We start from the raw sequence: 144179 nt of genomic DNA, 5'->3' as shown, positions 1-144179 counted from the left end.
ATTATGAGTTTATATTGCAATTCTGACTTTATTTCTCACAATTGTGAGTTTATGTCACCCAGTTTGTGGGAAATAAAGTCAGATTTGTGAGATACAAACTTGCAGTTACGAGAAAACAGAATTGCGAGATAACTTGCATTTGTGCGGAAAATTTCTCACTATTGCGAGTTTATATCAATTTCTGAGAAAAAAAAAACTGAATTCTGAGTTCATATCTTGCAATTCTGATATTATATCTCGCAATTGCAAGTTTACATCACCCAATTCTGATAGAAAAAAAAAGTCAGAATAGAGTTTGTATCACACTATTCTGGGAAAAAAGCCTAGAATTTCAGAATTGCAAGATACAAACTCCATTTCTGGGGAAAAATTATGAGTTTATATTGCAATTCTGACTTTATTTCTCACAATTGTGAGTTAATGTCACCCAATTCGGGGGAAAAAAGTCAGATTTGTGAGATACAAACTTGCATTTGTAAGGAAAACTATTTCTCATAATTGTGAGTTTATATCAGTTTCTGAGAAAAAAAAATCTGAATTCTGAGTTTATATCTCGCAATTCTGATATTTATATCTCGCAATTGCAAGTTTTTATCACCCAATTCTGATAAAAAGTCAGAATTGAGTTTGTATCACACAATTCTGGGGAAAAAAAAGCCAGAATTTCCAGAAAAGAAGTCAGAATTGCAAGATACAAACTCCATTTCTGGGAAAAAATTATGAGTTTATATTGGAATTCTGACTTTATTTCTCACAATTGTGAGTTTATGTCACCCAATTCGAGGAAAAAAGTCAGATTTGTGACATACAAACTCGCAATTGCGAGAAAACAGAATTGCAAGATACAAAGTCATATTTGTGAGGAAAATTATTTCTCACAATTGCAAGTTTACATCAATTTCTGAAGAAAAAACAAATCTAAATACTGAGTTTATATCACGCAATTCTGATATTTATATCTCGCAATTGCAAGTTTACATCAAAAAAAAAAAAAATCTGAATTCTGAGTTTATATCTCACAATTGCAAGTTTGTATCACACAATTCTGGAAAAAAAAGCCAGAATTTCCAGAAAAGAAGTCAGAATTGCATGATACAAACACCATTTCTGGGAAAAAAATATGACTTTATATTGCAATTCTGACTTTATGTCACCCAATTCGGGGAAAAAAGTCAGATTTGTGAGATACAAACTCGCATTTGTAAGGAAAACTATTTCTCACAATTGCGAGTTTATATCAATTTCTGAGAAAAAAAATCTGAATTCTGAGTTTATATCTCGTAATTCTGATATTATATCTCGCAATTGCAAGTTTACATCAACCAATTCTGATAAAAAAAGTCAAAATTGAGTTTGTATCACACAATTCTGGGAAAAAAAGCCTAGAGTTTCCTCAAAAGAAGTCAGAATTGCAAGATACAAACTCCATTTCTGGGAAAAAATTATGAGTTTATATTGCAATTCTGACTTTTTTTCTCAGATTTGTAAGATACAAACTCGCATTTGTAAGGAAAAGTATTTCTCACAATTGCGAGTTTATATCAGTTTCTGAGAAAAAAAAAAAATCTGAATTCTGAGTTTATATCTTGCAATTCTGATATTATATCTCGCAATTGCAAGTTTTTATCACCCAATTCTGATAAAAAAAAGTCAGAATAGAGTTTCTATTACGCAATTCTGGGAAGAAAAAGGCAGAATTTCCTGAAAAGAAGTCAGAATTGCAAGACACAAACTCGCATTTTTTGAGATAAAAAGTCAAAATTATGAGTTTAAAACCTTGGTTTGCTCACAAAAACTTTTGTGATGGAAATAAAGAAAACTAAATTTCAATGCAAATCCAAATTTGTTTGATGGAAAGGCAATTGGTGAGCCAATGCTTTCTAGATAGAACGCAATACTTTTGTGATTCTTTTTTCACACAGTTTTGCAAAATTTAAGAAAAAATACTTTTTTCTCATAGTTGCGAGTTTACATGAGATCCTGACTTCTGTCTATTTTGTAGTAAGTAACGAATATTCTTATATCGGAGTAAAAGTATGCATTTAAATTAGGAAATGTAGTGGAGTAAAAGTAAAAGTAGGCTGAAAAATAAAAACTGAAGTAAAGTACATTTACTCCCAAAAAATACTTAAGTACTGTAACAAAGTATTATTACTTAAGTATTAGCTATGAGAGAGAGAAACATATGCTGTTTCGGTAGTGACATGAAAATACGGGACGTTGTGGCCCGGAGTGCACCGCTTTCAATATAAATATATGTTTTGGGCCACATCCCAGTTCCCCGTTTATTTTCCTGTTGGTTCTCGATTTTCCTATCCAATAAAGGCAAAAAGTACAAAATATACATGTGACACTTTCTGGTTGTCAAACTTTAGTGCATCATAGTCAATGTAATGAACTACACCTGTGGTTACTCTGTCAGGACACCTGTGTGAAACGGACGAGAACTTCCACTATAATCACTGCTGCACAGTTATTAAAGTTATTAAATAACAAAAAATCTCTCAAGGCAATTTGACAGTCTGCTCACAGATTGAGACAGCTCCCTCATCTGGAAGAATCTGTTATGGTTTAAATGGCAGCCTAGAAGTGCATCCAAGAAAGTGTTGCTTTAGAGAACAGCTTAATAAAATATTAAGCTATGACAAGATTTAATTTCACTGACATGCCAGTTTTGTTTCAGGCATCACAACTCAAATCAATAAACGCTTGTTCATTCTTCTCATATACAGGCGAAAAAAACAACAACGAAACATTGTTCATATTGATAGCAAAATAAGCAAACAGAAAGGCCTTATTGATCCCCGAGGTGAAATTCTTTATATATTGTGTTAGAAAACACGTTGGGCGCCAAACTCAAATCAGAGTTTAGATTATCAGCTCGTGGGAAGGCCGTTTATATGAGACTGCCCTTCACAACCACCCGCAGCGGTTCAGAGTCTTTCTGGACTATGAAAGAGGACGGATCACTTTCTATGTGCAGACAGAAGGATAAGCTTGGATTTATCTTCTGGTATCAAGCTGAGCTGCAGGGCAAAGTGTCTGTTTGATGTGTGCTGGCATGAGTGAAGTACCACCATGCAGCCCCTCTCCCTGCCACAATCATTTACTGAGAGCTAAAGAGCTGGCCGCTTTAAGGCCTCCAACAACACAGTTCGAGAACAAAGCCCTATGGTGCCTTCGGTGCTAATTTCTGTTGCTGTCCTCTTTTCTCTGGATTACAAATCACATAACATACATTTCTGTAAATGCCTGTAAAACATGCAAGAGCTCCTCACTGTAATTATGCGATTCTTCCACACTTAATTAGTGACTTGCATCTTATGTAATATCTGCCTTTGTTCAGTGGGTCTGCAGGAAGCAATGTACATTTCTGCTTGGTGATATCTTGTAACTAGCATTAGATTAAAGCATTAAAATCTCCCTCGTTGAGTACTATTTATGGAAGCGTTCACATTATTTAATCAAGGACGAGTGTTAATGTTCTCCTGCATTAGCCTTGGACCAGTTTTTCATAGCTGGGAAGGAACATAATGCATAAAATACAGTCTTTCCTAGGAAAATGCGTGAGTGCTACTTGAGTGAACAAAATCACTTGTACTTGGGTGCTCTGGGTGGTCTGGGGGGCCTATCTACGTACCATGCAGCAGTGGTGTATAAAGTACCTGAAAGCCATACTTAAGTAAAAGTACGCGTATCTTACCAGAAAACGACTTTGGTAGAAGTTTAAGTCACCGTTTAGAATATAAATTGAGAAAAACTCTTAAAGTATGTGATATTTATTGTACTTAAGTACAAAAAGTATTTTTAATCTAAAATGTATATAAATATCGAAAGTAAAAGTACAAGTTAATGCAATTTTTCTTTCCGCAATTGCGAGTTTATATAATCCATTTCTGAGAAAAAAATTATGAGTTTATATTGCAATTTTGACTTTATTTCTCACATTTGTAAGTTTATATCACTTACAATTGTGTTAATGTTTTCCTGCATTAGCCTTGGACCAGTTTTTCATAGCTGGGAAGGAACATAATGCATAAAATAAAGTGTGAGTGCTACTTGAGTGAACAAAATCACTTGTATTTGGGTGCTCTGGGTGGTTGCCAGCAGTTTAAGTGGCTTCTTACTAGCCAAATTCAAAGGAGGCCATAATAACATTCTGATCTCAGTTCCTTAGGTATATGGGACTTTTACTGTAGCCTACATCAATTTTATTATCCTCAAGGTTAAAAACGTAGTCTACAATACTTAGAATTGTAATAAAAAGGCTCTCAGTGAGCTCCATGATTTGAGATATCATTTGGTGGTTGAGTTATGCTACAAATAGAAAATAAAAGCCTCCTGTAGCAAACCAATGTATTTTTGTAAGAAAAATATCCATATTTAAAACGTAAGAATCGCTTTAATCTAGCTTGCGCCAACAGTTGCTGCTTTGGAAAGGGGCGTAGCAGGACTGAAACGCCATCTAAGCTGTTAGGCAATTGCAACGCAGTGGGACTGCTAACCAATCACAACACATTTCATTTTTTGGAAGGCAGGCCTTCATCAAACCCGGAACTAATCGAGCCATTCGTGCCAGGCTGGGGAGAAAGCTATTGTAATAATGTAAATAATGTGAAAAATAATGCGTTTTTCAAACCATCGAGTATGAAAGCATGTTCTAGTGCACCCCTACGCCAGAGCGCGTACACATGTAACGTGCCTGATGCTAAGCTCGTGCTCAGGAGAGATGGACGTGGCTGTGTATCAAAGGTAACAAATTATATAAATATTGTTCAGTTTCTCGCAAAAAAATATCGTTTCATGTCTTAGGACATCAATGTATCGTCACGAGCCGCAGGGTGTAATTTGGATTTGTCTGTGCATGTTTTTGTTTACTTTCAAAGGTCTGGTGCCCATCCACTCACATTATTTGGCTGGCAGACTGCACCGGTTTTCGTTAAAAATCTTTGTTTGTGTTCTGCTGAGGAAACAAAGTCATCTTGGATGCCCTGGGGGTAAGCAGATAAACATCAAATTTTCATTTTTGGGTGAACTATCCCTTTAACTCAATCCTCAGTGAAAACACATGAAAACACACTTGGCATTTGCAAAAAACACCTAAGACCCTGTGAGAAGACTGTGAGAAACAATATTCACTGGTCTGATGAACCTGAATTCCAAGCATCATGTTTGAAGGAAACCAGGCACTGCTCATCACCTGCAGAGCACCATCCCAAAAGTATAGTGGTAGGAGCCTCAGGCTGTGGGGCTGTTTTTCAGCGGCAGGGACTGAGGGACTCATCAGAGTAAAAGGAAAGCTCAACACAGCAAAATGTAGAGATAGCCTTCATGAAAACAAGCACACAGCAAGAGTGGCTTATAGACAAGTCTGTGAATGTCCTTGAGTGGCCCAGCCAGAGCCTGGGCTTGAACCCAATCAAACATTCTGGAAAAACCTGAAAATTTGCATCTGCCCCCATCCAACCTGAACAGAGCTTGAGAGGTAAAGAGGTGAGGCGAAGAATGGCAGATAATTGCCAAATGCTAATGTGCAAAGCTTGTCATACCCAAAAATACTTAAAGGTGCTTCAGCTAAGTACTGAGTTAAGGGTATGCTTTGCATATACTAATGCAATGTACTTATTTCAGTTTTTTTTTAATACATTTACAAAGTTGTGGCAAATCTGTTTTTGCTTTGTCATTATGGTGTATATGGAGTATAGACTGGGTATGAATACTTTTGCAAGGCATTATATGTTCTGAAATGTTGTGAAGTAAATGTTTGAGCTCTCTGCTAGCTCTGTATTCTGCTCACCAAACAGAACAAAATCGTACAGTATTTGCAAAATCACACCTATTTTCAGCTGACTCTGGGAGGTTGGTAATGTGACTCCTCTGGTAACCACAAGGTGGTGATGTATTAGCAGTTATATGAGCAGGGCCGTCAGACGGTTATGCAATTGTCCATTATTATTTAATAGAAACCAAAGCTTTGAAGGTTATTGATTCGTAACACCACGTCAGAATCATTATATTGAGCTTTCTGCAGATAGCGTGAGGTGGCTAACACCAAATGCAGAATATCAAGAAACCTTTATTGCAATTCAATGCGTTTAGATCAAAGCGTTAAAGGTGCCCTATTCAGTGACAGGTGATTTCCACATTAATGAATAAACAGGTGTCCTGTCTTGGTCTTTATGATGAAAGGCAGCCGTATTTGATTTGCAAGACTAATTTACAACTCTTTCAGCCAGCTTTGGCTTCCTTTTGAATAATAGATCTTTTAATACCAGAGCAGCTGAATAATTGACAGGATAGCAATTTGCTTGCCACATGTTTTTGGTGCCAGGCCAATGCAAAGACGTGTTTCACCTCGAGGTTATTAATAAGTGTACAAAATCATTTATCCAGCCCAGTCAACAATTTGATCTCACGGTGATCTCACCATGAGCTCCCAGGATACTCATGATGCTGTCACAATCATGTGACGTCACAGTGAGCTAAAAGTGTGCAGTCACTGTGTTTAACTCTCATTCTGTGAGTTTAGTGTGACACGATCTAAAATGTCTCTATTATTGGTCAGTTATATCACAAACATCATGTAGAAGTTCATATTTTGTTTTCATCAACTAAGTATTTAAAATTCAGTTTGCAGTGCATTTCTATTTGACGGATGCATTCAGATTCCGGTGTTGTTTTGTTGACTTTGTTTCGTTTCTTAACCTCTATTTCTTTTCCCCCTTGACTTGCCACATCCTGAAACACAGAAAGCAATATGTCAATGCAATCAGTTGCTAACAACTGCTGTTCTTGACATTACATTTTCCAAAGCAGTGTTCAGATGCACAAACTTCAGCTTCTGCGCTTACTTGCCAATAATTTCACCGTTTCTCAAGTGTAACAGTTTCACGCTGCGTCCTGAACACAGCTGCAGAGTACAAACAGTCTGCTAACAAACCCTGCAGTATCCACATTTTTCAAGTGTTGAGAAACCTGCTCAACTTTTTTGAATTCACAATGAGCTCACATATTGATCACATACAGTTGCAATCAAAATTATTCAACCCCCTTGACCTGCAAGACATTTTGCTGCAGAGAACATTTTGTGAAAACAATTCAACAAAAGCATCAGTAAACTATTAAAGAAAGTTTATTAATACACATTTGAGTAATTCTGAGAACGTAAGTTGATGACTAATGAAAAAAATTGAATTGGCTCTAAAAATTCATTTTCAAAATTCTTTCAGAACTCCACAGGTCCATCCAAATGAATTTAGGCATGTTTAAGGCAGCCTTTTTGTTCTTCTTGGTCAAGAGTGGTATTCAGCAAGATTACTCAACATGAAGACTACACTTGTCTAGCGTTCTTCTTTTACATGGCATTGAAATATTTTTCCTCTTTTCGTCGGGTCATCTTGCAAGTTGTTGGCTGCACATTGCAAGTTTTTCTCAGTTGACCTGATCAAACATTTTCATGATATTGTGCTTTTTTGTTCAACAGCCTCAAAGGTTTTCTGGTTCAACACAATTTAATCTTAGGAATAAGGCTGCTAGCTGTGTCTCGAGGAACTTGTAATATCTTAGAAATCTTCATGTAGACTTTATAGTATAGCAAACTATTTCTTCTCTATTGATTTTGTGTGAGCTCTGTTGACTTTATCATATTTGCTACTCATCTTCAGCACATGCATGGGCTAAGAGTATACTATGTGTAACACCCCAAGCTAATTCCATTTTTAATAAGTTTGTAAAGGCTTAATTATGTTTTATTTTACAATTTTGTTCCTGACCATATAAATAACGGTCTTAAAAAAGCAATGTTGAATAGGGGTTGAATAATTCTGACAATTTTTTTTGGGGGGGGGGGGGGGGGGGTAACTGCTAGCTAGCTAGCTTAAATACATTTGTTATCAAACAAATAAGAGGTTAAAAAGAGGTAAATTGTTAAATTATTCTCTCAAATCTTCTATAGACCCCTTCTTGATTGTGGTCTAAACCCCAATTTGAAAATCTTTGGTCAGGATTACATGAATACATTTGGACCTGAGCAGCGCAATGCGAGGACCCTCTTGGAATTGCTCCATTTCTTCTTCTTGCTCTTCTTCTTTGCATTTTTGAGGGCCTGAACATGCTTGAAAACTCATTATACTTTGCACACACCCTAGAAGTTGGTTTCAGAAGCGGGTGTGGAAAAATGGTTCAATAGCGCCACCTATACACTTTCAAGGGAGTGCCCCCTTAAGCTGTGTCTCACGTACATATGCAAAATTTGGTAGACACGTGTAACACACCAATAGCTGCAAAAAAAAGTCTTTTGAAGCCTTACAAAATTATGAAAAAATGTCAAAATCTGAAACCCAAAATCTCAAAGAACGAAACAGGAAGTCACTTATTTTGACTTTACTCTGAAAATTTGTTGTCAGTTTTGCCATTTTTAAGGCATTGTATTTTAATGAACTCCTCCTATAGATTTCATCAGATCAACACCAAATATTGCCAGTGTAATCTAAAGGCCTTTGTGATGTCTGTGGCAGCCTGACAAATTTCAATGTTTCGCCATGAAACAGGAAGTTATAACTGTTATAACTCAGGTATACAATGTCCGATCTGCCCCAATTTTCACATTTGATAAGAGTCTTGAGAGAGAAATCTCCTTGCAAATATTCAGTTACAAGTCATAGCGCCATGTTTTACACTGTAACAAACTCCTAGAGATTTCATGTCATCCATATTATATTTGGTCAGTCTAATCTAAAGGCCTTTGCAATGTTAAATTGTGAAGATCTTGAGTTTTCGTTAAAGGGCGTGTCCATGGCGGCCTGACAAAGTTCGATGTTTCACCATGGAAGAGGATGTTGTTGTAACTCAGCCATACAGTGTCTGATCTGCCCCAAACTTCACACGTTTGAGTCCTGGCCTGAACACATCTAAGGGCCAATGTTCAGTTATTGCCACCTGCTGGCAACAGGAAATGGCTTGATTTAGCTTAATTTAATAATGTCCGATGTGCCCCAAACCTCACGTTTGGTAACAGTCCTGGCCTAAAAACATCTACATGCCATCATTCAGGTATAATTAAGCACATGTACATCACGGAAACGTCTATTTGATGTCTACATTTACATCTGCAAGGTGTATTTTTGAGAGAGTTTGCTCATCTGCAATACGTCCATTGGACGTTTCCTTTCAGATGTCAAATAGACGTCTATTAGATGTTTTTAAGATGTTTATGATTTACAATGCATGTAAAACTGACATCTTACAGACGTCTGTCAGATGTTTGTACACGGCAGATGCATTCCAGATCAAGTGATCTTTAAAGGGATAGTTCAACCAAAAATGAAAATTTGATGTTTATCTGCTTACCCCCAGGGCATCCAAGATGTAGGTGACTTTGTTTCTTCAGTAGAACACAAATTAAGATTTTTTTAACTCAAACCATTGCAGTCTGTTAGTCATATAATGGCAGTCAATTTGCACGTGATGATACACTGATGTCCTAAGACACGAAACTATAGTTTTTTGCTAGAAACTGAACAGTATTTATAGCATTTTTACCTCTGATTACACAGCAATGTCCAACTGTCCTGAGCGTGTGCTCAGCATCTGGCGCGTTACATTTGTACGTGCTCTGGCGTAGTATATGCAAACGCTGGAAGCGATCTGTCGCGTGTATACGACACTCATTGTTTACACAGTGCACAGAGATTGTGGGTATAGCGGCTATTCAAAATGGTAATTACTTGCGCTTATGCTGATTGTTCAAACCGATTTAAAGCTAAAAGATTATGTTTGCCTGCGCAAACTCATCTGGGACTGTTGACTATTGACCGATTCCCAACATGAGCCTGATCGCTTGAAGTTATGGTTGCTTGCTTTTTGGCTGGATATCAACACACCCATAAACTTAGTAAAATTGTGAAGGGTCTGCAGCGATCATTTAACATAACGCACCGGATGCTGAGCACACGCTTGTTACGGTAGGTGGTGATGGATGGAGGAGACGGAAAACGAAGTACAAACAAACAAAGCATTAATATATCCAGAGATGAAACAGGCAGGAACGATCAGAAACACAAACGAACATCCAAATACGTCTAACAACATCAAAGACCGACAGGGAAATGCTAAAACAGTCCAACTAATAAAGGGAGTGCTAATTGACAAGGACAGGTGAAGCGACTTAGGCTAACGAGGGGGAAGTCCAAGCATGAGCATGGGGTGAAACCAACAAAACCAGAACAACAGAGGAAGATAATGGGAGAAAACAATACACACTGACATACAGAACTGTGACAAACCACAGGACAGTTGGACACTGCTGTGTATCAGAGGTAAAAAATGATATAAATACTGTTCAGTTTCTTGCAAAAAATGATTGTTTTGTGTCTTAGGACATCAGTGTATTGTCACGAGCTTCAGGGTGTAATTTGGTTTTGTCTGTGCATGTTTTTTTTTCCCCTTTCAAAGGTTTGTTGCCCATTCACTGCCATTATATGACTGACAGACTGTCACCTTTTGGAAACAAGAAATGTCATGTTTTACACTAACTACAACATGCAATGTCCAATCTTCCCCAAACTTCACATGTTTGGGAAAAGTCCTGGCCTGAAGACATACTCATAGATATACTGATAGCGCCACCTGTTGGCAACAGGATATGTCATGTTTTACACTTACTCAAACATATCATGTTCAATCTGCACCAAACTTCAGATGTTTGATCAAAGTCCTGGCTTGAAGACATCTACATGCCAATATTCAGTAATAGCCATAGCGCCACCAGCTGGCAGCAGGAAGTTTGGCACATATAAATGACTGTCATAATCCTCCCATATTTTTGCATATTGCCCACTGTTTGCTGTTTGTCTAAAGCCACCAGATGGAGGTAGCTCCGGGTGTGAGGGTCCTTTCAACACTGCTTGTAGCTTTAATTGGTAGATGTATTTGTGATGTACTCACTTATTTTTTCACTTTTGTTACTTTTGAACAAAAAATTACATTGAGCTGCTTTAATCTAAGCTTCTAGTTAGTTTTATCACTGAGGCTTTTAACCTTTTCCCAGCTTTAAGCGACAAACCCTCCAAATCCTCCAACCCTAATCCTAAACCTTAAATACCGTCCTTCTTCCTAGTCTAAACTGCTAAATAGAGGTAAACCACATGCTAAAATGAGCCAAACCCTTTCCCTATCTGTAAAATCGGCCTGGTTGATAGGAATGCTGATCTGGGAACTTGTCCAAAATCACAATAAGCATGAGGCTATTCTGTTTATTCCACTTCAAGGATATCATACATAAGTAAGTGCTCTAAATACGGGCTGTTTACAACATCAAATTGCCACATTTGATATTGAACTCTAGACAACGTGAAACAGCTAATAGAGCAGTTCAGTACAACTCAATGGAATGATAAAAATAAGTCTGTAAGTTGAGCAAACACTCATGTGTTTTCCCCAGACGCGGCTCTCAGCCCACCATCCTCCCACACCACACTCATCCTCGCCACAGGAAAAAAGGATTGCTGGCCTCCAACTGGCTGGAAACAGTTGTCATGGCAATACTATGACAACGCCTTAGTCCATCTCATTAGTGATGCTATGACCACAGCAAAACATGAGACTCTTATAGCAGAATAGTATCTGCGGTCTGCGTGCGCCGCGCATGTGACAGCTTTATATAATGCATTTCGCAATTAAAGACACAGCTCTCTAAGATACACGTTGTTATCTGCCTGTATGTCTGGTTTTGTTTTGTCGTCCCAGGGATGTGTCTATTATTCCAGCAGCGTATTAGCACCTAGTCTGTCCAAGAGCTGTTTTGTTTAATGATGCCACTGCCACCTCATAAAGATAACAAGCTGGAGTAAAAAGCTCCATAATGAAAATTTATGGTGTTGTGTTGTAAACAGGTATGAAAAGATTCCAGCTACAAGTCACTTGGTAACACTTTAGATTAGGAACACATCAACTAACTCATTAATTCTATTAACTACAAGTTTTCCCTCAATAAACTCCTAGTTTGCTGCTTACTGATAGCAACGTAGGGATCTAAGGTTAAGGGATCTAGAATACTGACATGCATTAGTGTGCTTTTTAAGTACTAATAAACAGCCAACGTGCTAGTAATAATAAGATAATAAGCAACTAGTTAATAGTGAATAATGTTTTATAATCTAAAGTGTTACCATCATTTTTCTTATTTTATCCTCAGCAAAAAATCCTGTGCATCACAACACAATATCAAGTAATCTAAACAATGTTTAATAGGTAGTTTTTGACCAATTAAATTGCGGAATAATGTAAAAAAGAAAATAAGTCGCTGAGAAAATGTCTTCTTATTTTGGTTTGAATTGTTAGGCAAGAAATTATTGGTAGACATGCATGGTTAGGGGGTTTGAAAGTAATGCATTAAAATATTAGGTTACTCCTTAAAAAAGTAAGCAATTGGGTAACTTATTGATAATTGGACAATCGAATATCAGCAGCCGTGGCCTAATGGTTAGAGAGTCGGACTTGTAACCCAAAGGTTGCGGGTTTCGAGTCTCAGGTCTGGCAGGGATTGTCAGTGGGGAAGGTAAATAACCAGCACTCTCTCCACCCTCAATACCACGACTGAGGTGAGTCCCTTGAGCAAGGCACCGTACCCCCAACTGCTCCCTGGGCGCTGCAGCAATGGCTGCCCACTGCTCCGGGTGTGTGTTCACTACTGTGTGTGTGCACTTGGATGGGTTAAATGCAGAGCACAAATTCCTAGTATGGGTCACCATACTTGGCCTCACTTCACCTCCTTTCCTTTCCTTAGAAATATCGCAAGCAATACATAAAGGATATTTGGTACTACAGTGGCAGTTATTTAAGTAAAAGTAACTCAGATTTTGTTGTAGATTGGAAAGTAATGTGTTACTTTACTAGTTACTTGAAAAAGTAATCTGATTACGTAACTCAAGTTAATGTGATTAGGACATGATATGACAAATACCAATAAAACATAACCATTATATAAACTATTGTTCATACAACAAGAAGGGTTGCAAAATGTATGAGCAATTGTACTTGATTACAATGCTTTACTAGCTACTACTTTACTAGCATTATTTTGAAGGGTTTGAACTGCACACTTGTAATTTCACTTAATTATATTTCTAAAAAAAGAAATTGTATACTTTTTAATCCTTACAGTTATATTTTGACTATTTTGTGCTATGTTTGCAGTGGTGTTTCAAAGTTTGATTTCTGGTTGTTCTTATCCAAACAGGTTTTTTGGGTTATTTTGCTGAGCAATAGAGTGCAACGATGTTGCTCTGTAAGAGTACTATTTAAAAAATCCATAAAGAAACTGCCTTTAAACAGCCTGTATAGATCTTTCAGGACAGAGCTTTTGTAAGCACTGAGGTTAAGAGATTGTGTGCTTCAGTGTTTAACATTGAAATCGACTGGTTTATTGTAACTGTCCTCTACACTGAAAATGAGAATTAAATTAAAGTGTGTTTTGTTCAGCAATATTGATGTTAATATTTTGACGACCATTATTAAATGCTATAAATATCAAACTATTAGTGTTTTAATTAATTTAACATCATAAAATGTAATTACATTGTATTGATTTGTTCTTAACAGGGGATCATCTCTCTTTTATGTTTGCGTTATTACATTTATAATATTTTCCCAGTATTACATTTAAAGTCAGATATGTATTTATTTATTTTTTTTACACCCCTGATAACAAGACACAGTGGGGGATGTAAAAAGAGGCTGTTGGTGTATGCATGCTATGCCCTGGCCTGACTCACACCTCTTTTGTGGTTGAACAGCGTGTTATTAGTGTTCCATTATATGCCCCAATCTGAAACAAGATTGCATCCTGCATGGCTGCACTTTCATTCTGGTGGGAGAATCAGGGATACATGCGGTACAGTGAGGGAATACCAACTTGCAGCGGGTGTTCAGGTGGTGATGGCAGTTTAATACCCGGCTGAAAAGGCAAGCATTAGATGTGTTTTGCATCTTGGGATCAGTCACATCTAGGTGCAGTCACATGTACCATTGCTTGGTGAAATTGCGCTGGTGAAATCCAGTAATTTCAAAAGGAATCTGCACAATCAGATTTTTGTAAGTGAACTTGTTTTTGGCACCGGATTAAAAAAATGTAAAAAGTTAATTGCGACTTTTTAAAATCAGAATTGTCCATGTGACAGTAGAATGACCCTTAACAATGAGTATTTTATAGACTGCTTCTTACATATAGGTGACCGCTAAGGGAGTTCCTGGACCATTACCACAAGGGGAGCACTGGGACAACTTAAAGCGGTCATCGGATGCCTTTTTTACCCAAGTTGATATGATTCTTTAGGGTCTTAATGAGAAGTCTATAACATTCTTTGGTTAAAATTTCTCAATGGTAGTGTAAAAAACACTCTTTTTACCTTGTCAAAATCAACCCTTTTTAGAGTGAGCTGTTCCTTTAAATGTTAATGAGCTCTGCACGCCCCGCCCCTCTCTGCCGTGGGATGATGAGCCGTACTGTTTACTTTAGCCACATTTAGCCGCATTTAGCTGCAAAACTTGCTAACTAGCACATTATTAAGAAAGGTCATTTGCAAGGTTGCACAAAAAAAACCCTTATACTCAGTTCTGCTGTGAACATAAACATGTATGTAGATCAGGATCAGCGCTTTCCTTTTAAAAACGAAAGTAACGTTAATCCTCTGCGTCTTCAGCGGCTCAGATGTCGTGAGTACATGACTACTGCTATGTTCATTATTACTTTCAACAACAGAAAACCTCAATCGCTCAATCGGACACATTCTTGTCTTCCCCTGCACCTGAGTCACACAATGGCGATCGGAGTCGGACTGTTTCAGCTCGATGAGGGCGGGTCTAAGGTAAGACGCTCATGTCAATCAACTATCGTGGGAGGGGCCTCTGTCTGTGTGTCGTCACACTGAAGAGAAGCTGAGAATGAGCTGATTTTAAAAAGAGGATATTACTTTTATAGATTAAAAAAATACCACTGGGTGGATTTTTATCATTGTAGGGTGGTTTGTGTACACAAATTGCCAACACACATTAATGATCAAACAACATGTAAAAATAAGTTTTGCATCCGATGACCCTTTTAAAAACAAACTTAGCAACAGCTCTTCTGGAGCCAGATGGATGATATCCTTGGCCAGATTTCTATTGTTGGGGGAGGATCACTGTCCTTTTGTTGAGTTCACTGACTATGCCTCAAGGGTGTGCAGATCCTCCCTCACCAATAAAGGACACCTATTATGCCCCTTTTTATAAGATGTATTAGAAGTCTCAGATGTCCCCAGAATGTATCTATGAAGTTTCAGCTCAAAATACCCCACAGATCATTCACCCTTAAAAGCATGAATGTTTTGCCAATCATTATTACATATTCGGGTCTTTAGCGACCCAGACCTATATATCCAGCACAGAAGGATCCCTAACTTCTGCAATAGGAAAAAAACTCTCTTGATATTTTAAGAACAATTACAGAAGAATAAAACAAAGCATATTTCGTTACATTTTTAAACTTTGAAGGGTTCAATTTGAGCAGATGATTTTACCAACGCCGTCATCCTCAGAGCGCACTTACACAGTACATTCAGAATCTGGCTCATATTCGCGATCTTAACCATATTCGCAAAACTATTGTTTTCAATGACTTTAAAGTCTATATTTTGATCGTTGACAGCTTATTCACCAAATCCACCATCAAATAACAGTGACATTTGTAGTTTATTGTGTACAGTAATTGGCAATAAAGCCATTCAAACCAGTTCAATTTTTGCTGATGATATTCTTGTTTTATGCCTGCGAAAATTATGAGTGAAACAGCACATCAGTATTGTCCATCAAACTGTGCCACCTCGAGGAATAAAGGTGAATTACACATATTAAGGCATCAGATATTTACATTATTTTGTGCACGAAAAATATGCTTACACTATTACACACCTTGGGTCTCTAGTGACCCTATACACTTTTTACAAAAAATTATCAGAAAACAGACATTTGCCTCAGATATTTGCCTCCGGAAGCAGCATTTTAGAGTTTTCGGACACAGCCGAGGTCTTACTAGGCATTATGGAAACTTCCAGGCAGGTGTGTTGAGGCAAGTTAGAGCTAAACTCTGTAGGACAGTGGCCCTCCAGGACAGAGTTTGGACACCCCTACCCTGGAATTTCCTGCCCTGCAATGTCATTTTGAACTGTTGGCCCCTATGATTCCGATTCTAAGGTTGACAGCTCTGCCTTCATCAGTTGGCCCCAAGGCTCACCCAATAGGTCCACCATCAGGGCTTCACCTCGGCTCCTCCATGGCATTCCCTGCAGCAAGCTCCTCTGGTTCCCTACGCTTCACCTGCTCTACATCCTCCTCATCCTCCTCCAAAGCCCCTCCCTGCCTGCACCATTACAGTGTGAGGATGCACCTTGTGGGATGGGGGAATAAGTTCAGGATTGTATTATGTTTCATTATCTCAAATCTCCATGTTCGTTACCTTGGTTACTAATTTGTGTCTAGTTAAGTTCTTTGTGTATAAGTACTCCCTATTTTGTTCATTCTTTTTTCAGTTCTTGCCATGTCTTTGATGTGGCATTTGTTATTTTCCTTGCAAGTGTTCTTTGTGATTATTATTAAAAGTATCTCTTTGGACTTCCTGCGTCATGCATCTTATTAATACCACAATCTACGTAACAACATCTCACAATTCTGACATTTTTCTCAGAATGTTTTGTTTCTGCCATGGAATAAAAACAAAATTAAAAAGGCAATTTGACTTTGTATCTTGCAATTCTGACTAGAGATGCAAACTCACAATTCTGAGGAAAAAAGTCAGAATTGTGAGATGTTAACTCACACAAATTTGTCAGGCTAAAATGACTGCATCTTTACCTACTCAGCGTGATTTTATCAAAAGAGTTTTTGTTGGTGATTTTTTTCCAATCTGAATTCTTATGTCTAGTTACATGTCTACATTTCACAATTCAGTTTTTTGTTACTAACATGGAGTTAAAAACAGAAAAGCTATTCTTAATTTCTTGCAATTCTGCAAAAGAAAAAAAAAGTTGCAATTGTGAGATATAAGTTTCCAAGTTTTCAACTAAAAACTGAAAACTTTTTATGCATTTTGGCTAAGAATTTATACAACAACAGCGCTTTGGTAGCCTGGAAACAAACTTGAAAATTAGTTTCAAGGTTCGAGTTTATATAAACGATTATCGTGAATTTGTGAAAATTGTAATGCCATACAGCAAGCATTACATGTTCGCATAGTGTTTCTTTACAAAGAGACATTGCCAACTACTGGCCTGGCATGCATAATACAATGTTTTTAGTCATTGGATCTGTGTGAACCTTTTAAAAGGTGTAGTGTAAACGTACCTACACTTATTCGAGAACTGTTTTGATTGGATCTTTGGATCTATGAAAGAATCAGTGAGAATCATGTTTGAATCAGTAATATCGTTCACATATCATTCAGTCAGTAAAATAAAGACATAATTTAATTTTGGACCATTCCTTTATTGTTTTATTAACCCTAGAATATTCCTTTAAAAATGTGACAAGGCCACATGCTGCGTTTGTACATTTCACCCAATCGCAAGATCTGACCTTCTACCAGAAAGGAGGGAGGAGGTGAACAGAATTCTGTCGGAGGCAGACACAAAAACAGCATTGAGCAGGGGACAGAGAGAGAGACAGCCAGAAATAGGCAGCAGAATTGTGAAGGGCAACAAAAATGAAGACTAAACTAGAACTAACGTGGAAGAGAAACAAGAAATGTGTCTAACTGTCTAACTCTCGCCTTCACAGCGCCTCAAGCTTTCTCCGGAAAAACTCTTCAGTATGTCATTTGGAAAATGAAATGAATAGACAATCACACTAAACAGAAATGAGATAGAAAGAGAGAATATAAAGTGCATGCGGTTGCATCAGGTCATTGGGTTTCTGGCAGGCCTTGATTCTGTTCAAGGTGAGAGATGAGGATGGCAGCAGACAGGGCTATCAGCAGACATATCTGCCTGGCGACCTTGCTTTCCCATCTGGCGAAAGCAAGCAAATGAACCAGAAGTTGAGTGCCGAGTTATATTATTCATAGGGTGCTTTATGAAAACCACCCAAGAGTTTTAGCCTTCGGCTACTGATCAGCATTTACACTAAGATAAAAACTTCAGTTTGGTTGGAGATTTTTTTCTTTAATGCTTTCATGCCTTTTGAATGTTTTCTGTTCACTACCATTTGATCATATATCAGTGTTTGTAGCTAAATGTTTTGGCAGTTAATGTTGAATAATTAAAAAAAATCATTTAGCAGAAGATTTTCTTTAAAGTGACTTGCAAATTAAGAAAAACAAAACAATTTCAAGGACCACTTCACCCAAAAATGAGTGTTCAGTCATCATTTAGTCACTCTCATGTCATTCCAAACTTATTACTTCCTTTCATCCTTGGAAAACAAAATGTCAGAACTTGATTAATTATCTACAATTTATTTTCTCACAAAAGTATGGCTTTAGAAGACATGGGAAATATATCACACTAAGAAAAGTCAATATTAATATTGATTTTTTCTTTTTACATTTTATATTTTGAATTATGTATTCTATTCTGTTTTAGGTTTGAAGGAAACTTTGTAAACTTAATAGATACTGGTCATTTCCTCTCAGAACATTATATTGTTTATATTTATGGATTTTTGTTTTTTCCTGCAGTGTAGTACTTTGTGTGCTAAAAATACATATCTGGAAAATGGCCTTTAAATATATTAACACATAAAAAGGTACTTTTCAGAGAGAATTTAATGAATATATGGAATGGCATACTTTATTACTCTTATTATTTTTGCAGTATATAGTATAAAAACCTTCGAAAATGCAATGCACTCTATGTATACTTTAATGTTTCAGATCATCAAACAAGTTTAAATACTAATCAAAGATAACACAAGTAAACACAACATGCAGTTTTTAAATGAAGGTTTTTTTTAGGGATGCACCGATCCGTATCGGCCGATCACTTGCGCGTTTTGTCAGTAAAGCCGGTTCTGTAATCAGCGGTAAATGCCATCAGGTGCGTGATTTCACGTTGAGCCGTATATACTACACACAGCCGTTGTTCACTGAGGAGCTGCGCACTTTCACACTGATAATGAACATTAATTTGCGCAGCTCGTCGGTAAACAACGGCTGTGTGTAGTATATACGGCTCAACGTGAAATCACGCACCTGATGGCATTTACCGCTGATTACAGAACCGGCTTTACTGACAAAACGCGCAAGCATTATCGGCCGATTCGTATCGGTGCATCCCTAGTTTTTTTTATAAAACATAACTGTGGTTTATCACACCTGAGTTCAGTTTCTCTAGCCACACTCGGCCTGATTACTGCCACACCTGTTCGCAATCAAGAAATCACTTAAATAGGACCTGCCTGACAAAGTGAAGTAGACCAAAAGATTCTCAGAAGCTACACATCATGTTGAGATCCAAAGAAATTCAGGAACAAATGAGAAAGAAAGTAATTGAGATCTATCAGTCTGGAAAAGGTTATAAAGCAATTTCTAAAGCTTTGGGACTCCAGCGAACCACAGTGAGAGCTATTATCCACAAATGGCGTAAACATGGAACAGTGGTGAACCTTCGCAGGAGTGGCTGGCCTACCAAAATTACCCTAAGAGCGCAGCAAGACTCATCCAAGAGGTCACAAAAGACCCCACAACAATCTAAAGAACTGCAGGCCTCTCTTGCCTCAGTTAAGGTTAGTGTTCATGACTCCACCATAAGAAAGAGACTGGACTCTATGCACACATTGCACTTAATACAATAATATATCTGTTACACTGTAAACCATCCAATACACATCCATGTCCTTGCATACCCAATCTATACATAATCCACTGCACCTTTGCACTGTTGACAATCTTCCTTAGTGGAATCTGAGTGTGCTACAGAGGTGAGTGGGCCATACAAACCACCTGTAGCATCACACTCTGCTCTATTTGCACATTCACAATATGAATAATATGTTTATAATTGCACTGAAATCTTAGTACTATGTTCTATCCTCCCCAATCTCTCTTCTGCCCAATTTCATATAAAAATACCTCTTTTGCACATTTCTTGGAAATACAGCTCAACTTGCACTTGTATTGCTAACTGTAAATATGTCCAATTGTACACTGTGTGTACTATGTATGTATGTATGTATGTATGTATTGCATATTGTCACTCTGTATAATCCTGTAGGTATAACTGTCTATATGTAAATTGTCCCTGCACTGTCTGGAGCTCGCTCCCAAGAATTTCACTCACCTAGGCACAGGTGCTGCGGGGATGTGACAATAAAAGTGATTTGATTTGATTTGATTTGACTTTTGGGAAAATACTCTGTGGACTGACGAGACAAAAGTTGAACTTTTTGGAAGGTGTGTGTCCCATTACTTCTGGCATAAAAGTAACACAGCATTTCAGAAAAAGAACATCATACCAACAGTAAAATATGGCGGTGGTAGTGTGATGGTCTGGGGCTGTTTTGCTGCTTCTGGACCTGGAAGGCTTGCTGTTATAAATGGAACCATGAATTCTGCTGTCTACCAAAAAATCCTGAAGGACAATGTCCGGCCATCTGTTGGTGACCTCAAGCTGAAGCGAACTTGGGTTCTGCAGCAGGACAATGATCCAAAACTCTAGCAAATCCACCTCTGAATGGCTGAAGAAAAAACAAAATGAAGACTTTGTAGTGGCCTAGTCAAAGTCCTGACCTGAATCCTATTGAGATGCTGTGGCATGACCTTAAAAAGGTGGTTCATGCTCGAAAACCCTCCAATGTGGCTGAATTACAACAATTCTGCCAAGGTGAGTGGGCCAAAATTCCCGCACAGCGCTGTAACAGACTCATTGCAGGTTATCGCAAACGCTTGATTGCAGTTGTTGCTGCTAAAGGTGGCCCAACAAGTTATTTAGGGGGCAAACCCTTTTTCACACAGGGCCATGTGGGTTTGGATTTTGTTTTCTCTTCATATTAAAAAAACTTCATTCAAAAACTTCATGTTTTGTTTACTTGTGTTATCTTTGATTAATATTTAAATTTGTTTGATGATCTGAAACATTAAAGCATGACAAACATGCAAAAAAAAAAAAAAAAAAATCAGGAAGGGAGCCAACACTTTTTCACACCACTGTATATTAAGGTATAAAACTTTGATGTTTTGATGAAATGGATGTTTAAGCACTTGTGTTCTTAAATGGCTTTTTGAAAGCTGTTTTTCTAAAAAAAAAATTTGTATTCCCAAACCAATGTTAAAGCTTGTACAACATATTTCAATAAAATTATTATATTTTTAAGCAGACCAGTTACAAGTCTATTTATTATGAGCTGATCTGAGTTTTCTTGAACTGATAATGTAACATAATAAGTTGTTTTAACTCAAAGCATTAAGCTGAAACAACAAATTACCATTAGTTTAATAAATTGTAAAACGTAACTTCTTGAGTTGAAACAAAGAGCATCTTCAAGTTGAGATAACTCATATTCTTAAGGCAGCAGGTGAACTTTCGTTTCTAAGTTTAACCAACTTGAAATGTTGAAATGAACCTTGAAATGCACCTGTATAAATGTATAAAGTGTTGTTACTGCATCTCACAATGCAATGTGCCTTCCACTGGTAGACTGGTCTGGGATTTTGTGCAAAATGTAAAATAACCATATTTATTTGGTTTATGGATTTACTTGACTCACTGAGTAATTAAATATTCAATGAGGTCACACAACACTGAAGCAGAGAACTAATGTGTATCATAATGCATGTACGATTTTATATTTGATTTTCACAAAAGTTGTAAACAGTAAACTTTACATTATGTGGTAAGCATTACGCTAGGAAGGATCCAGACAATGGCGACGTCTTGAAACTCATTTGGTGGATACACTTGAGAAATAAGTCTCTGTATCTTTGTCTTGTGTGTAAGCTAATCAGTCTAATCTACTTTTTGATATTAGGCCAGCATTTTACTGCAGTTCCCATTTCATTTGAACGATGCAGGGGTTGGGTGGCCTCCAAGATGCAGAGATATTTGTGTTCATTCCTAGACGAGAGAGAGAAGCAGAGAGAGCGGCTCAAATCTGTTACATAACCCTAGCCAGGCTTAAGTCATGTAAAACATATGTTTTCAATCAGCTGTGAGATCCAGCGCTCAGCTATGTATGTTTGTCTGTGGGAACCCATTGATCAGGTTCTCATAACCCCAGGACAAGCGTTAACCCTGCGTAGCCTCACATCATAAATAAAAGTCAGAAAAATCTTTTTTTTTTTTTTTGTAAATGGAACAGTTTATTGATCCGTTAGACAAAATATGTTGTTTTGTTGAGTATCATATTTGACACATCAGGCTTTTATGGCTGATATAGTGATATAGTGTGAATAAGGAGCTCATGCTTAAGGAAGAAAAACACACATTTTATTCAGAGGCCCAAACTGAGTAAAAATATAAATTTTTGTGCAGATGCTGATATTTTATGGTCAGAAAGTTAGACACGAGAACCACAACCTGAAGGCTGGTGTTTTTAAAATTATATTAAAAGACCTTTTTCTTTTTAAAAATTGTAAACTATTATTCAGAAAGCATGTAGTATTGTACACAACAGATTTTTCAACAAAGATGATCATGTTTAAATTCAGAGACCTTGGAAATTTGAGTCTCAACAGTGCTGGGTAGATTATACTTACAAATTGTAATATTTTACTAATTACAAATTAAATTACAAAAATTGTAGTCAGTAATGTATATGATAGATTACTCATTTTAGGTCATGTATTCTGACTACTTTGGGATTACTTTTAGATTACTTCTGACCTAACTTGTTTCTAATGGGATTATTATTGTAGACAACAAACCAACCAACCAACCAACCAAACAAACAAACAAACAAACAAACAAACAAACAAACAAACAAACAAACAAATTTAATTAAATTGTTAAATTATTTGAAATATTAACTTTAAATCTCAGGGGGACTTCAAGTAAATATTTTAGGTTAGATGGGTTTGACTGACAAAAAATTAAATAGTTTGGGATTTAAACAAACAATAATAAACATGAAAAATCAATGACTTGGAAAATGTCTTTCAGGTTTCACATATTTTTGTCAGTTAAACATCAGTAGTGTTTAGTCACTTGTGTCATTTTTCCATTTCATATGAGAATAACTAAATTATTAATAATTTAACATCATTGTGTGAATACTGTGTAATCATGTAATCCATAAAAAAGTAACTAATTTGATTTTAAAATGTAATATAATCTAATTACAAGTACTAAATTTTGGAATCTGATTATATAATCCAGATTACATGTAATCAGTTACTACCCAGCACTGAGTATCAAATATGATACAGTAGGCTTTATACAAAAGTGCAAATGCAAAAGTATTTTAACCACTTCATTTTTTCTAAATTTATGTTACAGCCTTATGTTAAACTGTTTTTAATTACTTTTTTCCACATAAATCTACACTCCATTCACCTTAATGACAATGCACAACAATTTAGCAAATTTATTAGAAATAAAAAACTGAAATGAATCCATTGCATAAGTATGCATCCCCTTTTCTGGAACCCTTTTCTTTTTCTTAGTTCAGAAGCATTCATATTGCTCGTAGACGTTACTACACTTTGAGTGGAGTTAACCTGTGGCAAATTCAATTTAATGGGTATGATTTGGAAAGGCATACACCTCTCAGAAAAGGTCTAACAGCAGAAAATGCATATAAGAGCAAAAACCAAGCCCCGAGGTCAAAATAACTGCCTGTAGAGCTCAGAGACAGGATTGCGTCAAGGCACAGATTTGGGAAGGAGTTCAGATAAAAATTCTGCTGCATTAAAGGTTCACAGAAGCATGTAGCCTCCATTATCCATCATGGAAGACGCCTGTAACAACTAGGGCTTTTCCTAGAGCTGGCCTCCTGGTCAAACTGAGCAATTGGTGGAGAAGGGGCTTGGTCATACTGGTTACCAAGAGGCTGATGGTCACTCTAGTTGAGCTTCATGATCATATATGCAGATGGGAGAATCTTACAGAAGGACAAACATCACTGCAATACTCCACCGATCTGGGCTTTATGGCGGTGTGGCCAAACTCAATCCTCTTCTCAGTAAAGACACATGAAAACATTTGCAAAAAAAAAAAAAAAAAAAAAAGCACCTAAAGTACCCTCAGACTGTGAGAAACAAGATTCTCTTGTCTGATGAACCTCAATTCAAATTCATCATGCTAGAAGGAAACCAGGCACTGCTCATCAGAATACTGCAGACTACCATCCCAAAAGTAAAGTGTGCTGGTAGCAGCCTCATGCTGTGGGGCTGTTTTTCAGCGGCAGGGACTGAGGGACTCGTCAAAGTAGAAGAAAAGCTCAATGCACCAAAATATTGAGATTGAGCCCTAATGAAAACCCAGTCCAGAGCATTCAGAACCTCAGACAGGGCAGAAGGTTCACCTTCCAACAGGACAATGACCCTAAGCACACAGCAAGAGTGGCTTATAGACAATTTCCTTGAGTGGCCCAGACAGAGGCTACCATGGGCTTGAACCCAATCAAACATTTCTGGAGAAACCTTAAAATGTCAAACTGACAGAGCTTGAGAGGTGAAAGTGAAAGTCGTGACATATTGTCAAGTATGGTAACCCATACTTGAAAGTGGTGCTCTGTATTTAACCCATCCAACTGCACACACACAGCAGTGAGAAGTGAACAAACACACACTGTGAACACACACTCCAGCACGCACCCAGGGAGCAATTGGGGGTTCAGTGCCTTGCTCAAGGGCACCTCAATCATCGTATTGAAGGTGGAAAGAGCACTATTCATTCACAATTCCCACCTTCAGTTCCTGCCGGTGTGGGAATCGAACCAGCGACCTTTGGGTTACAAGCCAGACTCTCTTACCATTAGGCCATGACTGGCCCCATGGAAAAAAAGTGAGGCAAAGAATGGCAGATAATTGCCAAAGCTTCAACTAAGTACTGAGTTAAGGAAATGAATATTTATGCAATGTACGTATTTCAGTGTTTTATTTTGAACACATTTGCGAAGTAGGAAAAAAAAGTAATTTAAAGTAGTTTAAAGGTGTCCTCGGATGCCCATTTTCCACAAGTTGATATGACTCTTTAGGGTCTTAATGAGAAGTCTAACATACTTTGGTTAAAATTTCTCAATGGTAGTGTAAAAAACACTCTTTTTACCTTGTCAAAATCAACCCTTTTTAAAGCGAGCTATTCTGTTGCATGTTCCTTTAAATGATAATGAGCTCTGCTCGCCCCGCCCCTCTCTGCAGTGGGATGATGGGCCGTACTGTTTACTTTAGCCGCGTTTAGCCATGAAACTTGCAAACTAGCACATTATTAAGAAAGGCTATTTGCAACGATGCATAAAAACATGTATACTCACTGCTGTGGGTGAAGTTGCATCACAATGATTCGACGAACATAGACGCATATGTAGATCGGGATCGACGCTTTCCTTTCAAAAACGAAAGTAATGATAATCCTCTGCGCCTTCAGCGGCTCAGATGTTGGGAGTAAATGACGACTGCTATGTTCATTATTACATCCAGCAACATAACACCTCAATCGCTCAATCAGAGACATTCTTGTCTTCCCCTGCACCTGAGTCACACAATGGCGATCAGAGTCGGACTGTTTGAGCTCGGTGAGGGCGGGTCTAAGGTAAGGTGCTCATGTCAATCAACTATCGTGGGAGCAGCCTCTGTCTGTGTGTCGTCACACCCACAAGAAGCTGAGAATGACCTGATTTTAAAAAGGGGGTATTACTTTTAAAGATTTAAAAAATACAACTGGGTGGATTTGTATCATTGTAGGGTGGTTGTGTACACAAACTGCCAACACACACTGATGTTTAAACAACATGTAAAAGGGAGTTTAGCATCCGATGACCCCTTTAACATAATGCTGCAACATAACAAAATGTGAAAAAATGAAGGGGTATGAATACTTTAATATAGCTTAGTTCTTTATAAAACTTTCTTTGTAGTAATGCTCCACAAACCAATACACTGATCTGAAGAATGGTATAACGTCAAGACGTTTTAATCTCCAAAGAACCATGGCAGTTCAGCTATATACAGGGAAAACTGATATTTTTAAGAGTACATGAAGAGGGTATTAGCGCTCATCCCACTTGATGCTTATGACAGCGTCAGCAACGCGCTCCATACAGATGCTGCAGGAGTTCGAGAGGGCGTGCGGGAGCGCGCATTCAATCACGGACACGGAGCCGGCCAAGAAAGGGGCGGGGGAATGAGAGAGAGAGAGAGAGTGTGTGTGTGAGTGAGCGAGCGAGCACAGGCTGATCTCTATCTATCTCCCTCAGACATCTTTCTATGTTGTAATACACAGAGCCGAGGACGTGCTGGTCTTTGGCAGTGGCACAGCAGCTCATCATGCGCGCCGTCTTCTGAAAACGTTCAGCGGTAGGCTAAACGCATCGCATGTGACAGTCTGTTTTCAGCATTTGCAGATGGAAAACTGCGACTGCGAATGGATGAAGGATGGTTTTAACACTCATTCATCATGTTTGTTTCAGGCGCGAGGGATGGCTTAGTCGCGTGCGGAGCGCCGATGCTGCACGATGAGTGTAGCGCTGCAAGATTTACGAAATAACGTGAGTCGCACTGATGCTTTTTATTACATCCAACACATCTGCAAGCCGTCTCATTGGCAGGACATGGGGTGAACTGACCGAAGCTGCTTTAAATTGATTCTTGGCACGTAAAAAGGCGAATTCTGCACGTTTGGAGATAGACCGCATCAGTGGTTATCGCGCGTCTGTTTTTAATGTTTACTCTTCGATTGCGCAAGGACTGATGTAACTAAACTCCCGACAAATCATGTTCTACTCTTGTACAACGCAACTGTATTTATTTTAACAACTGTCTGAATTATATTTAGTCAGCTTCCGCGTTTTATCAAACACGAAGCATCTTTTTTCAGAAAAAGAAACAGTCAAAATGTATCACAGCGCTCTAACGAAGCTGAGTCGCTATAGCGCTACTCTCGTGTCGCAAACAAACTATTTATTGTAACGCGTGTATTCCCCGAAATCATCAAACTGCTCCTCAGTGACTCGACACACCGAACCCGTTCGGTTTCCAGAATAGCACGGATTCCTTTCTGCAGAGTCGTTCGCGATCTGTTTTAAACACAAGACCGACTGGTTTTTATTCATTGACTCTTTGTTCGAGGTTTTGCTCGTTTGTTTACAGGGAGTGGCTAAGAGAGCATCTTGAGTTGCACAACGCTTTACGGACTGGCGTACGTTGCCATGGCAACTAGAGCGCTGGGGGGTCGGTCAAGGATAGTTGTACTGTAACAGGTATACGCCGTTTTCCCGCGAGATCTGCTTTACAACCACCTGTGAAACATCAGGGTTTTTTTTATTACTATTTACAAATGAGAATCTTGTTCAGTATAGTGTTTGTTGGCTGATTTATTCAAACACTTATATGACCCTGGACTACAAAACCAGTTATAAGGGTCAATTTTATGAAATTGAGATTCGTACATCATCTGAAAGCTGAATAAATAAGCATTCTATGGTTTGTTGGAATATGACAATATTTGGAATATTTGGAATCTGAGGGTGCAAAAAAATCAAAATACTGAGAAAATCGACTTTAAAGTTGTCCAAATGAAGTTCTCAGCAATGTATATTACTAATCAAAAATTAAGTTTTTATATATTTATGGTAGGAAATGTATAAAATGTCTTCATGGAACATAGGCATAAAAGATATTTGGCCAAGATACAACTATTTGAAAATCTGGAAGCTGAGGGTGCAAAAAAAATCTAAATATTGAGAAAATCGACTTTAAAGTTGTACAAATGAAGTTCTTAGCAATGCATATTACTAATCAAAAATTAAGTTTTAATATATTTACAGTAGGAAATTTACAAAATATCTTCATGAAACATAGGCATAAAGGAAAATAGATCATTTTGACCCATACAATGTATTTCTGATGCAGTTTTGTAGAATGTTGTTCCAACATATTTGCAAAGACATTCATTAATGTTACATGTTAATGTTATTTTACATTTTGGCACATTTTTCAGAATTTATATGACTTCATTAAATGATTTTGTAAGATCTGCTTAAGGGTCAGGTTTAGGGGTTGACCTTTTTTCTAAAAATTGTGTTTTGGACAACTGAAATTGTACAGGATAATTTGAAATCACCACCCTTTTGCCAAAATGTAAAATAGTTATGTTTACTCATTACATTGAGTCGGATAGTTCACCCAAAAATGAGAATTCTGTCATCATTTACTCACTTTCCATACTATTTTGTGGTTTGGAACCCAAAAGAAACAATTTAAAGAATGTTTTCACTATTTTCGCCCATACGACGTCTTTGACTTTGATTGTATGAACAATAAAACACGGAGTCATTTTGCAAAATATCTTCTTTCGTGTTCCACAGAAAAAAAAGAAAGAAATTCATACAGTTTTGGAACAACACGAGGGTGTACATCATCTGACAACTGAACGAACAAGCTTTCCATCCATGTAGGGTTTGTTAGGATAGGACAATATTTGGCTGAGATACAACTATTTGAATATCTGGAAGCTGAGGGTGCAAAAAAATCAAAATATTGAGAAAATCGACTTTAAAGTTGTTTAAATGAAGTTCTCAGCAATGCATATTACTAATCAAAAATTAAGTTTTTATATATTTATGGTAGGTAAATTATAAAATTTTTCATGGAACATAGGCATAAAAGAAAAATAGATACAGTTTAGTAGAATGTTGTTCCAACATATTCGCAAAGACATTCATTAATATTTTACATTTTGGTGAATTTGTGGCAAATTTGTCTGAACTGAATGGAAAAGCATTGCATTGAATGCTTTTGTAAGATCTGCTTATGCCCCACTAAGGGTCAGGTTTAGGGGTGGACCTTTTTTCTAAAAATTGTGTTTTGAACAACTCAAATTTTACAGATTCATTTGAAATCACCACCGCCAAAATGTAAAATTTATGTTTATTCATTAAATTGGGTTGGATAGTTCACCCAAAAATGAGAATTCTGTCATCATTTACTCACCTTCATATTATTTCAAACTATTTTGTGTTTTGAAACCCAAAAGAAACAATTTGAAGAATGTTTTCACTATTTTTGCCCATACAACGTCTTTGACTTTGCTTTTTATGAACAATAAAACACGGAGACATTTTGCAAAATATCTTCTTTCGTGTTCCACAGAAGAAAAAAAGGAAAAACTCATACAGTTTTGGAACAACATGAGGGTGTACATCATCTGAAAGCTGAACAAAAAAGCCTTCCATCCATGTATGGTTTGTTAGGATAGGACAATATTTGATAATATCTGGAATCTGCGGGTGCAAAAAAATCAGAATATTGAGAAAATCGAATTTAAAGTTGTCAAAATGAATTTCTTAGCAATGCATATTACAAATCAAAAATTAAGTTTTAATATATTTACGGTAGGTAATGTATAAAATATCCTCATGGAACATAGGCATGAAAGAAAAATCTATCATTTTGACCCATGCAATGTAGTTTTGGCTATTGCTACAAATATACCCATGCTACTTAAGACTGGTTTTGTGCTCAAGGGTCACATATGAATATGACAGAATAAATCTGAATACATTGGCTTACACAAACAAAAAATCTCAGGATCTTTTGCTTAAAAAATAGAAAGAAATGTAATTGTAAAAATCTAAAAAAAAAAAAACTGTAAAATTCAAAAGACAAAATAAATATGAAAAGTCCTTTTAAATGAATACAGTACATTGTGCAGTATTTTCACTAAAGTGTATTTTGTTATCTTCCATGCTAAAAGCATAAATCTAACAACACTCCTCTCCTCAACAGCCCACACAGTTTCAGGTATCACTCATGTCTGTTTTAAACCATGTGGGAATAGCTGAATCTTAATACGTGGGATAAGGGGTTTTGAAGAACCCATCGCCCAGCCTTAGCACTCACTACTAATAACTGAAACTTAATGTAGGCAGAGCGGATGTGAATGCACTCCAGTAAACACGCACGCTTTGAGTCGTTTGGGAGGAGTGCTCAGAGGTCGTGATGGAGCTGCTCTAATTAGCCCGTCCAATATGCTGTAAATCAATTACTGCTTGCAGAGCGAGAGCCATTTCCACAACTTTGTTATCTGGATCGGCAAGATAATTTATTTGTGGACTGACGCATGTCGTACACTGTGTTCCAGGCCGGTGTACTAATGTTATATGTTTACCATAAAAAATGATGAATCACATCACCACCAGTTCCTGTAAGGAGAACTACTGTATGTAAAAATACTGAATGTACAGTGTGTGCCCTTGCTATTTTAGTGAACGTTTCACCAGTTTCAATGAAGTATGCAAGTTTAGCAATTGAGTTGAAGCTGATGCAGTTTTGTAGAATGTTGTTCCAACATATTCACAAAGACATTCATTAATGGTTTACATTTTGGTGAATTTGTGGAGAATTTGTCTGAATTTATATGACTTCATTGAATGCTTTGCACAATCTGCTTATGCTCTATGGAGGGTTAGGTTTATGAGTGAACCTTTTTTTTTTCTAAAAAGTTTAAAATTGTGCAAATTCACATTTCTCATTCAATTGGATTGGCTAATTCACCCAAAAATGACCTGTCATCATTTACTTACCTTCATATTATTCCATACTCAGATTTTGTTTTATGGAACCCCCCCCAAAAATAAAAATAAAACACTTTGAAGAATGTTTTTACTATTTTTGCCCATACAACGTCTTTGACTTTCATTGTATGAACAATAAAACACAGAGACATTTTTCTAAATATCTTCTTTTGTGTTCCACAGAGAGAAAAAAAAAAAGAGAAACTCATACAGTTTTAGAACAACATGAGGTTGACAGTAGGGGTCTGCAATTTTGACAAAAAGTAATACAGTCAAATTATATATACATAAAAAATTTGAGACCAAAAAGTATTCAGACACTTTGACCATGTTTTGCTTAATGTTTTTTTTCTTTAAATGCTAATGCAACCTTTTAATACCACATAATTTTTGGTTGATTGTAATCCATTACATACCTTTCTGTCAAAGTTTTTTGACATTATCAAGTTTAATTTGTTTTGACACAGTTTGACACTGAGTTGTTCTCATATTTTATATTCCGTTTTCTAAACTAAATAAACTGTGATAATGTGAGAAATTTTGAGGGTGTCTGAATACATCTTTTAACAGTATATCAATATTGTTTGCTATTTATAATAATAATTAAACAATATTTTGCCAAGTGTGTTTATATGCATGCACCTTGGCTAATTTTGGCTTGTCATTGATTAATAAAGTTAACACAAGTTCCTGTCTTAATAAGTGATTCATTGAATCATTGATTCAAATGATTTGTTCAAAGCAGCTGATTCGTTTAGGAACAGCAAGTGGCTGTTAAATGCATCACTGAATCATTGATTCAAATGATTCATTCAAAACCAGATTCATTCCGGATTCATTCACGTGAAAATATTCTGAACAAATGTTGTGAACAATTTTAATTGGTTAAACAGAAAAAAAAAACAGATAGTATTGTGTCTAAAATGTTCCTTACTCAACTTCTTGTCAATTGAGTTTGATTAATATCTCATTTGCGATTACACTCATGCACTAATATTCAGGAAAATGGCACTTTTGTTTTTATGATATTATTTAACTATATGATAGAGTTAAAACAAAAACCCATACAGGGATAGTTTTTTGCCCTCATAACTAATTATAGGATCACATAATAGGCTTCATCATGTTGAAGGTGTCTGAATAAATTTTGGTTTGACAGTATATCAAAATTGTTTGCTATTTATAATAATAATTAAACAATATTTTGCTACGTGTGTTTTTATGCTTGTACCTTGGCTGATTTAGGCTTGTCATCGATTAATAAAGTAACACTAAAGTTGCCAGTAGGTGGCAGAAAGTTCCTGTCTTAATGAGTGATTCATTAAATCACTGATTCATGATTCATGAAATGATTCATTTAGAAAACAGCAAGTGGCTGTCGAATGCATCACTGAATCATTAATTCAAATGATTCATTCAAAACCAGATTCATTCTGGATTCCAGATTCATTCACATGCAAATGTTCTGAACAAATTTCGTGAACAATTTTAATTGGTTAAACAGAAAAAAAAAGATAGTATTGTGTCTAAAATGTTACTTAACTTCTTGTCAATTAATTTTGATTAATATCTTTATATCTAATATTTGCGATTACACTGATGCACTAATATTCAGGAAAATGGCGCTTTTGTTTTTATGATATTACAGGGATAGTTTTTTGCCCTCATAACTAATTATAAGAGCACACAATAGGCTTCATTACACAGTGAATGCTTTTGAGCTCTCAAGGCGTATTTTTGCTTGTTTTTTTGCACTGTGAGTGACATACTCAATAAAGTTAGCTTGCACATCATTGAAACAACAATTATGATATTAATGTACATCATAAATATCGTACACCCCTAGATGACAGGCTTTTCATTTTGGGTGAACTATCCCTTTTAGAAGCTTTTGGTAGATGGGAATGAATAATAATCATTTTGAGGGTGCGGAAAAGTCTGAATTAAGTGGCAGTGTGGTAAATTGGATTTCCAAAAGCACTGACCAGCCTCTTTCTGCCATTGTTATCGGATGCTGCTACACTGAGTGCGTTGCATTGAACTTTTCTCCACATTTGTTTCTCTAATTTGACTTAAACTCTAGTGTGCAAGGCCACTGATAGCATAGTTCTTTATCTTATCATCTTCTGTACTTCCTCTTTGTTTCTGCACTTTCTGCATCATGCAAATGTCCGGTTTGTGGTGTTTTTCACACGTTTAAACAGCAACGCTGTTGTTTCGGGGTCTTGCTGTAAACCTTCAGCCAGCCTTCCCAGCAGGCACACAACGTCATATGACGTTAATATTAGGTTAGATTTAGGTTGTGACGTCAGGTGACCAAAATTCAATGTCTAGCCAACGTCTAAAGACAACGTTATTTGACGTCCAATAACGACGTCAAATGATGTTGATGTTTGGTTGATTTTAGGTTGTGTTGGAAAGTGACCAAAATCCAACGTCGAGCCAACATCTTAAACCAACGTCATATTGACATCAAATACTGACATTTATTCATCAGGTATGGCAACCAAAACCCAACGTCTGATAGACGTCATAGTGGTAACGTCCACACAACGTCAAGCTGTAACATCATTAGACATTGATATTTGGTTGTTTTTAGGTTGCGTTGTCAGAGGTGTAAAATCCAGGTTCAGTGAGTAAAAGTCCTCCCCAGTATTTAGTTCCAATCGCCTGGATTTGCTAATTAGCACAGTTTTTCAGCCAGGAGGACAGAGATTGGACCAAGTCATTTCTTTTGAGTCTCAAGGCAAAAGTCCTCAAAGAATTAAAGTTATTGAGATAGCTGAATGATGATTGTGCATTAGTGATGAACACCTGTTGTTATTATAGAGTATCAGATGTTGATGTTTTATTGGTTAAAATGATGTGACCATTGTGGAGGTCAGTATTTGCTTTAGTCGTGCCCTTGACTCTTGCGTTAGATATCTCTCTGTTACAATGCATATGGTGTTGTAAAGCAGTGAGATCAGAGCTGTACAGTGAGCAGCTAACAGCTGTTTCTATATGAAGAGATAATCATCAAGAGCTTATTTGAGCATACACAAAATATCTTTCTTTTCTTCTTATGTTAAGGTTTTGCACTAACAAATCTGCAAAACTACCGCAGGTTATGCACCTCTAGTGTTCTTCTAACAGTAATAGCGAATTTAAAACCTGTATAACACATAAACATTTGCTTCAACATCTGTACCACTTAGATACACACACACATCAAGAACCAGCATATCTCAACAATGGTGACAATCAACAAAACGCTTCATGCTGCAATGCATGTTGGGTAACAGCATAGTAAACACTCCCATCATGCACTGCAGTATGAATAATTATTGTCACCACTGTTGAGGAGAGTATGATAAGTTTTCATGTCTTAAAGCCTGAGCTGATGCAGTTTTTCCTTTCTATACTTAAGCATTACAGTGACATTTGTTTAATATTTTTTTTATTGCAGTTCTACAATAGCTACATGTAACTGTAATAAAACATGTAATAAATCAAAGAGAGAGACCACTTCAAGATGCTCATCTAAATTATTAGTTAGATGGGGAAAGTGTGAACTTATCTGCTGCAAGCTTTCAATTCAACACACAAATGTTTGCTGAAAAACAGCATTGAAATTACTTCACTCGAGAAACTACTAAGTTACTCCAAGAGTCAAGAGACAAACTTAAGCAACCATTGACCACAATTATGGTGACATTGTGTGTTTTTTTTTTCTTTTCTTTTCTTGACCAATAAAACATCAACATCTAAACCTCTTATAATTCTCAATAAGAGATTCTGCAGACATGAAATAAAGTCAACCTGGTTAGTAATGAGTGAAGCTGGTGATGCTGTTTGTGGAGATGTTTAATCAGATTTTGAGAGATGAAATGTTTTGTTCAGTTGATTCAAGTCAGTTGTAGTTCTTGTGTTTCTCTTTTCTTCAATGATGCTGCTTGTTAACAGCAGATGTTCATCACTTATGCACAATCATCATTCAGTTATCTCATTAACTTTAACTCTTTAGGGGCTTGAGATTTTACTTCAGACTTGCTTGAGACTCAAAAGGAATGACTTGGTCCAATCTCAGTCCTCCTGGTTGAAATACTGTGCTAATTAGAAAATCCAGGTGATTGGAACAAAACACTGGGGAGGACTTTTACTCATGGAACCTGGATTTTACACCTCTGTGCATAGGAAAGTGACCAAAATCCAACGTCGAGCCAACGTTGGACATTGACGTCTGCCTGACGTTGGGTTCTGACGTCAACCCGATTTTCATTTCCAACCAAAATGCAACGTCTGATAGACGTCATAGTGGTTGGGGTACAACGTCAATCTGACGTCATGCTGACGTCCTGTGCCTGCTGGGTTTGCTGATGTTTGATTTGGCCAGAGATGCACTGGTTTGTGTCGACAGTTATTGGATTATATGGTCATGAAGATAAAGATGTTATGTAACCAGCATCATCCTGTTTGCATGTTAATCCTTCATGCGTACTATCTCCATCAACGCGTACTGAAAATTAACCCATCATTTTCTGGAATAGTGTTGTCTTCCACCCACCATTTTATGCTTCGCTGTGGATACAGTGTAGTAGTAGTCATAAAATGTTTTTTTTTTTTGAGTAGCAGTTGCCCTTTGGCTTTAATCTAGGGGCAGCTTCTCAAATCCCGATCCAAAGCGTAACCATCATTGGAGAGAGCGCAACACTGGCTCCAGATCAGAAAGACAGGGAGACTCCAGGGTGTGGTCTGCTGTGGGAAAGGCTGGTTGTTAAGCTCTCTGGAGGTGGAGTGCACTCTCTAGTCATCCCCTGCGTGACCCCTGAAGCACTGCTCAGGGCTCGGGAGCGCTGGTACATCCTGCCGTTGGGTGTGTGAGAGCAGGGAGATGGCCACACTTTCCTGTCTACGCCAAGACTCCATCTGTACCGGTGTGTGTGTGTGTGTTCAGGGTCCAAGTTAAGGTCAGCAATCTAGCAATACACCTTCTCAGTCGCCATCTGATGTGTCTTACAGAAGGTCTTTTTGAAGAATGTTTCATTCGACCTGAGGATTTTGGGGCATTTTGGTTTTTCTAGGATTCTAGGATAGTGGTCGATCAGTGTGGGTTTTTAAATGGCCGATACCTGAATAGCCAATAGCCATTGTACTAAAAATAATAAAATTTAATACTATACTATATTATACATCTCTGCAAACTCCCAATTTACTACAGTTTCCATCTGAAATGAACACTGGTGGCAGTAAAACACCAACGTTTATATTCTAGAGATGCACCGAATGTTCGGCAACCGAAATTATTTGGAATAAGCAAAAAGGCTGAATAAATTCTACCTAATGCACTAATGCAGCAAACATGTCAGCAGTGTGGAAGCATTTAAACTTTCTGAGAAAGACACAAAAATCATTCCAAGCACCAACAGCACGAGACTGTTTAGTATCGCATCGCATGTCTTCTATGAGAACAGAAAAGGCTGGTTGTTGCTGGTTAGAGAAGAATATTATTTTACTAACTTATTAATTTTAAGTTAAATTGTGGTTTGTTGTTAGGCTATGATGTCTACTAGAATGTTAAAAATGTTCAGTGTTAAGTAAATATTTTTAAATTGTTGTTTTGTAATTGATTTTCTTTTTTTTTTTGAAAAGCAAGACAAAACTGTAAAAAGCAAATATTGGCAATTTAATTTATGCAATGGTGAAAAAAATTGGCAAAATACATGGAGGAAAAACACGAAAAACTGTGTTCAGTAATCGGGACTTCTACCCAGTGTGTAATTTGTTCGGCTTTGGCTGAGAATTTTCATTAATTATGATTACAGGAGCAGATTAATAATTAATAAAGACCCATTTCTGTGCAGTTCCTTGTGCAATACTATATTAGGACCTCAAAAAACATATACTGTAATTTCTAAACCAACTTTTTGCATTTTCATCACTTTACCAGCTGCACATGCATCTAACAAGGTAAACTTGCTCGGTAGCGCACCTGGTACAACATTGCACTTGTGATGCCGAATGCTCAGGTATGAGTCCTGTGAAACAGGAAGTTATGACACTCAATAAAAGAGATAAAGGATTTGTAGAAGCAAGTTAAAATGGCATGGTTGCTTCAGAAAATGTTTGTCATATTCGATTTTAATAACACGATTGGTTGAGTTTAGGGTTTAGTGTAGGTGGTGTGTTGTCATTTATTTTTAACTGTGATAAAGGTTTAATGTTTCATTTATAAGAAGCAGCGCAATATCATTCAGCAGAAATGTTGCCACAGGCATGTTTTTATAGTGAGTCTGGGTTGCATTTTACACTGTATATTTGTGAAATTGGCAAATGGAAAGTACATTTACTGATGGATGCTGAAAAAATGGGCAAATAAATATAATACTTTACTTCAGTAATATTAGGTGTGCACCAATATTGGTAGAAATAAACCAGGAATTATTTCAGTTTTATGATTGATAACTGAAAATGGCAAATACTAAAACTCTATACTAATTATACAAAAAAAAAAAAAAATAAATAAATAAATAAATTGTATGTGTATCTCAGTGTTTGCACTTGTTTTAAAAAATTTGCTAGTCTTATTATTTTCTATTATGAACGTAACTCACAGCATTACTTCCAGTGGATCTTTGGAGATATTTAATGAATGATTCTGGTAATGGAAACTAATGGAAAGTATTTTCAGACGCAAATCATTCATTTTGCTGAAATATTATTAAAACATGATTTTTTCTTATGAAAAACTGACAGATGAATCGTGCAGTAAGATCAGAAGTGTCTATTAACCTTCATGTTCTTTCAAGATTGACTTTTCTGTTGTTTTGCTTCCCAGAGGCTCTAGTGATGGATGTAAGAAAATAATGATAGTAATTTTGCAATTAACCTCTTATTTTCCCTTCGGATTCTTTTAATTTGCTTCTCTGACCTAATCAAAACCCGCTAGAGAGACATTACTGAAGCTTTAATCTTGTGTTGTTTCACAAATCAGACATACTTCTCAAAAACACAACTATTATTTAATAAAAGTAGTGATGTTGCATCTACTTCTGTGAGAGATAAATCAAAACAAACTGTCAGGAGTGTCTCTTTAGTTTATATATCAGTCAGTCAGCGAGTCTTAGTGTGAGAGAATTCATTGCATTTATTCATGCTTATCTGCTGTCTCGAAACCTCCAAACATAAGTAATGTAATTTTTTTTTTCATAGAGGACGTTTGAAGTGTGTTATCAAGTTGGAATTTTGTTTACAAACTGTTCTCATAAGATTATAAAAACTCATGAAGTATTAACCCGTGATTCTTCAATGTTAATTGTGTTTAAATTGTATTTAAACAGAATATGAGGTTTGAGGGAGTAAATAGGGTCAGTACTGATTTCTAGGGACCGGTTGGTCCTGTCTGTCATGTCATCCTTTCATCTTTTTCAAACCAGCTATACTTTATTCATCTGCATCTGTCCTTTAGCATTGTACCGTGCTGGTTTGTACAATTTCATACCTTCCCTTAACTTTTGTCTTTTATTTCTCTGTGTTCCCATTATTCCTCCATGTTCCCTTCGTTCGCTTGTTTAACATTCTGCCAGCTCTGCACTGCAGTACCTGAGACCTGGCATGAAAATGACAGAAGAGAGAGAGAGAGAGAGAGAAAGAGAGAGAGAGAGAGGACGAGGTTTGGCTTTGGCCGCTGCAATCTCTTCTCTTTTTTGTTAGCAGCTTGTCGACTGTGAAGAACTCAATTCCTCTTCCTCCTAATCACATCCTCCAGCAGTAAATTTACAGATTACAGTTTAGGTCGCTTACAGGTTGCTTATTAGATCTGGACAATATTATGATTTGTTTCCCTCATTTTCAGCTCATTCTTTTAGTCACAGACGGTTTTGTTTGTATGTAAATGGTTGAGAGTCTTAAGCTAAACAAGATGCATGCTTTTGAGAATATAATTGTTTTCCGAAAATATATCTTTAGTTTATACAGTGTATTAAACTTTTCTTTGCAAAATGTATCCATTTTTATGTTAGAATAAAAAACAAAAACAAACAATAAATAAATATAGCTGCTAGCAGCAATTACCGGGGTTTGAGCATTTAAGGCCTTTATGGCTTCTATGCTGTTAAAGTGTAAGGCAACATGAAATAAATGGCTGACACCAGAACATATGATGCATGAGTTTACTTAGATTTGTGAAGTTTACAGTTTTCTTATAGGATGTATAGGTTTTGGGTACACTAGATCATGACCATATTATTAAATGACTATGTGACAACTCTCCAAATGCAAATGTTCAACTTTTTAAAAAAATAATTTTTCATATAGAGAGACCAGATAATTGTACTGCAGTGTTTGATTGATTTTGAGTTAAAAACCTAGGACTAGGTCACAAATGTAGTTTTTTTTTAATGATATCAAATATTTAAAGAAAAGTTGGATTGACATTAGTGTTCTAAGAGGCAAAGTTGTTCAGAATGAGAGGATCTAGCATATGATATGAAGATCTAGTGTTTGTGTGAATATATGAGCATTTTTTTTAGCAATTTGAGGCCATTTACCATAGAAATGATGTCTTTTGAAACCTTTTTAACTGTTATAGCGCCACCTATGGTCCAATCTCCATGAAACTTTGCATGCTTGTTAAGAGTCATCTGACACAAGAAGTTTTATACAATTTTGAGTTTTCGTTTAGGTTTTATAGGCTTTTGGGTATATTTGGTCATGCCCCTTTTCTAAACGATCCAGTTATAGCCAACCAAAAAAACAAATTCAGAGTCCAGAGAATTGCACTGCAGTGGTTTGATCGAGATTGAGCAAAAAACCTAGAACTAGTTCGCAATAGTAGGTTTTTAACATATTTGTAAATAATTAATAAACAATTTAATTGACAGCAATGGTTCTTGAGGCAAAGTTGCAAAGTGATAACAAAGGCAAAAAAAAAAAAAAAAAAGGATTTCTTTCAAAATTCTTACAGACCTTTAGGGCCACCTTTAGGGCCACGAGTCCAACATGCACACCAAGTTTCTTTCCGGTCGTCCTCCGTTAACCTTGTCTAATTGGTGCTCAAATTTCATTGGCCGATGGCGGCCATGTTTTTTAAGATACGCCAATGTCATCATAGATCCTTATGGTATATTGGACAAAGACACTGCATACCAATTTTCAGGTCATTTGGACTAAAGCTTGCATAGATATAGCTGTTTTTATGTTTTTTTTTCTTCATCTTATTGTGCCATTAAGTGGCAGAGCTGCACACATTTCTTTTTTGACCAAACATTGAGCTGTTTTGAACTTTTTGGCACCCCTTTGTGACCATAAATTGAAAGTTTAAAGTTTACTTGATAATTATTAATATTCACTGTCCAGGGAACATTTTTGCACTGGTTTGGTTCCGTAGGTTTTGGAAAAATTTCAAAAGGGCAGAAAAATTTGCATAGTGGAAATAAAATCTATAGCCATTTTGTTTTGATTGAGCCAAGGATTCCAACGATATAAGACAATTGAGTCTACTACAAATGGTCTAGGAGTTATGAGAGGTTTCACGTTTTGGTTCGCTGTAGCGCCACCTATAGGCCGATTGGGGTAAATCTTTGTCAGGTTTTCCCATCATTTGGCCAAGTTTCAAGTTTATTGGCCTTACGATTTGGTCTGCACGATCAGTTTTATGGCAGAAGAATAGTAATAAAAAAATCGTAACAGTTTGAGTTGGGTTTCAGCACTACGTGCTTGAACCCCTAATAAAATGTCATTGGTAATAAATTGAAGAAAAAAATTTATACATAGAGACTTAACTGTAAAGTACTTTGAGCTGCATTTAATGTATGAAAGGTGCTATATGACTAAAATATGTTTTTAGTATATAAAAATGTACACATTTTTCTTCTCAAGTAAGTTTATCTTGTTTTTAGGGTATCAATTTGTACTGGACATCTGTACAAAATCCTGATTATGAAAATGCTTTTTGCAGTGTAAGGTTTCTGTGCACACACCTGTGTGAAAGCTTAGACAACAGGAGGGAAGCTATTTGAAGTCTGTCACGGTTGCACAGGCAGAAACTCACAGGAAGACAGGAAGTAAGCAGTTAATAGATGACGATATGCTGTGAAGAACAGCTCTACAGTGCAGTGTGACGTTCGGACGGCTCCCTCCCATGAATCCTGTGGTGCATTTCCACTGTAGCTCAGAGAAAAGCTGTATGTATTTGCATAATTTGCTTATTATGTGCAGAGTCCTAAATTTCCCTTTCAAATGTGTGTTGGTCAATAGTTAGTTTTTTTTTAAAGAAAGAATAATAGTCTGTTGCTGAACTTAAATCATGTAAGTGATTGAATCTGTAGGTGATCAGTTTTTTTTTTGTCCTGTTCCAAAGAAAAAGAGCACTGTATCCCTGCAAACCCATCAAAACTCTTTGCGCTCTCCCCACTGTCTTTTCTCTTCCTTCCTTCCTTCTGTTTTTCCTCCGTTCCTCCCTTCTTCCTCTCGCGGTCTGCGTGCGGGGAGTGAGGTAACCTTGATGCCCAGATCGGTGACGTCATTCGGGCTCCCTGGGGAATATACTCTCTCTCTGTCTTTCTCAGAAACACACAAAGACATACACACACTCAGTGTTGTTCTGTTTAATCGATGACACACTCAAACCGAGGGTGGCATAGCAAACGGAAAAGAGAATGTACATTCTCATAAACAGATGCTTTTTCATACTGTTTTACACTGCTGTTGAACATGGCTCATATTCATTTTTTTTTTCCCAGTGTAAACCCATAGGAAAAACCATATTGAATCTGATATTTTCAAATTAGATCTGGGCCACTTTCATACAGTCAAAAGTTTACACCCCTCTTTCAGAATCTGCAAAAATGTTATTTTACCAAAATAAGAGGGATCATACAAAATGCTATAAATGTTATTTTTATTTAGTACTGACCGGAATAAGATTTTTCACATAAAGGATGTTTACATATAGTCCACAAGAGAAAATACTAGTTGAATTTATACAGATTACCTTGTTCAAAAGATTACATTCTCTTGATTTTTAATACAGTGTTGTTACCTGAATGATTTTTATTTTTTAGTTGATCATGAGTTCCTTGTTTGTCCTGAACAGTTAAACAGTTTGCTGTTCTTCAGAAAAATCCTTCATGTCCCACAAATATTTGGATTTGTGAGCATTTTTGTGTATTTGAACCATTTCCAACAAGGACTGTATGATTTTGAGATCCATCTTTTCACACTGAGGACAACTGAGGGACTCAAATGCAACTATTACAGAAGGTTCAAACACTCACTGATGCTCCAGAAGGAAAAAATATGCATTGAGAGCCGGGGGTGAAAACTTTTGAACAGAATGAAGATGTGTAAATTTTTTTCTTATTTTGCCTAAATATCATTTTTTTCATTTAGTACTGCCCTTTAGAGGTTACATGTAGTCCCCCCATTGTCCTCAGTGTGATATGATGAATCTCAAAATCATACAGTCATTGTTGGAAAGGGTTAACATACACAAAAATGCTTGAAAACCAAAGAATCTGTGGATTTTTCTGAAGAACAGCAGGCAGTTTAACTGTTCAGGACAAACAAGAGACTCATGGTCAACTATCACAAAAAACAAAAACAAAAACACACAGCTGTGGATCATTCAGGTAACAACACAGTATTAAGAATCAAGTGTATGTCAACTTTTGAACGAGGTCATAAAAATTCAACTATTCTTTTTTACTTGTGGACTATGTGTAAAAATCTTTTATGTGAAATATCTTATTCAGGTCAGTACTAAATAAACAGTAACATGCATTTTGTATGATCCCTATTATTTTGGCAAAATAATTAACATTTTGCAGATTCTGAAAGGGGGATGTAAACTTTTGACCTCAACTGTATGTGGAAATAAATTTGATATACTGCAAGTATAAGAAAAATACTTCTGGTGAGTTGTACATCTAATTTAGTGTAAAACATTCAGACTGAAACTATAGAGAATTTATATCAACTTCAGAACAGACCTCTGTTTATTTCTGAATTAAGCAATAGTTAATCAGCCAGCTTTTAATATTATCTATGCAGTCCATTAATTTACAGAATTGGTAGGTTTCGTCTGACCTCAAGGAAATATAGAGCCGATTGTATTATTAAAAAAAGCGGTCCTAGTATTGAGCCTTGCAGCACACCATATCAAATTTGTGATTTATATGACATCTTTTAATGTCTTGCTACAAAGTGATAATAATGCCATTCCTTTAATGTCCACATCATTTTCAAGCTTATTTAAGACAATGTTGTGGTTCAGTAATATCAGCATTAAGCACCAGTAATACTAAAAGAGTGATGCATCTGAGTTTCATGACGAGTGCAGTTTCAGTGCTATATAGTCTAAATCCTGAGTTGAATTCCTCACACATTTTGGTGTTTGGTTTTTCACAAGTTCACTAGTGGCACCCGAGCTGCATGAACTCCCATGAGTTTGTGTGAATCCTGATGATGTTCACATGGTGTTTGCATGCTTAAAATATTAAGCATTACATTACGCATTTGGCATATGCTTTTATCTAAAACAGCTTAAACTGCATTCAAGGTGTATGTTTTGTTTTATCAGTTCATGCTTTCCCTAGAGATCAATCCAGTGACCTTGGTCTTGCTAGCACAATGCTCTACTGTTTGAGCAATGGAAGCAATAATGTAATCTACATTCCTGTGCATTTTTTAAAATAGCGTTTTTTAACAGTGTGGTGTCAGACTTTATGGACATATATTTCTTTAATGCGCATTCCAAGCCTTTTTGTGAACGATTCACCGGTGCATGTAATTCCAAAAATGTTTCCATGCATAATCAAAATGTAGTAACTTGTTCCGCCTGTGCAACAACTTTCCTTTCTGGCTGATGTCACCAGTCTGCCTTAATTCTCCACACCTCCCTTTAACCACCTGCCTCCATTTTACTAAAAAAACAGTTCCCGGCAAATAAAATCAAGCCCTGCATTCCATTCTTCAACATTGACACTCATATTATAGCAGTGAAATGGAATGCAGACGGCATTTCACTTTAACTTTATTGTCAAAAACATCATTTCACAAAGAGCAGCTATCAGCAGGTCTTCATACGCTCTGCTTATTGGTTTTCAGCGAAAGCAGGGCTCGTGTGAAGTGCGCTCAAGTGTCTAACTACATCAGGGCATGATGGGCCGCCGGCCCAGAACAGAATGGCCTTTTGTACCACAACAGTACAGCTCTCTGTCCCTGTATCCTTTAACCGGCCACAATGGAAGCTCCCTCTAACGATGCAGAAGTGTTAGCACACTCTGAGCCGGCAGCCTGAATGAAGTCCCTATGAATGAGCGGTCAGAGGACTGTGGGAATAGGGGCTGGTGGGGCAATTCTGAATGGGAGTTTCTGTGGAGCGAAAGGAAGGGTTGCGGTTTGTTTTTTATGTGGCATGTCCCGGTGGATACTCGAAATAGCTTGACGTAAATGTGCGTTAGAAACTGTAAGATGGTCGAGCCCATGTTATTTCTTCTTGCTTACTCTTACTCTTAAAAGTATACTTCGGCCAAAATTTTAATTCTGTCATCATTTACTGTCCCTCACATGATTTCAAACCCGTATGACTCTGTCTTCGGTGGAACACTAATCAAGATGTTAAAACGAATGATTCAGAAATGTAGTTCTGGAATATATCGCATTAATGACTTTTATGTTGTTATTTTTATCTTGATAGCCACTAGTCACAATGCATGTTAAAAGAGAAAGCATAAAAATTCTGAACATCTCATTTTGAGTAGGGATGCACCAAATGTTCGTCAATCGAAATAATATATTAGAATAAGTGAAAAGGCAGGATAAATTACACCGAACAATGACGTGACGCTATCAAATAGAGGTGTGCACTAATGCGGCAAACATGTCGGCAGTGTGGAAGCATTTAAAGCTTTCAAAGAAAGATGCACAAATCATTACAAGCACCGACAGCGAGAGACTGTTAAGTATCGCATCACATGTCATCGATGAGAAAAGAAAGGGCTGGTTGTTGCTGGTTCCTGTATGATGACTGAAATCGCAAAATGGCCTTAAACCATTAGTAAATAAACTATAGAACTTTGTTGTCTAATACACTCACAATTCTGCATTCTGACAGCGCTGCACGAGCTCCTTAGCCAGGGTTCATAGTCCAAAGTGTAAGGGAAATCTGCACTGAAACAGCGTAATGAGAATCATTCATAAATCTGCTGCTGTCAGCAAAAAGTAGTACTGTGGTCTTCTTGTGGGTTTCCACCAAAATAAAAGTCAACATTCATCAATGTTAGTATTGTAATTTTACTGTTGTTCTGTAAAATAAAATAAAAAATAAGACAAAAATAATGATAACAATCATTACAACAGCTCTATTAATACATTTATTATAACATTCTCCTTTGCTCAGCAAGGCTGCATTTATTTGTACATTAAAAACAGACGCCTGATTCAAGAAGGGGATCTTAAAAATGGCCAAAGAATATTATTTTACTAACGTATTAATTTTAAGTTCAGTTGTGCTTTGTTGGTAGGCTATTATGTCTGCTGGAATGTCAATTGTTGATTTGTAATTGATTTTTTTTTTTAAAGGAAAACAAAACTGTAAAAAGCACATTTTGGCTATTTAATTTATGCAATGGTGAAAAAAACGGGAAAAACATGAAAAAACGTTTTCGGTAATCAGCCTTCGGCCTTCGACCCAGTGTTTAATTTTGTCCGGCTTCGGCCAAGAAGTTTCATTTCGGTGCATCCCTAATTTTGAGTTCATCTTTAGAAAGGGTTTGAAATGAGACAGCCATGAATGATACCTCAAATCATGTGGCTTGCTGGCTTTTCTATGCAGTCAGACCTGGGAAATGACAATTTTAGTGAGCAAGATTCAAATTTGTGCTGCCTACATGAGCACCATGGCTCAATGTATAAATAAATAATTACAGAATAATTTTTTGCCTAAACTATCATTATTACAGTCAAACTTGAGCAATTTAAACAAACTCCTAAAATGTTGTATTAAAGTTGCAATGACATATTGAAAAGAAAACGATTATTTTAATGCATTTGTGTTAGAATGAGAAACTGTGTGTTCTCTTGCAAATATTGGCGTTCTCTTACAAAAGTATTGTTCCCCGTTCGCTAACAAAACATTTGCATTCTTCTGTAAATATTCTGTGTTCCTATGAGAAAATCTGCATTTGCTTGCAAAACAGTTGCATTCAATTGCAACACCTCTGAAATATAGCTTTTCCTCCCACCTCATACCATGATAATCTTCATCATAAATGTTTTGCGAGAACTCAAGGTTTCTCAGAGGAATACAAATGTCTTGCGAGAGAACACAAAAGCATCAAAATATATTTTTTACACTCAAAAATGCTGGGTTAAAAACAAACCAACGCTTTGACAGAACACATGCTGAGCTATTTTGCCCCCGCTGGTTGGTTTAAATGTTTTTACCCAACAGGCAAGTATTGTTTAAAAATTATTATATTGCTGGCTTAAAATGGCTTAAAAATCACAGAATTATAGAGGCAACAGCAATAATCAAAAGATGAACCTTTATTATTAAGCAAGAAAATATAAGACAAACTGAATTTATTTGGGTGAACACAGCATAGTTCACAATATTGCATACCATTAAACTCATTTAACAAGCATTTAAATAAAAAATGTAACATTTAAAAGCAGCATTTTAAATTAAGTGTATTCAATCATTCTCTGTAATCACTTTTCACCAAAATACTACAAATTCTCATGCTTGTGTGTTGGTAAAATCTAAGCCAGTGATGGGCTGCTGTTTGCCGTGGGAAAATGAACCTCAAAGCGCCGAATCACATTTCACTCATAGCTAAAAAATGCCATGACTGACTCCATTACCTGCCCATAAACAAACAGTACTGAGATTAGAGAACATATTTTAATATCAAATTAAATTAAATTCAGTATTATAATGAAAAATTCACTCAGAAATTGGTAGTAAATTTCACAAATGACACAGAAAAGAGAAATAACACATTAAAATAAATGTGAAATTTAGCAGTAGAAAGACTAAAATAGTATTTTCATGAAAAAACTAATCAGCAATCTTCATTTTTACTTGGAAAAAAAAAAAAAACCTTTTTACAATGTACCAACGTTTTGGTCTAATAAAGCAAAAATGTCAAGTTAAAACTTAATCTCAATTTCAAAAAAGTATTCAAACATTCTTTAATCAATTTTTTAAAGTAATATATGTAGTTTCAAATATCATGACATCTACAGTCGTGGCCAAAAGTTTTGAGAATGACACAAATATTAGTTTTCACAAAGTTTGCTGCTAAACTGCTTTTAGATCTTTGTTTCATTTGTTTCTGTGATGTACTGAAATATAATTACAAGCACTTCATACGTTTCAAAGGCTTTTATCGACAATTACATGACATTTATGCAAAGAGTCAGTATTCGCAGTGTTGGCCCTTCTTTTTCAGGACCTCTGCAATTCGACTGGGCATGCTCTCAATCAACTTCTGGGCCAAATCCTGACTGATAGCAACCCATTCTTTCATAATCACTTCTTGGAGTTTGTCAGAATTAGTGGGTTTTTGTTTGTCCACCCGCCTCTTGAGGATTGACCACAAGTTCTCAATGGGATTAAGATCTGGGGAGTTTCCAGGCCATGGACCCAAAATTTCAACGTTTTGGTCCCCGAGCCACTTAGTTATCACTTTTGCCTTATGGCACGGTGCTCCATCGTGCTGGAAAATGCATTGTTCTTCACCAAACTGTTGTTGGATTGTTGGAAGAAGTTGCTGTTGGAGGGTGTTTTGGTGCCATTCTTTATTCATGGCTGTGTTTTTGGGCTAAATTGTAAGTGAGCCCACTCCCTTGGATGAGAAGCAACCCCACACATGAATGGTCTCAGGATGCTTTACTGTTGGCATGACACAGGACTGATGGTAGCGCTCACCTTTTCTTCTCCGGACAAGCCTTTTTCCAGATGCCCCAAACAATCGGAAAGAGGCTTCATCGGAGAATATGACTTTGCCCCAGTCCTCAGCAGTCCATTCGCCATACTTTTTGCAGAAGATCAATCTGTCTCTGATGTTTTTTTTGGAGAGAAGTGGCTTCTTTGCTGCCCTTCTTGACACCAGGCCATCTTCCAAAAGTCTTGGCTTCACTGTGAGTTCAGATGCGCTCACACCTGCCTGCTGCCATTCCTGAGCAAGCTCTGCACTGGTGGCACTCCGATCCCGCAGCTGAATCCTCTTTAGGAGACCATCCTGGCGCTTGCTGGACTTTCTTGGACGCCCTGAAGCCTTAACAATGCAGTGGAACGTTTTTTTTGGGATTAAGTTAATTTTCATGGCAAAGAAGGACTATGCAATTCATCTGATCACTCTTCATAACATTCTGGAGTATATGCAAATTGCTATTATACAAACTTGGCAGCAACTTTTCCAATTTCCAATATTTATGTAATTCTCAAAACTTTTGGCCATGACTGTAGAGTCATGAATATCAAGATATTTTGCTAAGGGTTACTCCATGAAATGACCCAACACCCAATAAAATGACCCAACATGCTGAACCCAGCATTTGGGTTAAAAAAAAATAACCCAACATTTTTTAGAGTGCATAAAAACTGCCCAGCACCTGAATAAAAATATTAAAAATTATATTTTTACTCAGAAATTGGAAGTTTCACATTTTCACAAAAGTCACAGAAATGACAAATAACACATTTAATTAAATGTGAAATTTTGCAGAAAGACTGAAGTAGTATTTTCTTTAAAAAATGTATCAGCAATCTTCATTTTTACTCATGTTTACAACATACAGATAAAAACTGTAACCATCAAGTTAAACCTTAATCTCAACTCAATGTTTATAGAATTTTCTACCCTGAAATAATTGGTGTAGAAACAAATTTCACTCAGAAATTGGTAGTAAATTTCACAAATGACAGAAATGGCAAATAACACATTGAATTAAATGGGAATTTTTGCAGTAGAAAGACTGAAATAGTATTTTCTAATCAGCAATCTTTATTTTTACTTTTGAAAAAAAAAGTAAAAAAAAAAAAGGAAAGAAATTTTTATTTTTTTTACAATGTACAGACAGTTTGGTCTAATAAAGCAAAAATGTCAAGTGGTGTAACCATCAAGTTAAAACTTAATCTCAACTTCAAAAAAGTATCCAAACATCCTTTAAAACAAATTTTTAAAGTAATATATGTAGTTTTAAATATCATGACATGTAGGGCCATGAATATCAAGAGATTTTTTCAGGATTATTCCATAAAATGACCCAACCTCCAATAAAATGACCCAACTCGCTGAACCCAGCATTTGGGTCTGAAAAAAAACCCCCAACATTTTTTAGAGTAGAGAAAAACTGCCCAGCACATGGATAAAAAATATTAAAAACAGCCCAATAAAATGAACCCAGCAGGCTAAACCCAGCATTTGGGTTAAAAAAATAATCCAGCATTTTTAAGACTGTACTTTCATCTTTTACTTTTTTTACCATCTCCACACTGCAAAAAATGCTTTTCTTACTCAGATTTTTTGTCTTGTTTCCAGCCAAAATATCTAAAAGTTCTTAAATCAAGAAGGATTTTCTAGACGAGTAAAACATAGTTTCTTGTGTTCAGAAAAAAAAAAAAAAAACAAGTCAAAATAAAGTGAGTTTTGCTTAGAACAAGCAAAATAATCTGCCAATGGGGTAAACAAAAAAGTCTTATTTCAAACAGAAAACAAGATTCTTTTTCTTACCCCATTGGCAGATTATTTAGCTTGTTTCAAGCAAAAACGCACTTAATGTTTATTAGTCTAAAAAAATCCTTTTTGACTTTAAAAAATCTTAGATATTTTGGCTGGAAACAAGACAAAAAATCTAAGTAAGAAAAGAAAAGAAAAAAAAATCACTTTATATGATCACCTGGAAGAAGATAAATTAATGTTGCGAGCAAGATTCAAACTTGCATTGCCCAAATGCAAATGCTTGTTTCAAAAACACACGAGTAGTTTCTTTTTTTTAAACAAGACAATAATTTTTATTAGTCTAGACAATCTTTTGGATTTAAGAATTTTTAGATATTTTGGCTGAAAACAAGACAAAAAAATCTAAGTAAGAAAAGCAGTTTTGTTCTTTTAGGGGCTCTGTAGACTGTATCACCTGGAAGAAGATAAATTAATGTTGCGAGCAAGATTCAAACTTGCATTGCCCACTTGAGCACGATAAAATCAATGTGTCAGCATGCATTAACCACTAGTCTGAAGCTCATTTTTTCACTGCTCACTTTCTTCCTTTCTCTGGGTGTTACTTTAATTTATTAGGAACTGTCCTCTACTTTGTCATGATTTGGCACGAATCAAGCAGCCACCCGCAGGCGTTTTGTCGTAGGCGAAGCTGTTTACTTTTTCCGCTATCATCATCCCTTCAGAAAACTCCCCCGTTGATTCTCTCTCATCCCCTTTTTTCACGTCTCAAACCCCCTCCTACTCTCCCAGACCCTCTTGACTGTGATTTTCAAACTCCCCAGCTTGTGTTGTTTGCATGTGCGTTCATCTGCTCTCATTTGTCCCTTCCGCCTGTCTGAAAGCGTTCAACTCGCTGTTCATGGTCTCTGTGTGACGGAGGCCAACACCACAGAGAGAGAAGAGAAAAGGAAATGAGAAGGGGGAGGCAGTGTGTTTCTTGTCTTTGTGGCGTGTGAGGTACGTACAGTACTTGTTCTCAGATCTGTGTGATGCGCTGCGTTGAATGAGGGATTGATTTATTTTGTTTTCCTGCTTGTCCGGGTGCAAAAGCCGTTGCTGACTTAACGGAGACGGTGAGAATATATGCACAAGTATGTGTTTTCCGCAGGCTGTTTCAATATGTTTATGATTGATGTTTCTGCCACTATTGCTCAGAGAGTTTAGGCTTAGTACATGTAGCATAATGCTTTGCCTTTGTGTGGATGCCATTTATCACTTAATGTAAACAAAGTGCTATTTGTAGCTGTTTGGTGCAAACAGTATCAGCATTTACATCCTCATATGCTTGGTCTAAATTGCATTGGAGTCAGTGAGCCCACAAAAAAATCTCATTTAAAAGAAAATCTAGATTAAAGTGTCAAGTTTTTAAAAATGTTATATCTGTCAGTGTTTATGTAAATTTTCTTATATATTCTACACTGAGAACATTGGTGTAGAAACCATTTTTACTCAGAAATTGGCAGTAAAAACAAATAACACATTGAATTAAATGTGAAATTTTGCAGTAGAAGGACTGAGATAGTATTTTCTTGAAACAATTAATCAGCAATCTTCATTTTTACTTTGAAAAAATGTTTTTACAATGTACAGATAGTTTGGTTTAACAAAGCAAAAATGTCAAGTGGTGTAACCATCAAGTTAAAACTTAATCTCAACTTCAAAAAAAGTATTCAAACATAATTTTTAACCACATTTTAAAGTAATATATGTAGTTTTAAATACCATGACATGTAGAGTCATGAATATCAAGAGATTTTCTTAGGGTTACTCCATTTGACTGGACAAACATTGCTAAAAATGTTAAATATGTAACATTTATATAATTTAAAGCTTACTGATCTGGACTCATGAGGGTTCAAAGTTCATCTCTGTTTTATTATTTTTTTTCAAAATGGGTTCCTGCATGTTGGTTACACCAAGATTTTCAAAAATTATACACAAACACACACACACACACACACACACACACACACACACACACACACACACACACACACACACACACACACACACACACACACACACACACACACACACACACACACACTGTCACACACCTGTCGAAAGTTTGGACACACTTCCACATTACAGAGAAATGTGTCCAAACTTTTGAATGGTAGTGTGTATATGTGTATATACATATATATATATATATATATATATATATATATATATATATATATATATATATATATATATATATATATATATACACACACACACACACACTACCATTCAAAAGTTTGGACACATATATATATATTATATATATTATATATAATATAATATTGCTGCTTTTTCTTTCTATTATTAAGAAAGAGTTAAGTTGTTTTTTCTAATAAGACCCTTTTCTTTATTATATATATTTATTGTCTTATATATGTAAAAAAAAAAGTGAAATGGTTTCTGCAAACACTAACAGCATTTACATTAATTCATTTGTACAGACAAAAAATGTAAAGTGGTGTGACCATCAAGTTAAAACTGGATCTCAATTTCAAAAAGATTATTCAAAATTATTTTCAACCACACTTTCAATTAATATATGTAGTTTTAAATAGCACGACATGTAAGTCAAATATCAGGAGATTTTCTTAGGTTTACTCTGTTTGACTGGACAAACATTGCTTAAATGTCAGAATATGTAACATTTGTATAAATTAAAACTCACTGATCTCATGAGGGTCTAAATGTCATCTCTGTTTGTGTGGTTTTCTCAAAATAGGTTCATGCTTGTTGGTTACACCAATATTTCAAATATTAATAATATTTTAAAAAGAACTGCTTCACTTCCTTTTTTTTCTTATTAAGAAACAGTTCGATTTGTTTATTTGTTCTTTCTTTCTTTGAGCATTCTAATAAGACCCTTTTCGTATTGTAGTCTTACACAGGGGTCCCCAAACTTTTTTCTGAGCAGGCCACATAATTTTCTTTTCTTTAATGGGGGGTCGGGTCGGTTTATAAAAGAAAATTCCATGGGCTGGACTGACTGATTTTACCTGTATTTATTATACCTTTTAATGCTAGAATAGTTTATTATTTTTTTATGCACCAGACAGACAAATGATCATTTCTTTTCAAAAGATATACAGGTGCTTCTCAGTAAATTAGAATGTCATGGAAAAGTTCATTTATTTCAGTAATTCAACTCAAATTGTAAAACTTGTCTATTAAATACATTTAATGCACACAGACTGAAGTAGTTTAAGTCTTTGGTTCTTCTAATTGTGATGATTTGGCTCACATTTAACGAAACCCCACCAATTCGCTATCTCAACAAATTAGAATATGGTGACATGCCAATCAGCTAATCAACTCAAAACACCTGCAAAGGTTTCCTGAGCCGTCAAAATGGTGTCTCAGTTTGGTTCACTAGGCTACACAATCATGGGGAAGACTGCTGATCTGACAGTTTACATTTACATTTGCATTTATTCATTTAGCAGACGCTTTTATCCAAAGTGATTTACAATTGGGAATACAACAAGTGATTCATCCTAAGGAGGCAGATCAACAAAGGAAGTGCTCAAAAATACAAAATATCAGGCGTTGTTAGAAGAGTGCAGGCTAGAAGGGGAAGATCAAGAAAGAGAGGAGAACAGGCTAGAAAGGGAGGATCAAGAAGAGAGGAGAACAAGTTTTTTTTTATTTTTTTTTTATATAGAGTCACATAGTGTTGAAAAAGATGGGTTTTCAGCAGTCGCTTGAAAACTGTTAAGGAGTCTGCATTCCGGATAGGGGTGGGAAGATCATTCCACCAGGCAGGAACGTTGAACGAGAATGTTCTGGAAAGTGATTTAATACCTCTTTGTGGTGGTAAAATGAGGTGTCTTTCACTAGAGGATCTCAGACTTCTGGAGGGAGTGTAGATTCGTAATAGTGAATGGAGGTAAGCAGGTGATGAGACGGTGGCTGTCCTATATGCCAGTATCAGTGTCTTGAATTTGATGAGTGCTGTAACCGGAAGACCGTTGTCCAGAAGACAATCATTGACACCCTTCACAAGGAGGGTAAGCCACAAACATTAATTGCCGAAGAAGCTGGCTGTTCACAGAGTGCTGCATCCAAGCATGTTAACAAAAAGTTGAGTTGAAGAAAAAAGTGTGGAAGAAAAAGATGCACAACCAACCGAGAGAACCACAGCCTTGACAGGCTTGTCAAGCAAAATCGATTCAAGAATTTGGATGAACTTCATAAGCAATGGACTGAGGCTGGGGGTCAAGGCATCAAGAGCCACCACACACAGACATGTCAAAGAATTTGGCTATAGTTGTTGTATTCCTCTTGTTAAGCCACTCCTGAACCACAGACAACATCAGAGGCATCATACCTGGGCTAAGGAGAAGAAGAAATGGACTGTTGCCAGTGGTCCAAAGTCCTCTTTTTGGATGAGAGCTAGTTTTGTATTTTATTTGGAAATCAAGGTCCTAGAGTCTGGAGGAAGGGTGGAGAAGCTCATAGCTCAAGTTGCTTGAAGTCCAGTGTTAATTTTCCACAGTCTGTGATGATTTGGGATGAAGTGTCATCTGCTGGTGTTGGTCCACTGTATTTTTTGAATCACACGTCAAATTCCGCCTTTAGCATTTTCAGCGCTTCCACAGACTTTTCAACTAGGAATGGGGCCACTGGTTCTCAGCTGAAAAACTTTGGGTAACTGGGAGATGAGTGAGTTCTTGCTTTTGCACTTGTCCCACAAGCAGTGCTAGTTTCACCTCAAATGCTATTGAGTCATTTTGTCATCGCTCTGAATTTTCTAGCTGGCTTGCGCATCACCTGTTTGATCACGATGACGAATTATGTTGAATGTACCATTCTGTTGGTGAATTTAACAAATAATTAGGCTATGTTAGTAACTAAGGGAAATTTTAGTTTGAAAGCCAACCTTTATTATCATATACCGACATGATAAAAGTAAAACATATTTAAAATTAAGTTTTCAAAATATGTCTCTGGCATTGTTCAGAGGGCCGGTCCAAATGTGGGGGGCGGGCCGCATTCGGCCCCCGGGCCTTAGTTTGGGGACCCCTGGTCTTACACATGTAAAAAATGTGCATTGACTTGTTTATCATAGAGACATGTTCAAGTCATTTTCAGTATAAAATATATTTTTATATATATTTTAAAAAGCTGTATAGGTCCAGACATGTCACCCATCTGCCTTTCTTTAGGAGTATCTTTTTAGAGTAACAACTGAAAAAATAATAAAGAGATCTCATATATTGTTTATTTCCAAAGCGAAGTCTTGTTTTACTGGCTCAAACATCTTTTTTCCCTCTGATTGTAGTTGTAGCCAGTGGTTCTGTTTGGGACTTGTTGTTCCAAGACAAAAGATGTTGATCTGTCCTGCTAAGCAGAAACAGTCAGTGTTTGGATGCAGTAAAGTGTCTGAGAATATGTCTGAGAGATAATTAGCGGTTTGCTCCGTCTGCATAACAGGTGTGCGCGTGAGTGTTTGTGTGTGCATGTGCGAGTTATTGAGCGGGTCTCGCTGTCGGAGTGTGGAGAGAGGTCATGAATTGAAGAAAAGAGGAAAAGGAGATTGCTGAACCCTGACTTCCGTTTCGTGTCACCACTGAGAGCTCGGGCCAGCAGTTTCTCTCTCTCACTCTCTCCCGTTTGCTCTCACACCCTTGTTTCACCCTCTTAACCTTTCACATTCACTCTATTTGAATCTATCTATTTTGCAAAAAGGCAAGAATGAATCAAAATGAGGTGTCATTTAATGTTTTTATTAAAACTCATTCTTTTATTCCAGTGTGAAGTGCAGCGACTGAAAGCTTTTGGTAGCTTGACTTCCTGAAAAGAATGTGACTCTGTGCTGCTTTCAACAAAAAGCATTCTTTGGTTTTTGAGTGCTCTGACTGCCAATGGTGTGACTTTGGGGTGCAACTCAAAAAGACTCAAAAACTCAAAAAGAAGTATACTTCAAGTTTATTTTAAGTATACTTAAGTAAAGTTCAAGTATATTTGAACACAAATATCAGTGTACTAGTAGTATACTTTTAAGTGTACTATTTCAATACTCCTTGGGAATAAGTTGGCCCACTTTCTAAGTATACTTGAAGTATAACAGTAGTAAACTTTGAGCACACAACTAGTTTACATCTAGGTTTTTTAGTTCGTACTGCAAGTCTACTAAAAGTAAACTTATTGGTATACTGATAGTTTACTAATTAAATGCTTTTTAGTACACTTTGATGTATAGTCTAAGTAAACTACTAGTTTAGTAGTTTTATGTTGCTAGTATACTCATAACTTTACATCATACTTTAAGTACACTACTATGTGACTATTTAGGTATTAATTTGTATATATTTTGTTAGATGAATATCTGAACAGTGTTTCTGCTTGTAAACAAAAACTTTTTTTTTATTCTAGCTTCATGCATTCTTCTTTATAAACACTTGAACATTTTGAACAAAAAGCTGAAAAAAAAAGACTATGAATTGGATTCAGAAAGATAATCAAATGTAGATTGAGTCGATCAACACCCCAAAGCTTGACAGTCATTATTACCTCTTCATGGGTCGAGTTTTTATTCCATAACGTTACACAGTTGTACATATCTATGGTTTTGATGCAGTTTTTATGTTTGAAGATTGTGTTAGATTACATGTGGAAGCATCTGTTGTTTCGGTTTCTTCTTCACTTGTGTTTTGGAAAATCTGTACAGAAGATGTGTAATAGCGCTCCTAGCATATAACAATGAAAACAATGATTCTCAGAGCACAAGTAGAGCTCAAATATATTTAGACTTTCTCTTAGTATAAGTCAAGTATACTTAAATGTCATTAGTATCAAATCACAAATATAAAAAGCACATTTCTGAGAAGTACATAAAACGTAGACTGAAAGAATACTTTCCTATTTTTTAGTTCACTAATAGCACACTTGAATAAACTTTTTTTTCGTAAGGGTACCAACAGTGGAAGGACAGACATCTCTCAGATTTTATTAAAATTTTGTTTTAAAAATGAAAGAAAATCTTGTGAATTTATAATGACATGAAGCTGACTAAATGATGGCAGACTGTTCGTTTTTGTGGGAGCTCTTGACTTCATGCAATTGTTACAGAACCATAAAAAGATTTCATGAACTTCTCACAAAAGCAGAAAGACATCGGGTCGATGATATCGGTGAGTTGACGTCTCTGTAGAGCGCTGGCCTAATTACAGATCTGGTGTCATCCAATTTATCAGAGCTTTCCCAGCTGCTCAATATCCCCTTTCGGCGAGGCGATGTTTTTCCGTGAGTAAGTGTGTTTTGTTTGTGTAATCCACACCCTGAGAGGAATTCCACTTCCTCAAATGATCAGGCAAGGTCACTTAGGCCCTGACATTTGCTGTTAAGAGTTTACAGATTCTGTGTGTGTGCGTGTGTGTGTCGTCACACCTCAAACCTCCATCAAACTGGAAAATGCTCTCACTTCCTCTGAAAAACAACAGTGCAGTCAATGGGAGAATTTTGTGTGTGTGTGTGTAGAAATAAGTCAACTGGCAAGTAGTTTTTGCTTGTTTTGAACATAAAACTCACTAAACCTTGTACGATTAATACAAAAATGTACAGAAAAACGTATTTTAAATAAGTTTCTAATGCTTACCAAGGCTGCATTTATTTGATCAAAAAAAAAAAAAAAAAAAATCTGAAATATTATTATGATGTAAAATAACGTTCTTCTATTTTAATATACATTAAAAATCTAATTAATTTCTGTGATCAAAGCTGAATTTTCAGCATCATTACTCCAGTATTCAGTGTCACTTGATCCTTCAGAAATCATTCTAATATGCTGATTTTTTTATCAATGTTGGAAATAGTTGTGTTGCTTAATATTTTTTGGCAACCTGTGATACTTTTTTTAGGATTTTTTGATGAAAAAAAGTTTAAAAGAACAGCATTTATTTAAAATATAAATCTTTTCTAACAATGTACTGTTCAAAAGCTTGGTGTCAGTAAATTTGTATTCTTTTTTAAAAAGAAATTACTTTTATTCAGCAAGGATGTGTTAAATTGATAAAAAGTGATAGCAAAGACTTACAGGGGTTGGACAATGAAACTGAAACACCTGGTTTTAGACCACAGTTAGTATGGTGTTGGGCCTCCATTTGTGGCCAATAGAGCATTTCGTCTTTGGAATGACAAATACAAGTCCTGCACAGTAGCCAAAGGCATTTTGAGCCATTCTCCTCTTGCAGATCAGGGGTCAGGTCACTACATGATACTGGTGTAGGAAAATGTTATCTGACTCGCTCCTCCAAAACACCCCAAAGTGGCACAATAATATTCAGATCTGGTGACTATGCAGGCCATGGGAGATGTCCAACTTCACTTTCATGTTCATCAAACCACTCTGTCACCTGTCTTGCTTTGTGTACTGGTGCATTATCATCCTGATACATGGCACCACCTTCAGAGTACAATGTCTGACCATTGGGTGCACATAGTCAACCTTCACACCTGTTCTTACTGGTGGAATGTGCAATCAGTGAAGATTGGCCACCAGGCTGCAAAAATATAGCCATGAAACCTCCAACATTATATTGGCCAGTGTTTCAGTTTCATTGTCCAACCCCTGTATATTGTTAGTAAAGATTTATATTTTGAATTATTTCTGTTCTTTTTAACTTAAGAATCCTGAAAAATGTATCATAGGTTCCAAAAAATTGGTAGCACAACTTGCTAACATTGATATTTAATAATAAATCAGCAAATTAGAATAATTTCTGAAGAATCATGTGACACTGAAGGCTGGAGTAATGGTGGCAGCTTTGCATCACAGGAAAAAAAAAAAAAAAAAAATAATAATATATATATATATATATATATATATTGATGTAAACAAAATAAAATATCTCATGCAACTTTATTTCTAGTACATGGAAATCTTGTTTTAAGGCTGATTAGATGTTTTCCAGTTAAAGTTAGACAAAAAAGTAATAAGAAATATAATGTTTAATAGATTAAACATATATATATATATATATATATATATATATATATATATATATTTGTGTATAGGGCCACATGACAATAGATTAAAACCCGAAATTGTAATATAGCTTAGAGAAACTTCCTGGATTCCTGCATTTTTTCATGATTTAATGTTTGAAACTGAAGAATTTAAGACATCAATATTAGTATTATAATTTTACACTTGTAGTTGCGGTCAAATATTTTAATAGTGGTATTTTTTTATTTAGTTTATAATAAGTATATTTAATTTTTAGATTTTTTCTAAACTTTATTATTAATAATAAGCACAGCAAATCTGGATTTTCGCATTTTAAGTCACAATCTTCAGAGAAATCACAATTAGTTATTAGTTCCCCAAAGTTAAACAGCTCTATTGTTGCTTGAAGATTATTTGTAGTAATCACTCATCTGTGAATGCAGTCATATATTATCAAGTGAGACAATGTAGATTGTGTATGTAATTATGTACGTGTGTGCGATTATTTGTTCTCGGACCTCACCCATGTCTGCTGGCGACAGACTGTCTGAGCACCTTCATTTGGGGGACTGCAGACCGATGCCGGCCTAATCTCAGACTCACGCTGTTTCCCGCCCTCTCTCTTCACCCTTCTTCAGTATTCCTCTCGCTCGGATGAAGTGAAGCCCATGCTGGCTGTTAAAAGCAGGCTTTGTTACCTCATCTTTCCCTCGGATGGTCTCTGAGGGCCGACAGAAACATGCGTGGCAGCGCTAGTTTCTTAATAGCGTTCAGTGTGTGTGTGTGTGTGTGTGTGTGTTGTGTAGCTGACGCTCTCTCTCTCGCTTCAAGGTGGCTTTGGGTTGGCTTGGGTGGGTTTCTCGGGGCAGGAGTGTGAGGGTATTTCTAGCTCTCAGGGGCAGAGGTTGGGCTATGCCAGCCTTCCCCCAGCGAGCTGTTTCCTTTCAAAAACACTCCTCAGGAAACCACTTCAAACAATCACATTCCGCGTGGAGAAAGCGCCGCACCACTCCTGGAACTTGGGAAAACCTCTCCCTTCCCCTCGCAAGGCTGCTCTTTTTCTCCGTCTCGCCGCGTGTTTCTCATTGGCCTTCAACTTACGTACATGTGCGATAGAATTACATCAACCTTTTTGGCTGTTGTGCCTTTAAGACTTGTGTATGTAAATGAGCTCTGCTATGATTGGTTAAGCTTCTTCACTGTGGAAAAACAGAGGATTTTATGATTGTCTAATATGCACTGGCTGCAGTCAGAACAACTTTTTAACTCTATATCAGTCCTGAGATACCTTTGCTGTCGTCTAATGCTTAAAGTTAATATTTAACCCATTCAAGCCCACCGGCCACTATACTTGCCACAGTTTATAGTTGTCATTTTCCTTTTGTAAGTAACAAAATATCATGTTACCATCATGCTAGCAACATGCTAATCATGCTAATTTGTTTCAACATTTTACTTGTGTTAGCATGTTGTAAGAATAATGCCAACACAATTACCACGTTGTTAGCATGTTGTTAACATGATTAGGGTTACCTAATTCACCTTGGTCTTAGCTGGTCAGCAGGCTGGTTTTAGAGGGGTTTCTTAGCTGGTCAGGCTGGGAGACCAGCAGGAACAACCAGCTAAAACCAGCCTGACCAGCCTTGCCAGGCTGGAAGACCAGATAAAACCAGCTACTTCCATCTTAAACCTAAGCTGGTTGGCTGGTTTTAGCTTGTAGTCCAGTCTTGTCTTAGCTGGTCGTAGCTGGCCTGCAGGCTGGTTTTAGAGGGGTTTTGGCCACTTCCTTAGCTGGTCTGGCTGGGAGACCAGCTGGAACAACCAGCTAAAACCAGCCTGACCAGCTAAGACAAGGCTCGACTACCAGCTACTTCCAGCTAAGACCAGCCAACCAGCTTAGGCTGATTCTAGCTGATAATTCACCTTGGTCTTAGCTGGACAGCAGGCTGGTTTTAAAGGGGTTTTGACCACTTTCTTAGCTGGTCAGGCTGGGAGACCAGCAGGAACAACCAGCTAAAACCAACCTGACTAGCCTTGCCAGGCTGTGAGACTAGCTAAAACCAGCTACTTCCAGCTTAAACCAGCTAAGACCAGCCAACCAGCTTAAGATGGTCAGGCTGGGAGACCAGCAGGAACAACCAGCTAAAACCAACCTAAAGCCAACTATGTCCTGCGTAAAAACCAGCTAAAACCAGCACTGGTTTTATCTGGTAATCCACTCTTGTCGTAGCTGGTCAGCAGGATGGTTTTAGATGGGTTTTGGCCACTTCCTTAGCTGGTCTGGCTGGGAGACCATCTGGAACAACCAGCCTGACAAGCCTAGCCAGGCTGGATTACCAGCTAAAACCAACAACTTCCATCTTAAACCAGCTAAGACCAGCCAACCAGCTTAGGGTGGTATTAGCAGTTTTTTTCAGGGTGTTGAAAGCAGTTATTTTGTGTTAGATGCCAAATGTTCTCCTCCTTTTCAAATTTGACATTGAAATGGTGCACACAAAATATTTGCCCACCGGCAACTATAGATGCCGCACATTCAAATAAAATTTTAAAGAAAAACAAAACAAAAGCATGTTCATATAGGACACTATTAACATAGCTATATGCATGAAACCATTCAGAAAACTTTGGGCACAAATGGGTTAAAAAATGCTAATTGGTATATTAATATCAGTACATTAGGTGTGTACTATAGCACAACTCTCAGCTGTGTGATTGTTATACGAAACATTATAGAAACTACATTATCGCTAAGTAATATGGTAAAAGTTGGCTATACATTCTACTTTACTTGCATACAGACAATATATTCACTTAAAGTGAAATATCCTATATAGCAAATTTGTGGGTGGTTGATTGTTTATATAGTCACAAAAGGCAACGCATTGAAAATTCTTGGCCGAAGCCGAAGCCAAACAAAATTACACACTGGGCCGAAGGCTGATTACTGAATATGTTTTTTGTGTTTTCCCCCCATGTATTTTGCTAGTTTTTTCACCATTGCATAAATTAAATAGCCAATATTTGCTTTTTACAGTTTTGTCTTGCTTTTCAAATAAAAACATATATCACAAAACAACAATTTAAAAATGTTTATTTAACACTGAACATTTTTAACATCCTAGTAGACATTATTGCCTACCAACAAAGCACAATTTAACTGAAATTAATAAATTAGTAAAATAATATTCTTTGGCCATTTTTAAGACCTTCTTCTTGAATCAGGCATGTGTTTTTAATGTACAAATAAATGCAGCCTTGCTGAGCAAAGGAGAATGTTATAATAAATGTATTAATAAAATTGTTGTAATGATTATCATTATTTGTGTGTCTTTCTCGGACAGTTTTAAATGCTTCCACACTGCCAACATGTTTGCTGCATTAGTGCACGCCTCTATTTGATCGCGTCACCTCATTGTTCGGTATCATTTATTTGGCCTTTTCGCTTATTCGACCGAACACCGAAAGAGCTGTTTTTTTTTGTTTTTTTTTCGGCCGAATAATTCGGTCCATCCTTACTCGCAATTATGCATTGTACCCTACTAAGCAAAAGTAAAGTTTTGTTATATTTACAATAAGTAATTTACTAAATATCTTCATGGAACATGATCTTTAATTAATATCCTAATGATTTTTGGCATAAAAGAAAAATCGATAATTTTGACCTATACAATGACCTACCCATGCTACTTACGACTGGTTTTGTGGTCCAGGGTCACATATAATAATTTTTTTTAATGTACTTAAATAATAATATTTTAATATTTATAATGCTTATCTATTACATAAACTATAATAAATTCTTAAATGTTATCTAAAAATCAACATCAATTTTTCATTGCAATGGTGTGATTTCTAAATTTACTTCTTAAATATAATTTGTATATAATCACTGGTTTATCATACTGGCCAGAATATAAGTACTGACACATCTGTATGTTTCCAAAGTTATTCAGTACTTTTTTCAAAAGAGCTGTTTTAGTAATAGCTGAGGATATATAGAGATATTTTATGTGCAGCTTTTATGTTGGACTGAAATACTCAAGGACCTTGACAATAAACCTCATCCTCGCTCCTAACGCTGGAATCATACTCTCTGCTCCCTGTTTAGAGTATGTTTAGATAATATATCATGTTCACCTTTAAAAGTATCACGGCTGATGAAGAGAGACCTTCAGTTTTTCTCCATTACGTCAAGGCTTTAAAAAGGCCTTCATAAATAACAATTATTGCTGGTTTCATAACCTCCATGTGCATGTTCCCTCTCTCTCTCTCTATTATTACCTCCATATTGCTGTTTATTGTTTGTGCGTCATTGTGTGGCGGTGCACTAAAGGTTGCTCGTTCTCTCAATGCTCGTGACCCCACACCACCTCACAGCTGTTCCTGCATCAGGCTTCTGATTGGCTGCTTCTGTATCCAATCAAACAGCCCGTGAAAGCATACAGAACGTATTGATTTAATTAGCGATAGTTCGTTTGATGGGGGCTTGTTGCCATGGTGATGGGATGGGCAATGAGAATGTGTGTGACGGCTTGACCTTTAGCCATTGCTGTGTGCTTCACACATTAAACAGGGGACTGATAAACGGGCAGGATTTGAATCCCTCACTTTTGTCCACCTGTCTTGTTTTCCCTGAATCTGATCATATATTTGAAAATGAATGCAGTACACTCCATGCAAACACATACTCTAATACAGTCTAACACTGTTTTTGTTAATTAAAAGAGATCTTAAATGGAAAAAATAGGTGAAAATCGTGCTTTAAACTTTTCAAAAACCTAAAAGATTGTATATTTTCAGGTTTAGATACACTTTCCCCTGGTTTCATAGACAAGGCTTAAGCTTAGTCCTAGATTAAAATATAAGTCTGAGCTGTTTCAACTGTTTATAAAAATTACTTAAATATCTTAATTGAACTATGGCCTAAAAAAAAAAAAAATGAAACTAAATAGAACATTAAAAAATAATTAAAGACACAAAAGCACAAACATATTTAAAACTAGAAAACTTATCATCTATCTGTCTGTCTGTCTGTCTGTCTGTCTAGTATATAAAAATACTGAAATAACACTTATCTATGTATAATTTAAATTCACTTTGATATTTTTGGGAGATGAAGCCAAAAAAAGCATTATAACAGTTTTTCTTGGAAAGCAAAACTTTTTATTTATTAATATATTGTAAATGTTTTAAAAATGTTTAAATCATACCATAAGTCACGTGTCGACCAACAAAATCATGTAGTGTGACTAAAATGCAGAAGCATGTTGTTATGTAATTATGTTATCATCCAGGTCAACATGTCTGTTAAAATATCTCATAATTTGTCATTTTATTACACGGTTTATATTACACAAAGCCATGTGGTACAACTTCCCTAAAGTTTATATGTGATAAGATAAAACAAAAGAAAAAGAAAAACAACTTTTTGGAAACCAATGATTAAGATGAGTGCACTCACATTTTGTCAAGTTGTATGCAAAATATTACTTGATAATTACTAGACATGACATTTTGGTGAGCTTGTGAATTCAGACGTTTCATAACCAATGTGAGGTCATTCGTGAACTATGAGTGTCTCAAAAAAATGTCTCCAAATATTTAAGAAATATTTACTAAACAGAAGCAGATTACTGAGGCTTACAGACTGTTTCTCGAGTGGCTGGAATGAGGATGGTTTATAAACGATGAAGGATGACAAATGAATAGAAATGTAGAAAGGCAGTCTGGAAGTCCCTCGAGACTTTGGCAAGATTTAATCGTTTTAAATGTCAAAATATAAATTCAGTTAAGGAATATGCGTTTTGCCACCTTCAAATCCTCCTGAAAAGCCGTCATTATGATATGAGGTGCATTCAAGTGAATTTGATTGAAATCAAATGGGACATGTTGAGCGCTTTCAGATTTCTTTCTGTCTTTTTAACTTTTCAGAAGTGCTAATACAGCAACAATAGATGTAGGAGAGTGTTTGGCATCATCTGTTCCTCAGTTTCACATGGTTAGCATCCCACATTATCCCATATCCCCAGACGTTCAGCAGTGGTTCAAGCCGCAACTACTGTTTACTGTAACTTTAGTGACTTTTTTATAACTTCCCTGTATGCATGTGTTTCACTGTTACCCACTTAAGCAAGGTAGGAGTCTCCTTTTCGGAAGTGAGGTTTATCTGTTCCTCACTCCCAGAAACTTTCCCTCTCCCACGGTAGTGACCTGCCCTTTCTGGGTCATGTTAACAAAACATTGGCTTTCCTCCCCCCGTTCTCCAGTAGATGGTTTATTCCAGTCGTTCCACAGCAGTAGCACCAGTTCACTTCTGCTTTTGCATTGCTGGTGTCTTACTGCGCTGATGAATGGTGAGTTTCAGTCATCCGTCAATGGCTTTATCTGGTCTGCTGTGACCGCCGGTGAATTTGTTTGCTTGTTGGAGTTTGGAGTCTGTAATGACACTGTGTATATGTTATTATTATATAAGACTATGGCTGTTGGAAACCACACTTTGTATGCTGCATATGCTTTGCATGCTCAAAGCCTCTTACAGCCATGCGTTTTGTGATGTTTTGCATTTTGACTCTAATTTTAACTTTCGCCAATCCAGTCAAATGAGTTAAGGGTGTTAAAACCATGGAGGATATCACTGCTAAAAAAACCCATTGTGGTCTGTTGGCTGATTTTAGATGGACTTTATGCAATTATCAATTGGTCAAGATGGGAGACCAGCTGGCTGCTCAGCTAAACCAGCAATTCACTTGCTTGGCCAAACTGGCAAACCGTCTTAAATAGTTAAAACCATCTTAGACCACCTAAGACTTAGGCTGGATTTTTTTTTTCTAGCAGGGATAATGGCTGTTTTCACAAAACATGACAAAACTAAAAAGGTTATTTTGCATTTTGAATCCAGTTTTGTGTCAAATCCAATAATGAATCAAGAAATATGTGTTTATAAGTGTAATGAAAAATTAAATTCCATAGTTGAAACTTGATGATTCATGTTACCCTAGCAAAACATGAGTAATCTCTCTCTCCTATTATTATCATACAAATGTTACAAAATCTTAAAAAATTTGAATCAATTTTTCATCAAATGTGCTTTAAACTTTTCAAAAACCTGAAAGATTGTGTATTTTCAGGTTTAGATAAAATTTCCCCTGGTTTCATAGACAAGGCTTAAGCCTAGTCCTATAGACTTAATTGTAAGTCTGAGCTGTTTCAACTCAGGCATGTTTATAAAAATTATTTAAAAATCTTAATTGGACTATGGCCTAAATAAAAATAAATTGAAGCTAAATAGAAAGATAAAAAAAATTATTAAAGACACAAAAATATTTAAAACTAGAAAACTTAAATATAAAAAATATATAAAAATACAACAAATTCTAAATATGAATAAATACATTATTATACTATATATATATATATATATATATATATATATTTATGTTTTATTTATTTATTTATTTTTATTCTTTTGCCAATGCTGCTGGTCTCTGAGAGCTAGTGTATAAATAATGTTGAAATAACACTGATCTATATATATATATATATATATATATATATATATATATATATATATATATATTTGGGAGATGAAGCCAAAAAAAAGTGGTACAACTTTTCTTTGTTCTTCTTGAAAAGCAAAACTCTTTATTTGTTAAAATATTATAAATGTTTAAAATTTTTTTTGTGTAAAACAGCTACATTTTTGCCAATAAAATCAAATAATGATTCAAGAAATATGTGTATGTATAAGTGTATAAGTCCATGTTACCCTAGAAAAACACAAATAATCTCTCTTTTTTTGTTATTATCATACAAAAATACATTATTATCATACAAAGTTTTCATAAAATGTGCTTCAATTAAGATATGAAAGTAATGTTTTATAAACATGTCTTAGAAAAGACATTACTGGTGTGCATCTTGAGACAAAACAAAGGCACTGATATATTTTAAGATCAGTCAGTGCAAGCTTCTTTCAGTCGAAACAGCTCAGATTTGCATTTTAGTCTAGGACTAGGTTTAAGCCTTGTCTATAAAAAAAAAAAAAAAACAGGGGAAGAACCTGAAAAAAACCCCAATCTTTTAGGATTTTTGAGAAGTTTATTTCAACCTAATATATATATATATATACTTTCCCCCAGTTTCACAGACAGGGCTTAAGCCTAGTCCTAGACTAAAATGTAAGTCTGAGCTGTTTTTAACAACAACAACAACAACAACAACAACAACAACAACAACAACAAAACCTTGCACTGACTGATCTTAAAATACATCAGTGCCTTTGTTTTGTCTTAAGATGCACACTAGTAATGTTTTTTCTAAGGCATGTTTATACAAATTACTTAAATATTTTAATTTGAACTATGGTCTAATCCTGGTTTAGCCTAAGCCCTGTCTATGAATAACAGATTTGCAATGTGACCCTACAGAAACCCACAGTGCTGTATGTAGGTGTGAATGCTGTAGTTTGTTGTAGCAAAAAATCCAATAATAATAGTGGTAATTCATTTTTTTTATACTGAGCAACAAATAAAGCAAGACATGCTTTAAACTCTCATCTATTTAACTAAAAGTAATATAGACAACTTACACTGAAGAATGACGCTGCTGTCTTGATCAGTGTTGATTTATCAGCATCTCATATCTGCAGCGCTCATGCAAATGTTTTATCAGAGTCGTTTGCTCTTGTTAATTAGCACAGAATAGTATTTATAGCTCCATTACTTCCTAACTGTGTGATTATGCAAAATCGCTACCTCAAAATGGATGTCGGTATGTCGGTTTGAAGGATTCTATTTAATTGAAATACATACACCTCTCTCTCTATCACTCATTTTATCCATCATGCCATAATTTTCAACCCCAGTTCTAGGTTATCCATCACAATGGAAATGTAAGGTCAAGTGTAGTGCATTGCATTGTGGGATACACTATGCAGTTGTACATTTTAGCAATTTTGGCAGATCATCTCACGCATACAGTCAGTTTGCATAATATAAATAGTAGAAATATTATATAGGGCCATATGACTTAGCAATGGAAAATATGTATAGAATTAGGAATCTGGTCATAGAATGTAACAGAATTTGGAATATTTTTAATTAATTAATAAAAAAGAAAAAACAGAAAACAGAATTTAGGATAAAATGAAACATTTGATATAGCCATAAAATGTAATTTTTCTTAAGGGGAGACACTGCAGGCCATATCAAGTTTGAGAAGTTTTTTTTTTTCAGACTAGTGGAAAGAAAACATCCAAAAAACACTGTTAAGTGTTTCTTTTATAGCACTTTATCTAATTGTGTCAACAGATTTAAATTAAAATACATATTTTTAAAGGCCGTTTTCTCAAAATGAGTTTTTTTCTCCTACACTGAGCCATAAATCTCCACTTCAGTAGCACTTACACACACCAAACTTCACATTTTTATTCCTGTCTATATCCTGAAAGTTTTTACAGAGCAATTTGTTCATATATAATTTGCTTGATTTTACACATTTTATTCCCCCCAAAATTGTAAAAAATATAGTGTTAGTGTTTTCAGTTTTTTACTGAATTATGTCGTGATGAAATGAGAAACCCAAAATTTCCTCTGTAAAAACTTTTGACAAAAAATGAAACAAGAATTTTGAAACTGATTTTTTTATACTAGAAATGTATGCAAATTAGCGCATATTTTATTAAATAATGTCTCATTTGCATATTTAAACCTAACATTTTAGAAAACTTGTAATACAAAAAATGTTTGCAATTATTAAAGCAATGAATCAACTGGGTAAACAAGGTGATAACTATTAGTAATTTTTTTTTACCCTATTCAGCTGCAGTGTTTCACCTTAAATCGTTTAATAAATTGATGTTAAATTGTATACCTTTTGTGATTTCATTTTATTAGACATGCTTTTTAATTACTAAAATTGTTAAAATTGATTACAAAAATTTGACCATTTTAATGGAATCTATAAAAAGATAAAATCTGGAGGAAGATTTTATAGGATCCTAAAAATTTGTGTTAAACTCTTAATAAACTGTTTATGATTTCAATTAATTAGCTTTGCGTTTTTTATTGCAACAATTGTATTCAACCGTTAAAGTGTAATCCATAACAAATAAAAAACAAAATAAGAATTCTAAATATATAAATAATCAGAATTTGAAAAAAAAAAGGGTTCTGATTTCATATGGCCCTAGAAATGGTACAGTAAGTGCATGGTCATATGTTATTCCCAAACTTGGATATTATAAAAATACAGAATTTCACATGATGGCTTGTCATGAATGTGTCAGTTAGACATGAAAGAGGAAGTTCAGCACTAGTACGCATAGGTGGTTTTCACACCAAGTTGTTCCACATTGTTTTTCCTTCCTCTGAGAAGCTTCCGTGAGCAGCCACCCAGGAATCTGGTGAATCTTGTCCAGACCTCTGCAGAGAATTCTTGTGGGTATGACCTCTTAAAACTACACCCCCTTCTCAGCCACGGCCATTAGACTGCACAGTTTCACGGGACATTTTGGCAAACAATTGAAGTGTTAATTGACTGCTCATGAGGAAACAAGTCAACTACGGGAAAATGTCAAGCTAGTTGTTAAACTGCATGTTTGTGTGGGCTTAGCATGTGCATTTGTTTCACATCACCATGAGTCAGAGTTTTCGTCTTTGTAATCTCATTTACGGTTTCCTGTAAAAGGCCATTGAGGAATAGCTTACTGAAACTCCAAATCGGGCTGCGAAGATACAACATTTATTCAACTGAGACACTAACAGCCGAGATGATTGAGTGTTGCGTTCCGGCTGAACTTTAAAGCTTGTTGCAAAGGGCTCCCATTGCTTTCTGTCTTGCTCAAAACAATATCAATAGAGACTATCTTTCAGTAGAAGGCTTTTAGCAGATGAAAGTACTGTTTGCAAAGTGTGTGTATTAACCAACATAAATGGCTGGCATTAGTAAAAAATTTTATATCAAATTTTGAGTGAATGTATTTTATGCAATATCTTTAGATGTCTGCATTGTTATTGATCACTTAAAAGGAAAGATACTCACAGGAACAAAAAGATACAAATATGCTCTCTTGAGACAGATAGCAATGAGCACAAGGCCAATGGAAACATTTTCTTCCTGAGAAACATACACTGGTCTCACATTGTTTCTTTTAAAGCCGACATTTAAACGAAACAATTGAGAACTCCATTAAGTCTCCGAAGATTTGAAAAAGCAAACTCTGGGTAGATCTCTGTGTTGGATGTTTACTTAGCTAGACTTTCTGGACTAATCTGCCTTCAGAAGTTATGTAAACTTAACAAAACCTCCAGGGATGTTTTCAGTTGGAAAAACAACTGATAAAACAAACATATTTTTTATTTTAGAAATGCACAATAGGTTAGTCAGTGCAATTTATGAATATTTAAATGTATTTATATATATATATATATATATATATATATATATATATATATATATATATGAAAATCTATGGTTGTTCTAATTTAGATTCATTAAGTTGGTGTGTGTGAGTTTCTCTCTGTCTGTCTTGTTTAGTCTGTTGTTATCTCTTCTTGTTACTCTTGTTAAGTAACCTGGGTGGGAGGTTTGCTCTAGGCCTGTGCATCTGCTGTCTACATGGCTGTCAGCACTGGCAGGGAGATTTCAGTAGACGGAGTAAATAACGTTAGATTTTAGTAAGAGTGTCTGTTCTCTGTAGGGTGATGCTTACAACAGTGAGACTTGCACAGCCTGTCGGGTGCCCTCGGGTGTAGATTAGCCACCTCTTCAGTTGTGAACAGTGAGAGTTGTGTATGTGCAAATGTGCAAATAAATTCCTCTTGGACGTCCAAGATGGGGGTGAGAAAACAAGGAATCCCTCCCCACCCGACATTCATCTCCATTTCACACTTTGTTGCAGTATCTCTTGTCCTCAGACTCTTGCCTGAAGGCCTTTAAAACTGTTTTCTGTAGATTCCTTAAAAACGTAATATAAAGGAAGTAAAAAGGGTCGATTTTGATTTTATGGTGCATCTATCTCAATTGACAGCCACTCTAAAGTGAATTATTTTTTCGCAAGCAACACATAAATCACAAATATTTCTTTAGTAGATGTTCTCCCAGTGACTGATTGTTTTGGAAGGTCACTTAAAATAGCGAAAAGGACTATTTTTTCCTGTCGGCCGCTGTTTACATCACATCTAAGGATTTAGGGGTAACACTAGTAATATTTCAACATATTACTTTCGGATTTTTTTCAGATGTCTAACTACAAGCGTGCAACGTTTGAGGAGGAGGACGGGACAGACATCCCTGCAGATGGAGCCATCTCTCCTGACAGTGTGGAGGTGAGCATGGATCATGTCTCAGTGTGGATGTGTACATTTTATATTTGCATTCAGATATTTTATCTAGCCACATACAAATAAGGAAATCAACAATTTAAGCTGTTAGTTCTCCAGAGAAAGTGAGAAAAAGTACTGTTGCACAGTTCCCTTGAAAAGTGCATGGCGAAACAACAACTGCTGGGTAGTTGTGATGTGCTCTGTGAATTCCTGCCTGGTTGGATGCTCTTTCCGCAGAAAATATAGCTGACAGTTATGTTGTGTTGAATTGCTAGGCTAGAAGGAAAGGAAATCTGTCTCTTTCTTCCAGGCTGAGATATCCAGGCAAGTCGAGATACATACAGACACTGTGAGAACATCAGATGAAAGGGTAAAACATAGCAGTAGCTGGAAATTCTGACAATACACTCTTCAATATAAAAGTTCCATAAGCAATGCCATAGAAGAACTATTTTGGGTTCCCCAAATAACCTTTAAAGGCCAGGACACACCAAGCTGACTTCAAAGAACTAGCGGCGACCAAAGCCGACAGTGGTGTCGCCTCGCGTCGGCACCACCTGGACCAAAAAGTGCTTGAACACACCGCTCAGGCTACAGCTGACTGTGAACTAACATGAGCATTCTGCGCCTGCGTGGGAGGAATTATCTGTATTTATATCAGCAGCTATCAATAGTATATATTCGTCATTCAAAAGGAGGAACCAAAACATAGATATATATATATATATACACACACGAAACAAAGCAGCGCTTGCTTACCATTTTGAATATCAGTTATGTTGATAACTTGCTTCATTTTAAGCAGCTCATGTTATGAAAATATTCACATACAGTGAGGGAAAAAAAATATTTGAACCCATGCTGATTTCGTACGATTGCCCACTGATAAAGATTATCAGTCTATAATTTTAATGGTAGGTTTATTTGAACAGTGAGAGATAGAATAACAGCAACAACAACAAAAAAGAAAAGCTCATTTAAAAAAGTTATAAATTGATTTGCAATGATGAAATAAGTAGCAAAACATGACTTAGTTCTTGGTGGCAAAACCCTTGTTGGCAGTCACAGAGGTCAGATGTTTCTTGTAGTTGGCCACCAGGTTTACACACACATCTCAGGAGGGATTTTGTCCACTCTTCTTTGCAGATCCTCTCCAAGTCATTAAGGTTTTGAAGCTGATGTTAGGCAACTTGAACTTCCAGCTCCCTCCACAGATTTTCTATGGGATTAAAGACTGGAGACTGGCTAGGCCCCTCCAGGACCTTAATGTGCCTCTTCTTGAGACACTCCTTTGTTGCCTTGGCTGTGTGTTTTGGGTCATATCCATCTACGACCCATTTTCAGTGCCCTGTCTGAAGGAAGGAGGTTCTCCCCTTAGAAGGAAAACCCCCCCAAAGAATAATGTTTTCACCTCCCTGTTTGACGGTGGGGATGGTGTTCTTGGGGTCATAGGCAGCATTCCTCCTCCTCTAAACACGCCGAGTTGAGTTGATGCCAAAGAGCTTGATTTTGGTCTCATCTGACAACAATACTTTCAGCCAGTTCTCTTCTGAATCATTCAGATGTTATTGGCATACTTCAGACGGGCCTGTACATGTGCTTTCTTGAGCAGGTGCACCTTGTGGGCGCTGCAGGATTTTAGTCCTTCACGGCGTAGTGTGTTACCAATTGTTTTCTTGGTGACTGTTGTCCCTGCTGCCTTGAGATCATTTATAAGATCCTCCTGTGTAGTTCTGGGCTGATTCCTCACTGTTCTCATGATCATTGAAACTCCATGAAGTGAGATCTTGCATGGAGCCCCAGCCTGAGGGAGAATGACAGTTATTTTGTGTTTGTTTTCTCCAAGCTGTTTGGCGATAATCTTGTAGCCCATTCCAGGCTTGTGTAGGTCTACATTCTTAACATCCTTGGACAGCTCTTTGGTCTTGGCCATGGTGTGCTTCTGTGGACACCTGTCTTTTATACAGGTAACAAACTCCCTTTTAGAGAGTGCTCTTAATCTCAGTTTGTGACCTGTATAAAAGACACATGGGAGCCAGAAATCTTGCTGATTGATAGGGGATCAAATACTTATTTCACTCATTAAAATGCAAATCAATTTATAACTTTTTTGAAATGCATTTTTCTAGATTATTTTGTTGTTATTCTGTCTTTCATTGTTCAAATAATCCTACCGTTAAAATGATAGACTGATCATTTCTTTGTCAGTGGGCAAATGTACAAAATCAGCAGGGGATCAAATACTTTTTTCCTCACTGTATCAGCAGCTATCAATAGTATATATTCATCATTCAAAAGGAGAAACAGAAACAAAGATATACACAGATATATGAAGCATAAACAAAGCGGCGCTTGCTTACCACTTTAAATATCAGTTATGTTGATAACTTTCTTCAGTTTAAGTGGCTCATGTTGTTTTGAAAATATACACACATTGGAATAAGATCATGTTAAATTAGAAATGTTACCTCTGTTTGTGCCGCCTTCATTTACTTCATCTTCACATACTTCATTTCATCACTTTCATTTAAATTCTCCGGCACTGACTCGTTTGCTAAACTAGGCATCCAATCAAAGTTCTCACTTATGCAGATGGCCCAACGTCAACACGCTGAATCTGGCAAACTTTCGCCAACGTGAGCCCAACGAGATCAGACGTATGGAACACACCAAACAAACTAGCTGACAGATGCTTGGTGTGTCCCGTCCTTTAGTGTGTCATCATTTTCTTAACATTGGAAAGCTTCCATGGATGTTAACAGTTCTTCATGGAACCAATAAAGAACTTTCATTTTTAAGTGTGTAGGTCTCATGGTTTGTAAATATTTGAAGAAGAGGAAGGGGCCAAGCACAGAGCCTTGAGGTACACCTGTGGTTAGCTGATATTACTTAGATACTGACTGCTTCCTTCAAAGTCAGTGTGCAGAGTCTACCCGTGTCCAGTGTCTAGAGGGTGGAAGGAAGGATATGTGTATTCATTGTCATCAAAGTGCCACAGAATGAAGACATCCCTTTTTGTGAAATGTTTTTGTCTGCAGTTATCATTCAGTCACTCTTTTTCAAAGTTGTGCAACCCTTTACAGCAGATGTATCATAGAAAAAATTATTTCCTTTTGTTCTTTTGCAGTTCAAAAAAGTGTTGAGGTATTTCATGAAATTTCCTCTCCAGTGAAGCAGACCAAATTAATCCATACTAAGCTGTCAAAGCCAACAAGGTGGAAATTGTCAAAGATATTGTCACAACCATTAAAACACTATGTATTACCACCCACATTTCAGTCTTCAGCAAATTAACCCCAATGGACAACAGTATTTCAATTAGCTAATTATAATAGAGGTCATTAATAAAAAAAAATCATCAGTGTGCAGTAGAAAAACTGCACTCAGTTTTTTTTTCTTAGCGTGTCTTTTTTTTTCCACTATGAAGAAACTTTTGTGCATTGAAAAGCTTCCAGAGATGTTAAAGGTTTCTTATGGAACCATCAATGCCAATAAAGATCCTTCATTTTAGTTCTCATGGTTTGTAAGTATTTGAAAAAGTAGAAGGGACAAACCACCGAACCTTGAGGTATTTTTGAGGAGATTTTTTGTAGTTCTTTTCCTTTCCAGTGAAACCAAACATATAAAACCAAATATATTCAAACTAAGCTAAGCTGTTAAAGCCAGAATAACAGAAACTGTCACAGATAATGTTTCACAAACATTAAAACATTAATGTATTACCACACACACCTACTCTATATATTAGCCTATTCAGTATTCAGCAACTTGACCCCAATGAGCAACAGTATTTTGATATTTAAAGATTAGTCATTTCTAATAGAGGTCATTAATATAAGAAAAAGAAAAACTAGATTCTTCAGTGCCTCATGACTCATGACTAAATAGGCAAACACTTTGTGGATTAGGAACTAATTCATTTCTTATGTTATAGAAATGCAGAATAGATCTGAGCAATTATCCAGGTGTAAGTAATCTTCTCAAAACACAGTATACCTGCATTGCCACTTTTTAAAAGTATTAAATGGTGGACATACTGTATGGTAATTGGAAAGAAAGCAGGACATAAGTTTAGAGAAACGGCATGAGGAATATTCAGCAGTTTTTCTTCCAGTATTATTTCTAGTGTAGACATACTCTTATACCTTTCAACAGAAGAAAACAGCAGGTCAGATTTCCAGGGAATTTTCTACAATGTATTATGAGTGACATTTGATATTAATTCATATCGATTTACGTGGCCCCTTTCATTTGCTGCTCATTTTTATGTCAAACAAGAAATGTGACACCTCTTCTGTTGGTTTGCCATGAAAGCAAGGATATGACGCATGTATTTGATACGGTATCCCCCAGGCAACTTGCTCTTTGTTCTTTGAATGATGTTAAGAGACATGCAGTATATTTTGACACAAAAACCTTATGTGAGGTTCACACTATTTCTACTTAAGAAGACATTGCTCTTTTTTTAAGCGTATCTGTATGAGACGGGGTTTTTTTCAATGTTTTAGACAGAATTTTATATTAGGAGAAGGAAAGGGAAAATGAGATCAGTATTACTCACTGGCCAGACTCAAACATGCACCATGGGAGCAACAATGTTCAACATTTCAAGTGTTTAAACTGCAGTGCCACAATTTGTCAACCATTAATTCTCACAAACATGTGCTGTGGTGTTACAGTGCCAGTATTAGACAGTAATGCCATGGTATCCAGATATATATTATGGCACTGAATGGTTACCAAGTTTATATAGCATGGTATTTACATAACATGATCCAACATATCCAAGATAATAAGAGAATTGCACTATCATGCTGTATATCCAAAAACCATGGTATTATGAAAACTCACAAATACAGTATCTCACAAAAGTGAGTACACCCCTCACATTTCAGCAACCATTTTAGTATATCTTATCAAGGGACAATACTATAGAAATGAAACTTGGATATATTTTAGAGTTGTCAATGTGCAGCTTGTATAGCAGTATAGATTTACTGTCCTCTGAAAATAACTCATCATACAGCCATTATTGTCAAAATAGCTGGCAACAAAAGTGACTGCACCCGAAATAATAACAGCAGTATGTTGTTTAACCATGCAAAGCCACATGTCCCATTCATCATGTTTTTTTTTTTTTTTCTGCTTGACTGGACCATACAAAGTTGTGTATCTTGTATTAGAGCAGTTAAAATTAGGTGCTTTAAGTACAATTCTCTCATACTGACCGCTGGATGTTCAACATGGCATCTCATGGCAAAGAACTCAAAGAATGGCAAAGAATGGCAAAGGATTTGAGAATTAGAATTGGTGCTCTCCACAAAGATGGCCAAGGCTATCAGAGGTTCAGTAACACCCTGAAACAGAGTTACACTACAGTGGTCAGGGTCATACAGAGGTTTTTCAAGATGGGTTCCATTCGGAACAGGCCTTGCAAGGGTCGTTCAACAAAGTTCAGCACTCGTTCTGTGTGTCAAATGCATGAGTGCTGCCAGCATTGCTTTAAAGATTGCAGAAGTATAGTAGAAGGTCAGCTTGTCAGTGCTAGGACCATACGTCACACACTGCAACAAGTCGGTTTGCATTGGCGTCGTCCCAGAAGGAAGCCTCATCTGAAGCTGGCTCACAAGAAAGCCCGCAAACGTTTTGCTGAAGACAACATGTCCAAGAGCATGAATTACTAGAACCATGTCCTGTGGTTTGATGAGACTATAAGATGATTTTTTGTCCCAGATGGTGTCCTGCATGTGCGGCAATGCCCTGGTGAGGAGTACCAAGAAAATTGTGTCTTGCCTACAGTAAAGCATGGTGGTGGTAGCATCATGGTCTGCGGCTGCATGAGTGCTGCTGTTACTGGGGAGCTGCAGTTCATTGAGGGAAACATGGATTCCATTATGTACTGTATATTCTGAAGCAGAACATGATGCCTTCCCTCCAGAAACCAGTCCGAACGGCAGTTCCAACATGATAACGATCCTAAACTGCCTTGTTAAGGAAGCTGAAGGTGATGGGGTTGCCAAGTATGTCTCCAGACGTGAACCCTATTAAGCACCTATGGGGCGTCCTCATGAGTAAGGTGGAGAAGCACCATGTGTCTAACGTCCAGCAGCTCTGTGATGAGTGGAAGAGGATTCCAGCAACAACCTGTGCAGCTCTGGTCAATTCCAAGCCCAGGAAGATTAAGGCAGTGCCAGATAACAATGGAGCTAACACAATATATTGACACTTTGGACAAGTTCACTTAGAGTGTACTCACTTTTGTTGCCAGCTATTTTGGCAATAATGGCTGTATGTTGAGTAATTTTCAGGGGAAAATAAACCTATACTGCCATACAAGCTGCACATTGACTACTCTAAAATACATTCAAGTTTCATTTCTATAGTACTGTCCCTTGAGAAGATATACTAAAATGGTTGCTGAAATGTGAGGGATGTACTCACTTTTGTGACATACTGTATATAAATAAAACCACAAACGTTTTTTAAGTATTGTTTTGCTCTACATAGTTTGATGTGTTTACCAGCAAAATAAGAACTTAAAAAGACTCCATGATCAATATTTGACTCCCTTTCAGGTGGGTTTCCGTAAGGGTGGTATTCAGCTGTTTGGTCCACTGGGCAGAAGGACTCAGCTGGAAGTAGTGTTGGCCAGTTTACTTCTCGCTTCACTTCTAGCTCTGTTTGGCTGTGCGATCACACTGGGAGTCCGCTATAACAGAGGTAATACACACACGGATGCAGTGAAATGTAACACACAATAACTTACTGTTTCATCTATCAAATATGTAATTGGGTGAATTCAATACAATTGCCACACTTCTTCATGACTCAATTAAAGTAATACAGTGGTGGCCAAAATTATTGGAACACTAGTATTTTGTTATAAATAGATTTTCTTTATCAATTAACTTCTGGTAACTAAATTAAATCAACATTTGGTGTGACCATTCTTTGTGATTAAAGCAGCTTTTGCCCTAGGTGCACTTGCGCATAGTTTTTTCAGGTAGCTTTGCAAGTAGGTCTCTTGAAAGAGACAAAAAGAAACAGCAAAAGATAGAAATAACTGACTTAAAACCATTTATTAGCGGCTAGTGTTCTAATCATTTTGGCCACCACTGTATGTTCAAGTGTGTCAGTAATAAAAATACAGTGTGGTTTGCTGATCTTTTTCGGAGTACTCCAATTGGTTTTGGTGAAATAAATGTAAATGCTCCATTGCTTTCCTGTGTTCTGTCCAATACTCCAGCTCTCCAGTCCAGTAGGTGGCGGAAATGTACACAAGCACTCTTTTTAACGTTAAAATGCTGAATGTGACACACTATGGTCTCGTGGACTTAAAGGGGTCATCAGATGCCCATTTGCTACAAGTTGATATGATTCTTTAGGGTCTTAATGAGAAGCCTATAACATACTTTGGTTAAAATTTATCAATGGTAGTGTAAAAAACATTCTTTTTAAAGAAAGCTATTCTGTTGCATGTTCCTTTAAATGCTAATGAGCTCTGCTCGCCCCACCCCTCTCTGCCGTGGGATGATGAGCCGTAATGTTTACTTTAGCCGCATTTAGCCACGTTTAGCCGCATTTAGCTGCGAAACTTGCTAACCAACACATTATTAAGAAAGGCCATTTGCAAAGATGCATAAAAAACCCTTATACTCACTTCTGCGGAGGGTTGAAGCTGCATCACGTATGATTCACACGAACATAGATGCATATGTAGATCAGGATCAGCACTTTCTATTCTAAAACGAACGTTAATCCTCTGCGTCTTCAGCGGCTCTGATGTCGGGAGTAAATGACGACTGATATGTTTATTATTACATCCAACAACAGAACACCTCAATCGCTCAATCAGAGTTGGGCTCTTTCAGCTTGGTGAGGGCGGGTCTAAGGTAAGGCACTCATGTCAATCAACTATCGTGGGAGTGGACGACACACCGACAAGAAGCTGAGACTGACCTGATTTTAAAAAGGGGATAATTCTTCTAAAGATTAAAAAATACCACTGGGTGGATTTTTATCATTGTAGGGTGGTTGTGTACACAAACTGCCAATACACATTAATGTTCAAACAACATGTAAAAGTGAGGTTTGCATCCGATGACCCCTTTAATGGAAGTGCCATTTAGGACAGAACCGCTGTACTTTTTTTGGCATGCAACTTGGTTGCATTATAAAAATACGGAAAATTGCAATAGAATCGTAACTAGAAGCATTTGTGTTCACACACTTGCATAGACTATGTGCATGTTACTCTAAAGAAGAAAATATTTCATCATTGTCTTTCATCATTGCTGACTAAAGTCCTGTTTGAAAGTCCTTCAAAAAGTCCTGGTGTGAAAATCAAACATTTTAATTTGAATGAACAGGGATTAATGTGTCTTTCTTGAAAGACAAATATTTGCATGCCTTCAATGTGACAATGTATTTATTTATTTTTTTACTAATCTCTTTTCCATCACACTGTGAAGAAAGCTGGCCAGTGGATATGATTCACATTTTTGGTCACATACCTGACCTGCTGATTTTACATAAAAACTACGTCTTAGTGGCTATTCGAGTGTGAAAATCAGACAAAATCAGATCACTGAAATTGATCAAATCAACATAATCTACATTTGAATGCATTGCAAATGCATGTCCTTGTTGTTTTTAACCCCTAGATCCTGCCCGTAGTATCTGTCTAACAGAGGCATGTGTAACCGTGGCCAGTAAGATCGTGGAAGCTCTGGACCGCTCCGCCGACCCATGTCAGGATTTTTACCAGTACGCCTGTGGAGGATGGGTCCGCAAAAACCCCCTGCCAGATGGCCGGTCCCGCTGGAGCACATTTAACAGCATCTGGGACCAGAACCAGGCTGTGCTCAAACACCTGCTGGGTAAGTGCCGGAAAGCACACACACAGACACACACTCCTCACACACGCACAAACACACACATGCTTAGTAAATCTCACTCAGTGTTCACACAACAGTATATATTTAGAAAGACTTCTAAATTATTTATTTGATTTTCCAGTTGAAAACTGCTGCCTTCATGCGTTTTGAAGAGTCTTCAGTTCTCCGTACTGGGGTTGGTTTTGTAGATCCGCACAGAAACTTTCATTGATTCTGCTCTGTGTGTCCTGATTACTTGTTTTCTCTGGGAGCATCCGTCCCTGTCTGTTTGTTTGTTCGATAAGGAACAATGACTTTCTGCACTCATTCTCTGTTTATTTGACTGTAAAAGGCTCCATTAGTCACTTTCTCATGGATTTACAGTGTTGTGTTTGTTTTTATCAGTTATACTTAAAAAAAAAAAAAAAGTAAGATGAAAGTTTCAAAAGCTTCCAGTGGCGCTGACATTCAAACAGGCAGTGATGATGCCACTATCTTTGACTTGTGCAGTGACACTACAATACTAGTGTTCTGAAAGGTTGCTAGGAAAATGCTAGGTAGTGACCAGATGTTATTTTGTTGTTGCTATGGTGTTCTGAGTGTTTGCCAGGGTGTTGTTAGGTCTTGGACAATTTCCAAAGTACTGCAGTTGCTAGTATATATACTTCTTGATAGTTTCTAGGGTGTTGCTAGACTGTTTGTTTCCTAGGGCAATACTATGTGGTTTCTAACTGTTTTAGGTTTCTAAGGCGATTCTAGGTGGTTGCTAGGGTGTTGCTACATCTTTTGCTAGAGTGTTCTAGATGGTTTACAAAGTACTGCTAGGAATTTGAGACTGTACATAGTTCTTGACGATGGCTAGGCTGTTGCTAAGTGGTTGCTATGGTGTTCTTGATGGTTGCTAGGGTGTTGCTAGATGGTTATTCTGTGCTCTGGGCAGTTGCCAAGATGCTACTAAGTGGTTGCTATGTGCGTAGTCCTTAATAATTGCCAGGTTGTTGCTAGAAATTTCTTTGTTTCCCAGGGCATTACTATGTGGATGCTGGCTTCTGAGAGGTTACCAGGGTGATTCTAGGTGGTTGCTAGAGTATTCTGAGTAGTTGATAGGGGGTTGCTAAGTCTTTTGCTAAAGTGTTTTGTATGTTTTCCAAAGTACTAATAGAAAGTTGTGACTAGGGTGTTGCTAGATGGTTATTTTGTGTTCTGGGCAGTTGCCAAGGTTCTACTATGTGGTTGCTATGTGCTATGCGCATAGTCCTTAATCATTTCTAGGTTGCTTTTTAGAGTTTTCTTTCTGTTCCCAGGGTATTTCTATGTGGTTGCTAGCTTGGTGGTTTCCAAAGTACTGCTGGGATGTTGCGACTGTATAGTTCTTGTTAGGCGGTTGCTGGGTTGTTCTGAGTAGTTGCTAGGGTGCTGTTACATCTTTTGCCAGAGTGTTCTGGATAGTTTCAAAAGTACTGAAAGCAACATGTGACTGAACATAGTTCTTGATGATTGCCAGGGTGTTGCTAAGAAGTTGCTATAGTGTTTTTGATGGTTCCATTATGTTTTTACATAGTCATTGGTGTTTTGGGCAGTTGCCAAGATGCTGCTATGTGGTTGCTATGTGCATAGTCCTTAATTATTGCCAGGTTGTTGCTAGAGTTTTTTTTTTTTTTTTTTGTTTCCCAGGTCATTACTATGTGGTTGCTAGCTGTTCATAGAGGTTGCTAGGGTGATGCTAGGTGATTTCTAGTATGTTCTGTGTAGTTGCTAGGGAGTTGCTGCATCTTTTGCTACAGTGTTCTGGATGGTTTCTAACGTATTGCTAGGTAGTTGCTACAAAGGCCTGGTTCTTGATGATTTCTAGGGTCTTGTTGAGAGGTTGCTATAGTGTTCTTGATGGTTGCTAGGGTGTTGCTAAATGGTTTCTAGAATATTCTAAGTGGTTGTAAGATCACTGCAAGTGACTTGTTGGTTATTCCAGGTGGTTGTCATGGTGTTTCTATAATGGTTGGTACAACGTTCTAGGTGGTTTCCTTGGCTCTGTTCTTGACAATTGCCAGGGTGTTGCTAAATGGTTGCTATGTTGTTCACAATGGTTGCCAGAATTAATGTATTTGTTTGTGTATGGTGTTTTATGTTGTTTGCCCATGTTTACCTGCCAGAGGACTGCGAATGAAAATTAGCCATTGGCTAAATTCGGTACAATGCATGAAATGGAAACATTTATGTTATAATTGTACATGGTCCCTTTTGAAATAAACTCAATAATAATAATAATAATAATAACATTGCTAAATGATTGTTCAGATATTCTAATTAGTTTTCTGGGCACCTAGAGTGGTTTGCTAGATTGTTCTGGTTGGTTGCCATGGTGTTTCTAGATGGTTGTTGTGGTGCCAAGGTACTGATAGTTGGTTGTGTTACAGTTCTTGATGATTGCCTTGTTACTAAGTGGTTGCTATGGAGTTCTTAATGGGTGATTAATGGGATATTGCTAAATGGTTGCAAGGATATTCTGAGTAGTTGTCAGGGTGTTGCAAGTTGTTTGTTAGGTTGTTTTGAGTGGATGCCAGGGTGATGCTAGGTCATTTACCAGGGTGTTTGGGGCATTGGGAAGGTGCTGATACATGGTTGCTACACAGTTTTTGAAGATTTTCTGGATGTGGCTTAGTTGTTGCTATTATATTTTTGATGGGATGTTGCTAGGTCATTTGTTAGGGTGTTTGTGGGATTGCCAAGGTGCTGCCATGTAGTTGTTACATGATTCTTGATGATTGCCAGGATATTGTGTTGTGTTTTCTGTGCATTTCATGAAGGTTTTCCATGAACCATTGCTAGATGGTTGCTAGGATATACTGAGTTGTCTGGACATTACAAGTGGCTTTCTAGGTTTTTCTGGGTGGGTTGCCCTGTTGTTCCCAAATGGTTGCTCTGGTGTCTTAGGCGGTTGCATGGGCATTGATAGTTGTTTGCTTCACAGTTCTTGATGATTGCCAGGATGTTGTTAAGTGGGTGCTGTCCTGTTTTTTATGGTTGCCAGTAGGGCTGGGCGATATGGCTGAAAACTATATCACGATATCAGTGTTTCATATTGTTCGATATCGATAATTATTGATATTTTTATGACCCATTTAAAATAAGGACCAGGAGAAAAATATATTACACTCAAGCATTTTTATTTTAAACTTAACCTGCCTCTGATCATAATCCCCTCAGTTATTAAGACAGAAATGTCAACAACCATGGAAAACTCAAATAATTAAAGAAGAATTAAAGAAAAAATGTAAACATAAGTCTAAAGTCACAATATACACTTAATTATCTCTTAATCCTCAATTCAAACCCCATTCATTGTCGATGAAGTGAATGGTCAAGCTAATGTATGGCCCAGAAGTACGGCTTGACCACAGGTCAGAGGTTGTTGCAAAGTACTTGGCTGATAATATTTATTTCTGCACAGATTGCTGGTTGCCAGTAGCCAACATTACTTCTTTCCCGGTACTTTAGCCTATACTTTGTGTAATAATACAAATATTTATTTAAGTGAAAAAATAAGTCCAAAACTTTCAACATTTTGAACCAAAGGGCCTTACAATCTTTTTTTTTTTTTTTTTTCAGAAATTCTTGTTTTAATTTTTCTGATAATCAAATGAAAGCAAAATCACTGATATATTTTTTTAAATAAAAATAAATGGAGCTTTACTGTTAAAATTAATACATAGAAGAAAAATTATATTCAGTTAAAAAAAGGTTTAATAATAATAGTATTTTTTCAACAATTAAATGGTGACTCTTTATTTTATTTTTTATCATATATACTGTTTTATGTAAATTATTTAAATGTGAACATATAAACACCTACATTATACTGTACAAAGTAATACAAGACTAATACTGTTCTGTTACATGTTTGTCAGCATCCTGCCCTCTTGTAGTTTGTCTCCAGGCCTCTAGAGGTCCCCTGTGTTCCCCACTGCCTTAGTTCTTCTTTGTGGGTCCTTGTTAGTGCTATCCAGATCACCTGTGCCTTGTTTCCTCTAGTGTATTTAAGCTGACTATTTTCCCCTGCTTTCTCACTCGGTTTTTGAGTCCCTACCCTGTGTCTTCAGCCCTGTCTGGCTATAGCCTTCCAAGCTGTCCCAAGTAAGGTATCCTGAGTTACTATTGTTCTCTGATTTTGTTTTCTCCCCTCGTGGAGTCTTTATTTTTCTCTTGTGAGTTTTCCTTTGTTTTGACTGTTGTTTACACCTCGGCCCGAGAAGAACTTTTGTTGTATTATTCTTGCAAAGACCTTTTTTTTAATAAATCTTCATTTCCTGGAATACTGCCTCGAGTGTTTCGTTTGGGTCCAACATCATCACCCCTGTGGCTCTGTGGTAGCATCCTCAACCACCACACCAGAGACCCGGGTTCAAGCCCAGCTTGTGACAGAAAAACCGAGTCACTCATGGACCCAGAGACACTCAGCTCCAAGGACCTGTTGGCGGTGATCGCCCAGCACGAGTCATCTTATCAGCGCCATGAAGCCGTCCTCAGTCGTCAGGAGGAGCTGATGGGCAAACACTCTCAACTTCTAGCCGATGTAATGGCTTCCATCCGTCAGCTTTTTGAACGGCTCCCTGGTGCTTCACCTTCCTCTGCTTCACCCCCGAGTTGCAACAGGCCTACTTCAGTTGCGGAGCCCCGACTACCTCCTCCTAAGCCCTTCGCTGGGGATCCTAGTTCCTGCCAGGGTTTCCTCACCCAATGCTCCCTGACCTTCGAGCTCCAGCCCTCAAGTTTTCCTACAGACCGCTCCAAGATTGCTTACATAATTACCCTTCTCTCAGATAAGGCGCTTTCCTGGGCCTCCGCGGTGTGGCAATCTAAGGATGCCTGTTGTGAGTCCTACGCAGCCTTTGAAGAGGAGTTCAAGCGAGTCTTTGATCATCCAGTCAGTGGTCGGGAAGCTTCCAAGCGCCTACTTAACCTCCATCAGGGCTCCCGCAGCACTGCAGACTTCGCCATTGAGTTTCGGACCATCGCGGCAGGGAGTGGATGGAACAATGAGGCACTGATGGTCTGCTTTCAGGGAGGGTTGTCCGAGCCTCTTCAAGATGAGTTGGCCACCCGGGAACCAGCTGCTGATCTCGAGTCCCTCATTGCTATGACTATCCGCCTGGACAATCGCCTGAGAGAGCGGAGAGTGGCTCGCCGCAAGGCGTCTCAATCCCAAGTTCCTTTGAGCAGGTCTGTTTCCCCAGTCCGTTTTCCTGCATCCAGGGCTTCTCCAGCCCCTGAACAGCCCCATGATTCCCCGGAGGACAACGAGAGGGAACGTCGCATGAGGGAGCGCCGTTGCCTCTACTGTGGTGCTTCCGGCCACTTTCGCTCCACTTGTCCTGAGCTCTCGGGAAACGGATGCCCCCGCGCAGCTACAGGAGGACTGTGATGGGGAAAATTAGAGCTCCTCCTGCTAATGCTGTCTTAGCTGTTCCAGCCACTCTGTCCTGGGAGGGCCACCAGCATCCGGTCCAGGCCATGATCGATTCTGGCGCTGCAGGTGACTTCTTGGATCTATCCTTGGCTAAGAAACTTGGGATCCCTACCCAACTTCTTCCTCATCCCCAGGCAGTTACAGCACTGGATGGCAGACCTCTGGAACCAGGAAGAGTAACAGAGGCCACTCAGTCCCTGCAGCTTACTATCCTTCAACACCAGCAGGAGGAGACCTTCTATCTGATTGACTCTCCCGAGTATCCTGTTATCCTGGGTCACCCCTGGCTGTGCAGACATAATCCTCAGATCGACTGGTCCACCGGCACCATTCTGAGCTGGGGTTCACCCTGCCATCTCACCTGCCTACTTCAGAGTCCCTCAGCCCCTAGTTCCGAATTTCAAGAGTCTGTCGACCTGTCTCGTATCCCCAGAACCTATCATCAGTTCAAGGCAGTGTTCAGCAAGTCCCGGGCCACCTCCTTACCACCTCACCGCTCTTACGACTGTGCCATTGACCTCCTCCCTGGTTCCTGCCCTCCTAGGGGTCGTATCTTCTCCTTGTCTTCCCCCGAGCGCACTGCAATGGATACCTACATTAAGGAATCCTTGGCAGCCGGCATCATTCGTGCCTCTACTTCCCCGGCTGGGGCAGGCTTCTTCTTTGTAGGGAAGAAAGATGGGGGTCTTAGGCCATGTATCGATTACCGAGGTCTTAACAAGATCACGGTTCGGAATCGGTACCCCCTTCCCCTCATGGCCACTGCCTTCGAACTGTTACAAGGAGCTTCCATTTTTACTAAACTGGATCTACGCAACGCTTACCATCTCGTGCGGATCCGTCAGGGGGACGAATGGAAGACGGCCTTCAACACCCCCACAGGCCATTATGAGTATCTGGTGATGCCGTTCGGGCTCACCAACGCCCCTGCTGTATTCCAGGCACTGATTAATGATGTTCTACGGGACATGCTCAATCTCTTCGTCTTTGTATACCTTGACGATATACTCATTTTCTCGGGATCATTGGAGGAGCATGAAGGTCATGTCAGCAGGGTCCTCCAGAGACTTCTTGATAACCATCTCTACGTGAAGCCCGAGAAATGTGAGTTTCATGTTATCCAGGCTCAGTTTCTCGGGTTTATCATCACTCCCGGCCATGTGGAGATGGACCCTAAGAAAGTCGAGGCCGTTCTCAACTGGCCCGTTCCCTCTACTGTTAAGGAGGTTCAACGCTTCATCGGCTTTGCTAACTTCTATAGGAAGTTCATTAAAAGCTTCAGCTCTGTGGTGGCCCCATTGACTGCGTTGACCAAGGGAGGAGGAATCAAGATCCACTGGGGTCCAGAAGCAGCGGGGGCCTTCCAGGATCTCAAGCGTCGTTTCACTTCCGCTCCAATTCTCTCGATCCCTGACCCAGAAAGACCTTTCATGGTGGAGGTGGACGCCTCGGACGTGGGCGTAGGAGCCATCCTGTCACAAAGGGGTGAGGATGGGAAATTACACCCTTGTGCTTTTATGTCTCGTCGCCTGTCAGATGCCGAGCGCAACTACCACGTGGGGGATCGAGAGTTGCTTGCGGTAAAACTCGCCTTGGAGGAGTGGCGCCATTGGCTTGAGGGGGCTCAGCACCCTTTCCAGGTTCTCACGGACCACAAGAACCTGGAATATCTCCAGCAGGCCAAACGTCTGAACCCTCGGCAGGCTCGATGGTCCTTGTTTTTTAATCGTTTCCACTTTCTTCTGTCTTACAGACCCGGCACCAAGAATGTCAAGCCGGATGCCCTGTCCCGAGCCTACTCCCCCGAGACACAGGAGAAATCTTTGGATTCTATTATTCCGAGGTCTAGGATCGTCGCACCCCTTCAGTGGGAATTGGAGAGGGTGGTGCGAGAGGCTCAAGCCCAAGAGCCTGACCCAGGAAATGGTCCTGCGGGATGCCTGTACGTACCGCAATCTGCCCGGGCCCGGGTCTTGCAGTGGGGTCATGAGTCTCCCTTGACGTGCCATCCGGGTACGGCTCGCACTCTCGACTTTCTCCAGCGGCGGTTTTGGTGGCCTTCCATCAAGGAAGATGTTAAAGGCTATGTGGAGGCCTGCCCCGTGTGCAATCAGGTAAAGTCTATACATCAGCGACCACAGGGACTGCTCCATCCCTTACCTGTTCCCCGTAGGCCATGGTCTCACCTTTCTTTAGACTTTGTCACGGGACTCCCACCGTCCCAGGGCAATACTGCCATCCTGGTGATTGTGGACCGGTTTTCTAAGGCCGCCCGATTCATTCCCCTGCCCAAACTGCCTTCAGCTAAGGAGACAGCTGAGCTTCTCATGAACCATGTCTTCCGTGTATTTGGAATTCCCCTGGATATTGTCTCTGACCGAGGGCCCCAATTTTCGTCCAGGTTCTGGGGAGCCTTCTGCAAGCTTATTGGGGCCACTGCCAGCCTATCATCCGGGTTCCATCCTGAGTCTAATGGTCAGACGGAACGGGTTAATCAGGATCTGGAAACCACCCTGCGGTGTATGGCGGCCAACAACCCCACCTCTTGGGCTACCTACATCATGTGGGCTGAATATGCCCACAACACCCTCAAGTCCTCAGCCACTGGACTATCCCCCTTCGAATGCCAGTTCGGGTATACCCCCCCATTGTTTCCTGAGGAAGAGACACAGGTTGGTGTTCCTTCGGCCCAGCGTTTCATCCAACGCTGTCGGCAGACCTGGAGGAAGGCTAGGCGCACTCTTCTTCAGACCTCCCAGAGATACCAACGTCAGGCTAATCGCCGCCGCCGGACGGCCCCTAATTTCCGAGCCGGTCAAAGAGTCTGGTTAGCCACCAAGAACTTGCCCCTCCGGGTCGAATCAAAGAAGCTCTCCCAGAAATTCATCGGCCCATTCCGCATCGCAAGGAAAGTCAATCCTGTTTCCTATCGTTTGTTTCTTCCCCGTTCCCTTAGAATTAACCCCACGTTTCATGTCTCATTATTAAAACCTGTCTTGTCTTCTCCCTTTGTTCTCTGATTTTGTTTTCTCCCCTCGTGGAGTCTTTATTTTTCTCTTGTGAGTTTTCCTTTGTTTTGACTGTTGTTTACACCTCGGCCCGAGAAGAACTTTTGTTGTATTATTCTTGCAAAGACCTTTTTTTTAATAAATCTTCATTTCCTGGAATACTGCCTCGAGTGTTTCGTTTGGGTCCAACATCATCACCCCTGTGGCTCTGTGGTAGCATCCTCAACCACCACACCAGAGACCCGGGTTCAAGCCCAGCTTGTGACAATGTTAAACCGTACTTTTATTTTGACAGGTTGCCGTGAAGTTTCAGTGTGTAATGCAGTATGAATGATGCTAGTTTCACTAATGAAACTGTAAAATTGACAAAAAGTGACACTCACAGCAGCTTTGGAGATGCATTTATTGGAGTTTGTCTGTTCATGTGAGATGCAAAGGCCAAAAATTAGCGGGAGCGTCACGTGTGCAGTATGCGTGTAGTGAAAATAAAACGAGTCTCCTCCATTCATACACATAGAGGCAAACGGAACATGCAGGATTCTTATTGAAACGGTCTTTTTTCGTTTCAGTTTTCACAGACACTAGTCCATATCGCGATCTGAATTAATTAACAGACCAACTTTTGATTTATTGTTCCAAAAATCGACGAATTCTGCGGCATTCCGCCCTATAGTAAAGTCCGTTTTTATGAATGGAGTCCGCGATCCCGTCTGTGAGGAGACATTGTAAACGCGCGATCATGCAGAGACAGAAATCAAATGCCGTCGTGTAAATAAGATAAATAACATAAGGCTATTTAGTTTGTTTAATACAACAACATGGACCCGTTCTGTAGGAAAGATAACCTTAACTTCTATTGTGATCTGGCGCTATGAATTGAACGTTAAAGTGGGGCTGGGCAGGCCGACGAAGAATACAAAATATCGAACGTTTTATCGAACACATTTTTTATTGATATCGATCTCTTGTCTATCGCGATATATATCGTTATCGTTTTATCGCCCAGCCCTAGTTGCCAGGTTATTGCTAAGTGGTTGCTTAGGTTTGCTAAAAGGTCAAGCATATGAATCTCATTAGTCTTTCATTGCTGTATATCAGGAAACAAATGATAATTTTTCAAAAAAAAAAAAAAAAAAAAAAAAGTATGCCGATATTTATTATTTATTGAACGCTCTGTGTATTTATTTGCTGCCTTGCAAGCTCTAGTGTTCCCTACAGGAAATGTAGTCTCTTTTGCATTTGAGTGCATTGCTTCATTTCTCTCTCTAATTGTTGGTCTATTTCAACTCTGCCTGTTTTATTTAATAAGCTGTTGTAATGCGCTGGCTTTGATCAAACTCTCTCTCTGTCTAATGAATGCGCTCTCACACTGGGGTCCCTGCGGCCGTTTTGCCCTGATGACACTCCATCACATTGACTCTGCGTGTTGTATCACCCCCGCAGCCAGCTTCATCCAATCACATGACACGGTTCTCTTACCCTTCTGCACATTTAATTGCACTCGCCTTACGTGAACATATTTTTTGATCACATATTACTCTCAGATATATGATTCATCTTTTGTGGATTGGGGTTCTTGAGTGTGTGTGTGATTGGGTGAGTGTGTGCAGCATGAGGTGAATGCAATGCTCCAGTGAACAGTAAATGAAGAGCATTCCCTAATGAACTGTGTCAGAGAACAGAGTGAGAGAGGATAGAAAAACAGAAAGGAAGAAAATGTGAAGGGATAAAACTTGTGCTCACACTTGATTGTAAGCTTGTGAAGTTATTTTGGCTCCGCTGTGAATGTGGGCAACAGGACGTGACATCACACTTTATCCAGGGATTCTATTTTGCAAAAAAGATCAAATGTAATTATGACATTTATTATATTTACAGTGTCATTCAGAGGTACCAGGACATTGCTAGTGGTTGGTAGGTGGTTACTGTGGTGTTCTGGTTGATTGCCAGGGAATTGCTAGATGTTTGTGATCTTCTGAGTAAATGCAAGGCTAGGTAGTTGTTAGGATGTTCTGGATGGTTGCTAGAGTGTAGCTAGATGCTTGCTATTGTGTTGTAAGTGGTTGCCCGGGCATTGGTAGGTGGTTGCTAGGCTGCTGTGGGTGGTTGCTAAGGTGTTGCTGGGTGTTTGCTGATTACTGTTTGTTTGATTGCCAGAGCATGGCTAGGTGTTTTTGCTGTCAAGAGTGGTTGCTATGGTGTTCTGGTTGATTGCCAGGGAATTGTTAGCTGTTTACGCTGTTCTGACTGGTTGCTAGGTGGTTGCTATGGTGTTCTGGTTGATTGTCAGGGCATTGCTAAGTGTTTGTGATCTTCTGAGTAAATGATAGTCTAGGTGGTTGCTAGGGTGTTCTGTTGTTTTCCAGGATGTTGCTAGGTGGTTACCAGGGTGTTTTGGATGGTTGCTGGTTGTTTGCTAGGGAGTTCTGGGTGATTACCAGAGTGTTGCTAGGTTTTTGCCATAGTGTTGTGGGTGGTTTCCAGGGCATTGCTAGGTGGTTGCTATGGTGTTGTAAGTGGTTACCGGGGTGTTGCAAGGGTGTTCTGGGTAATTGCAAAGGTGTTGATTTGGGTTTGCTATGGTGTCCTGGATGGTTGCCAGGGAATTGCTAGGTGTTTGTGATCTTCTGAGTGGTTACTAGGTAGTTGCTTTGGTGTTCTGGGTAGTTGCTGTGTGTCTACTGGGAAGTTCTGGTTAGTTGCCAGGGCATTATTTGGGTGGTTGTTAGGATGTTCTGGGTGGTTGCTAGGTTTTGCCATAGTGTTGTGGGTGGTTGCCAGGTTATTGCTAGGGTGTTGCAAGGGTTTTGTGAGTGGTTACCGGGGTGTTGCTAAGGTATTGCTTTGTGTATACTATAGTGTTATGCATGGTACCTAGGATATTGCTAGGTGGTTTCTAAAGGTTTTTTGGGTGGTTGTTGATTGTTTGCTAGTGTGTTACTGTTGATTGCCAGAGTGTTGCTAGGTGCTTGCTAGGGTGAGGATAGGTTGATCTGGGTTGTTGACTCTGCATTGGTAGGTGTTTGCTGTAGTGTTCAGTGTGCTTGCCTGGTGGTTGTCAGGGCGTCGCTAAATGTTTACTATGGTGTTTTGGTTGGGTGGTTACTAGAGTGATCTAGGTGGTTGCCAGGATGTTTCTAAGTAGTAGCCATGGTGTTCTGGTTGCCAAGGTACACAGCAAAATCCCCAGTGTTAATTTAACACTCTGAGTGTGGACACATATAGACACTGAAGCAGTGTTGAAGGTAACGAGATAATTAGGTGATTAACAAAGTGATGATTGATCATTATTGAAGACACCTGATGTTAATAAGCAGAATCACCAAAGGAGAAAACCAACATTTTTAAGCAACCATTATAGTGGTCAATGTTTGCATTAGTTAGGCTCTTGACCCTTAAATCTTTAATATTAGGGCTTGTTTGGCTGCAATTACTGAGTTATAACAGCCGGACAAGCCAAGAGCAAAAGTCATCGGGTGGCCTTGACATACTCATCATATAGTGACTTGAGTATTTGACATAGGATTTCCTTACAGACTACAAGAAACTGTGAACAAAAGAGCAATCAGTTTTGGCATAATCAGATAATGAAAAAAGAGACACACAGACACACAGACATGAAGAATCAGTGTGAGAATCACAACAATGGTGACCATCAAAAAGCGTGTTGTAGCCAATCAGAACTCATCCATGACTCCCATCATGCATTGCGGCATGAATAAATTATGAGAGTTCAGAGTTGATCGGTTTATCCAACTGAATATGCCGTTTGTCACCATTGTTGAGGTTAATGGGCTGGTTCTTGATGTCTATGTGTGCCGATGTGAAACCCTTTTTTTTCTTTAAACAGGTTGTAAAAAAATCTTTCCAAAAAGTATAGGAAGTGCTGGATCTTCTGTGGATTGTCAAGGCTATTACAATAAGCAACAAAAAAAAAAAAAAACCTAAGAGATTAGACGCTACGTGATTCACGTCAAACAATGAATATGTTAAAACATGATCATCACCTGATGACATGAGCTTATGTCTGGCTGTTTTAACTCAAATACAGCAGCCAAACAAAATCTAGTATTAAAGATTTACGGGTCAAGAGCCCAACTAATGCAAACATTGACCGCTATAATGGTTGCTTAAAACTTTTGGTTTTCTCCTTTGGTGATTCTGCTTATTAACATCAGGTGTCTTCAATAACGATCAATCATCACTTCGTTAATCACCTAATTATCTCATTAACTTCAACACTGCTTCAGTGTCTATATGTGTCCACACTCTGAGTGTTAAATTAACACTGGGGATTTTGCTGTGTATTTTGTGTGGTTGCCAAAGTTTTATGAATAGTTTCTAGACTAGAGCATTGCTTTGTGGATTGCTGAGGTGTTTTGGGTGACTGGTAGGGTGTTAATAGTTTGTTAGGGGTGGTTGCTAGGTCACTACTTACTGACCTATAAAAGTCATAAAAGCCCACCACTAAGTTTATGATATACTTGTATGCATTCCATGGCTTTTGCGTAAATTTATTAAAAATATTAATATCACTTTAATAAAAAATACATACATTACATTGTTATTGTTGCAGATGTTTTTTTATTTTATTTTATTTAATATGGTAAAATAATATCTACATATTCAAATATGGGCTGCGTGGGAAAAGGTCAACCAGTAGAGCTTTTGCAACTTTTTTAAACAGCCCAACAGACATGAGTTCAGTGATTAAAATAGAAAGAAGGAAAGGTCAAATGACACACCAAATTGAGTACATTATTCTTTAAACAAAAACCAAAGTCACAAAGTCAGATTATGTGTTTTTAAGAGTATGCATTTGCAAAGCAGTACAGTGTGCTTTTCCCTCACACTGAGTGCCTCTGAAAAAGACAAATGAGCGCTTTGTGCCAATGTACCGGGCTGACTGTCACCTTTTGCCCACCAAAAACAAACAAACACCAGCAAATTCTGGAAATGGAACGAGATCAGCTCAGAATTCTGCTAGACGAGCAGCGAGTTGTGCCAAAGCTCATTTCTCTCTCGCCGTGTGTCCTCTCTCTAGACTAGACCTGCTGACCGGTAATTGGACTGCCACTGTTCCCCCAGGAATTTATTACTTGAATATTCCTGCCTCCTGTTTCTTAGTGTAATTGCACTGTTAGGAGGATAAAATACTGCGGAAAAGGCAAATGAGCAAGAACAGAGGGGAATGTGAAACTAAGAGCTGGGTTAGGGATTTGCAACTTGTTTGCTTGAATGATCATATTGTAGAATAATTACGGCATATCTCTTTTGCACAACACAGATGTGTGTGAAACACAAAGAGAAGAGTGAATTATTCCTCCTCCAAAGAAGTGTGAGGTGTATTGCCATGATAACAGCTATATAATAAAGCACCAATCAAAGGTCACAATGACAAGCATAATTGTGTGTTCAAGAGTGGGTAGGTGTCTGCATATTTGCGACTCATCATTTGTGTGCTTTTATCGGTTTGTTCAAACCCCCGTGTGTTCCTCTGTTTTTGGGTGAGATGTTTAACGATAAAGTGTGTTTTTTACTACAAACACAAAATTAAATTGCAACATTGGTAAATATTACAAATGTAATTACATTTGTGTTATGAAACAGACAGTTTAGTGATTTTGTCAAACTATTAAGATATATGAGAATATCACATGATTAGACATGGGATATGGCTGTATGTAATACGTAAGAAACAACAACGGAGTGTCTTTAAAAATCCTTTTGTGCAGAACTACTTCTGCCACGGATTCAAATCTAGGTTTGACAGTTTAACAGCTGAGCCCAAGCCTCCGTTAATCATTTTGAAATCGTCCCTTTAGAACTAGTACTGAAGGAACATTGATTTGCTTCATTGAAAGCTTCTTGTATTAATGCATTAAATGCTCACTGTATTATGTGTGATATGAGAGAGAGAGAGAGAAACAGACGGAGCGAGTGTGATTGCATCTAACCTGCATCTGATACAGCAATCATTTTTCATATTCACGATATTACATTAGGAAAGCGTTATCTTTGTCATAATGTAAATATCCTTTCATCTGTTAAGGGTGATTACTGATGACAGTGCTGCTCAGTGCATTTGTTAGCTTCAAGCTGTTGTTGAAAGTAAAAATAACTTCAGTTTACAACAGTGTCTATTTTTTCAATGTCTCTTGTCGCCATATAATGGCGGAACAATGTAACTTAAATCACCATCATCAACACACTCACTGTTTCTCAGTACTAAACAGTATTTCATACTACTATCTAAAAAACAGTATTAAATTTATATTTATATAAAATATCTAATTTTTAATAAATTACAACAGCCATCATAAAAGTTTCTAGGCAATTGACTCTTTGCAAACAGCTTGATTGACAGGTGATCTGAATCCGCCATTCTGTCTGACAAACAAATCAGACAGGAGAGTAGATTAATTTAAGGTAACCTGCTCTGTCTTGTCTGTCAGCATGTCAATTCATTCAAAAGTACACAGTCAGCGCTCTAATATACAGCACTGAATTTACATAATCCTCATGAGATTTTGCCAAAAGGATTTGCTCTGGAACAAATAATAGATTAATGAGACCAAACACTGCCTGTTAGATTTGCCTGAAACTAATTATATCTCATGTTTAACTGCTATAAAGACATGAGAGTCAGCTGTAAATTTCATAAGATCTGTTTGAGGTGAGGCTTCTCTTGTTTCGGGTTCATGAGCGCTAAACGCCGGCTGATGCTGAACATGTACAAAAACAAATTTTATTTTTCAAATAGACGATACCATAATTAAACTGCATATTTGAACTATAAACAAGTACATTCTCACCTGAAAACCTCTTAAAACTACATTCTGTGACACCAAAACAGTAATATTTTCTTCCATGACACTTGCTATTAGAAGTACCACAAGAGGAGTGATACAGTTACACATGGTGAAATGGTTGTTGGAGTTCTGTTGGACTATAACTTCTTAGAATTGCCTGAAAAAAAAATTATATATATATATATATACACGCACACATACTTCGCTCTTTTATCGACTTGTGCGACACAAGTGCAGTGCTAAACCGGGTGCGCTACAGAGCAAGTTTACCATGAGAAATGCATCAGAAATGGTACACATATACTATAATATTACGTATAGGCACATTTTTGGAGATTTTCAAAAATGTAGGTAGAGGCATGTTTGTGGAGGCACAGTATGTTGTGTAAACCAAACATAGTGTGAGTGTTTTCTCTCCTTAGAAAGTCAACCTGCATGGTGTACTTAGAGAGTGGCCCCTTCGCAGGTTGTTTCTCTGTTGAGTCCAATTTGCACTCAGCACTGCCAGTCACCTGTTCTGGTCCCTTCCACTTAATTTTGCCATTTCTCATGTGAATGAAGTTAGCATGACAGTGGCAGTGCTTTTCCCCTCTGCCTGTCATCCCGCTGGCAGCTGTGGCACACAAAGTGTTTTGACTGCGACTGATGGGAGAGGTTATTGAGGATGAAAACCACCCTGCTCGTTTGGCTCACCAACGGCGCCTGCTTTTCGTCACGTTTTGTTGCGCGAGGGCAGCTGTCATGGACGTGACATTAAAAAGATGGATGGCAGGACCCTTTGTTGCATTTCTTCCAGTTCGGACTCAGTTTACCTGCACTGCATTGCCTCTGTTTATGTACCATAATTCCGTGCGTCATGATGAGAGCCAATCAGAGGTCAGCTTGACAGACAGCTGGAGAAACTCAGTTGGCTGTCTCATGACCCTGTGTGTTGACCCTGCGCAAGTTGTCCTCCCTGCTGTCATGTTTGTTTACCCTAACGATGGTGCTCCAAGCTGCCTCCCTTAGCTATGTGATGTTTTTGTTTCCTGTCTCTTGTCCTTCAAGTCCTGTCTTTTATTTCTGTGGGCGACAGTTCTGCCTTAGCATCCAAGCGCCAAAAGAATATGAAAATTGTCATCTTTTACCCACCCTGATTTAGTTTCAGACACAAACACAGTCATTTTGAAGAACATTTTGATGAAAGCATACAGTGACCAAATGGTTGCAAATACAAGACGAGAGTTGGACGATTAATCATTAAAAGATTGCAATCTCGATTCAAACACCCACATGATCTTATTTCTGACTGACAACGATTCGTCTGTGTTTAATAAACCTTTGATAAAGTCATACCGGAACATTCAAATCTGGTATGAAACAGCTTCACAAACATCTCTGTCTTTTCAACCACACAGTATAATTTGTGTTTTGCAATCGTTCACATTATCACAGAAGTACTGGGATAAAAGTTTCTAAAAAAGTATATAAAATTTTATATTTATAGTTCAGATAAATCATTGATGTCAATGGTAGCGATCAAAATGGAGCAAATCGTCTTTTGAAAGTAATTGGGGCTTCGAATAACTTTTGTTGTTAAAATTGTTTTGCCACTAGGTGGCGACAAGTGACTTAAAATTTGCCACTGAATCATTCACTTAAGAGACTCATTAAAAAATGCTGATTTATTCAGTAATGGAACAAGTGAAGTTTTTATGAGTTATTCATTCAATTTTTTTTAAATAATTCATTCATATTAATTAAACATATTTTAATATAATGAGCAAATTGTGTTTTTTTGCTTTTCATAATCGTAGTTCATAATCATAGGAGAATTATGATTTGAATTTTTGAATTTGAATATTTGAAACCAAAGAATCGTGATTCTCAATTTATCCAGAATTGTGCAGCTATAATACAAGATATAAAGTCAGAATTGCAAGAAATAAATAGAATTGCAATATGTAAACTGGCAATTCTAAGAAGAAGGGTCTGAATTGTGAGATAAAAAGATGCAGTTCTGTTTTTTATTTTTTTATTTTATGGCGAAAAAAAAGTTTTGAGATGTAAACTCGGAATTGTGAGAAAGTTTATATATAGCAATTCTGAGTTTGTCTCACAATTCACATTTTCACAATACAGATGAAAATAAAAAAAACAAACAGATGTCTTGTTTGTTGTTGAGCTGTAAAGGCTCCACCCTCTTCTGGAAAGGGGACGGGGAGCAGCAGCTCATTTGCATTTAAAGAGACACAAGAAAACACATGTTTTTGCTTTATCCAAAAAAGGGGTATTTACAGCATGGAACAATTTATGTTCTGTGGACAACTGGGACTTATTTTACATTATTTTATTTTTTTCTAAATTTTTCACTTAGCAAATGTTACCATACAACTCAAATGCAATTTCCTATGTGTTCCTGTAGAAAATGGCACCTTTAACTCAAGCAGTGAAGCAGAGAGGAAGACACAGTCCTACTACCTTTCCTGTCTGAATGAACAGCGAATTGAAGATCTCGGAGCCCAACCACTCATCGACTTGATTGCAAAGGTGAGTGTTTCTGCGGCGCCCCCTCTGGTGTGGAGGATACACAGTGCAAACTCAGTCAGTCATTGCCAGGACATTTCTGTTATATTTTAAACATTCTTTCGGTGTATTCCTTTTTGTCTGAAGTCTTTTTACATATGTTAATGAAGGACACAAAAACAACAATTTTGCAGAATGACCTTTGATTTAATTTGATGCCTGATTAAGTTTTTTTGATTGCTTTTCTGTGCATCTCCTTAAAATAGACGCCTTTATTTGAACTGTGCTAGACAACTTGTCTCGAATGGCTCCGATACTATCAATTCCTCTCGGTTTAAAATCAGCGAGCCTTGAAATTATGTAGACATCCTTCAGTGAGGGACGTTTTCATGCCCTACTATCTCTCTGAATCAGCCATTTTGAAGAAGAAAGCTCTAAAACTAACCCTCAGCACAGGCCTGAAAGATGAATCTGTGTTGCGGACACAAAGCAGTGATGTAAAACAGCACTTCATCTTTCTAATTTACAGCCTCCCCACACACAGCTGCCTCCTGCAAAGTTTAAAAGAGATATGGTGGGAAAGCTGGTGGACAAAAATCACACTGATTAGCTGCCTTTTGAACACAAATGCTGTGCTTCTCTTCTGTCTTTCTCTCATTTTATCGCTCTTTCTGTCTTCTTGTGTCATTGGGATCACAGTGATAGAGTGATTAGTGTTGCAGAGAGCCAAGAATAGGTTTATTCTCAGTGGTGAGACGGATTTAATTGGCTTTAATGAGGTGTCGGCCTGAACTCATCAGAGTCACGTTCCTCAAGTTTCTGCCTTTTTTCACACTTGTAAAACTAAATACCTTTCATCTAATCATTTTAAAATGAGCATGAACTGGCATTTGTACTGCAGCTTATTTTAACTCTATAATGTGACATATTTCAACAAGAAAACCAATGTGAGTTGGAGCTTTGGCTTTTCATTTCAGAATTCAGATTGAGTATTTTATATTTTTGATTTCATGTTAAGTCTACAAGTACCACTTAATTCTTGTTGCTAGAACTGATGTTTTTCTTTGTGTATGTGTATAGATAGGGGGTTGGAACATCACAGAGTCCTGGGACAAAGACAACTTTCTGGATGTTCTGAAGATAGTTTCTGGACCTTACAGAGCTCAGCCTTTCTTCACTGTCGGTGTCAGTGTTGACCCCAAAAACTCTAACAGTAATGTCATTCAGGTACATTTACTCATGATATTAAGTTTTATAAACATCTGCTGAAAGTTTTTGTTTGATTGTTTCTGGTGTTTGCTCACCTGTGTAAACTTCCTGTTTCCTCAGGTTGACCAATCAGGACTCTTCCTCCCATCCCGAGATTATTACCTCAATAAGACCAATGAGAAGGTATGAAGCAAGTCTCAGTTTACACTGGAATGTCAAGAGCTTGGAGCCTTTTGCAGCATTCAGTCCATGTCTCATGTCTGCTCTGTGCTGGTTTGTGTGTTTAGGTGTTGAAGGCTTATCTGGATTACATGGTGGAGTTGGGATTGTTGTTGGGTGGAGACAAGAATTCCACTCGAGTTCAGATGCAGCAGATTTTGGACTTTGAGACGGCGCTGGCTAACATCACGGTGCCTCAGGACGAACGGCGGGACGAGGAGAAGATCTACCACAAGACAACAATAGCTGATCTGCAGGTGTGTGTGTGTGTGTGTGTGTGTGTGTGTGTGTGTGTGTGTGTGTGTGTGTGTGTGTGTGTGTGCGCAGCCTCATGAGGGGTTCACTGGGTTTGGAGAAGTGCTGTGGTAAATACATGAAAGTGTGCTGATGAGGTGCAGAATTTCAGAGCTGAATATTTGGGATCATTAGTTTGAATCATTAAATCGTTATAATGAGTTTCACACAGGTGCTTGTATGAGGTACAGGATAAGAGAGGTAATGAAGAACATACAATGCTGTGAGTTTGTGTGACAATTAGACGAGGACAACATGATTTATCTATCTTTTGTTTGTTTGTTTTTGTTTGTTTGTTTGTTCTTTTGTTCTATCTATCGATCTATCTATCGATCAATCAATCTATCTATCTATCTATCTATCTATCTATCTATCTATCTATCTATCTATCTATCTATCTATCTATCTATCTATCTATCTATCTATCTATCTATCTATCTATCTATCTATCATTTTACCGTTCATTCTATCTATCTATCTATCTATCTATCTATCTATCTATCTATCTATCTATCTATCTATCTATCTATCTATCGTTTTACTGTTCATTCTATCTATCTATCTATCTATCTATCTATCTATCTATCTATCTATCTATCTATCTATCTATCTATCTATCTATCTATCTATCTATCTATCGTTTTACTGTTCATTCTATCTATCTATCTATCTATCATTTGTTTGTTTGTTCATTCGTTTTCGTTTGTTCTTTCATTTGTTCTATTGTCTATTCTATCGTTCATTGTCACAACCGTTTTTTTTTTTTTTTTTTACTTTTTATCCCTCTCCTCATATCAATATTCTTTCCTCCTGTTGTGTGTGTCCTCTGGCTTTTTTCCATCATTTAATTACTAAGTTTTTTCCCCCCTTTGAGCACCTGCGTTCAGGAAACTTTTGTTTAGTGAAGGCTCCTGTGATTTCCGTGGCAACAGTTGCTGAGCAACTGTACAGTGAAGTAGTGAGGTGGAGGGGTTTCTGTGACAGCTGATCTCTTACTGATTAAATTATTTCTAAATTATGGAATAAGGCTTCTCTTTGTATCTAAATCCAATTATGTATAGCTGTTTTACACGATTAACCAGATGTCAGTTTATTATGTAAATATATGTAAACAGTGTAGCTTTTTTAATAGTTTGTTCACATATAGTATATTTTCATTTACCTACAAATTTCAATTAAAATTCTTGAGAAATTTGTAAGAAAACAATTCAATTAAATTGTGTGAAAAATTACCAGCAATTTTTCATTCCACTGCCTCGACGCTGAAGCCAGATACATTATACATTCATATCACTGTTCCCGTGCGTGTGATGAGCAATCGTCTCTGGCAGCTGAGCAGCTCAGATGTGTGGTGACACCCGAGAGGTTTCTTGCATTTGATTTAACATACTGAGAAAAGAAAACTAAATATCATGCCTATGTGTAATTTTTAGGTTCTACGATTTGTGTGGGTGATGTGAATTTATAGCAGCGCTCTTCACTCATCTCACTCGCAACAAAAAACCCCCAACAGATTTTATTTCTTAAACTTTAACAGAATATACTGGAAGACACTTGTAATGAGCAACAGTAATGCAATAATAAAAACTTTCGGCACACTTTCTGGGCCTAATCTCATATGCGTAAAGTTCCCTTTACATAAAGATTTATGTGAAAAGGGATTGTTTCCATCATATACTGATAAATGAATGCTTTTTTAAGATGTGTCTGCAATCAGTTTCCATTTCAGTTTGTGGTAAACATGCAGAATGGTTGATATATAAAGTGAAACTGACTACAGAAAAAATACATACTTTAGCTTTAAGGGTCTGCATGACTTATTTTTTGTTTTACTCTCATTAGCGAAGATGTGCAGCAATCATTTTTTATTTTCCACGTCTTTATGCAGAGCATCCTCAAGGGTTCACTTGGTTTGGGAGTTTATTAAAAAACAACACAGCTTCTCAGAAACATAAGAGAGAGAAAACAGTTCATTTTAGTCAGCTAATCTGTTTTCATCTACTAGAAATCCACAGTCGAGATGAGGGCTGTGTGCTGAATGAGGCGTTCAGCTGTGTGTTTACGATGGAGGTCTTTGCTGTATTACACCCAAGGGCAGAGTGGCTAGAACTGCATCCAGGATTCAGGAATGCAAACATGCGGGTTATTGGCTGTAGTCTGCTGATTATTTGAGCATTTGTGTGAGAGAGAATCCGATCACGCATTCTGTGTCCTTTTCGTGGCTGAAAGAGAAATCATTACGGGAAAGTATCGAGACAGGCAGAGCTCTCACAATCAAGGTTATGGAAAAATGAAAATGGATCAGAATTAAAAGGAGCACTCCATATTTTTGTAGGCCACAAATATATTTACTGAAGTGCATGACCCCTTCATGAATACTATTCAACATTTAAAATGTTTGGCTAGTGCTTGCTGTAAAGCAGTTGTTGCGTGCTTCAGAAACCCTCCACCTTCCCCAGCTCCACCTGTATAGATCTGCTACAGGGTGATTTATATATTATAAATATGCTAACAGCAGCATATTATGGATGTACTGGCAGTAGCAAGTCTCTGCACTGTTCTGCCAAGACCAAACACATTAACATTGTCATGTACATTACTATGACAAACCCTCAGAGAGCTCTCATGATAGAAATATAGTCTTGAGAAAGCCAACTTACTGAAATGCTATTTGAACTTAGAGTTATTATTATTCTTCTGAAACTAACATTTCTGACTGATACTCATCCTAGAGCTTTAACTCTACAAACTCCAATCTATCTATCTATGTATCATTCCATGCTAATAACTTGCTACTCATGTTAGAAACATGATAATTAGGCTAGAAACATGTAACAACATGTTAATTATGTTAGAAACATGCTAACAACATGTTAATTATGCTAATAACTTGCTAGTCATGTTAGAAACATGATAATTAGGCTAGAAACATGGTAACAACATGTTAATTATGTTAGAAGCATGCTAACAACATGTTAATTATGTTAAAAGCATGCTAACAACATGTTAATTATGCTAATAACTTGCTAGTCATGTTAGAAACATGATATTTAGGCTAGAAACATGGTAACAACATGTTAATTATGTTAGAAACATGTAACAACATGTTAATTCCCAGTCAGCAAATTTCCTCTGGGCCGGATCTGGCCCATACCAACAGCTAAAGTGTGGCCCAGATAAGTTTAGGTTCTCCGGCCCAAAACTGGTCCACATCTTTTTACCCAGAACCGAACCAAAACAGTGCCATAACCCAACCTAAAATGAGCCAAATCATGAAAACAGATGTGGCTGTTATATGGATCTTATGTGGTATTCTTATATGGCTGAGTTCTGTAAAGGGCAATGGCCCCTATGTGGACCACATGTGGCTGATAGATCAAAAGCCATAATTTAACCATATTTATGCCACACCTATTATTTATTTAAAATACACAGTAAATCTTAAACACGTATTAAACACAAAATTGATTCACAGACATTTTTAATATAATACAATTTTAATAACAGAAGTACAATACAGAACATAAAATGTGGTGTAAATGTCAAATGAGTAAATAAATGTACAAAAATGGATACTTTTAGTAAGTCTCACCAGCCTTTCTTTCACAATCTGTCAGGAAAAAGGAGAGAAAAAAGATTATTAGCATATCATAATTAGTATTAGATATTATTTGAATATTAAAACAAGCCATGACATGAGTGCTCGCTGGTGGTAAAGGTAATCCTGTTTTATTAGCATTTTTCGACGGTATTCAAACTAATTGAGATTATGTGAGATGAAAGATTTGTTAGTTTTTAAATCACGTAGTACAAAGGAGAAAGGATGGTCGCATTCATGCGCTCTCCGCTTGTAACATCAGCGGTCTGTCACGTAACATCAAAGCGCGTCAAAAAGGCATTTATCGTTTAAATTTTCTGATATAATAGACATAATTTTAAAGATGAGACTTATCGAAAATAACAAAACCCAAATCTTATCATTATTTCAGGACAGCAGGTATGTATAGTGACGTTTTATTCACGCATATGAATTCAGCACATGATCGTGGTCAAAACGAAACTGTGTTTGTTCGGTACACATACCTAAGCACACAATTTTTTTCTGTACGAATAAGCGTACCATTACATCCCTAGAAAACATTTAAAACACCAAAACTGCACTTACCTGAATAAGAGTGTGTCTAGGCAAAGGCTGTTGTAGACTCAGGAGCAGAGCGGGAAATAACGGACATATATTTTCAAATTTTCAGTAATCCACCAATAGGAATACAGGAAGAATGAATGAATGGGCTGACATTTGGACTGCCACAAACCAGCCACACATGACTATAGCAGGTTATGTGTGTTTTTCCAAGTAAAAGCCAAATGTTAACCATAAGTTAACATATTTCAGGATGTGCCATAGCCTAGCCAAATATGGCTCTTGTCTGTGTACTGTCATATGGGCCATATACCTTAATACAAAAAGTCACCCAAATGAAAATTCCCTCCAATTCTAAAGCCATGGCAAAACATATATGGTACAAGTTTGGCCCATATGTGCTCAACCATGCCATACCTAGGCCAAACGTGACAGCTTTCAGCCACATTTGGCCCAAACGTTCTTGCTATCTGGGTTATGTTAGAAACATGCTAACGACATGTTAATTATGTTAGAAGCATGCTAACAACATGCTAACAACATGTTAATCATGCTAGTAACTTGTTAATTATGCTAGTAATGCTACATGATAGTAACAGACTAATCAGAAGAAACATGCTAGTAACATGGTAATCATGCTAGTAACATGCTAATAACTTGCTAATCATGCTAGAAACATGCTAGTGCCTTGTTAATATAGAAACATGCTAGCAACATGTTAATGATGCTAAAAACATGCTAGCAACACACTATTGACATGTTAAGCATGTTACAAACATGCTAGCAACATGCTAGTAACTCGCTAATCATGCTAGTAATGCTACATGATAGTAACAGACTAATCATGTTAGAGACATGCTAATCATGCTAGTAACATGCTAATAACTTGCTAATCATGCTAGTAATGCTACATGATAGTAACAGACTAATTATGTTAGAAACATGCTAATCATGCTAGTAACATGCTAATAACTTGCTAACCATGCTAGTAATGCTACATGATAATAACAGACTAATTATGTTAAAAACATGCTAATTAGGCTAAAAACATGCTAACAACATGTTAATCATGTTAGAAACATGCTAACAACATGCTAATTAGGCTAAAAACATGCTAACAGGTTAATCATGCTAGTAATGCTAACGACATGCTAATCATGCTAGAAACATGCTAGTGCCTTGTTAACCATGTTAAAACATGCTAATTAGGTTAGAAACATGCTAACATATTAATCATGCTAGAAACATGCCAACAACATGCTAATTAAGCTAGAAACATGCTAACAACATGCTAGTAACTTGTTAATCATGCTAGTATCTTGCTAATCATGCTAGTGATGCTAACATGCTAATCATGCTAGAAACATGCTAGTGCCTTGCTAAGCATGTTAAAACATGCTAATTAGGTTAGACACATGCTAACATGTTAATCATGTTAGAAACATGCTAACAACATGATAACATGTTAATCATGCTAGTAACTCGCTAATCATGCCTGTAATGCTAACATCATAGTAAAAGACTAATCATGTTAGAAACATGCTAATCATGCTAGTAACATGCTAATAACTTGCTAATCATGCTAGTAATGCTACATGATAGTAACAGACTAATCATGTTAGAGACATGCTAGAAGCATGCTAATCATGCTAGTAACATGCTAATAACTTGATAATCATGTTAGAAACATGCTAATTAGGCTAGAAACATGTTAGAAAAATGCTAACAACATGCTAATTAGGCTGAAAACATGCTAACAACATGTTAATCATGTGAGAAACATGCTAACAACATGTTAATTAGGCTAGAAACATGCTAGTGTCTTGCTAATCATGCTAGAAACATGCTAGCAACATGTTAATGATGCTAAAAACATGCTAGTGTCTTGCTAATCATGTTACAAACATGCTAGCAACATGCTAGTAACTCGTTAATCATGCTAGCTACATGCTAGTTAAAACATGCTAAAACATGCTGTCTATCCATTTATCCATCTGACAGACTATTGCCTTCAAAACATTCAAGCTTTAAGCTTTAAAACTACTTTGGACTGAAAACCATAACATTTCTACAATTTCTAAAACTTCACTTTTTAACTAAAACGTTAAACGAAACTAAAGTTTGTCTTGACAACCTTTTTTTAATCTAGTTTTATGCAGTTATACTTCATCCACAGCAGTAGGTGGCAGCAGTGGTTAGGGGCAGTTCTCACTTTTTTGTTTGTTTTTGGGTGTTAGTGACAAAGCCGAAACGTCCCAAAATTGTTCCTAACATAATTTTACAGTTTATTAGTGCATTAGGATGGAAATATTCTGCTGATGTTTTGCCGTTTGTTTCATTCATAGGTGTTAGCTCCGGCGGTTGAATGGTTGGATTATCTGAACTTTGTCCTCTCACCGCTGGAACTGAACGACACTGAGCCTGTAGTGGTCTACGCTAAAGAATACCTGCAACAAGTTTCAGATCTCATCAACAAGACCGACCACAGGTACGGCTGTCTCCATGGTTACAGCTAATCAGAGTTCAGGAAGAGGACGTCCCCTCTGAGAGCGTCTGTTTAGATTCTGTATCAGAACATTCAGTGCTAATAACACTGTCTCTCTCGCTGTCTCTGTCTCTGTTTCTGTCTCCCTGTCTAAGCATATTAATCCATTTATCCCTTCTCACTGCTTCTTTAACACCATCTCTCTCTTTACTTGTATAAATAAATGAATACACATGCAGAAATGGTCCCGTTTTTAGATATGTGGATGCATTCTCTCTCTTTCTTCTCCAGTCTTTTGAATAATTACATGATCTGGAATCTGGTGCAGAAAGGAGCGTCCAGTCTCGACCAGCGCTTTGAGAACGCTCAGGATAAGCTGCTGGAGAGCCTCTACGGCACTAAGAAGGTGTGTGTTGTTGGAGTGTGTGTTCAAGAAATGGTCCACTTATTCACCTTAATGCTGTTCCAAACCTGAATGACTGGCTCATGAAACACAAAAATGTTCCTGTTCCATGTAATGAGGGATTGTCAAGCTTTGAAAAGCTCCCTGCAATACTAAAAAGGTCCATTATCCTTTTATGCAATATAACGTGATTTTGAATTTTTAGTCATTATTCACAGAAAATCTTGCCATTTTTCAAATCTCTCCAATTCTCATTTGCACTCACGCATATTCAGACTCAATGAGTCAAACTTTTTAATGAGTTCCTGACACTAAGCAATCACGTGGGACTTGAAATATAGCATCAGAGCTGTATGGACTACTTTTATAAATACATTTGTGGTCTTTTTCAGCTCAGAAGTCCCAGTCTCTATTCACTTGCATTGCACATGCTGAAGTTCTAGTTTGCTTATAAGTAAGAAAATAATACAGATTTGATGTGACCCCCCTTGTGAAAAAGAAGTGGTCTTGACTGTAGTATGCTTTTATAAGAATATACGTTAAAAATACACTGAATGGGCTGTTTTCAGACACTTAATTGCATGTAAATTGCAATAATAAATGCAATAAATAATAAATAAAATTGTAATAAATAAAAAACCTAATGTTTTTTTTTGTGTTGTATTTTAATATATTTTAATTATATATTTGTTGCAATTTACAATATATTAACTTTGTATGTAACAATCAAATACTTTACATGTGCTTTAGTATTTTAGTCAACTAATATGTACTTTAAGTGTACATTAAAAGGTACTTTAAAACCTTTTCATTTGACATGATTACAAAGTGCACTTTTTTAAAAGTGCATTTAAGTGCATTAAGAAATAGTCATGAAAGTGTCTCTTTTTAAGTACACTTAGGTGACCTTTTAATTTATTAATATTATATTATTTGCAAGTACAGAGTTTAAAACGTTTCAGATTTCAAGTAGACTACAAGTGCACATTAAACACATTTAGGCACACTTTTTTTTAATAAAGGACAGTAAATTTTGACCTAATCAAAAAATCTAAATTTCAGAATCATCCGTATTTTCCATTAAAGAGAGTTTCTGGATTGTATTTATTTATTTATATATTTATGTAATATACAGTTTGTGTATGTGATCCATATACTTGTAGAACAATTAGTGATTTATTGTACAGTTGGAACATGTATTAAATTAACATAAGGGCCCCCATTCTGTTTTTCTGACTGCTTGTTTCTGGTTGCCAATTAAGTTAATCTGCATGTAATTTGTCAATATGTCTGTTTTGTATTCAGTCCTGCACTCCACGCTGGCAGACGTGTATTGGGAACACAGATGACACTCTTGGTTTTGCACTGGGTGCTCTTTTCGTCAAAGCCACTTTCGACAAACAGAGCAAAGAAATAGTGAGTCACGAATAACCATAAGTCATGTTCAGACTAAAAAAAGTAGTGTATATGTATGCTGTTCTGAAGTTTGCACTGCTGAGTTTATGTGCTCATGTTTAATTCAGACTCTCATTGCTGGTGTGTGTTTGCCACCATGTGGCAGCAGAGTACATTACACGCTTCTCAACCCCATCTTTCTGTCATAACGCAGGCGGAGGGGATGATCAATGAAATTCGCACAGCTTTCAAAGATGCGCTGGATGATTTGAACTGGATGGATGAGCAGACCCGACAGGCTGCCAAGGACAAGGTGAGAGAGAATGAGAATCCTGCATGACTGGATAACCCAAACTTGCGGATTTGTCTGGTATAAAAGACTGTGAAAACAGCTTAACTGTAAACACTTTGCATTGCTTGCCAAAAAATCAGGATAAAGTGTCTTTTCTGCCTCTAGGCGGATGCCATTTATGACATGATCGGATTTCCAGACTTCATTCTGGACTCCAAAGAGCTTGATGATGTGTATGACGGGGTGAGTCAGCAAATGTTTTTGTTTCAATTTGTAGAATCATAAAACGTTTTTTCAAGGTGTAAATTATTTTTACTGTGATTGAAAGAAGCTTAAGTTAATCAAATATTGAAAATAACAAGTACTATGCTTTAAATAAATATTTGGATTAAATAAAATATTTAATTTATCTATATTTACACTACCATTCAAAAGTTTGGGGACAGTAAGTTCAGAGACAGTAAATCACAGGAATAAATTACTTTTTAACATATATTCACATAAAAACAATTATTTTAAATTGTAATAATATTTCACAATTTTTTGGTTTTAACTGCAATAAAAAAATTATTAAATAAATGGAGTCTGGGTGAGCAGAGGACAGTCTAAAAATAATAATAATAATACCAAGACGATAATATTATATTATAAACTGCTTCATTAAATAATTTAATTACTTTATTGATATGAAAAAATTCCCAGCTTACAGGTAATGTGCTGTGTTTGTCTTGTAGTATGAGGTTACAGAAGACAACTTCTTCCAGAATATGATCAACTTCTATAACTTCTCAGCGCGAGTGATGGCAGACCAGCTGCGCAAGCCGCCCAACAGAGACCAGTTAGTGTAACAGTGTGTGTTAAGAGAAAAGCCTATGAAACGTTCTGTAAGCTAATGGCTGTTTCTGTTGCTGTAGATGGAGTATGACTCCACCCACGGTGAACGCATACTACATGCCAACGAAGAACGGGATCGTCTTCCCTGCTGGCATCTTACAGGCCCCATTCTATGCCCAGGATCACCCCAAGTGAGCAGACATGGCTGAAATAGGTCATGTGTCAATAACAAACTTGTTTTTCATCCTGAGGTTGAAATAACTGTGATGTTTTGTTGTGTTTTACAGAGCTTTAAACTTTGGTGGCATTGGAGTGGTGATGGGACATGAGTTAACACATGCATTTGACGACCAAGGTTAGTGCACTTTCTTAACATTGTAATTTCATACATGATGCCCAAAAGTACTGTTAGTCAAGATTTATTTGAACAACAAAAGTCAACATTTAGGATTCATTACTATTTTCCATTCTCTCTAGTTCACCCCAAAATGAATATTCTGTCCCTCATGTTGTTCCAAACCTGTATAAGTTTCTTTCTTCTATTGAACATTAAAGAAGATATTTTGAAGAATTTTGGGAACCAAACAGTTGCTGGTAGCCATTGACTTCCATAGTAGGGAAAAACAATACTATGGAAGTCAGTGGCTACCAGCAACTGTTTGGTTCCCAACAGTCTTCAAAATACCTTTTTTGGAGGGTGAACATGAGGGCGAGTAAATGATAACAGAATTTTCATTTTTGGGTGGTTTACCCCTTTAACTAGCTTTTTTGTGTAATTTTATAATTCTGTTATCATTAAAATATAGTTAAAATAGAAGAAGAATTTATGGTAAACAGAATTATTCTCTAGTTTCTGTTGAAACGTCTGTCATGTAGTTAAATATAAATGCCTTTATGTACACATTTGTTATGATACGGTTGCAATTTTAAATAAAATATTGAATAACACTACAGTTAAAATGATAAGCAGGTGCTTTACATGTGCTTTAGTATGGAAGTCAACACATCTAAATAAGTGTACTTCCTAAAAGCATGAAAAAAGATTATTACAACTGTACTTTAGTAAGTAAAACTTATCATAATTGCAAAGAACACTTTTTAAAAGTGAATATATGTTCTGTTAGATTTTGCTGAGCTGTGGTTTTGGTGGCTTGCCAATGTATTGGATTTCTCTAATACACTCTGAAAAGTAAAGGTACCAAAAGGGTGTTTAAGCAGTGATGCCATAAAAGAATCATTTTTGGTTCTCCAAAGAACCTTTCAGTGAACAGTTCCAAAAAGAAACATTTTGAAGAACATTTAAAAAAAATCGAAAGAATGTATTGGGTTTCTCTAATACACTCTGAAAAGTAAAGGTACCAAAAGGGTGTTTAAGCAGTGATGCCATAAAAGAACCATTTTTGGTTCTCCAAAGAACCTTTCAGTGAACAGTTCCAAAAAGAAACATTTTGAAGAACATTTAAAAAAAATCGAAAGAATATTTTTTATAACATTTATTTGTAATTTTTTTTCCAAGCTTTGACAAAACACTTTGTACAATAAAGGTTATAATTTTTCTCTATGACAACCCTTGCCGCCAAAATAAATTGACAAACTATTAAATTAAAATTAAATTACAACAAAAATAGATAAAAATATAATAAAAACCAACAACAACAGCAAAAATAAAGAAATAAAATAAGATTAAAAAATAAATAAATGAATAAAATAAACTTTAGAGTATTGTATACATTTACAATTAAACGATATCAATTATAAAAATAATTCAAATAAATAAATACCTACATGATAATACAAATCAGTAATCTGACATATTTATAGTGGTCTTCTACATAAATATGAAACCAAACAATATTGGAGATCACATTTAAACCGGTTTACACAAATCTCTTTATAATAATCAGTTAAAGGGAAGAGTCTTCATTTTTTCAAAGTATGTAATCATTGGTTGCCATGTCTCATAAAATTTTTGGACAGATCCCTTCATTAAATATTTAATTTTCTCTAATTTCAAATATAAAATCAGGTCACACATCCACATCGAAGCTTTAGGTGGGACTGTTGATTTCCACTCAAGTAATATTCTTCTTCTTGCTAATAAAGTAGCAAAGGTGATAACATTTTTTACCTTGTTTGTCAATAATATTTTGTGTTCTGGTACACCAAAAATAGCTATTTCAACACTAGGTTTTATTTCTAAATTAAAGGCATCATTCAGTATTTTAAATATTTGTGTCCAATAGTCACTCAACTTTTGACAAGCCCAGAACATATGGAAAAAGTCTGAAAGAATATTTTTAAACTATAAAGAACCTTTTCTGCTTTTAAAAGGTTTCATGGATGTTCAAGGTTCTTCATAGAAACATTGATGCCAATAAAGAACCTGTATTTTTAGGAGTGTATATAAAATAAGCTTTTTAAAGGTTCTTGTGGGGAGAATAATTAACTGACGGTAGCGGTGCAGCACGCCTTGTCAGTCTCTCCTGGCTGGCTCGCCAAATTGTGAGATTTTACTGCATTTAGCTGAGCCGTGACTGCTGTAGATGGAGAATGACTCCACCTACGGTAAACGTTTACTACATGCCAAGCAAGAATGTGATCATCTTCCCTGCTGGGATCATTAAATTTGAATTTGAGCAGTGGTTTGGGTGGTTTGCCAATGTACTAGAATCCTCTAGTACATAAAATAAGTAAGCTTAACCAAAGTTCTTGTCGGGAGAAGAATTTATTGACTGTACCAGTGTAGCAGGTCTTCAACAGCGATGTTAGCTTGTCGGTCTTCAAGCAATCTTAACCCTTGTAAGAGTCCTAGCTTCTTCCCTGGTCAGTCTCTCCTGGCTGGCTCGCCAAATTGTGAGATTTTACTGTATTTAGCTGAGCAGTGGATTGGATGGGTCACCAATGTACTAGATTTCTCTAATACATAAAATAAGTAAGCTTTTTTTATTGAAGATAGCAGTGTATCAGGTCTTCAACAGTGATGTTAGCTTGTCTTTCTTCAAGCAATCTTAACTCTTGTAAGAGTCTCAGCTTCTCCTGGCTGACTCGCCAAATTGTTTGGTCTTCAAGCAATCTTAACCCAATATTAACCCTTGATACAGACTTTTGTACTGTAGCCTATTTAAGGTGCATATATAAATAAAATATATATTATAAAATTAAACTGTATATTATGAAATTAAGATATTATTTTCACATGTACATATACAAATTTTACTATGGGGATTTTATATATGTTATAAACGTATATATTCATCTACCTAGAGATAACATCATACGTCAGCAACAAATGTCATATATTACATTTCTGTATAGGAATGTGTTAAGAACCATGGACATTGAAAGTGTCTGACCGTTTATTTCAATAATATAATATTATCTGCAAGTACAGCTATACTTTCAAGATTTGAAGTACACAACAAGTGCACATTCAACACAATTAAGTGCTCTTCTTTTTTTACAAGTGGTTTCACATGTTCTTTAAAAAAAAGTCTGCATTGTGTTCACCCAAAAATGAAAATTCTGTTATCATTTACTCATCTTCAAATTGTCTCAAAGCTGTATGACTAACAAAACAAACCCCATGCCTGTTTTTACACCATTCTAAATATCTCTATTTTCTCAGTTCTGAAAGTTTGTAGATTGTAGTATTTTGACAGGTTGAGGAAAATTCAATATTTTATTATATAACCCCTTTAATTCTGTCCCTCAGGCAGAGAGTATGACAAGGATGGAAACCTTCGGCCGTGGTGGCAGAACTCCTCTGTGGATGCGTTTAAGAACCGCACCGAGTGTATGATCGATCAGTACACTCAGTACACCATCAACGGAGAGCACATCAACGGGAAACAGACGCTAGGAGAAAACATAGCAGACAATGGCGGTCTCAAAGCTGCCTATCATGTAGGTTACATTTCAAGTTTTGTAGTTTTAACATTTTTATTGCTTAAAAAACGAAACAAATGTGCTTATACAACAAGAGGTGCAGGCTAAATTTGTTGGAATTAAGCAGACAAGCCCCAAGTCGTGTACTAATCTGGCCTGTATGCCAACCTTACAAACTCTTTCCAACATTCCCAGTATTTTTAGAGGTTTGTATGCACACTCAAGTTATTTATTCATAGTCATTTAATAATTGAAATGATAGACCTGAGAGTGGATGTCTACCTTCAGAGTGGATGGTCATTTGAAGCCATTATAGAAGGAAGGTACATTTTTATAAAAGCATCCCGTAGGAAATGTCTTGTTAGATATTCTTTGAAGATTCTGTGGTTCACAAGGCTCCCTCTAGTGGTCAAGGATATAAATCACTAGACATTTATATTATTTTTCCAAGCCAAAGCAAATGTTACAGTTTAGTTTAATAGTGAGTGATTTGGAGATCTGCTTGTTTTGCAGGCGTATCGCTCATGGGTGCAGAAGAATGGTGAAGAGAAGAGACTCCCAGCTGTCAATCTGACAAACGACCAGCTCTTCTTCGTAGGTTTTGCACAGGTATGAAATGACACATAATTAAAGAGAAAGAAGTTTGTCAAAACAGTTACAAGTATAACGCGAAACACCTGTTCACACAACTGCAAATTAGATGATTTGCTGCACAAATAGAGACCAAATGTTAACATTAGTTTACATGTCAGGCACTGTATGATGTGATGACAGAATGAGTAGCGAATTTGCTTAATAAAATAATATGCTTCTATATATTAACACACATCAACATTTTAGGTATTATGAACTAAGAATTTTTTTTTTTAATTGTGGCTCATGTTAATAGATTTAAATTATTTACATATACATTTAGTCATTTAGCAGATGCTTTTATCCAAAATGATTTACAAATAAGGTCAATATAAGCACTCAAACCAACAAAAGAGCAACAATATATAATGCAGTACACGTAGCAAGTCTTTATTTTTTAAATAAATAAACGGAAAACAAGCAGATAGAATAGAAATTATAATAGAAAATATACATTCTAAATTAAATGTTTATATATATATATATATATATATATATATATATATATATATATATATATATATATATATATATATATATATAGTATTGATTTTTATTACTTAATATTAAATAATAATTGTCTTCTTGGTTAATCTTAGGGATATTTATTGAGAAATATATATTTATATATGTTATGTGTGGTGTTATATATTATAACTTATAATGCATTAGTATAATTTTTTATTAAATTAAGAAATTAAAAATGAATTAATATTAAATAGAATTCGGTCAAACTTTATATTAGGTGGCCTTAACTACTATGTACTGACATCAAAAGATAAGTACAATGTACTTAATGTGGTCATATTGCATTGCATTGTATTAAGGTGGGATATGGGTAAGGTTAGGGACAGGTTTGGTGGTATGGGTAGGTTTAAGGGTGGGTTAGGGTGTAAGGGATGGGTCAACAGTGGTAATTACATAAATTAATTACATATAGGTTTTTAAAAATATATAAGTACAATGTAAAACATGAATGTACACAGTAAGTACATTGTACCAAATGATTGATTTAAATGTAAGTATATAGTAGTTAAGGCCACCCAATGTAAAGTGGGACCTAGAATTTTTATTTATTTATTTATTTTACTGTAAATTGACCTTGCAAGTACATTTTAATCTGAATGTTTGTGCTGTTGGAGTGTCTGATAGGCCAGTTTTCTTTCTGAATCTGGCTTATGCTTCCTTAAACCAGGCCGGTTTTGTTGTTTGATGTATTTTAAATGCTGCTGACTTCACCTTTTTTTGTTTTTTGTTTATTTTAAACCAGAGTTAAATTGCGCCACGTGTTTGGCATCTTATTTCCACAGCTGGCATATAAACATCCACATTTCAACTGCATAGCTAGAAGCTGAGAACACTAATTATCTAAGATTGAGGTTAACTGCTGAATGTTGCGTCCCAAAAATTAACGTCTTACCAATATTTTAATTTTAAAAAGCAAAAAAGGCACTTGGTATAAGCTATTTTCAATATACTACAGCTTTAGCAATGTTTACAATATGGCACGGCCTCCTCTACCATAGAGCAATAATAAAAACAATGTGATTGTGAACATGTGGTTTCATTTCTCTTCTTAGGTGTGGTGTTCAGTCCGGACGCCAGAAAGCGCTCACGAGGGCCTGATGACGGACCCTCACAGCCCACCCAAATATCGTGTAATCGGCACTCTGTCCAACTCGCCTGACTTCGCAGAGCACTTCCAGTGTCCGTTGGGCTCACCCATGAACTCAGGCCACCGCTGCGAGGTGTGGTAGGACCGTCACCCGCAACACACCAGCCCGCTTGCACAGACCAGCCCGGCCCAGCCAAAAAATGCTCCACAGACAGTTTTGGCTCTTTCTCAAGCACTGGTTTTTATTTATGTGCTCAGAGTTTTTTGAGGAGTTGGGCTGAAAGCAGGAGGATGAAGCGAACGTTGATGTTCTCCAGTGTTCGGATCGACCCATATCAAATTCTCCTCCGCCTCCACATCAGACTCGCTTTATTTATTTGTTCGCTGAACTCAGGGGGACATTAAGAGGCCCTGTCCAACGCTTGTATGTGTGTTTGTGTGCTTCACACCTTGATTTACGACAAGCCCGATTCGTCGTCTTCTGATCCGGAAGATGTGAGCACTTTGATGCCGCTGGGATCGCCTCTCCGTGCCCTCACAGGAAATGTTTGGCTCCATCTGTGATGACTTCACAGGAAGCTTCACGTCCTCGCGGTGACCTCACAGGAAGTGCTGAACTACATCTGTGACCCCCCAAAGGAAGGAAGAGCTTTCAAGGATGAAAGCCTATTTCCCAATTGCGATTTCATAGAAACGCTATTAAACGACAGGGAGAGCCACTGTTTGTTCATCCGACCTGTGTATTATGATTTGAACGTGACAAAGTTGAAATGAAATGTTCATTTTAAACTGCTTTTTGCCAAAGAACAATTTTAGGTTTGTTCCTTGTGTAAATGAACATGGAAATTCGCACTGCTTCGCCTTCAGTAAATCCATTCCAGTGTAATTCCACTGTGATTGCCGACTTTTGTGTGAAGGATGTATTTCCGTCTTAACTTTGTCAGTTCTGATGAAGTGCTGTCATGTTACATTCTCAAAACCACTAAAAGGGTGAATCTCACCAATGTTCAGGTCATATTTTAGTCCGAAATAAATAGATTATTATTATTATTATTATTATTATTTGCATAAAGATGTCTATTTTTGGAACTATTAAGAATTATATTCCCCCAAATTCATTACGTTTCATTAGATTATACTGTGTAAATAACAGATTACAAAACAAACAATGTAATACTTTTTTTTTTTTAAATCAGCATTAGAGGTTGTGCAACAAATACCACAAAAATATAAGACAATAATGAAAATGAAATATATATTATATTTCACAGTTGCCATAAAATGAACTGTTTTCAACATTGATAATATAAGGAAGGATCATGTACTCATAATACAACTTTGATACACAGGTATAAATTACATTTTACAATATAGTACAATATAAATCAGTTATTTTAAGTTGTAATAATATTATACAATATTACAGTTTTTACCGTATTTTTGATCAACAGTTTTCCACATTGATAATAGAATATAGCAGCAAATCAGAATGATTTCTAAAGGATCACGTGCTGTTTTAAGGTGTAATAATATTTCACAATTTTACAGATTTTACCATATTTTGATCAACTGTTTTGAACATCAATAACACAAATGTTTCTTGAGCAGCAAATCAGCATATCAGAACGATTTCTAAAGAATCATGTGCTGAAAATTCAACTTTGATCATAGGTATAAATTACATTTTACAATAAAGTACAATATCAATCAATTATTTAAAATTGCAATAATATTTTATATATTTTTTAGATTTTACAGTATTTTTGATCAACTGTTTTCAACATTGATAATAGAAATGTTTCTTGAGCGGCAAATAAGCATATTAAAATGATTTCTGAAGGATCATCTGCTGAAAATTCAACTTTGATCACAGGTATAAATTACATTTACAATATAGTACAATATAAATCAGTTATTTTAAGTTGTAATAATATCTCACAATTTTACAGTTTTTCCCGTATTTTTGATCAATTGAATGCAGCCTTAGTGAGCAAAAGAGACTTTTAGACAGGGAAATGTTTGATAAATCATAAAAATAGGCTTAAATTTCTAATGTTGGACTGAAATATGACATTCATATTGTTTCTTGAGATTCACCCAAAAGCGTTTCTCGTCTGCAAATCTTCCCAGCATGCCTGGTGTGTTTCAGGGAGTTGCGTCAGACGTCATTGTATGATAGAGCATTTAAATCGGCCGTTGCAGGATGGATTGCTGCCGTGTGCGCTTCCATCTCCAGCATTTTCAGTTGCTGTAAACTTACTTGCAAGTACATTTTAATCTGAATGTTTGTTTTGTTTGTGCCGTTGGAGTGTCTGATAGGCCAGCTTTTATTCTCTCCCTAAAGCAGGCCAGTTTTGTCGTTTGATGTATTTTGAATGCTGCTTGTTGGTTTTTGTTCATTTTAAACCAGAGTTGAATTGCACCATTTTAAAAGCCGAAGCTGTACGTGTGCTTGCCATCATATTCCCACAGCTGGCATATAAACATGCACATTTCAACTCTATTTTCTGTGTAGCTAGAAACTGAAAGCGCTAATTAGCTAAGATTGAGGTTAACTGAATGTTACATCCAAAAATTCTGTTAACAATCACTGTACATATTGTGATGCGCACATTTGGTAAAGGTTTTCAAGCAATAGTTAACCCAAAAATGAACATTTTATGTGCTTCACTGAATGCTGTAGTTGAATGGAAATATCAGCATAACCATTTTTTGTTGTTGGTTTTGTTTGACTGAAAAGTCATACAGTTTTTATGAAAGGTTATTTCTGCAACAAAATGGAAATATGAAAAACATACTTTTTTCACATTTTTATCTCACAATTGTGAGTTTATATCTCTATATCTTGGTAGATATAGTCACAATTACCTTTTTTATATTTCAATTCTGTGGTGTAAATAATTGTGCATAGGTCTGGCAAATTTTCATTTTTGGGTGAATTATTGCTTTAACTGCTTAGTCAGTTTTTCTTCATGTTGTCCATCAACACAAGTTTTACTACGTGTCGAGTTTGTTTAATGATTTGTTTGCTTGAATACATCTGACTGAATGCCTCGCGGCTTCTGCTTTGTATATTTATCAAACACCATGAATATTTTTCAGGGGCGTTATGTTTGATGGGCTCCGTGAGGATTGTGGGGCAGATGCCTGTCTGAAGATTTGCCATGGAAAGGCATTTGGTTTTGGCCTTAATTATTAACTGTAGACTTACAGAATAAGATGTACATATATAGACTTAAACATATTTCAAGTTAAAAGAAACAATGTAAACTTGAAAAGCCTTTAAATAGCCAGTAAAATACCATGTAAGTGTGTTATATACAGTACTTGCTTTATTTGCGACTTCAGTCTCAAATAGTAAATTGCCAATCCAGAATTCCCTTTTGAGCCCTGAAAGAGGTTTTGGACTGATTATCGAAATGTTTTTGCTGGATGAAAGCCATTTATTGAGCTTTGGCTTGAGTGGAATGGAGGTATCTATCATATTCTGACATTCACACTTCACTTTCAGTGTTTTAAAGAAGATCAGTTTAAAGAAACGGTAGACGTGAATCACCAGAATGTCATTAAATGTGCCACACACCACATTCCCTTCATTATTATGGGACGGTACAGGGTGATACTATCCACCTTTTCACCGTTACATACTGAAACTGTCCATTGTCTTTATCAAGATGTTGCCTTATTTAATTTATAGAGTGTACGTTCACCATTTAATCGACTGTAGTTTGTTGTCATCTCTCTTTTGTACTGCTGACATTGATGTTTGAGAGGTTAAACTGTCTTAAAATTGTGTTTTCATTTCTTTGTTTTTTTCTTTTTAATGAGACAACATTCCCTGAAATATTAGTTGACGGGAAAATGCTCTGCCCAGTGTGTAGTGCAACATTCCACCTAGAGAACTGTCAATGAACATCAAAAATAAAGGATATATATTATAAAAAACAAGACATTTTCATGTGGTTTATTTTCAAAATATTCACTTTGTTACTGCTGAAGTCAATTTGGTGTAATTGATGGCGGTAATACAGACAAACGTGCACATAACTGCCCTGGTGCGGTACCCTTTCAAAAGTTACAATGTACTCATAGGGGTAAATATTGTACAAACATGTTTAAGTTTTAGCTTTTGTAGCTTTAGTATGGTAGGCTGGTTATTTTAAGAGGCCTTTTATTGAAAGTTAGAGGCAACGAAGCATGTTATAGTTAACATGCAAAAAATATTAAAGGTAATTTCGTGTTAAATCAATCAAATTTCAAAAACTTCCCCAGCCCCAATTTTTGTTTTTGCTAATATTTTTTTCTGAGGAAAGATAGTCTAGAAAGATGTATAGCGATGAAAGCCAAAATGTTAAGTCATTGATAAATATTTACTGAGGGAGAACAAAATTAATTTTTGCTGAGATTCAAAGTCAAGTTACATGGAGGTAAAAATGACTTTAGAAAGATGGCAGCATCATTATGTTATTTTTACACTGAGATTGGTAGTTCTATTAGTAAAATCAGTTGACTTTAGCAATCTTTGTTGCATTATGTGCCAATGGTGACCATTCAAAAATTGGGAAACAGCATTTTTCAGCATTTTTCAAAGTTTGAATGCCTGTAACTCAAGAAGTATTAAAGGTATCTTCATGCCCTTTTAGATATTGGGTCTTAATAAACTTTCCTTTTGACATCCTTATTCGGTTCCAGAAATTGTTAAAATGTACACATTTTCAGTGGTCAAAAACTAAATGTGGGTCAGTTTGAAAAAAATGTACTTATTTTCTTTCAAAGAGGAACGTCTGAAGAACAAATAATATTAAAACTAGAGATGTGTCTTGTTAAGTTATAGGCACAGGCATTTTGGAAAAAGAATATTTATGGCACTCAGACATGTTCAATGCAGTTGTCTTGACAGAAAGAAATGAGATACATCTCTAGTTTCAAAATGATTTGTCAGACATTCCTCTTTAAAAGAAAAGAATTATTACATTTTTTTCAAACTGACCCACATTTGGTTTTTGTCTACTAAAAATTTGTACATTTGAACAATTTACTCCTGGAGCTATTCTGAAATTTCAATATCTCTGGAATCGAATCTCATAGAGCATTGCAAATAAGGATGCCAAAAGGAAAGTGTGTTGGGGCTCAATATCTTAAAGGGCATTAAGATATATTTAATTTTTTTGAGTTACGGGCATGCAAACTTTGGAGAAAAAAACCTGAAAAATGCCGTTTCCCATTTTTGAATGATCACCATAGGCACATAATGCAACAAAGATTGCTGAAGTAAACAGATTTTTCTAATAGGACTACTAATCTCTGAGTGAAAAAATAGATAATGATGCTGTCATCTTTCTGAAGTCATTTTTACCCCCCAGTACCTTGACTCTGAATCTTAGTTGAAAATAGTTAGTTTGACCTCCCTCTACAAAACAGTGGATTACTCAGTAAATATTTGTCTATGACATTTAATATTTTGGCTTTTATCACTATACATGTCAATCTTTCTTCAGAAAAAAATATTAGCAATCTTAGCAAAATCAAAACTGGATTGTAAGGATCTCAACATTACAATGAGAAAGTAGAATTTATTGATAACTAACAATGCATTATTTATTTGTATTTATCAGTGCTTCTTTATGGTGCCCTTAGTGTTGTCCAGACCTCATGCCACACATGACAAAATACAATCATACACAGGTCTCTCATGAAAACTTCCTTGATGATTTTAGCTCCACATATATTTAATGCAATTTACTTAATAATAATTTAATTATGAATAATTAAAACGTGAAAAACTTCATATGAAACAGAAATATTTTAATTCAACACTTCATGAATAATAATATTATCTAAACGCACCAATAGGTGGAGACAAAATCACTGTCGTTATTAGTGAGTCATTCAGTCATTCATTCAACCGATTTGTATAAACAGCTGATTTGTTCAGAAATGCAGCAAGAGACTTTAGGAATAAGTCACTGAATCATGGCTCACTTGTTTCATGAAGTCATTCAGTAATGAAACGCTGTGTTGCTCGAAAAAAAGCCAACAGTTCTGCTATGGCTTTGTTTGGAACTTTTTGTTTGTGTATGATTGTATTTTGTCAGATTTAGCTTAAAAAAAAAATATATATATATATATATATAACTATAATTATAATAATTATAAATTACAAACTTATAATAAACCTATTTTAAAAATTAGCTGATGCTAACTGGCTAGCTAAATAGCTACCTGAAGCTAATCTGAGGCAATTTTAAAATGTAAACTCCATTTTTTTTTATTCAACCAACTAGTTAGAACACATTTGGTGGAAAAACAAAGGATTTGATGTTCAGAGTAATTACCCTACCGTAACTGGCAATTGCACCCTGCACTGTAAAAAGTAATTTGTTACGTTTACTTAATTAAATTGTGCAAACCCGTTGCCCTAATTCAATTAAGTAATCTTACCTTAACTGTATTAAATGTAATTTAATCTACGAATATATTAAAAGTCTTACTTATTTTGAGTTCAATTTACTTAAGCTATTTAAGTTGTGTTAACTGAATTGAATCTGTGATCTGAGAAACATTGAGGGTAACTATGCAACTCAGAATTACTGACTTCCAGAATGCATTGGGGCATGATTAAATAATGCAGTTGCTTTGTTTTAATGTTGTTGTTTTTATTTGCTGATTTTATTTGCTGTCTTGTGTTAGTAGTAGCACAACAAAAAGAGCGAATAAAATGGTTATTGTTACAATAAAAAAAGAAAAAAGAATTATTACCATTGTTGTGTTTAGTGTGCTGAATGTTGAAATCTGTGTGTGACTCAAGTGTGGTTGATTCCGAGGTATTTCCACAAATATTAAAGGATTATATCAGCTTCTCAAGGTGTTTATGAAAAGCAATAAAATCATAAACGATCATTAATCAACCTGAAAAGTACACTATTTAATGATTTAATTAAAAGTTAGATCATTTTTTTTTTAAGTCATCGACATCAGTAGAAAGAGAATGAAAAATTTTCATGAAGTTCCAAGTGCACAACCAAAGGGATCACTAACCACTATAATGGTGAGAAAAAAAACTAAAAATATTAGAGTAAAATTAACATAAATGTATAAAGTCAGCGAATGTGATGTTCTCTCACATTTTTCAGTTGTATTGACAATTAAACATTTAAAACGACTTTGGGAAATTACTGAATGCAACTAGAAAAACATGACTTCCAAAGTGGAGGAAATTAGTAAAAAGTCTAGAATTGCCCCGACTCAAAAACTCCTTTTTATTTTCTTCTTCTGCTGTTATGTTGCACATTAGCAACATATTAGTGAACTGTTACCTCTCACTTGTTTATTAATGTTGTTGGTTCTTTTGTGGTTACTTGAATATTTCAAGTAAGTGTCAATCAAAACAGTAAATAACTTGTTTTATTTGCCTTGAAATTAGCTGTTACCTAATAATACCTAGTAAATATAACACCTAAGTAAAGATAACTAATTATATCCAAGTAAGGTAAACTGTTGGATTTTACAGTGCACTGCTGATGTTCCGGAGAAAAAAACGGATTTCACAGTAATTTATCTCATTTTCAGCAGTAAGAATAAAGTGTTTTAAAGTTGTTTAGTAGAACATCACAGTTATATGTGATATGAGAACAGGGCCTGTTAGATAGGGAGTATGTGTTATTTAAAAAAATATATATAATTATATTTTTCAGAATGGTTTTTTTTAAACATAGTCTGTGGCGTAAAATGCCCCCAGCTTCATAGTGAAAACTTCTACATCAATGTAGTCACAATAAAAATGTATCACTATTTTAGGATTAGGGTTAGGGTTAGTCATCGATCTGCATCATATGTTTGTCAGCAACCACATCAGTGTAGGACGACATTATTTTAATGCATTATTTTTCCATATAATTACACCAAATAATGCCAGAAATCAACAGCCAGAAATAACTTAACACTACAAACAAGAAGTAAAACTAAAGCTGACAACTAAAGCAGATCTCTTCACCTGATAAGACTGACACACTGATAGTGTATTTCACTCATTTATTAGTGTTTGGTTTCAGTGTGTGTCTGTGTGTCCATATTTGCAAATGTGTGTGTAGCTGAAGTTAAGAGAAACTCCTCCTTAACAGTAAACATGAGCAGACTCTACCCCTCCTTTTCCTCTTCACTTGCATTCTATTCCTCCTTTCTGACAGAGAATTTTATTTCTGCAACTGCTCTGGAGTCTTGGAAAGAGCTGCTTGAAATCTTTTGGATAAAGTTTTAGATATAATGTCACCATCTTTGGGCTGAGGAGAACTGGAGCAGCAACAGTCAGCCAATGCAGAGAGGAGGAGAGAGAGATTCAGGAAGGAAACTACAGGTGAGCAGACAGAGAGAGATGCCAAATAAGCCAGAAAACAACATTAGACATAGCTGACAAGAAACTGGAGTGTAGAGAACATGCTTCATTAAGTATGAATTGATGTGATTTTTTGATTAATGCTGGCTTGAGAAAGGAAAAATGCTGCTACTTTGCCTGAATCCATAAACTCACACAAGAATTGTACTGTAACTCAAGCTTAATTCACTAAAAATGTATTAAAATTGATCAATTTATTTATTTAATTGTAGTAGACAATCAAATTGTCAAATTATCAATTATTCCTTCATCTTTTCTAACTAACCTGACTTAGTTTTTTATGTAGTGGATGTTCAAAAAATCCTCCAAATACCCTCAGATTTTCTTTGACATTTGTAAGTAAAGCTTATATAATCCTCAAACTTTAAAGCTTTTTAAACTTTACAACAAGGCTTTGTAAAGCCAACATTCACACTTTGTATCTGAATTATATACACACCCGATTCTGCATATTATTTTTTAAGTAGGCCTATCTTTGATCAAAGTGTATGATGAACAAATACAAATATATGGAAAATGTACTGTCACACACATCTGGCACTTATTTTGCCAACGCATCAAGTGTTGTGGTAGAGCATTGTAATTATTTTATTTTATTATATTATTTTTAGGCATTTTTTAACCAAAACTGCATACTTAATTTTATTAGTTAAAGTGAATTTTTTAAAATGCTTGTCATGTTTACAGTTTATTTTTTATGTTTTATTTTTTTTAGCAGTTTTAGTATTTAACTTTTTTTGAGTTAGTTGACAAGGCAACCCTTTTCATTTAAGCTTTTATCTTATGTTTTTTTTTATTTCAGTTTTATTTTAATTAACAAAAACAAAGTATTATTATTATTATTATTATTATTATTATTATTATATACAATCCTTTTAGTTATAAGAAATAAATCCATTTAGTTTTGAACATTACTTAGGCAGGATCGACTGCCTAAAATAATATGATTATGTAATCTGTGCAATACATGCATTATTTTGACACCTGACCCAGATTTGGCCCTCAGACTGTTTAATTAAATTGAGTGAGCACTGCACTCGCCGACCCCTTCACTGACATCCTCTCTTTTACTGTTTTGTATTACATCTGCTTTACACATTAGACAGAAAATATCTCAAAGAAAGTGTTTAATGCAACATGGTTTGATCTTTTGTTTTAATGCAGTAACATTTGTTAGATTTTTAAGTGTGATCCAAATACTTCCAGTTGCATATATCAAATACTTACAGGAATATATTTATGGTTAAAGGAAAGTGTTTGTACTGTTGTTGTGTGTATGATGTTCTCTCAGAGACTTGAGGCTCTTTAGGGAGCTTTTCTAAGTACACAGTGCGCATCTTTAATTGGGTCGTTTTATGCACAGTGTTTCTTCTTCTTTATTCATTAATTAGTCGTCTCACTTTATCTAATGGATGATGTTCAGATTTATGTTGTGAGAACTATTTGTGACCCTGGACCACAAAACCAGTCTTAAGTAGCATGCACTAAAAAGATTTCACCAGTTTCAACTTAAAAACTTAAAATTTTAAGGCAGCTGCTGAACTTAAGTTAAATCAACTTAAAACTACAAGTTATTTCAACTCACGACAATAAAATTAGTTAAACTTACTTGTACTTTTAAGTTGATTTATCTTAAAATGTTAGGGCAGCTTAAAAAACGTCTCAGGTTACGTATGTAACCCTGGTTCCCTGAGGGAACGAGACACTGCGTCATCAACGCTCTGGGGAATGCCATTGGCGAACCCGGCTCTGAATCAGTCTGCAACCAATAGGATGACGGGAGTGACGTCACCAACGTGATGACGTCATACGACCAGGAAGTATATAAGCATGTGCGTTTCAAATCGGCTTCAGCTTCCAGGAATGAAGCGATGCGCGGTAGGAATGCGGGAATTATGGCCCATGACGCAGTGTCTCGTTCCCTCAGGGAACCAGGGTTACATACGTAACCTGAGACGTTCCCTTTCGGGAACTCTACACTGCGTCATCAACGCTCTGGGGAACGATATGCCCACGTCTCCAGAATTCCAAATTCCTACCCAGTGGTGTTTGTCTGGGAAGAAAAAAGGGGAAGCGCTGCTTCTGGTGGATCAAGCCAGGAAAAGCTCTCTGCCTGGGGTTACCAGGGCAAGAGAGGCAGTACACCTCTGTCCGGGGGACCAGCCCGGAATCAGAGGGCAGTGCTCGTTGATACTTACCTGCAGGAGCACTGACGGTTCTCCGCCTGGGAAACTGCCAGGACAGGAGAAGTATTACACCTCCGTCCGGGAATAGTGCCGGAGCGAGAGGGAAGTGGCATATACCTCGGCCCTCGGGCTCGCGAGGAAAGTGGTCGCTCTGTCTGGGGACACCAGCAAAAGAGGGACCAGAAGAACTCCGCCTGGAAAACTGCCTGGGGAGCACCCAGCGCGAGAGGGAACATAACAAGTACCTCGGCCCTCAGGCACTCGAGGAGAGTAGTCCAAACTCTGTCTGGGGAACAGCCAGCACGAGAGGGACTAAATTAGCTCCGCCTGGAAAACTGCCAGGACGCGAGCGGGATTACATCTCTGCCTGGGAGTACCCAGCGAAGAGGGATATGATCCGCCTCGGCCCTCGGGCTCATGAGGAAAGTGTCTACCTCCGTCTGGGGACCAGCCAGACGTAGAGGGACAGGTAGCGTCTGGGGAGTATGCCAGAACGCTAGGTTGCTTCGCCTGGGAAGAGTGCCAGGACGCAAGCGGGATTACATCTCTGCCTGGGACGTACCCAGCGAAGAGGGATTGAGTAAACCTCGGCTCTTGAGCCCACGAGGTTAGGTCATACACCCTAGCCTGGTCACCAGCCAGAGAGGGGTCCTCCTTGGCCCTCGGGCACACAAGGAGAGGGCAATCCTTTGTCGGGGCGCACCCGGATCAAGAGGGATGCAATTAGTGCCTGGAAACTCTGGCCAGAGCACGGGAAATAGCTCCGCCTGGAAACAGCCAGGACGCGAGTAGAATTACATCTCTGCCTGGGGAGTGCCCAGCGCAAGAGGAATCATAGCAAGAACCTCGGCCCTCAGGCGCTCGAGGAAAGTAGTCCAAACTCTGTCTGGGGAACAGCCAGCACGAGAGGGACTGAATTAGCTCCGCCTGGAAAACTGCCAGGACGTGAGTGGGATTACATCTCTGCCTGGGAGTACCCAGCGAAGAGGGATATGATCTGCCTCGGCCCTCGGGCTCACGAGGAGAGTGTCTACCTCAGTCTGGGGACCAGCCAGACATAGAGGGACAGGTAGCGCCTGGGGAGTATGCCAGGACGCTTGGTTGCTTCGCCTGGGAAATTTGCCAGGACGCAAGCGGAATAACATCTCTGCCTGGGGAGCACCCAGCGAAGAGGGAGAGTTATCCACCTCGGCCCTCAGGCCCCGAGGTGATAGGCCTCCGTCTGGTGACCAGCCAGACTAAGAAGCATCCTCGGCCCTCAGGCACACGAGGAAGGGTAATCCCTTTGTCGGGGCGCACCCGGACAACAGGGACCCGAGAAGTGTCTGGAAACTCTGGCCAGAACACTAAATTGACTCCGCCTGGGAAACTGCCAGGACGCGAGTGGAATTACATCTCTGCCTGGGGAGCACCCAGCGCAAGAGGGAACATCTACCTCGGCCCTCGGGCTCACGAGGGATAGCGCCTTCGCTGTCAGCTCAGGACAGCCGAGCTCGTAGCTCTTAGGTCTAGTTCATAGAACTTTACAAAGGTCAAAGGGGTGGACCAACCCGCCGCACTGCAGATGTCCTGAATGGGGACACCTGCTAGCAGAGCTTTGGAGGCAGCCATGCCTCGAGTAGAGTGAGCCTTGACGCCCATCGGTGATGGGAGGCCAGAGGACTCATAAGCAGTAGTTATTGCATCTACAATCCATCTACTGATAGTATGCTTAGTTGCCGGGAGCCCCCTCTTAGGGGGACCGTAACAAACTAGCAATTGCTCTGACTTTCGCCACAGGGCAGCTCTGTGGACGTATGCAGTTATACTTCCGATGGTCGTTCTCCACGAATGGAGGAGGATAAAAGGCCTGTAGGGTGACTGGCTGTGGTACTGCTGTTGGAACCTTCGGTACGTACCCTGGTCTAGGGTAGAGGAACGCTTTGGCCAAACCGGGCGCAAAGTCGATATATGAAGGGGCCACTGAGAGGGCCTGAAGGTCTCCTACTCTCCTCAGAGAAGTAAGAGCCAACAGCCGTCTTAATTGTAAGGAAGCGATCTGAAATCTCCTCAATGGGCTCGAATGGAGGCCGAGAGAGGGCTTCAAGGACCACAGCGAGATCCCAAGAAGGAGTTCTGGGTACCACCCGAGGCCTTATCCTGAGTGCACCACGAAGGAAACGTATGACCAAGGGGTTCTTGCCCACTGACATGCCACCGAGAGGGGTGTGGAAGGCCGATAATGCCGCCACGTAAACCTTCAGGGTGGAGTGGGCTAGCCCTATGGAGAGGCGAGACTGCAAAAACTCCAGCACTGTACCAACCGGGCAGTGGACTGGGTCTGCGCGTCGCTCTTCACACCATGAAGTGAAAACCTTCCACTTAAGGCCATAAAGTTTCCTTGTAGAGGGAGCTCTAGAGTGAAGGATGGTCTCCACAACCTCGGCTGGGAGACCACTGTCTATGAGGTGTGCCCCCTCAGAGGCCACACCCATAGTTTCCACTTCTCTGGGTGGGGGTGGCAAATTGCGCCCCCAGCCTGAGAAAGAAGGTCCTTCCTGAGCGGAATCTCCCACGGAGAGCCGTCGAGGAGGGAAATGATGTCCGAGAACCATACTCGGGCCGGCCAGTACGGGGCTACTAGTAGTAGACTGACTCCGTACCGGCGCACTCTTTCTAGAACTCCTGGGAGCAGAGCGATCGGGGGGAAAGCGTACAGACGAAGCCTCGGCCAGGTCTGTACCATAGCGTCCAGCCCCAGTGGAGCTGGAGGCGTTAGAGAGTACCAAAGGGGACATTGGGAGGTCTCTTGAGTCGCAAAGAGGTCCACTTGAGCTTGGCCAAACACTCTCCATATCTGCTTCACCACCTTGGGGTGAAGTTTCCACTTCCCGGGCCTCGGCCCCTGCCTCGACAGGATGTCTGCTCCAATGTTCAGATGCCCAGGGATATGAACTGCACTCAATGAGAGGAGTTTCCCTTGGGACCACAGGAGGATATGGTACGCCAGCTTGAATAAGGGGCGTGAACGCACACCTCCTTGGTGGTTGATGTAATATACTACCGCTGTGTTGTCGGTGCGAACTAACACATGACGGTTTCTCAGGTCTGGGAGGAACTGCCTCAAGGCCTTGAACACTGCTAACATCTTTAGGCAATTGATGTGCCACAAGAGATGGTGACCGGTCCATAGGCCGGAGGCCGAGCGGCCACTCATGATCGTTCCCCACCCGGTGAGGGATGCATCTGTCTCTAGCGTGACGCGGCGACAAGGAGCTCCCAAAACCGGGCCCTGAGATAGGAACCAAGGTTTCTTCCACATGTCTAAGGCACGAAGGCAACGCCGCGTGACCTTGATCTTGCGGAATGGATTTCCCCTCGGGGAGAATCCCTTGGTCTTGAGCCACCACTGTAGTGGCCTCATATGCAGCAGGCCAAAAGGTATTACGTTGGCTGCAGCTGCCATGAGACCTAACAGTACTTGGAACTGTTTGACAGTGAGTGACAGGCCTAGCTTGACCGCATTGACTGCAGTAAGGATCGACTCGATCCGAGCAGGGGACATTCGTGCCTGCATCGTGGTCGAATCCCATGCCACACCTAGATAAGTGGTTCTCTGTAAAGGAGACAGCACACTTTTCTTGGCGTTGAGCCTCAACCCCAGCTTTTTCATATGAGCGAGAACAACATCTCGATGCTGAGCCGCTAACTGTTGTGAGCTGGCTAGGATAAGCCAGTCGTCTATGTAGTTGAGTATGCGGATGCCCTGGAGTCGCAACGGAGCCAGCGCAGCATCCACACACTTCGTGAAAGTGCGGGGTGAGAGTGCTAGGCCGAAAGGAAGAACTCGATATTGGTAAGCTTCGCCCCTGAAAGCGAACCTGAGAAACTTCCTGTGCTGAGGAAGGATGGAGATATGAAAATATGCATCTTTGAGATCTATCGTGACAAACCAGTCCTCGGACCTGATTTGAGACACGACCTGCTTGACAGTAAGCATTCTGAACTTCAGCTTCATAACTGAGCGGTTCAGTAGCCTGAGATCTAAGATGGGCCTCAGCCCTCCATCCTTCTTGGGAACAATGAAGTACCGGCTGTAGAACCCGGATTCTCTGTGCTGAGGAGGGACCACCTCGATGGCTCCCTTCCTTAGAAGAGAATTTACTTCTTGTTCCATGACCAGAACCTGCTCTGGGCCTACCAGGGTAGGAAATACCCCGCTGAACTGAGGCGGAGGAGCGCCGAACTGGATTTGATAACCTTTCTCTACCGTACGGAGAACCCATGAAGATACATTTGGCAGTAGTTTCCACGCTGCTAGAAAATGTACTAAGGGAACCAGCCTCTCGAGACTGGCCTCTGGTAGAGTTTGAGGAACTAATTCGGTGGCCTGTAACAGCTGACTGGCAAGCGACACCTGAACTAATTGCTCTGAGGACCCCCGTAGGGGTGACAAACTTGCTGAGTCCGCTACGAAATCGGGCGGAAACCCCAGCAGAGGTTTGCGGGAGACTGCCGCGCCCTGAAACACTGGCAGGGTTAGCTGACTGGTCTCCTGAGGGCCCCGAGGGAGAGTGGGTACCATAAAATGTGGAAGACCCGCTTCTCCCCCGAGAGGGGCTGCCCTCAATGGCCCTGAGACATAAAAGTCAGGGCCGCTTAGCCGAGGACCTCTTTGACTGACACATATTATTGTTATAATCTATTTATTTACATTATTTGATGTTTCTTTTGTAAGCTTTGTACAATTTGGGCATTTTTTTAGAAAACAAAAATGGTTCTATCTACAGAAGTCTACACTGTAAAAAGTTTTCACCAGTTTCAACTTAAAAACTTAAGTTTAGCAGCTGCCTTAAGATTTTAAGTTAAACCAACTTAAGTCATTTAAACTCACAAGTTATATCAACTCATTTTATTGTAATAAGTTAAAATAACGTTTATGCTGATTTAACTTAAAAACTTAAGGCAGCTGCTTAACTTAAGTTTTTAAGTTGAAACTGGTGAAAACTTTTTACAGTGTATGGAATGCAAAAACTTTGAAGCTCAATATCTCAAAAGTGCTCAGAATGCAGACAAAACCTTATAATTCCAAGGTGACGATATATCGTTTGGAAGGTCTAAGACTCCTAAATAGATATTTTACCACTGTTTTGTGTTACAAATTATGTATGAAAAGTAAATTATGACAAGAGTGCACCTCAAAAATCTACATCCTAACAGGGGTTCAGACCTTTTTCACAAAAAGACTTTCATCATTGCCTTTTTTCCCTATCATGCTTTAGAAATAATAAGAAATTACATATCACTTGGAAACTTAAAATCTCATTCATTTCTTTCATTTCAATTTATCATTTGAAAAACATTTGAAAATTAGACACTGCATTACCATGAAAATTGTACAATTGTACAAAATGTTTTCGTTCATGAATTATAAAAATGTAACTTTGGATAGTGCATTTTCTGTCAGGGTCCTTCCCTGATAGCCTTGTCAGTCTTGTCTTTGTTTAATGTCTCTTTGTTTGTCTTGTGCCTGAGCAGATGGTTGTGTCTTTGTTTGTGTTGCCCATGTGCTCCCCTGGTCCTGCCTCCTCATTTTCAGTTACCACGCCCCCTTGTTTACTCCTAGTCTAGTCCTCATTTACTTGATTATGTTCACCTGATCCTCATGTGCTCTGTTCCTTTTATAGCGTGCACCTTCCCTCACTGGGGCTGCAACTGGCTGACTGACGGTGGCTTCCTTTACACAAGAAACAAATGTGCTGGTTCGTTGCATTTGTTTCTTGTGTAAAGGAAGTTATTGTTAGTCAGCTAGTTGTAGTTATAGTGCTTTTTCCTCATTACTCTCTTCTAGTCAGTCTAGGTTTTCATTTAGTTCTTTTGAAGTTTATTAGATTGTCTTTGTTGTTTTTGTTATTTTACTCCAGTCTACGTCCTGTCTTTATTTTGCTCTAGTTTTCTGAAGTATTTAGTTTGGTTGTTTTCTTTTATTGTTTTTGCCTAGTTTTTATTTTAGTTATTGATTCCTAGTATCCTTTTGTTCTTTCTTTTGATTATTTCCTCCCTGCAGATTGATTTCCTTTCTTCTAGTTTTCAGTGATGGTAGTCAGTTTTTGCTGTTTGTTGTTCTCTCTTGTGGTCTTGTTCTGTGTCGTGTAGTGTCTTGTGTTTGTCCCTGTTCTGTGCCCTGATATTCCCCCTGGCTGCTGCTCACCGGACCTGGCTATCTAACTGGACTGGTTAAACTACGGCTCTAAGAATCAAGCCCTATCTGGTGGTGCTCCGTCTCCCTGGTTCTACAGCCCAACCTTGCCTGGGTCCATCTCAGCTGCCATCTTGTTCCCCTGTTGTCTGCCCTGCCTCACTGTCAAGATTATCCTTGATCATCACTACCCTGACTGTGCTTTCGTCTCATTAATAAATGTCAATTCTGTGATCATTCTGCATTTGGGTCTTTTTCTAGTAGACTGCCATACCAGATCCCTGACATTTTTACATCCTATGTACATCTATAGTTTTTAATCAAATAAATGCAGCTTTGGTCAGAAGAAGGGAAGTCTTTTTAAAACATTAAGAATTATTTAAAAAAATAATTGCAAACTTTTGACTAATAGTGTATATATATATGCATATTTTGTATTTTATTTGCTCGTTATTACAGAATAATAACTGAGCCATTGCATTGTGTTTTAAAGAGAGACAGAACATTCTCAGATTGGCGGTCAGACAACACAGAGTTAAACTGGCTGATTTGGGGTAATGATGAAAAGAAAGAAGAATTCAGTGGAGGACAGTGCCACGCTTATCGCCCTGTCGGACCATCCTGATCAAACCTACGGGAGCATGGAGGTACCACAACTGCCTGTGTGTGTGTGTTTTTTTTTAAGTGCAGGTTGTTTACAAAAATCATCAGCGGTAACAAAGAGAGGAAGCTAATTAGCAGTTAACAATGTAAGACAAACATGCCAAATTTCCTCACATCTCTCACCCTCCACCGCTCCACCCTAATATCCCTGATAAGACACACTTTAGAGGCTTTTCCTAAGAATTTTCTTGTGAATATTTTCTTGTACGCATGAATGTCAGTTCTTCATATGCATATCTATAATGGAGATGTCTGCATGTTATTCACAGGCGTGTGCCGCAGCTCAGGAGAACATGAACGTGTTCAGTGACGGGGTCACCCGGATCGGTGAGTACTGGGGAGACGAGCACATCAACGGAAAAAAAAAAAATAAAAAACTAAGTTTTGTTTAAAGCCAGAATTCTGAAATCTTAATTTAGTAATTTTTTCAAATAATTGGTCAAAAGATATCTCTTTTTGAGATATACTTTTGTGCACTTTCTCTACTAACAATATTTCCCAGTGTTTTCTATATGAGATTCATCTGTATTTATAATGCAAAACTATTAAGGTTTGATAAATTGTTATTTCAGAATAAGGTAGATTTGGAATTTGAATGCATTTAATAAATATGGTCATCATTGTGAATGTGTTGACAGATTTTGTCTTGGTTTGGGAGGAATCTGTGAACCCCCTGAAGTTGGGGGAATCAGATGAACTATCGTCCGGTTCCTCGCGTGACACTCACAGGAAGTGGAGGACAGAGTTTCTTTCCAAACTTCGGACTGCCGGCCTACATCAGGAGACGGTACGCAACTATGAATATGTTCACATGCACATTAAATCCTGTTTACACTGCAAAAAAATGCTTTTCCTGCTTAATTTTTTTGTCTTGTTTCCAGCCAAAATACCTAAAAAATCTTAAATCAAGAAGGATTTTCTAGACAAGTAAAAATTATTTTTTGTTTTTAGAACAAGCTAAATAATCTGCCAATGGGGTAAGAAAAAAATTCGTATTTTAAACGGAAAACAAGATTATTTTTCTTACCCCATTGGCAGATTATTTAGCTTGTTTCAAGCAAAAAACATTTAATTTTGACAATCATTTTTACTTTAATGTTTTTTTTTTTAGATATTTTGGCTGGAAACAAGACCAAAATTCTAAGTAAGAAAAGCATTTTTTGCAGTGTAAATCCTGTCTAGGATTTTAGTCGCAGTCATATTCCGAATATGATGAGTATATACAGTATGTACACCCTTGTGAAAAGTACTTATTACAGAAATTATTAAAAATAATTATTTTCCACCCAACACCACCGTCTTCTTCATCATCAGCCAGTACACTCTGTCTCGCCTCCAACAGCTGGAAACACAATTGTTACAGATAATCAGTACAATGTACACCAATCCTTACAGAGTAAAAACAAAGCATAGGTAACAACACAGAAATAGCCAGAATATGAGGGGGGAAAATGGAAAAATACTTGTACAATACAATGTTTATTTGCTTTTACACAACATGCATTCGAGCCTATATCTTTCTTGCTTACCTTTGCTTCGGGTCATAGTGCCCAGAATTTGCCTCTGAGATATGGGATATTGTTCATCTTATGATATATCCACTGATAGCGGATAACTGCTAAGCCAATGCAACGTCAGTTATAGACAATTTTCTGTGCTGCTTGAACATCCCGTGAACAGTCGTTAACCTGAAATTTACACGACAATGTACAGTGCCGTTAACTGACGAAAATCCCCCTTTTCTTGCAGTGTAACATACTGAAGTGCGGATGGAATGTTTTCAGATACTTTCAGATACAAGTTATTTACAATTAATTTAAAATGTGTTAAAGTTTAAATTTATATTTATTTAAAATTTAAATTTATTTTTTGACCATATGACTAAAGTAATACATTTTTATATTTTTATATGTATGTGCAGCTGAATGTACTGACAAATATTTAGGGTAAAATAAAAAATACTATTGAAACTTTGTGTAATGTGAAATCTATTTATAATTACAGCACAACAAAAAGGGCACCTCTTTTAAGCATGACAAAAGATTATTAAAACATAATGATTAAAAATATACACACATTTCTTTTTCACAAGCTCAGGTATTTGAATATTTCTTATACATGGTTGTTGTAAGTATATGTATGTAAAAACTTGAAAATACTGCTATGAAATGAAAGAGGTGATAATAATAATGTAATGACAGTAATAATTATAATTATAATTATAATAATAATAATTATTATTATTATTATGTTAATTTCTTTTAAGAATTCTATTTAAAAAAAAACTATGAAAATGCAACCATTTATTAGCCAATTTGAGTTATTTTGGTATTGTTTTAGAACAGTTTCTTTAAGGATGCTTCAACATCTTTAAGAAGCATTTATACTTCAGTCCCAAAAATGTTTTTTTTTTTTCCCCCAAACATCCCTAAACTTTTATCTGTAATTAAACTAATTAATCCTAGACCGTATATTAGATTATTTAAAATAGTTATACTTTTCTCTTTTTTTTTTTTATGGTGTACACTCTTAAAAATAAAGGTGCTTCTCGATGCCATAGAATAACTTTTCTTGTCTAAATGGTTCCATAAAGAACTTTAAACATCTGAAGAACTTTTCTGTTTTACAAAAGGTTCTTTGTGGCGAAAGAAGGTTCTTTAGTTTATAAAAAGGAAAGCAAGAGATGGATCTTTAAAGAACCTTTGACTGAATGGTTCTTTGTGGAACCAAAAATGGTTCTTCTATGGCATCGCTTGAAGAACCATTTAAAGCACCTCTATTTTTAAGAGTGTAGTTTGCAACATTTTTTGTAGTATGTTTATTATGTTGTACTGAATAAGCACACATCTGAAAGGACATATTCTAATAATGTGTTTCTCCGGCTGTGAATGTGCTTCAGAAAGAGGTCGTGCAGGGAAAAACAAAGACTACTTACGTTCTCCTGAGTGCGCCCTGGAATGTTCTGTGTTATTATGCTGAGGAGATCAGCCTTCGAGTGCCATTACAGGTAATTCATACCTGATCTTTTATATTACAAAGTAAATTATAAATATATACTCAATATATCTTATTGTTCTTTTCTATTGGATGTTTTCAGGTGGTGACAACTCCAATATCAAACTGGTCTGAGAGGATCCTAGAAAAACTGCACATCCCAAACATAATGGCGCAAGATGTGCCCAACCTTCCACCGGACTACTATACCTGCCAGTTCCGCTCCAATAAACTAGAGAGGTACTTATCCATACTGATCCTTTGAGGGCGTAATCATCAAATTAACATTAGCCATGTTTCCATCCAAAGTTTGTGAATTCATCTTTGGAAAAAAATGAATATTGCATAAAACATTTGTGAAAAAGCACTATTTCAATCTCATGCATTTAAGGGTGTTTTCACACCTGCCTTATTTAGTTCGGTTGAATCGCACTAGAGTTCGTTTTCCCTCTTGGTGCGGTTCGTTTGGGCAGGTGTGAATGTAACAATCGCACTCGAGTGCGCACCAAAAGCGGACCAAAAAAGCGGACCAAGACCTCCTTGAAGAGGTGGTCTCGGTACGCTTTCAAACGAACACTGGAGCGGTTTGTTTGTGGTGAGAACATGAACCGAACTAGAACAGACCCAACCGCAAAAAGTACTGCGCCTTTTTGGACTAATCCAGGTGCCGTAGTCCGCTGCGCTGTTCATTATGGGATGAGGACAAGTATTTGTTGACTGTTAGCGCTTTAGCAACATAGCCCCATGGCAGCTCGCGGACAAACTTGGAATTGTGAGGAGGTGCGGAGCCTCATAAATTTGGTCTGATGATCATATAGGTCCCAACTTTCGAAAACTCACAAGAACATCACAGTCTTTCGCATTGTTTAAGGGGCCGTTCACATGTCGTGCCTAAAATGCCTGGAAAACGCTAGGCGCCCCGCTTTCTCTTTCTTTTCAAACTGCTCTGTAGCTTGCTCTCCAGTGGTGTCTGCAGTTGCTAAGCAACCATGACCTGCGCTCTCCATAAATACACGAAAGTTTCAGCAAAGGATAAATGGATTTTCAGCATTAAAAATCGCATGCAATATTAATTCAAAAATGTTTATTCCTGTACAGCTATGATAAGCTGTTTCTCCAACTTGCCAGTGCTTTCAATGTTATTAAGGGAAAGGATGAAGCTGATTGGTTGGTTCATGTCACATGATCTGCGGTGCGCTTGCGGCATTCTGAAAAATGTTTTTATCTCGATGACTTATGTGCCCTCTAGAAGTTTGCGTTCTGCTTGTGAATGACGCATTATTGTGCCACCCCAAAGAGGCATAAAATCACTTTCACAGACTTTCACATGGAATGACCTGCCCAAATCAATCCAAACATCTTTAAGAATCAGCTAAAAACACATCTCTTCCATCTTTATTTGACCCTCTAACCCTCGCACCCTCTATTCTAATTCTATTCTTTAAAAAAAATCCCTTGATATATGTTAGGCTAAATGAGACTTGTCATAGCACTTGCATGCTATTGCTCTTTTGAAGATTTTGATTGCTTCCATTATCCTCTTTTGTAAATCACTTTGGATAAAAGCGTCTGCTAAATGTCTAAATAAATAAATAAATAATAATATTTATTTTAAGACTTTATTTTGCATTTCCATCCAATGTTTTTATGCAATACATCAAAAGTTGTATAAAAATATGTGGATGGAAACAACTATTGCTAGCCCTTCTTCAAGAATATGCACCTTACACAGTTGGCTTGTGAAGGAAGGAAGTGAGCTTAAAGAATAGTAAAACAGTAAACATGTATTCAGACCCTGTGTGCTTAACAAAGAGGATCTGAGCCTGTCATGTAGCATGTAGTTCATATACTTTAGTGTTTACAGAGAGTCTGCGCCTCCTTAAAGACAAACACATCACACACTCCTAACACACACTTATGCAAAGTGCTTGGTGTGTTCAAATGACCCATATATTTACTTACACACTCAGCAAAAAAAAAAAAAAAAAAAAAAAAAAACTTTGTGTATTTTTGTGCCCCAGTGATTAAAAATGTTTTCATTTTATTTATTTATTTTTGTTTGTTATATAAAGATTAATTATTATATTAAAATCCATCAACCCAGAACAAAATCCTCTGAGTGGGAAAATTAGGTGCAGGTCACAGGTACCCGTTGAGACTCAGGAGAAGCCTGGCAAGAAATCTAGCACAGTAGTTTGACAATGGATAAAGTGCCCCTCAGCAATCAATCATAATAAATAGCTACATTATGACAGAGATGTGACCAACTTCATCCAAGTTATGGCTTAAGGCAATGTGGACAGTCCACTTAAAACCATCACAATCATAATCATCTGTTATGCCTCTGAGAAGTTTGGATATGTGAAAAATGGAAAAACCAAGCCTACTGCTTACACCAACAGTACATCAAAAATACATCAATTGTGGCAGGAGCTTTGAACCCTCAAGAAGCAGTGTAAACCTGCCTCTGAATAAGAAAAGAAAGCATTAAAGGAGGAGTTCACTTCCAGAACAAAAATTTACAGATAATTTACTCACCCTCTTGTCATCCAAGATGTTCATGTCTTTCTTTCTTCAGTCATGAAGAAATTATGTTTTGAGGAGAACATTTCAGGATTTCTCTTCATATAGTGGACTTCAGTGGTGCTTCTGAGTTTGAACTTCTAAAATGCATTTTAAATGCAGCTTCAAAGGACTCTAAATGATCCCAGCAGAGGAAAAGGGTCTAGTGAAATCTGGGTCTAGTGATCAGTTCTTTTCCAAAAAAGTTTCAATTTATATACTTTTTAACCTCAAATGCTCATCTTGTCTCTGCATGTACTCTGTGTATTCTGATTTTGAAGTTGGAGGAGAAAATTACTTGGGAGTTTTTTGACATACCCTAACTGTCTTGAACTTGAGCTAGACAAGATGAGCATTTGAGGTTAAAAAGTATATAAATTGTCAATTTTTTTTTTTTTTTTTTTTTTTTAGAAAACAACCAATCGTTTCACTAGATAAGACCCTTCTTCCTTGGCTAAAGCCCCTTGAAGCTGCATGTAAACTGCACTTTGGAAGTTCAAACTCAGGGTCTCCACAGAAGTCCACTATATAGAGAGAAATCCTGCAATGTTTTCCTCAAAGAAACATAATTTCTTTATGAATGAAGAAAGAAAGACATAAACATCTTGTTTAAAAAGGGGGTGAGTAAATTATCTGTAAATCTTTATGCTGGAAGTGAACTTCTCCTTTAACCAATGTACAAGAAATCTTGAGGAAAAGGCTTATGACCGTCTTGAGAGCAGAGTGGCACCAGAGAAGGGGAAAAGAGAGATCCAGGAAGTGTGCTGCTTTTATTGAAAACCCACTTGATTTTATCAAACAGCTGCTCTAAAACAAATGTAGTGGCCTTCTCAAGTGTTCAACAAAGAGGTAGATTGTTTTCTCAATGAGGCCAAGGATGGCAGCTGGAGGTCCACATTCCTGCAGAGTTTAGCTCCAGCCCCTAAAGTTTATTTCCAACCTGTTTCACACACCTTGATTAGCTGGTTTAGGAGTGTTTGAGTAGGGTTGGAGCTGAGCTCTGCAGGACAGTGGGTCCAGAAGCAGGGTTGAAGACCTATGTCCTACGACCTTTACTGGTCTACGCAGTCCCAGTTATCAACAGTTGAATCTCTAGAGAGGAATATCAGCGAGTTTCTCAGTAGGTGGTTGGCTCTTCTCTGTAGTTTGAGTAGTGGAGCATTATATTTGGAACCAGCAGTGCCCTGCAGCTGCCATTTACTGCTCTCAATGAAGAGTTTATGGTATGATGTCCCAGCTAAAAATGTTTTGTTCTAATTATGTTCAGAGAACATTATGGTATGTTCTGGTAATGTTTTCAGCGACAAGTTTTACTTTAGTTTCTAGAATATTTTCCTAAAAGGTAGGATAACATTCTCTAAAAACATTCTACAAATGTTAATTGATAACATTGTTAGAACATTATCCCCCAACATTCTAATAAAGATTTAATCTGGAAGCTTCCCATTGGAAACTGGATGTGGAGTCTAATGTTGCTCAGATGTCAGATTTTGGTTGAAGTAAAAACCCAACCTTTGTTTGATCATGATGAAGCTCCAACTTAGTTAAATAACCCCAAAAGCAGCATTATCAGCTTCACTTATTATAAACCAGGTTGACTGTATTTCTGTCACACAAGTTTTATTGAGATGAACAGAGGTTTAGATGTTGTCTGTTTGAAAGTAATAGTTTGGTTTAATGTCACCATTATGGTGATAATTATTTGTTTTAGTTGGCAATTTGACTCATGACTTTCAGATGTTTTCCTCCAGCTGTTGTAACTATGTTTGTTATGGCAAAAACAGTAAGAGAAAATATCATCAGATGATGTTGGCTACATGCTGATGGTTCAGATATCATCATGTAGTATCTGATTTCATTCAGTCTAATCTGTGGTGTTAGTTGCGCATTATTTATTACAGCAATGCAATGGTTCTACAGCCTGAAATCCAGCAGAATTTTAGTCAGATCATTTCAAGGATTAAAAAGAAAAATGGGTGCATCATACAAAACTCATCCAGTGCTCCCAGAGTGCATTGCGGCATGAAGCATGTCGCCATTGTTGAGATTCATACACTTATTCTTGATGTCTGTGTGTGTCTAAGCATTCAGTAGTTTAAAGTGATTTGTGAACAATGTGTTTTAAAAATTAGAGGTAGGAATACAGATTGTCTTATTAGAACACTGCTGGATCTTATGCTGTTGCATAACTACTACAGACACTAATATGAAATCAATAGCATAGATGGGACTCTAGATGAGATCAGTTGATCAGATCACTACATGGTGATATCATTAACATCAGCAAATAGCCAACATAATCGAACCACATTTTTATCAAACATAGTTACAGTAGCTAGAGAAAACCACTGAATCAAGATTCAAATTGCCTAACTTAAGCAAATACGTATCACCATAATGGTGATATTCAATGAATGATCAAACCAAACTATGACTTTCAAATAGACATCAACATCTAAACCTCTGTTAATCTCAATAAACACTTGTGTAAGTGTATGACATGTGTAAGTGTATGAGTTTATAACAAGTGAAGCTGGTAATGCTGTTTTGGAGATATTTGATGACGCTGAAGCTTGACATCAAACAAAGGTTGGGTTTTCACTTTCAACCAAAATTTGACATCTGAGCAATGTAAGTTCACATCTAAAGTGATGGGAAGCTTTATTAGAATGTTAGAGGATAATGTTCTAACAATGTTATCAATAAACATTTTTAGAATGCTTTTAGAGAACGTTATCCTACCTTTTAGAAGAACATTCTGGAAACTAAAAAAAAAAAAACTTGCTGCTGGAAACATTCCCAGAACATGAAACATTTCTAGCTGGGGTATTAGACAAACACTACAGTACAAAGATTCACCGGACCCAAAGTGGCATCAGCCGGTATAGAGGTGAGGACAGGTAGAAAATGGAGTGCATAGTGGAGGTGGTGGAGTCCCACCTTGGGAGAAAGCTGTTAGGAATGGCAGGTGCTAAGGGTATAAGTACAAGCAAAAACCATCTTGCACTCATAAAGTCAGTCTGTTTTTTTGAAAGCTGAAGAGAAACACCAGTAGGCCTACAAGCTAAAACAAGTTCAGGCCTCCTCTACACAGCCAGGTACTGGTTGCTAAGAGTCAAACTGGGCAAACATTTGAAGGTTCTGCTGCATAATGCAACAATGTTACTCCAGCCAGACATGATCCTTAGCTCTGAGGCTACATAACAGCTGATTATGCTGGAACTCATGGTGCCCTGGAAAGAGTGGATGGAAGAGGCAAACAAGTGGAAATGTATGAAGTGGAGACTTGCTGTGGCAAAGGCTGGAAGACACACTGTGAGCCCATAAAGGTGGTCTGTATTTGCTTTGTAGGGGGTCACTTTGTAAACTCTTAAGTTGGCTGGAGATCACAGTTATGGGAAAAAACAGCCATCGAATCTATATGCAAACCACTAGGTGGTTTTGATCAAGAGGTCTGATTCATGGCAGATGCTGAACAACCCAAAACACCTGAGGACCCCAGGGAACATCTCTGATGCATCCCAGTCAAAAAGATAGCTTACATACTAATATAATATATTCAACACAACCTACAAGTTTGCCCAAATAAAGTTTTTTCAGATGTTAGTGTAATTGTTTTGTGAACAGTGTAATGTGTATTTGAAAAGTGTGATTACCACCTGTGAACTGAATATTTTTATTGTGCATTATTTATTATGAAGAGTGCGCAGTAAGTGTTTAATAGAATATATTATTTTAACACTAATCTTTATTTCTGCTTTTAGGTTTCTGGGTCATGAAAACAAGGATACTTTTTTCAAGACCACACAGAGACACCAGATAGTAAGTTCTGATTGCTTTTTTCCCAAATTTGAAGGTGCACTAAGACTTTTTTCTTTTCTTAAGCAATGCCTAATGTCTTGAGCTTTATACTGACATCTGTTGCTGTGGATTGCACGAAAGTTTTCAGTTACAGAGTGTAATGGTAGAAACAGTCACACAACTTATTTCACAAATTAATAGTATTTCTCAGATTTTCTGCAAACTTGATTGGTACCACCCTTATGTAACATAGAACAGCTTTGTAGGTGCTGACATGTAGTAAAAAATACTATTAAATTACTGCACCTTTAATGTCTGTAAAATGGACAAAATTATTGTTCGCACTGATCTGTCAGTTTTCTGCTATTTCCTTGTTCTGAAGCTGTATGAGATATTAGCCAGGACTCCATATGGATCATTGAAGAGAGGGGAGGTTGGCATTGGCAGACTGGTTAGTGAGAATGTTCTCACTGCTGCTTTTCCTTTACATGAGGTACTGTAAGATTTTTCTACATAATATCTTAATATTACCTTAACAAACACACCTCCTATGCACATCTCTCTCTCTCTTTTGTTTACAAATGTATACAGTACTACTTAAAATCAACATGTAACCAGGACTGACTTTAGTTTCTTAATGCATGCTTGACAACCAAAAAGTTTCATTCTTACATACAGTGATCACTTTTTACAATACAATTATTTGCCAATGGTCAAAAATCCCACCATACATGGTTTTTCATTGAATAATGGTTTGAAATGAAAATATGTCACATTGCAAAAGTAGAATGCATTTGCAAGTATTATTTCAAGTTGATTTTGAACAGCCGATGATTTGTGTTTTTGTCATTAGGGTCCATCTGAGATGCCAAAGACTCCAATAGATCCACAATCTCTCAACATGAGACAGATCCTGCATCATTATTGGGCAAGTTGGGCTTCCTGGAGGAAGTACCAACCTCTGGATCACATTCGTGAATACTTTGGCGAGAAGATAGCACTCTACTTTGCATGGTTGGGTATGACTGAACCTACATTTAGTTTTTACCATGTAATTTTATTATTATATTATTTATCTATTATTATGTATCTATTATTTTTTAATCTATTCTTTTATTAGTATTATTTATATTAAATGATTTATCATTTTTAAAAACATTTTACTAAGTCAACCAACTTTATGTTAATTCATACAGTATCACTTTATAATAGTTCCATTTGTTAACATGAACTTGCATTCAAGTTTAGTTAATTATGATATGATAGCTGTGACTAACTTTCTGTCCTTATTTCTCTTGTCTGTAGGTTTTTACACAGGCTGGTTATTACCTGCAGCAGTTGTGGGCTTTATTATTTTTCTGTTTGGTGTCTGGCTGATGGTTACTGATGTGGCAGCGTGAGTATTATCACAGACTTGTTAATAGCGGTTTAATGTGTATTACCCATCATTGATTCTGACCTTTGACCCCACAGAGAAGAGCTGTGTTCCAGTGGAGACACATTTGTCATGTGTCCACTATGCAACATCTGCAGCTACTGGAACCTCTCCAGCATCTGCTATACTTATAAGGTGACTTTGCTTCAAGTTTGTAAATTATGTATAGCATTTTCTATAAGCCTAAAATAACATTCTCTGTGAACTAGTTATCACATTTTGTACTCAAAATACTTGTTCATAAATTTTCAATAGGCAGGCTTGCTATTTGACAATGGAGGAACTGTGTTCTTCAGTATATTCATGTCTCTGTGGGCCGTCACTTTTCTGGAGTACTGGAAACGCACAAGCTCCATACTCTCCCACCGATGGGACTGCTCTGAATTTGAAGAAATAGAGGTGATTAATTAGATTGCCTTAACCTTTAATATTTACTAGTCCTCAAAGCTTGAGCAATGTTTTACCTCTCTTGCTTTCCATTATATTTCCATTCTGATGTTAGGAGAGGCCAAGACCAGAATTCACAGCACTGGCACCCATGATGGTTCGTAATCCTGTGACTGGGTCTGAAGAGCCCTATTTCCCGGAGACTCAACGACTGAGTCGTACTCTAACAGGCAATATGGTCATAGTTCTAATGGTTAGTAAATAGATTTCCATCTTACATTTATTGAAAAATCTCCAATAGTCCCAAACATTTCAAAATCATTATAATCATTATTAAATATGATTTTTTGTGCTTGCAGATTTCCATTGTTCTGATATTCCTAATAGCCATTATCCTGTATCGAACCATCCTAAGCATCATTATCTACAGATCTCAAAATGCCTTCTTCATATTTTCAGTAAGTTTCTTTCTATTCCGTTTGATGAAGACTGTAAAGTGACTGTTGCTCAAACAGGTTTTTTTTATCTTTTAGATGAGTTAGTTTGCATATACTGTACATTTACATGGGCATTTACATCAAAAACTTTTATTGAAAGTAATTACTTTTTTATTGAAAGTAACTTGTTAAAAATAAGTAAACTTTTATAAGAGTACTCATTTTTAACTGCAATTATATGAAACACTGAATTTGCTTAAGTACATCATTTTTTTTTGTAAATTCACAATTGTCATTAAAATGTGGTGTGTTGTACCATAAACATACACATACACATACATATATATACACATACTTTAATATTATTGCTATTGACACTTGTATGTTGTGTTAAA

General features: G+C 37.4%; 2 protein-coding genes across 2 annotated transcripts in view; both read left to right on the top strand.

Moving 5' to 3' along the window:
* The first annotated feature begins 26340 nt into the window (after positions 1–26340).
* ece2b (endothelin converting enzyme 2b) lies at positions 26341–118697 on the top strand. The gene is made up of 20 exons (XM_073817497.1): positions 26341–26479; positions 26593–26670; positions 70596–70682; positions 77255–77399; positions 79343–79558; positions 97244–97368; positions 98425–98571; positions 98674–98736; positions 98841–99029; positions 105553–105695; positions 105984–106098; positions 107401–107511; positions 107705–107803; positions 107948–108025; positions 108517–108620; positions 108697–108807; positions 108904–108971; positions 112329–112519; positions 113015–113110; positions 114715–118697. Exons 2-20 carry the CDS (start codon positions 26638–26640, stop codon positions 114889–114891), a joined length of 2298 nt encoding a protein of 765 aa, XP_073673598.1. The 5' UTR covers positions 26341–26479; positions 26593–26637; the 3' UTR covers positions 114892–118697.
* Positions 118698–132013: 13316 nt separating this feature from the next.
* ano7 (anoctamin 7) overlaps positions 132014–144179 on the top strand; it is a 23852-nt gene continuing 11686 nt past the window's right edge. Inside the window, exons 1-13 of the mRNA XM_073817420.1 lie at positions 132014–132152; positions 132438–132495; positions 132807–132955; positions 135068–135175; positions 135266–135402; positions 141489–141546; positions 141908–142018; positions 142379–142544; positions 142831–142921; positions 142999–143095; positions 143216–143359; positions 143463–143600; positions 143707–143805. Of these exons, the coding sequence (XP_073673521.1) occupies positions 132063–132152; positions 132438–132495; positions 132807–132955; positions 135068–135175; positions 135266–135402; positions 141489–141546; positions 141908–142018; positions 142379–142544; positions 142831–142921; positions 142999–143095; positions 143216–143359; positions 143463–143600; positions 143707–143805 (1446 nt within the window). The 5' untranslated portion in view covers positions 132014–132062. The remainder of the gene's footprint in view (positions 132153–132437; positions 132496–132806; positions 132956–135067; positions 135176–135265; positions 135403–141488; positions 141547–141907; positions 142019–142378; positions 142545–142830; positions 142922–142998; positions 143096–143215; positions 143360–143462; positions 143601–143706; positions 143806–144179) is intronic.

The sequence above is a fragment of the Garra rufa genome, chromosome 14, assembly GCF_049309525.1.
Source record: "Garra rufa chromosome 14, GarRuf1.0, whole genome shotgun sequence".
NCBI classification, from domain to species: Eukaryota; Metazoa; Chordata; class Actinopteri; order Cypriniformes; family Cyprinidae; genus Garra; species Garra rufa.
Note: the sequence above shows the minus strand (reverse complement) of the source record. Positions and strands in the feature narration are given on the sequence as shown.

What these genes read in the sequence shown, in the direction of transcription:
- ece2b (XM_073817497.1), top strand. Translation starts at nt 26,638, where the DNA reads ATGAGTGTAGCGCTGCAAGATTTACGAAATAAC. An exon ending in TGCAAGATTTACGAAATAAC is followed by an intron (nt 26,671 to 70,595) that starts GTGAGTCGCACT and finishes GATTTTTTTCAG; the next exon opens with ATGTCTAACTACAAGCGTGC. An exon ending in TCATCGACTTGATTGCAAAG is followed by an intron (nt 97,369 to 98,424) that starts GTGAGTGTTTCT and finishes GTATGTGTATAG; the next exon opens with ATAGGGGGTTGGAACATCAC.